This window comes from Carassius auratus, unplaced genomic scaffold (genome assembly GCF_003368295.1).
Source record: "Carassius auratus strain Wakin unplaced genomic scaffold, ASM336829v1 scaf_tig00001733, whole genome shotgun sequence".
NCBI lineage: Eukaryota > Metazoa > Chordata > Actinopteri > Cypriniformes > Cyprinidae > Carassius > Carassius auratus.
Window position 1 is genome coordinate 145,001 of NW_020523388.1, and position 109,763 is coordinate 254,763.

At 36.2% G+C, this 109,763-nt stretch overlaps 1 protein-coding gene across 3 annotated transcripts; it reads left to right on the forward strand.

Annotated features, from left to right (window-relative positions):
- The first annotated feature begins 4,560 nt into the window (after positions 1-4,560).
- On the forward strand, positions 4,561-94,084 carry LOC113069522 (2-(3-amino-3-carboxypropyl)histidine synthase subunit 1). 3 transcript variants are annotated; one of them, XM_026242648.1, is made up of 12 exons: positions 4,561-4,683; positions 8,755-8,904; positions 22,235-22,298; positions 55,779-55,900; positions 61,312-61,466; positions 64,238-64,359; positions 67,319-67,387; positions 68,213-68,369; positions 74,059-74,159; positions 85,028-85,106; positions 91,742-91,876; positions 93,448-94,084. In XM_026242648.1, exons 1-12 carry the CDS (start codon positions 4,632-4,634, stop codon positions 93,526-93,528), a joined length of 1,287 nt encoding a protein of 428 aa, XP_026098433.1. In that variant the 5' UTR covers positions 4,561-4,631; the 3' UTR covers positions 93,529-94,084. The 3 variants fall into 3 exon arrangements, with proteins under 3 accessions (XP_026098433.1, XP_026098432.1, XP_026098435.1); XM_026242647.1 differs by having other exon boundaries at positions 4,584-4,683; positions 8,752-8,904; XM_026242650.1 differs by having other exon boundaries at positions 4,584-4,683; positions 8,752-8,904; positions 93,451-94,084.
- The last annotated feature ends 15,679 nt before the right edge of the window (positions 94,085-109,763 follow it).

The window sequence follows — 109,763 nt, forward strand, 5'->3', positions numbered from 1 at the left end:
GTAAAGTAATGTAAATGTGATATGTAAATGTACATTGTGACGAGTGGGGCGGGGCCGAGGGCTGTGGGAACAGGAGTGATTGGAAATGAGCGGCACCTGCTCCACCCACCGGTCTCGAGTCCCACGGAGGAGATGGAAGGATATAAAACTGGAGTGACGACAGTGACGGATGAGAGAGGACCAGGCCTAGCTTTTAGTTTTGTTTGGTTTTTATTTGTGCGTGTCAGTCGTCCATGAGGGGCTGACGCGCTGTTTTGTTTTTATTTTGTAATTAAAGTTTATATTTGATTGTCCGCCTGTTCCCGCCTCCTTCTTCCCGAGATTATGAAGATTTAATTGTTACATACATATAAGGAAAAGCTGGAGGACCAATTTGCAACTTATTAGGTCAATTGGTAACATGATTGGGTATTAAAAAAAAAGAACCTCTCAGAGTGGCAGTGTCTCTCAGAAGTCAAGATGGGCAGAGGATCACCAATTCCCCCAATGCTGCGGCGAAAAATAGTGAAGCAATATCAGAAAGTAGTTTCTCAGAGAAAAATTGCAAGGAGTTAGAAGTTATCACTACAGTGCATAATATAATCCAAAGATTCAGAGAATCTGGAACAATCTCTGTGTGTAAGGGTCAAGGCCGGAAAACCATACTGGATGCCTGTGATCTTCGGGCCCTTAGACGGCACTGCATCACATACAGGAATGCTACTGTAATGGAAATCACAACATGCTCTCAGGAATACTTCCAGAAAACATTGTCGGTGAACACAATCCACCATGTCTTTCGCCATGCTGGCTAAAACTCTATAGGTCAAAAAAGAAGCCGGATCTAAACATGATCCAGAAGCGCAGGTGTTTTCTCTAGGCCAAGTCTCATTTAAAATGGACTGTGGCAAAGTGGAAAACTGTTCTGTGGTCAGACGAATCAAAATTTTAAGTTCTTTTTGGAAAACTGGGACGCCATGTCATCTGGACTAAAGAGGACAAGGACAACCCAAGTTGTAATCAGTGCTCAATTCAGAAGCCTGCATCTCTGATGGTATGGGGATGCATGAGTGTGTGTGGCATGGGCAGCTTACACATCTGGAAAAGCACCATCAATGCTGAAAGGTATATCCAAGCTCTAGAACAACATATGCTCCCATCCAGATGTCTCTTTCAGGGAAGACCTTGCATTTTCCAACATGACAATGCCAGACCACATACTGCATCAATTACAACATCATGGCTGCGTAGAAGAAGGATCCAGGTACTGAAATGGCCAGCCTGCAGTCCAGATCTTTCAGCCAGAGAAAACATTTGGTGCATTATAAAGAGGAAGATGCGACAAAGAAGACATAGGACAGTTGAGCAATTAGAAGCCTGTATTAGACAAGAATGGGACAACTTTCCTATTTTTAAACTTGAGTAACTTGTCTCCTCAGTCCCCAGATGTTTGTAGACTCTTATAAAAAGAAGAAGGGATGCCACACAGTGGTAAACATGGTCTTGTCCCAACTTTTGATGTGTTGATGCCATTAATTTTTTTTTAATCAACTTATTTTTCCCTTTAAATTATACATTTGGAATCGGGTTTGTGTATATATATATTAAGCTAAATCACAATATCATCCAGTCTGAAGTAAGTTTTGTTCATGAAGGAATTTTTTGTCGGATAAACAAAATGTGTTTCATAATGCGCAAATTAACTAAATTTAGGAAGAGGAGCTAGATCAAATTGAAGTAAAAGATTTACAAAGGGGGTAGATAAAGCGTGCTAAAAGGATACCATTTTGACCATTTATTTTGCGAAAAATATATATATTTTTTATAACGTATAAAAAATTATGTGTAAAGACATGCATTATAGCGTTTATCTTTATCAGAGATGAAAAATGCAGGTATTAGTTTTTATTTCTTACATTTTTCTGGCCTCTTTCACCATATGTGTAGTTTGCTTGCATCTGAGACACACAAACACTTCCACTGATTCATTCACTGTGACTCAAGCTAACACTTCTGTCTCCATTCACAGGCAGATACACACCAGGCGACAGAGCACAGATGGAGATGAGGAGTCATGAAAGACTCTTTATAAATTTGATTAATGAGGAGCCTGAAGGCTGTGAAAATGACAACTGCACCTGATTTTGTTAGATTCTGTATATTGACATTATTCTTATTAAAAATATAAATAAAAAAGCCCTCAACAACTAAAAAAGTATTTCTCTATTCCCTATTTTAGTTTCAGACTATGGATATAGGATAATGGGGAGCTTCCTAATCAGGCTATGCACACTCAGAAAAAAAGGTACAAAAGTTGTCATTGGGGTGGTACCTTTTGAAATGGTAGATCTTTGTACCATATTTACCCATAAAGGGTTCATAGTAAATCCTTAAGGGTACATAATATGATTTCCTAAAGTAGGCCTAAATATTAGTATGGTACAGGCTACATAGATTTTTTTTTTTTAAATTATAAAAAGATTTTGATTTTAGTTTATTCATTTTATAAGTTTATATAAATGTGAAATTAGGGAAATAAATATAAGGTTTCACAACATATATATATATATATATATATATATATATATATATATATATATATATATATATATATATATATATATATTAGGGGTGTAACGGTTCACAAAATTCACGGTTCGGTTCGATACGATACACTGATGTCACGGTTAGGTTCGGTTCGGTTCGGTACATTTTAGATACAGCAAAATGTAAAACCATCTCAACTTTTCAGAATGCTGCAAGCGCACCGCGGGTCATGTGACAAGAACTAACCAATCAGCTTCATCCTTTCCCGTAACAACGTTGAAAACTCAGCCAAGATGAAGGAACAGCTGTTCACAGTTGTATATGGATTGCAATTTTGAAATAAATTTAGTAGCAGAGCTACTGCAAGCGATTTTTAGAGCATGCAAATCCATTTATCATTCGCTGAAATTTCCGCGTCTCATGGAGAGAGCACGTCATTGTTGCTTAGCAAAGACAGACGCCTCATGAGCGCTTCTGCCCGAGCGCTTTGGAAAGGAGGAGAAAGACGCGCTTAGCGTTTTCCACGCGTTTTTAGGCGCGATATGTGAACGGCCCCTAAGGCGCTCGCTCACTCAGCACGCGCTGAAGGCTCGTTGCAAAATGTCTAATGCATTTAACAGACCAGAAATATAAGATCCTAAAATAACCAACAGGTCTGGTGTGGGTGCACTTTGGATTCCCTGTAAGCTATAATACCGGTGTCTAAATGCTGCAGGGATAGTTTGTTGCGTGCTTGTTTCTCATTTTTTTCGTCTTTTCCCAGATACTGACACAATAAGGTGATGTCAGCGTAAATGAGTTGACATGTTTCAAGTATTCCCGCTGGTGTTTTTTTTTTTTTTTTTTTTTTTTTGTATTCCCGCTGGTGTACCCTGTCATGTTGCAGATGCGACATACCGTTGTTTTTTTATCCACCACTCTCTTGCCATCACCATTATAGCTTAAAGGGAATCCAAAGTGCACCCAAACACCAGACCTGTTGGTTACTGGAGGATCTTCTTTTTTCTGGTATGTTAAACACATTGGCCATTTTGCAACGAGCCTTCAGCGCGTACTGAGTGAGCGAGCGCCTGACTGAGTAGTACCCTAACATAAACATATAAGTTGGTGTTTTTTTCTTCTTCGGGAGTGTCAGGGGCGTTGCCTGTTACGTCGTTTGGGTTATTGGGCTACCTTGTTGAACGCATATCATTATATTTCTCTTTTTTTTTTTTTTTTTTTTTTTTAATATAATGAATTAGAACCGTTCGGTATACATAATGCGTACCGCGTACCGAACCGAAAGCGTCGTACCGAACGGTTCAATACGAATACGCGTATCGTTACACCCCTAATATATATATATATATATATATATATATATATATATATATATATATATATATATATATATATATATATATATATATATATATATATATATCCTTTTTACATTAAATTTGCCTTCCGTTTTTAAAGGTATTGAATTGAAACTGTTTCCCTTCATGTTTACACATCTATACTGTCAGAAATAAAAGGTAGGCTACACAGCTTACACTTGACTTGTACCCAAAGGTACAAAGCTAAAAGGTACATCTTTGTATCTTATTTACCACTAAACAGTACATAGCCTACAGTATCAGTAGGCTACCTTAAAATGTACATGCTCTATTTAGTACTTTACAAGTAGGCTATGTTTTATTATCTAAAGTAAACTGTACATACAGTAGTAACTTTAGTAGGCAGGGTTTTGTGTGTGTGTGTGTGTGGGGGGGGGGGGGGGGGGACAAAAGAGAGACATTTTCAGTTACATTAAATGTATTTTTAAAACTGAACCACGACTCTAATCATATAAATGAGGGTAATGTCTGCTTAATAAATACTTTTCTCGCTCAGCATAAATTATTTTTGATACATCACACATGATACAAGAGCTCACTTCCATTGGGATCAAATTTGCTTCTTGTGTCCTTGGCATAAAATGTTTGAAAACTTTTTTCTTGCGTCTCAATCATAGGTCTCATTACATCGCTCATATCGATGCTATCGACACTTGATTTGCTCACATGAGCTCTGTGTTCGATGAGTAATGCCTGTTCACTCCACGTGCACTTGTTTGGGGAAAGATGGCGGCTCCCGCTAGCGAGATTGAAGTGGTCGCTGCGAAAAAACCAAATGGTGAGTATTAATAGTTTGATTTTGTAATACTTCATCGTGTTTTTATATCTGTAAGCTGTAAAATCCAAATAGGTTTTTAAAGGAAACATCGCGATAAATCTGCAGGCGCCAATTCTATTTGATGCTGTGTGAAATAAATGGTACCTTTAAAGATACTGTAAGTTATATTGCTTCACTATATGTTAGCACTACATAAGTATTCAGAACTGTATCTGAACTGTATAATGTGTCACTGCAGTTGCATATTAGCACCGGGGATAGTTGTCACTCAGGGACGTTGTGAAAAAGTTTAAATATCTGTGACTGTAAGTTAAAATAAGCAGATGTGTTTATTCATCAGTAGTTTTGTATTTTGATTTCATACAACACCAGCTATTCATTATATAAACAGTAGTCTATAGTAGTCAACAGAGAAATTATATTTATAATATTGTAGTAACTGTAAAGATAAAATGTGTGACACGCTGGTCCCCATATATGTGTAACATATTGATGTGTGTTTATGTGGTCTCTGAATATTAGGTACCATGGTTTTTCAAATGGTTATGATTAGAAATAATCTCACTCAGAAAAAAAAAAAAATCATGATTCAATTATACACAATTGTAAAATTGTTATAGAGTTGTTCTACACATACGTTTATACACTGGTTGGTTGTAATGAGAAAATAGTTTAAACTTTTGTCACCAGCGCTATTTTTGTCAGCAAACCGAAGAGAACTTCTGTGTTTCTTCCTGACCCTAAATGGTACAGCTTCACTTGACTCCAGTAGGCTTGTGATAAATGATTGTGTTTCGGGTATTCCCATCAATCCTGCTGCTCTCAGAATGCTAATCCTAAATGCTGTCCTCAGTCTTTTGCTTGTTGTGTTGTCCGGGTGAAAATGGTAATTATTTTAATATTTGTTGTATTCTGTCATCTATAGTTTTTCATATGTGTTAATAAAAATTTATACAGCCCCTTTTAAGTTTTTAAGTGATTGAATCTTTATTTAAATGGCTTTTATTGGCACAATACTAGGCTAATACTTTTTCTTTGTAAATATATAAATTAGGTGGGCATAGATACATTTTTTTAATGTAGATTAATCTCACTGTGATCTTGAAATTAATCTAGATTAATCTAGATTAAAATGGCTCATTCAAATTCTGCCGACAGCATTCAGAATATGTGTGTTACCAAAATAAAATTGACAAACAGTAAGTCTTTGAGAAGGGGTTTATCAAGATAGATGGTGCATTAGAAATGTACATCTCCTGTTTCCAAAATGCATCACAAACTGCTTGAAAAAGCTGTAAACTAATTCCACATTGCACAAGGTGCAAACAACCGTACGCCTGTTTCACACATACTCCGTCTGCAGTGCAGTCATGCACCCTTGTTACGCACCCATGTTAACGGATTCCAGTTGCGTTCCAGGAGAGTTGCGTCAGCAGCAGTGCAGCGATCATTTACGTACCGAGTAGCAAACTGCTAACACGTCCTGTGTGAAAGCACATCGAGTCCGTGCTGCACCACATACGTAATGCACACGGACTGCATACGCACTGCAGACGGAGTATGTGTGAAACAGCCATGAGCAGGACCGTAGCTGGGGTCAGCGTGGACCCAGAGAAGGTTGTACCAGTGGGCCCTGTTTGAAATTGTTTAATTTGTATGTTCGTTTATTTTTATTTATTTGTGCTATTTACACAATGTTTAAGTTTTTTTTCAAGTTTGTAGGTGTCAAGGTACAGAAACTAAATAATTAAATGTAAAAAAGCACTGGATAGTCTTCAATGTAAAAATTAAATCTACAATCAGACCTACATTTATTCAGACACCTTCAACGTTTCTCACATTATTACAGTTTTGCTATATATATCAAAAAATATATCTGGTGTCTGAATAATTTTTGGTTTGACTGTTAAAACTACAAATTAGTCAAGAGCAGTGAGTGATTTTCTTTCTTTCATTTTCTTGGATTAACATTACAGCAGCCAGTAGCGTAATTAGGCGCGGTCACTTTAAGAGATGATGACAGCATCCAATATAATACACATCCCATTTTTTTCCTCAACTGTTTACTTTCACTTAAGAAATAACTGACAGTTTTTTCAAGCATAATTTCCAAGGTGGATATTTTGACACATTTCGTATGTATTTGTTGGCACTAGAGCAAAAATAAGCAATTTCGATGTTCAAGTGTTTTGATCATAACACTTGAAAACACTTATTTTTAGCGTCTCGAGACACCTTTCTCTGCGTGAGCCCTGAACACCAGAACACCGCAAGTACTGAATTGTGCTCTTTCAGATCCTTTTGTTTGTTCAAACTGCGATTTGTTGTTCGTTCAGGTGCAGGAGGGACTTTGAGGAGAACTTCGCAGAAGAGAGCTCGGTTCAGTGTCGATGTCCGTGATACGCGGCTCTCGTGCGCACCTAACATGGCAAGCGCTACTCTGTTCAGAATTTCCGCGTCTTGTTTTTGGATGCTTTAATGTTTAAATTGACGAGCGGTAAGGCTTAACAACACGTGGAAAAGATAAGCTTTCGTGACGATGTGCAGCAGTGGCCCGTCAACTGTCCTGAGCATCTTTTTAGGCTGGCCTCAGCCAGTCGGTTATATAAAATATCAAGGTGAAAGTCATCATAGCTCGCTTCGTATAGACCCAGCTCCCAACCCAACTTTGAGAATAGATTAATGCCGATATTTTTTTTATCGCCCGATAAGAGTCTCGCGTTAATGCAGCACGTTAACGCCGATAATGGCCCACCACTAATATAAATATATAACAATGTATTACGTTTAATCATAAGTTATTTATTTATTTATTTTTGGTTAAATATCCCCATTAAATTAGTAGATGAGCTTTACTTTTTTTTTTTTTTTTTTTTTTTATATATATATATACAAACAGTGATTTTCTCTTTAGGAATACTTTTAAAACACCCGAACCAACATTTGTCTCTTGGTGGCATCCCTCACCCGTCTTCTCCTTGCATAATAATTTATTTTTATTAAAGGGGTTAAATTATGCAATTTCAAGTTTTTCTTTCTCTTTAGAGTGTTACAATCTGATTGTGCATTGATAGGATCCTTGAAGTTGCAAAGACTTAAGTTTAGGGCTGTGCGATTATTCAAAATCGAAATAAAATCGCGGTTTGAGTGTGCGCGATTTCTAAATCGCTTTATAGCACGATTTTCCGTTGCCCAGGCCTCCAGCAGTATGTTAACTGAACCAATCAGGATGCAGAACGCCTAAGTGGAGCACGAGAACAGAGCCGACTGGGCATATGACTAACTCCAGTTTCACACACTGTCTGTGATGCGTAGCCTTTTTTTTTGAGCCCATGTTAACGGATCAGAACGTTCACACTGCACGCAGTAAAAAGATGAAAAAAGATTTAATATGATCTGAGTACGCGCGTCTGGTTTTGTATGAATTTATATTCATACAAATTTACATTTGAATTTATTTTGAATGGCAGAAGAACACATTGTCCGAACATATAGTTTGCCATGCCATGTTCTTTTTTTAAATTTGTGTTCTTTCAGCTGCTGTTCTTTAATTTGTGCGCTGTTAGTAAATCACCCGCAGAAATTTCCCCTCCCATCTGTACTGTTTAGGAATTGCACTCTCGCACTACCTTGCCATGTTTAGTAAAACTGTCCCTTAATTGTTTCTAACTTTTAACTGGTAGTGTAGGAATAGCCATTCACTAAACTATAGCCAGAACTTGCATTAAAGATGGTCTGTCTGTCATAGGCTTAAAAAATAAATGGACATCGCTGACAGACTCATTCTAGTGATGATTGACCTCTCACTTCAGCAGCTGTTCTGACAGTGCACTGATTGATTGTGTGATGATTCATTTTGTAGTTGAGAAATGAATGCATGGGCTTTCCTTGTCTTATATAGATTGTAGCACAATCAATTTCTCATAAAATAATTTTTAGTGGATCCTGCTAAGGCAGTTTGCAATTGCACTCATACTGTATTCCACTGTATGGTGTCTTTACAGACACCTGTGTTGAGTAATGCTTACAGCAAACTTAAATTAAGTTAATTAACTGTCTTTTTTTATGTAGTGCGAGGACCGAGGAGAGTGGCCAATCAGATTCCTGATGAGATCCTCAAAGATCCAGAGCTCATCGAGGCCATTAAGGCTTTGCCAGCTAACTACAATTTTGAAATCCACAAAACAATTTGGAGGGTGCGACAAGCCAAAGCCAAGAGAGGTGAGTACGTTTAAAATTGTTTTGTTGGAAAGGTTAATACAATTTTAAAACAACAGTTCTTTGTTGTGCATTTAAGGAAATATTGACCTATTTAGATATAATTTTTCCACTATGTGTGTGAATAAACTTTTGATTTGCTGCCTACCTCAACAGAAGGGACAATGATGCTATGTATTGTAGGTATCTGCAAAACCCTCCATATGTTGTATTGTTTGTTATTAGGCTTACAGTTTCGGTTCCAGAACATTAGTCATTCTGATTGTCTGTCTGTATATAATTAAATTGCCTTAAAGTTGATCTCTGTTTGCAGGATAATGCAGTAGCTTTACATAATGTATGTCTTGAGCTCATTGTTTTTATGAGAGCATACAGGCTTCGTTATATAGATTAATGTTATTCACTAGTGTGCTATTTAAGTTATATGGACAGAGTCAAGCAAACTGAAAATCAAAATTGCCTTGGAGTAGGCAAACGCGATTGACGGTGATAAGACTGTATTAAGCCACAACACCGGTTACGTCAGTTGCCCACCGTGGCTCTTTTTTGTATAAATCATTTAGTTCAGTAAAAGGACAGAAACGAGATGCAAAAGCACCTGTTTAGAAATATTTCAGTTTTTGAAAAGCCTATTGACTTGTCATTTATCGAAAGTGATTTTGGAAGTTTTTTTTTTTTTAAACATTTGTTTCTTATTTAATTGGTTCCACGTTGTTTACTGTAGTGTTGTCAAAAGACTCGGTACCAAGTCGGTACTAAAAAAATGAAAATGTCATGGTACAAGGTTTCTTTAAGTACCGGTTCCAGGTACCCGGTAAACCGGTTCTTGACTCATACAGCGCTATGATTTCCTCGAAGCAGAAAACGCTGATGGAATCTCAAAATCCAGTCATGAAAATGAAACTTAAATTTTAATATAGACAGTCATGGAATTTGTCAAAGTTAGCATAAATTCATTACTATTATTTAGTAGCATGTATGTGATACTGCTACCACTGTTGAAAAAATGTATACAACTTTATTTTTTAAAGAAATAAATCACACAATATTTCTTCCATGTTCAAAAAATTCCAAAAAAAATGTTTAAATTTCATTAAGACAAATTAAATTTGAGTGAAACTTGTTTACTGTTTTTCATAATTTTATTACTTGTAGAAAAACTTTAAACACAATTGTAAATAAGTATAAAGAATGTCATTGGTTTTATTTTTTGTGAATTATTTTTATTTATTTTTTTATTAGCATATTTTTTTATTTTGTTTTGGTACCGAGAACCATGGATTTTCACTTGTATCGGTAACGAATACTGAAATTTTGGTAACGTGACAACACTAGTTTGCTGATTTTTACGTTATTTAACCTTTGTGACATATGTTTATTTTATTTGAAATCAAGGTGTTTGCCGGGCCTCCAAGCCTTCTTATTTGTTTTGCTAATAAACATTCTACATTTCTTATTTATTTGGTTATATATTATTTGTTTACTTATTTCTGTAACAATAGCATAACAATAGCATTAGGCTGATTTGCTGCTATTTGAAAGTGAAAGTAAAAGTAAAATGTACATGCCTCTTTTACAAGCTATTTAAAATCGAAGGAAAGCAAAGAAAAGAGAGAACACCCTGCCCCCCACGATGATACCGGTATTATCTGTGTTGTTGCACGTCAAATAACCGGTTGGAAAATTTCTGGGAAAATTGGTGAAATTCATGATGACATTTAGAGGCATAATTACATAATTTTATCAGGACTTGGGTTCAGCAATATGTGGAAGATATGGTTCTTAACCATCAACTGATTCTGCTGAATAACAAGGACATGTTTGCCATGGTACAGAATGACTTTTATTCTTCAGAGCACAGCAGCTTGAAATATCTTGGCATTTGAATTTTACTCAGATTTTGGTAATACTTTACATTAAGGTTAAATTTTGTTAACTTTGTTCACTCATTATCCAAGTGCATTACAGAATTTCCCTTAGTTAATGTTAATTTCTACATATTATGCAGTTTTAAACATTTTAATTTTTTTAAGTAATGTATGTGGAATACACTTGAATTAGCAATAAACAATATTCTATTGAAAATTAAACATTAACTTCTATTAATATATGATGTTTAAAATGTTTTGTCTGTCATTAGCTTATGACGTCTAATGCATTAAATGAGGCTGAGCAAATGAAACTTATTGTACAGTGTTACTTAATTTCTAACAATTATTGAGGTCTTGATTGTTCATTCTTTGGAGAAATATGTGATAAATTAAAGTTTCTTGTTGTTTTGTTGTGATGTTATAATCTCTGTCCACAACAGCCAGCGCTTTGCATCAAAATATGTTGTATCCTCTGTAGTGACTTCCATAAGTGGTTTTTGCAAAAATCCTGTCAGATTGGTGTGAAATTACTTCCCCCAGGAAACAACACTTGTGGCTTATTTGAAACCGCTCTAATGAGATGTCATACAGCTTCTAAGTGAGATTTTAGCAATTATAAGTGGTCAAGACTTCCCAGGGTCGCCCCACGCTATTTCACTAAAGCATTTTACTGTAGACTATCCACATTAAAGGATGAAATGACATCTTATTCTAATGCATGTGCTTTACCTCTTCAAGCTAACCTCTGAGAATTTCATCACGGCATAAAAAAGATGGTGAAATCACAGCAAGCAGTTTGCTAATCCTATTATTCATGCTGTATCATTTATCGTTATGCAAATTTAATCCTCATTTAGTTTGATGCATCCAATCGAGAGCTGTTTATCTTGATGATGAATTGACTCAGCTTGAAGGCCTTGTCGTGAGTGCTGTGGCTTAGTCTAGTGGGTCCTGATCCAGCGACCCTTTGCTGCGTTCTTAATCTGTCATAACCATTGGGATGGCTGTGAACTGCAAGCCAAAGATGTTATACCAATGACATTGTCTTTAATATGTCAAAATAGCCATAGTGCAGTTGTATGAACAACCAAAGTTTAGTTTCAGGAAATGCTATTGAAATGTGACCTTTTTGGGCTTCGAATTGCGATTTTTGTCTCTTTAAATCTCATCCGACTGACCTTGTATCCTCTCACTTTGGTCATGCTTCATTGTCTGATGCCAGTTTGTCCCAAGGGCCTGTTGAAGCATGTCCTCCATCATTCTAGTGCAGATGTCAAAGGATGGGTCATTACACAGTAAGATGAAGGAGAGCGAGGCGAGAGGTTGGTTTCAGTGTATTTAGATACATGTTCACCTGTATCTGTCTGTAGAGTCCAGACCTACAGCGATTTCCGATCTTTAATCACAAAAAGTCCTAATAATGCAGCAATTTCAAGCCTCTATTGGTTGTGAATGAAGTGTTTGATGTGCTGAATGTGTTAGCAGGTGGCTTGTGCCGAGTACTTGCATGGGGATTGGACCGAACGCTACAGTCTGCTGGGCTCTTTGTTGTAGAGGGTTTTCATTTTAAAAGCCTCCTCTATTTCTGGACTCAATGTGCAAAAATAATTTTGCCTTTCTTTTTCTACCTTTTCCACATTCTTTCATGTTTTCGACCATTATTTTTCTTAAATATCCACAATGAAGCAGTTGCTTCATTTAATTGACTTAGTGGTTAGATGTGGTTAGATAATAATTATTTTAAAGTATATACCTCCAGTAAGTGATGTAAGTTTACAGTGACATTAGTTACAGTAATTTTACATTACATACAATATAAAGTATGTGAATATTTTCTAGAAAAAGAAATAAATACTGTTAATTTTGAACCTTATATTTGATTATTGTTTCTTACCAAGTTCTTAAAAATTCCAGCAACATTCACAACATATATACAATTACAGATGATTAAGCATAGAAATTGTCAGTTTGTTGTTTTATACACAACACACATTATTTCATACACGACATAGTTGTGAGATGCATGAATTTTTTTTTTTAGACAAACCATAATCCATAACAACAAAAGACTACTTTTTTGATCATTTTCTGATAAGAAGTGTGCGCTCCAAATGCACTTTGCATTTTGATTATGGTTTCTGTCCAGTCCGCTCGTTTTATCGCGTTTAGCCAGAACTGTCATACGTTTTTTGTCTAGCATTGGCAGTATGCGTTAAAATGTAAAATTGGAGCTTGTATTACATCGAATATCACAACAAGGAGATATTTTAAGGGTCTAAAGGGCTCAAGATGTGTGTGTGTGTGCGTGTGTGTATATATATATATATATATATATATATATATATATATAATATACAATTTATTTTTTAACAAATTATTTCTTTCCATTGATCAAATACATTTGTCTTCCAAATGTAAACATTTGTATTGACCAAATTATGAAGTAATGATTTGCACTACGCCATCATTTTCCAGTAAAACTATGTGTAAATTGGTTTCAAAAACCTTTATTGTTTAGAGCTGCAGGGCCTTGTCTATTTCACTTGTATGTATTCCATTTGATGTATATATTGTAGGCTAAATTGCATCTGTATTTATTACCTGTGCCTGGTCAATGTGTATAGTGTCATATTAGATCTGTATCAAATATTCTTGCACTGTGGCATCAGCGCAGACCTCATCTACGTTCATTTCCTGCTATGATAAGGAGAACTTTATGTAATAAGCATGCTTGTGTAACAGAAGTAATGTGTTATGCTGCAATGTTCTCTTGACTCTAGTGTACACGTTGAGACCAGTGAGTCACGCCTTATATATAGACAAGTTTTCCCCACACCTTTTTTACACTTGTGTGTGTGTATACATAACATTGTTTTGTTGCAAATTATGTAGTCATTGCCCTAGAGACCAGCACTTTTCAGAGATACATTTCCTGTCTGTAGTGAGAGGTGCCTTGCAACCTGGTTGTGTGTAAATCTTGAGAATGAATCATTATGATTCATTCATACCGCATTGGTAGACAAAAATGACATTCTGAGAGTAGTCTACAAATATCATAATTTGTCTGTTAAGTAAAGGATGCTATTAAATTATTATATATATATATATAGTGATGTCACACAGCTCATTATTTTGCTAAAGGTCTTGAGTTTAAATAAGCACAGGTAAAATCACAACTTGACTTGATAAATGTTAGAAGCCAAGGTGCATTTTATTGTTATTATAATAGCAGTAATATAATAATACAGAAAGTAGCAGCAGTTAGATGTGCCACCCCAAGGAGCTGCTCAGCAATAGATAACTGCTAGATAACATTTAATTTTCAGGGGGGTTTTGGACCAGACCGAAAGCAGGCACATAAAATTGCTTGCCTACATAGTGAAAAATAAATGTGATAATAGTATCATATAATAGTAGTAATATAATAAAATGATAATGGTTAATAAAAATACCCTCCAGTTGTACTTAATGCACTTTTATTGTGCGGAAGCAGTGCTGAAGTTCCACTGAAGTATATCTGATTGTGCTTAAGTGGAATTATTGCAATTGTACTTCAGGTACACTTTAAATATCTTAAAGACTGATATTGTTTAGAAATCATGCAGTTCTCATCAATAGTGACATTAAAACACATTATAGGCTTTATATTAAGAAATAAAGTTTAACTGTAATTTTTATATCAGTCTCGAGTAATATGTATTCTGGTTCTGACCAGTGGTCAAAGTGATTTTGCAAGAAAATATTATAGAGAATATGCATGTATTTAGGGCTATAATTGAATAATATTGCCCTTTTCAGTTTTTACTTGACTGTTAACAATAATAATAAAAAATATATAATAATAATTTTATAATAATATTATTCAGAATAATTGTTATTGTGTACATTAAACATTATATAAATTAATTGACATATTTAAATGAGTGTTTGTTTATATTTTTTATTTTTTTACTTTCTATTCTATTAGATTTAGTCTAATGCAACCTACATGCAACCTACATTTACAAAACCATGTGATATGCTGTATCTGTTTATCTTACAGCTTATTATTAATAAGATAACTGATATTGGTAAGTCACAGATTTACGGAAGAAAAACACTGGACTATTGTACAATATTTCATATATGCAGTATGATACTTTAAGGTTTGTTACTTTGGTACTTTTCTACCAAAAAAAGGTAGTTGTTGTTCTACCAAAAATTGTAGGTTACCCACAATTGCACTTCAGTTCAAGTTTTAGGTAAAAAGTTTAAAACATTAAATAATTAAATTCTTATTTTTACTCCCAAAGAACACTTAAAATTTTATAGAACGATTAAAGAAAATGTAAAATATCAAAACTGCCAGTAAAGATTTAAAATAAATGCTTCTTTTGAAGTTTTTTTTTTCATCAAAAATCCTGAAAAAAGTATTATTGTTTCCAAAAATATTAAGCAGTTGTTCTCAACATTTATAATAACAATAAATGTTTGTTGAGCATCAAATCAACATATATAAATGATTGCTGAATGGCAATCACAGGAATACATTAAAATTTTAAATATAGACATAGAAAAATAGTCTATTTAAAAAAATATACTTTTTTTTTTTTTTTGCCTTTTTTTTTATTCTTTAGGACAGGACAGTATAAAAGACAGGAAGTGGAGAGGGGATGGGACTGAAATGTCCACGACTCAGGCCTCGAACTCGGGATGGCCAAATGCACAAATCGCATGCCCACAATGCTTTTGGAACCGACAGAAAAGTTAATTTAAATTATAATAACTGTTAATGTTTTTTAAATCTAATAAATCTAGTCTTAGTGAACATAAGATACTTCTTTCAAAAACATTTAAAAATCTTACCAAATCCCAGACTTTTGAACAGTAGCATAGAGTTTAATAATCCAGCGCTACGGCCCCTTTTGCCCAGGTCTAGACTGACTCCTGGTTCATTCCGGTCTCTCCTGTCACCTTATTGTTGCTCTCTGGCTCAGTAGGCTTCATCAGAGCACAAATATCTGTTTCTATGTTAATTTCACATAATGAGGATGCATTGTTTGCCTGACTGATTATTTGTGAGTTTTTCTGGCCTAAGGATGGCGATGATGAATGCAGACAATAGTAGAAATGACTTGCCTCTCAGATTAATTCATTCTTGTGTTTGTATAATTAGTCCACGGTGTCTTGAAATAAATGTGATCATAATGCAAACTCTTTCTGTAGGGATGTCTGTTTGTATTTACTAGGGCTGTACAATTAATCAAATTTCTAATCACGATTACAATTATGGATGCCACAGTTACGTAATCGTTCACAGTGGAAATTAATCGTTTCTGCGTGTTATTTTAAAGGGTTTTTCCATTATTTTAATTTTAGAATAATGTTATAATACCATCCATATTTTAACTTTTTTATAATTTAAAGAAACCAATATGATCTATAGTTGAAAAAAAGCACTAAAAAAATTGTTTTCAGCTTTTTATTTTCATATAAAAATAAGGCATGCAGTTGCATCGAGCAATGGTATAGACATCAATGTAAATTGTGATAATTTTAATTAATAGTTACAATTTCAAGGGAATAATCAACAATTATAATTTTTGTCATAATCGTGCAAGGCCCTAGTATATACCCACAAACTGATGGAAGTACTGGAAGAAGTGAAGATGTGATTAGGCCTTGACAGTCGACGTGACAGCCATGTCACATTGCAACCGACAGTAGTGCACATGATGTCTCCAACATGGTTTTCTCCAACCTGGCCAAATATAAATTAGACCACGATAAATGGAAGATGTTAACAAGAAATATGGCAACGATTCTGATTTCAAAGAGAGCGTGTGCTGCTGAGGAGTTAATGCACCCACTTGTTGGGAGCAGAACAGCGAACGTGTCTACACAGGATATATATATATATATATATATATATATATATATATATATATACCTTCTCATTCAAAGAGTTTTCTTTATTTTCATGACTATGAAAATTGTAGATTCACACTGAAGGCATCAAAACTATGAATTAACACATTTGGAATTATATAAATAAAAAATTGTGAAACAACTGAAAATATGTCATATTGTAGGTTCTTCAAAGTAGCCAACTTTTGCTTTGATTACTGCTTTGCACACTCTTGGCATTCTCTTGATGAGCTTCAAGAGGTAGTCACCTGAAATGGTCTTCCAACAGTCTTGAAGGAGTTCCCCGAGAGATGCTTAGCACTTGTTGGCCCTTTTGCCTTCTGTCTGCGGTCCAGCTCACCCCTAAACCATCTCGATGGGTTCAGGTCCGGTGACTGTGGAGGCCAGGTCATCTGGCGCAGCACCCCATCACTCTCCTTCTTTTCTCCACAATTTTCATTATCATGAAATTAAAGAAAACTCTTTGAATGACAAGGTGTGTCCAAAATGTTGGTATGTACTGTTTACATATATTAGTTGTTATATATACGGTAGTTGGTCCATTACCACTGCGGTGGTAAAAATCTGCCACTGTAACATTACTAAATGTGATGTTTTTAATTCTCTCTAGAACCATCCTCAAAACTATGGTTTTTGTAGATGCATTGTATTGTGAACATATGCCATGGCTTTTTAAAGCTAAAATGTGTTTTCTCTACCAATAATAACTGTTTTATAATAGGTTTCCTAGAACACTCTGTCATTGGTTGTTTGAATAGGTAGCCCCACCCCCAACTTTGTCTCATAGCAGTGTCTGTCATGGTGTGTTTAAGGGAGGCATGATAAATATCAGCTGATATTTAATGCGCATCTTGTCAGTAAAGCCAGTTCTGTAATCATCGGTAAATCTCTACATATGTGTGATTTCATGTGGAGCAGCATTTACTACAGAGAGCCGTTGTTCACTGAGAAGCTGCGCAAAACATACACAAACTTGCCAACTGTGTAGTAAATCCGATATTTATCGTGCATCCCTAGTGTCTTTTAGTAAGGCTGAAATGCTGTGTTGTCTAAAAGTAATTTATAATAATTTACCCAATTATAATGCACCTTATCCCATCTGTTTAGCTTTTATTGTTGCAGCCGTGCTCTTTCAGTCATTCAGTTTGATGAAGGCTAACATTTTGTTTGTCAGTCCTTGTGGTGTGGTAACAGGTGTATCTGAACACACTAAGCACATTTATCTATGTGTGTGTTTGCCCACTCCACATCAGTCGGGGGTTCTGGCGTTTTGGCATTTCCTTCAGCTTCAATGACATTTCTGGATGTGCGGTGTACAAATGTGTGCTCACTTACATTGTGTGCTCACTGGGCCTCCTTAGTGAGAAACAGCTCGTCATTGGCTGGTTGAGGAGGGATGGATGGAGAGATTTGTCAGGCAAGGCTGTACTGAGCTGAATAACCTTTTACTGTTAATAAACTCGCCCTTTCCCAGGTAATGACCTGTCTGTGTCTGTCCGAACTGAAGGGGGCCAGTCTTTTAACCTTTCATCAGAGTGTTACTCAGCCCAGCTGTATTCCCCCTTCTTCCTTTCATCCATCACTCTTCCTGGCCGCTCTTTAGCTCGTCCACTCTCTGAACAAATTGCTTATGTTATTTTTTTCCCTCCATCTCATTTATTGCTCATTTCTTCGCAGCTGAGTCATATTCATGTAATTTCACAATTTCTTAAAAATGGGTGTGAATTCTAAGTAGGGCACATTCTGCGCTCACACTGAAGAAGCTTGTTCATTTTAAATGCAGGTTCAAGAATTTTTTTTTTTGTCCTTACATGTTCAGTCTTGCCCTATAAATTTTTTGTACTGGCCTCTCAGTCAATATATATTTATTATAAAATATGAAAATGATAATTAAATTATATATATATATATAATTATATAATTATAATTATAATTTTTTTTTTTTTTACTTTTATATATTTTTTTTATATTATATTTTCATTGCTGTTTAAAATATTACAACAAAACCTTTACAATTTATGTGTGTGTGTGTGTATATATATATATATATATATATATATATATATATATATATATATATATATATATATATATATATATATTCATTTAAAACATTTTTCATATTTTCCCTGTTTTTCTTTAGTTAAAAAAAAATGTATCATGTTTTTAAATTGCAAAAATAGCTGAAAGCTCTATATTCGTGTAACTTCATGTCTGCTATAAATTCATAAACACCGTTTTGCTGGAAAATGACGACATGCGGTGCAAAACACTCCTCATTATGGCACAAAGATGGCTTCAGTTAAAGCCGTTTTAACTGATGCTCACAAGACTCACAGTGATTTTTGCAAACTGTTATATATTGAGGAAACCAAAATTATAACATTGCTTTCTTTATATATTTAAGTAAGCAGAACTTGCAACAATTTTCAGTACCTCACAGGAAACCAAATGTTTTTAAAAACGTGTGATCATCACTGGCCAGATGTCAGAAACTGGCTAGAAAATCTCTCACAGTGGAGGGAATGCCATGTTTTGATGGAATGATTATGGTTGTAATTGATTTTTCTGCTGGGATCCAGCATATTTTAATAATTCATACGGCAGACTGTAGGCCACATGTATTTCACTAATGAGGAGAAGCCAGAAATGTGGCATTTGTAATGGAAAATGATGAAAATGTTAAAATATTGGCTTGATTTAAAATATTGTATAATTAGTGTAACAGTCAAAAGTTGAGAGCATCAGTTGATCAAAAATTAGATAAGATATTGCTACATCCTTTTTCAAGCATTCTGTTCATGCTTGTTTATTGACGGATAAAAAGGCTCCTGGATAGGTCACACTTATATAGCATCATTGTTAGCTGATAGCCATGTAGAATACTGATAATTGGAAATTTCACTGTTCCTTTTTTCATTGTTCACTTCTTAGGCTGAATTGTACATGTAACGGATCCAATTTTAGGTCATGAGTCTGTTTCCAAGACAACAGTGCAGCATATCTAAGCATGATGCTGGCATACAATGAGATCCCCCCCCCCCAAAAAAAAAGACTTTTCTTTAGACATGTCTAATGTTATTAAGTTCATCAGCCACATAATTTATAGAGTTTGAATTATTTAAAAACAAGCACAGCGCAAAAAGCATGATCTCATTAGACTGGTGCAGGATCAGCTGATGGGTTATTATTATATTCCCAGAAAATAATCGCTTATCATTGTACCAATAAAGTGAAATTATCTTAAATAATATACAAACTGTCTGCCAGAATGTTATTATTTTAATTAGAATGGGCTGATCTCTTTTTAGCAGCTCTTTCAGCTATTTTTCAACATTTAAGTGTCGAGTTAATTTAGAAAATATATTTTATCCAAGATAAGATAATAATCTCTAGAAATGAGCATATGGAGAAAAGAATTTGCCAGACTGTGTTTCAATTACTGTTAATACGTTGAAGTTAACTGCTTTGCATGTTTTAGTAATATGTAGTCCCTTATTATAATTTAATTAATTTAACACTGAAGAAATGGTTTGTATGGCTTTGTCGAAAGGTCACTGGCCTCAGTAGGGGATAATGTATTGATTTTTATTGGATTAAGATATTTTAATGGATCCAACATCCATGGTATACCACGCTTTCATATCGTCCATGTACCTATATTATCATCTCTCTGTTCTTCTATGCATGTTCATTTCACACTGATTTAATGCACTCCTCCTTCACAGCATTTAACTGCACATGCCTTTCCACCCTGATAGACGGCTTTTTGTTTTGCACTGTGTTTTGAGCTCTCTCGAAAAATAGAAAGTGCATCTTTGTCCCTGTTTTTAGGCATGATGTAAATTTAGTGTGACCCGCAAGTTATTGCAGCTGTTAAAATGGTTAGCTTGTCTAAAACTGTGCCAACTTTGCATTTATGCTTCATGCCAAATTTGCAAGCTGCTTAGGTTGATTTGCATATTAGTTTTCTGGTCAAAAACATGTTTTTTTTGTTGTTGTTTTTTTGTTTTTTAAAGAATTTTTAACTTTTATTCAGCAAGGACATTTAATTTATCGTGTAAGTAATTAAGTACCAGTAAATACTTTTATAATGTCAATAAAATGTATAATGGTTTATAAAAAAAATAAAGTGCCACAACATTGATAATAATATGAAATGTTTTTGGGCAGTAAATCAACATATTACATAAAAAATAAAAAAATAAAAGATCATCTGGCATATGTTATATTATGTTATGTTGTTATATTATGTTATTTGTTAAATATGTTACCTCCTTGTTTACAACTAAATCAGTTCAGGTTAAATCTCGTTTTTCTGCCTTTCTTTAACATTTGTGATGGTCAAGCTAGCAGTGGATGGAAAAGTAGTTCATTAAAATGCAGATACAAAAAAAAAATTCAGTGTAGAGAACGACACAGTAACAATGCAGATGTTCCAGAATTTCCTTATGTTCCAGTGCTGCAATATTGCAAAATATTGTTTTTCCACAGAGACAATGGAAATTTTTGGGTTTGTGTTCAACCTCAGCAATACGCCAGATAGAACTAGCCAGTGTTCTGTCTTTGAACCAATTTTTCAATACAGTTTTTTTGGCTGCATTTCATTTTTGTAACTGGTGTCTCATAATGAGGCATGACTTTTGTGAAAATGCGAGACAGAGGCCAATTGCATGGTCTAACACTAAATGTGTGAGTTGGCAACCCTGTCTAAAGTTTTGTGCTGTAGGTTCCTTAAATAATAAGTGCTCAATTGTTTCAGTAATATAGCTCAGTACACATTAAACCATTATTTATTCTTAACAGAAGGTACAGTTGTGCATATTTACCTTGACAGTTATTTTAATTGGTTAAAGCCTCAAGCAAACAAACTTGCCTATTTAAAGGAAAACATCTGTCAGACTTTACTACAAGTTCACAGACACACAAACAACACTTCCCTATTAAATTTAACAGAATGAAAAAAAGAAAATTGTACACAATGCAGTTTGTATTAGGGATGCATAATATATTGTGTTTTATGTTCTCATATCACTCCTATAAATAAAATAGGTATTTTTAAGCTAATAAATCAAATCATATATTTATGTATTTTTATTTTATGTATTTATTATTAATTTAGTGTTTTATTTTTTATTAACATTTTGTATTAATGTATTTATTATACACAATTTTTTATATACTCAGTACCATTTGAATATGTTTGCAAAATGTTATTATTATTATTAATATTATTATTGTTATTATTATTTTAACTTCCTTAAAGGAAAATTGTCCATTATCTAACTTGTTTTTTAAATTCATAGTAGGCCTATAATTGTTAAATGTTTGTGGCATAAAGGATTTAAAAGCAGTTTTCTCATTTAGAACCTGGAGATCTGGACTTCTATGATTTTTTTTGTTTGTTTTTTAGATATTTGCCAAAGCTTTCATATAGTTTATATTTTGCACATCAGACTGCCCGTATTGCCAGACTAATATATAGGAGGCCAGAGCAGCTGTCATTCTTATTGCATTATACTGCACTGACTGGACTCTCTTTCTTTGACCTGCAGTGGCCTTGCAGTTGCCTGAGGGTCTGCAGATGTTTGCCTGTGTGATTGCTGACATCATTGAGAGGTGGGTACCGCATACACTCACACAGCGCTCCTCAGGACTGTGGATGCACGTCCTTGGTTAAACAGGAAGAGCATTTGAGTCTGCAGAAGACCTCTGTGCTCATTAAAAAAAACTCTAAGCTTATCATCATTCCCCGCCGTATCTGGGGCTCAGCAGAAAATTAGACACAATTGCAGACACAAGCTAGCTATCACGGTCTCGCTAGTTAATGACATGAAGTGGACAAAGCCATTATTCTTCTCAATTACATCTTGTTACAGTCTGTGCAGAGCGTGCAGCATACGAAAATACAAAGTGTGGTCTGGCCACACCTCCCACTTCGATTGGGTTTAATGCTAATGAACACTAGTAGCTATGCTTAATGATAAACAATGTGCTGTGACAACAAAAAAATGTTTGTTCAGTGTTGAAGGTCAAAAATGAAAATTCTGTCATTATATAAACCTGTATTCATTTTTTTGTTGTTGAGTATATTTGTCCTTCTTTTCCATACAGTGACATTTAATACAGTATGAACCATTTGGACTGAGTCACAAATTGATTAATATACAAATAGGGGTTTTGTGAACCAGATAATTTGTTTTTGTTTTAAAGTATTTGACTCTAATGTTTTGTTCATAAATTGGACATTTCTACATCTCTTAAGCAAAGTCAAGATTGATGTCAAGATTTTAAGTGAACCTTGACATAGATTTGGTCTGCTTCTCACACGAAGCTACTTTAGAAGACGTTGAACTTAAGTTATAGTGGCCGCTTTCATGATACTTATGGTCCTTTTTCATCCTTATTATAGCCTGAAAAGAGTTAACATTTGTTGTAATTGCATGGAACCAAGTAAACAGCCTTCTCTGTGCTAGAGAAAGAATGCCAGCATGAGGATGTGTAAATAATGACAGAGATTTGTGTTTTGGCTCATCTGTTACATTAAGAGCCTTGCCTCCTTTTATACTAAACATTACATTTCTCTTCCTCCATCTCCTGGGATGAATGTTCCTCCTGTTTCTTTAAAGTGTGTTCCAACTTTCCTCCGAATAAGCAGAGTCCTATTCCGGATGTCTGCTCAATACTAATGAGGGACATTCTCAGCTGAGGAGAGATGGGTGAGCGTTTTCGTTGAGGGATATGTTTAGCCTCGGGAACCGCACTCAAAGTGTCACATTCCCAGAGGATTCATCTGTATTACGAAAACATTATGGGACTGTAATGGTTCCTTCTCACTCAGGGCTGGCGGTTCGATTTGGAGGTGAGCATAGAGTCAGTGAGTTGAATCTAACGGTCTTTGGATGTTTTGATTGGGTCGTGTGAAAGTCTCGCTGTTTGATGTCTCTCCTGGTTAACACAGATCCCTCTGTTTGATGTAAATCTGATGTCAGCACTTCTGCGCTTACTTTCTTTATTCAACTTCCTGTTTCTCTAACACATCGACTTTTTGATCTTGTTCTAGTGAAATGTCCAGTGTTGATCTCAATTAAAATATTCATTTACAACACTGTAAAAAGAATTGTGGTTGCCGGAATTTTACTGTAAAAAAATATGGTAGCAACATTTTAGGTTTTACGTTTTAAATTTACAGTTAAGTACTGTAAATTATCATGTAATTTATATAATGTTAATATACCAACTTATTGAAGTACTGAAATCTGTTTTGTAACTTTGTAGTACAATGATAACCACCAAATGCATGGTGGTGATGAGAAATTCACATGATGAACCAAAGCCCATCACAAGCAGCTTTTAAATAATAACATATATTTTTATGCTGCGGCGCCCGGGAAGTAGTTGGGGTTTGATGCCTTGCTCAAGGGCACCTAAGTCGTGGTACTGAAGGTGGAGAGAGCACTGTACATGCACTCCCCCCACCAACAATTCCTGCCGGCCCGAGACTCGAACTCACAACCTTTCAATTGCAAGCCTGATTCTCTAACCATTTAATATAACACACAACACTAATATACAAAACTGATAAAATAAAAAAAAAACTAAGAAGAATCATAGTTATTTCATAAAAAAAAAAAAAACTGTAAAATTTGAAATGTAACGCAGGGAGTTCTGGGCATGTCAGTTTATAGTTATTAATCATATATAGTAAGGTCATTTCCATTTACCATTTAACAGGTTTTTCCTGTAGCATTTTTACAGTCTTTTACCATTAAATTCATGTCCATTTCTTTTTTTCTTTTCTTTTCTTTGTTTTAGGGTTTCTGTTAAATAAAATGAAGACAAGATTAATTTTAAATTAAAACTTACTGTTAAAAAAATAAAATAAAAATAAAAATAAAAAAAAGACAAGGAAAAAAGACTTTTTTTAAATGTTTATACAACACTACCAATTGTAGGGGTTAATATGATTTTTTTTTTGATATCTCATGCTCATGAAGGCTGAATTTATTTGCTCAAAATTACATTAAAAACGTTAATATTCTAAAAGATTATTACAGTTTGAAATAACTGTTTTCTATTTTAATACATATTAAAATGTAATTTATTCCTTTGATGGCAAAGCTTAATTTCCAGCAGCCATTACTCAGTCTTCAGTGTCTCATGATCCTAGAAAACATTCTAATATGCTCATTTGCTACTAAAGATACATTTATTAATATTATTGATGCTGAAAGCAGTTGTGCTACTTAATGTTTTGTATTTTATTTACATTTTGTAAACTTTATATAAATTATACATTTACTGTTTGTTTTATTTAATGTGAAGTGTCCCTGCAAAAAAATGTAATAAATAAATACCTGCAAAAAAAATAAATAATAACTTTCGGACCCCAAACTATTGAATGCTAATGTACATTTAAATTAATTTATGAATGTACAAATGTTTGAAGTATTAGATACCATTTTGTTTAGATACCATGTGAAATTTAAAGGAAAATTGACTAAAATGAATGAATGAATAAATATAACATGATAAAATATTGACTACATTTAAAAGACACAAAACCTGAGGGAAAAATGAACACTGGCCATATCTTGTTTTTTCTATCTTTCCACCTTTTCTATTTTATATATTCTTCTACCTGTTGTTTTTACATGGTACTCCAGCATATGTTAATCATTACCATGGTATTACCATCAATATGTTTCCCAATAAACCATAGCACAATATCATGGTTAGGGTTGGGAATAATTAAAAATCCTATTTACTTGAACTATTATGTTTTTTACTATTTTACCTTCATTGAATGTAGTGTTGCTGGAAGGTAATAAGTCATTTTGAGTAATGCTAGTCCATCAATCATGCAAGTTGATGTTTTTACACTATCAATTACATTTTTCTTTTCAAGCAGGAATAAGTCGGTTGGCTAAAGAGTGCCTTGAGGGCTAAGACACTTGTTCATTTCCCTAAATATATGAAATATATACTGTTATACTTATTACCATGTATACACACTCTCCATGAAGCCCATATTTTACAAATGATAATGCAGTCAGGTGATGGTGTGATGCAATGAGTGGTTTCTGCATTTTTAAACATTTAAAATGCATGAAAATAAATATTTTCTATCACTTTGTTTATCACTCTTGAAATGACCTGTACACTAAATTATCTATCCCTCATACTTACATAACAATAGCAGTCCATTTATTTAGTGGTCTAAGTTGAAGTCAGTATGTATATTAATGTCAATATTGGGCAAATATAATGTAGTTTAGTGGCGGCAGGTGCTGTACAGTCAGACAAAACAATGTGCACAGTTATCAAAGGCGCGAGTGCGCGTACAGTCGTGGGAAACGTGTTTGGCAGTTAAAGACACTATGCGGCGCGGTGAGTCTGTGGAGTGCACGCCATTGGATACAGTGTGCTCCGTAATTAAAGAGGCAGCGCAGCATTTCAGTTTATTCGGTTTGTGACATAATTTATGGGAAACACTGAATCATCAGAACACCGGCACAAGGCTGCTCAAAGCTTTTGGTCACGGGTCGCACCGGAACCGGTTCTTAAAAAAAAAAAAAAAAAAAACGGACCGGAACTCTATTCCCAACCCTAATCATGGTGCGAGGGTTTAACCCCTCCCTTGAAGTCTCTTTGTCCAATTAAGTGTGTGAGAAGTGCTTTGAGTGTGTGTCTGTCTTGTAATATGTACTTTACCCTCCTTATCAGACGGCCATAGTGCTCTCAGCTAAAGAGCTGCCTATTTCTCATAGTAGCAGGGCTTAGCATCACAAATGTCCAGACACTTGGAAACCCAATGAAACCAGTCAGTGTTTAATGAGAGCAATTAATGTCCGTTAATTAACTTTGTGAAAGCCCCCGTCTCCTTCTGACATCAGCCACAGCTTTCCATCCCTCTTCTGTATGTTCTCCTCCTCGTTCCCGCAGCCACATATTTGGATTGCTGCCAGCAGGATTTCTTCGATCTGCAGTTTCTCTGAGGGCCTTTAGCTTGGCTTACATAGGAAATGTATTCCTCATTGGTGTTTAGGCCTTCAGCTGTTTAGGCATAAAGCAGTTGCTGGGGGGGGGGGGCGGTGGGGTGCTCTTCATTAGACTGATGTGCTGTTCTGCATGTTGCTGAATGATGTGATGAAACCTGAGCATGAGGCCACAGATCACACAAACCCTGTTTACATCTGGTGTTATAATCAGTCTCCAGTGATCTGATCACAAGTGGCTGGCTGAAGCCCAATTGCTGTTTACTTGTAGTAATGTGTTGTGGCATTTAAAACTTTATAGTAGTTATTATAGTTTTAAATTATTATTATCTTTTTGATAAAACAGTACAGCATTTTTTTTTTTTTTAAATCTACATAAAAAAAATTATATATATATATATATATATATATATATATATATATATATATATATATATATATATATATATATATATATATATAAGCTGAGAGTGCACAAGAGACATGCGTGATAAATTAGAGCATGAAGCTATACCTCTAAGAAGGTATACACACCTTTAACCTATGTAGGTGTTTTTAGCAAACATTTGTTAAACATTTGTTAAATATTTAATATAACTGCTGTTCATATGTTCATTTATTAGTGTGTTATTTGATTAGAATATTGTCCCGGTTTTAAAATAAAGCACAGCAATGATATTTGAGTGTATTTTCCCTTATCAGGAAAAGTATCGAAATCGCAATTCTTGACTAGGTATATCATAACATATCGAAACAATTTTGTTATCGTGACAACACTAGTACTAAGTGATGCTCTTTGGATTATATTGGCCTAAACGAATGTTAATACCAGGCAAACCGTGCCAGATGTTTTATGTTTATGTTATGACCTCAGATTATATTTTGTTCAGGGTCATGCTGGTCTGACCCAGGGCCATGGTAAAGGATTGGTTGTTCCATGACACTGCTGACAGCTATAGGCACAACTCCCAAATTTGAGATAAAATGTCAGACAGTGACTAGAATGGATTAGAAACGGTGTTGTGGACTGAGAAGAACACTGGAGATTGGAGACTTCACAGGATGTGACTGTTGTGATTGGTGATAGACTGAGCTCCATGTCAGTGTGCGGAAAAGAGGTTGTATAAATCTAGCCGCAATATAAGCTGATTAAACAAAATGAGGTTTTAAGCTCTAATGAGAGCAAGCTGCTATGTATTACAGCAAAAGCTGCAGTTGATTTACACACACACTCACAATCAGCCCTACTTCCATGTTATATACCCACATCTGACACACACTTAATTTTGTAGGTATTCTCACACAGTGTACTTGCATTTCCTCGAATGGTGCTAAAAACACCTACACAGGTTAAAGGTGTGTATACCTTCTTAGAGGTATAGCTTCATGCTCTAATTTATCACACATGTCTCTTGTGCACTCTCAGATACAAACTTTTTCTTGTGAAATGGAAATATGGATACAGTGTTCATGCTGTGAGAAGAAGCCGTTGTTACTCAAACCTGTACAATCTGTTGATAAAACTATGACAGCAATAATTGTGCAATAAAGATGTGCAATAATTCTGGGCAATTGTTTGTTCAGATGTTTGTTGCGGAGTGGACCATCAGCATACACTTTCGGTAGTATAAATACAGGTAGTCTGTGTCTGCGTCCGGACTGCTCATGTGGAAAGTATAACTGTGTGCTCTTGAAGAGAGTTTCATCGTTTTGACTAGTAACCGAACGCGACACGCAGTTTGACTGCAGAATGGAGGTTGAAAGAAGAAGAGTTTGTGAACTTGAATTTAATGACTTATATATATGACTTATATACTTAATATTAAAGGGGGGGTGAAATGCTATTTCATGCATACTGAGTTTTTTACACTGTTAAAGAGTTGGATTCCCATGCTAAACATGGACAAAGTTTCAAAAATTAAGTTGTACGTTTGAAGGAGTATTTCTGTTCCAAAATACTCCTTCCGGTTTGTCACAAGTTTCGGAAAGTTTTTTTCGAGTATGGCTCTGTGTGACGTTAGATGGAGCGGAATTTCCTTATATGGGTCCTAAGTAGGGCTGGGCGATAAATCGATTTTATCGATTAACTAGAATTTGACGTTAAGGGGGATTTTGTTTTTAAAGAAAATCGGTTTTCTTTAACTTCCACCACCGGCTCTCCCCTTAGGCTTCCGTAGTTCAGAGTGGGCTCGCCCTCCCCCCGCTTTCCTTACAGCCAGACAACATGACACACAGACAACATGACAGTTAACAGCGCAGAACTCGTTCCAAAGAAAGGCACCGTTTTAATCCATCCGTTGTTTGGAATTGGTTTGCTTTTTTAGTGTTAGATACAGAACAAATAACGCCACATTGCAAAGTGTGTTTAAAAGCCATTGCTACAAAAGGTAGCAGCACAACAATTTTATTCCAGCATCTTAAACAGTAGGGATGGGTACCGAAACCCGGTATTAAACTGGCCCCGGGGCTAAATTATGAAAGACTGTAGTATCAGTAAGATCTGACGGTTCTGCTTTCGGTACTGGAGGGAAAAAAATGTATGGACTATGTATTTTTCCTTAATAATGTTATCGTGCACATTTTATCTCACCAAACATTTCTAATGTGCGATCATATTAAGTCGTTTGTCTGTGAGATCTGTGAAATCTGTCATGCGCGCTGCGGAGGCTGTCTGTCAGTCACACACACACACACAACAAGAACGAGCGCGGCGCACACACACGAATAACAGAACGAAAACTCCCGCTAAATAATAAAGAGTGACGATGGCGAAAAGATTTGCTTAATGTTATCGTGCACTTTTTATCTTACCAAACATTTCTAATTTGCGATTTTATTAAAAAGTTTGTCTGTGAGATCTGCGAAATCTGTCATGCGCACTGCGGAGGCTGTCTGTCAGACACACACACACACACACACACACACACAACAAGAACGAGCGCGGCGCACACACACAAATAACAGAACGAAAACTCCCGCTAAATAATAAAGAGTGACGATGGCGAAAAGATTTGCTTAATGTTATCGTGCACTTTTTATCTTACCAAACATTTCTAATTTGCGATTTTATTAAAAAGTTTGTCTGTGAGATCTGCGACTGTCAGTCACAAACACACAACAAGAACGAGCGCGGCGCACACACACGAATAACAGAACGAAAACTCACGCTTAATAATAAAGAGTGACGATGGCGGAGAGAGCAAAACGTTCCAAAGTGTGGTTATACTTCACTAGCGTTAGGGTGACCAGATGAGATTATTCAAAGATCAACAGTCTGTCTAGTGTGCCATAAAAAACAACAACATTAAAATCATGAACTCAAATGTCAATGTAAAAAGAAAAAAAAAAGAAAAAAACAATGACTGTTGTAACAGTGCGTAAATCAGACCTTTCTGTAATGACAAGTATGTATTTTTGTAATAGATCTAATTTTGTCATTTTGGTTACATTTATTTAACCAAAAGTTTTTTTATCAAAGAGGGACGCACAATTTTATTTTTTATTTATATTTTAATTTATTTTGAAGGTGCATTGTGTAACTGTAAGTTATTAGAAAACTGATAAGCTACATTTTCACTGTTTACAATGGCAGTGCCTGCCATCTCGTTTACAAGCATGTTTTGAGGCTTGTTTCCTGTTACACTTATGCACAAAGGGGAAATTTAGATTAAACTGCATAAGTGAAAATCAGAACAAAATAAAGAGTACATTTGTAGTTTGTTTTAAATAGAAAAAAAATCGATTAAAATCGAAAATCGGGTTTGGTGTGAAAAAATCGGAGAATTTTTTTTTAAGCCACATTGCCCAGCCCTAGTCCTAAGGGCACTTCTGCTGGAAGAGCGCACGCTCCTGTATAGCAGAGCACTGAGAGCACAACAGACATTCACTGATCAAAGCGAGAGCGTCGCAAAATGTCACAAAAGAGGTGTTTTTTTGGTTGCCAGGGCAACTCTGCACAGATTACCAAAAGAGAAACAGCATTAAGGGACCAGTGGATGGAGTTTATTTTTACAGAGCATCAACGGAGTTGTGCAAGTGTTTGTGTTTGTTCCCTGCATTTCGAAGATGCTTGTTTTACAAACAAGGCCCAGTTTGACGACGGATTTGCACATCGTTTATTTCTTAAGGATAATGCAGTCCCAACGAAAAAGGGTCACAATCGTGTGTTGGAACCGCAGGCGGTGAGTAAAACTGCTTCAAATATCTCTGTGTTGTTAACTTAGCTATCGGCGCGTAAGCACATCAAGTAAACAACATGCAATGTTGTCATCAAACTGCACTTTCCATATGTACAGCTTAAAAAAAAAAGTGGAACTTAGTCATTTTCCAAAAACGCTAAGCAAATATATGCAGTTTCAGTACATACCACATAGAGACGTCGTTGCTGATGCTGCTCTTGTTAAATTTCAGCCTCTGGATCTGATTCTGGATCATAAATATACGCTGAATCTGACTGTTATTCATGGTTTGTTTTGGATGTTTTTTTCTTCACGGTAATGTCACAGCTTCCAAACGATCTCAACGCAAAAGCCTACTGGCGCTCGTGATTCTTTAGCTCCGCCCACACGTCACGCCTCCACCCGGTCGTGTTTTTCCGGGAAAAATCGGTACAGACTATCTTTCTCTTATGAATATAATAAAACTAAAGACTTTTTGGAGTTATGAAGGATGCAGTACTACTCTATAGGTACTCAAGATTAACAGGAGATTGAGTGAAAACGAGCATTTCACCCCCGCTTTAATCTGTACCTTACATGGAACTATGGAATAGCTTCACTTGAACGAAAACGTTGTGGTGCATTATAATGTTGTTGTGCCTTTCGTGTGGATCAACCGTAACATAGAATAGAATTCACATAATATCAGATTTGTATCGTTCTAGTCTGACCAATACCCGATCCGCAGAAAATGCCAGTATCGGAGACGATACCGATCCCGATTATTGGATCCTGCTCTGTGGTAGGAGCTAATTTATTTCCCCCAAAAGGTGTTGCTAGAATTAAATTCGTTCCAAGTTCCTGTGGTGCGAACACGCCAGGGAGCAACTACCGCCAATAGTTTTAGAAACTATGAAAAGGTTCCTCCGGTGCGGAAACCCCTACTGACACTGACATTATTTAGCTACTCTCCTATTTCGCTTACTATCCATCTCAGATGGATAGTATTTGAAAAGTACTCAGATGGAAATTCGAAGTGTAGATCCAAGCACACTCTGATATTACCACCCACAACCCAGTTCAGATCTAGAAACATCAATAAAAAGAGTTTAAAAATGGCAAAAATGATGTATGTGTGAGACTGAGAGGTAGAGAGGGTTAGAAAAAGGTGTTTGAGTGATTAACAATCAGGGTCTAACCTGATCATATTTATTTTTTTATTCCACATAATTATATGAGCAATCTGGATTACGTAATGAAATTCCCAAAAGCATTTTTTTTACTTTAATTTACTTGTAATTAGGGTATATTACGTTTGAAATATTTTGAGTAAGTGTTCTATCTTTAATTGCTAATGTCACCTTTTTACCCCACAGACTGAACAAAATTAAACATTTCCTGGTAACTGGTAGTATTAAATTAACCTAAATAAGGTAACCTAAATTAGTATTATCTAATTGTGTACTTAAATTTAACAGCTGAATAATTTTTGGTTCATTGTAATCCATTACATACCTTTGTAACAAAGTTAGACATCATCAGGAGGATTTTGTTCTGACACAGTTAAACTCTGAGTTCTTGTTGTATTACTGTAGCAAAGAAACATGTGAAATGTGAGATGTTGAATAAACTTTGGTTTGACTGTATTTTCATTTTATTAGCTTATTTTTTTAAGTAATCTAAATAGTCAGAATACATTACTTAAAATGAGTAGGCTAGAGTTACTAAAGTTACGAACTAGGGTTTTCATCATGTAATGTGTAATCAATAACGGAGTACATTTTTTAGGTAATCTTCTCAGCACTGACTGTAAGACAACAGTTGTAACATGGTAGCATGTCCCAAAACTTGCTAGTTTGTTTGACATTTAGTTTTGTTGTTCTTGGAGATCTCCTGGTAGACACTACACAGGGTAAACTATCTTCACCCCCAATGAAAAAAACATGATGCACACAGCTAAATATAGTCATGCTAACAGCATACGGTGTTAAATAAAAAATCACTGAGCTCTATAATAGTGAGTCGCTGTTTAACTCATTTAGAAGAACATCTTTTTATGGTGTTCAGATTTGAGTTCAGGCTTGTTAAGAGACACTGCGACAAACCACGAGAGCCGAGCATATGTCAGTCTGACTTTGATACACCGACAGCCGATTCGGAAAGCGTGAAAGGATCTCATGTGAACCCCATTGAACATGTACGCAGCACTGGGCCAAGACTCCTGCAGTTTTAGTCATGTTTGAGGCTCATAAGGAGTGTGGAGAAATCTCCTCCTGTGCTGTCTGTCACTAAGTGTTATGTTCTTGATAATGTTCACCATCTCAGAATAGCAACAGGCTTTTCATTGAGTTTCCTGTTTAAAGGTCTAGGCTTTTTATTGCATTGATCGTCACTCATAATGTCTCATAAAAATGCTGGCATATAGTCGCAACTGTAGCCTTTCGGCAGTCCTATTGAGCGAGGTGATTTTCATCTGTCTATAGCCCTCAACATTTATGCAAATGTGTTTGCGCTGCTCTAAGTATTAAGATGATATGCCTGATGTTTTTCTATACGGAGCGATACATGACTATGAGCTTAAGAGAATGTCTTTTTGTAGAGTTCATCAGAGTGCATTGGAATAATTGAATTGAAGGGATAGTTTACCCCAAAATGAAAGTTTTCTTATCCTTATTTCTCTCCTGTTTACTCCATGGAATTCCAGAGGATATATTTAGAAGAATATCTTTGCTGCTTCTGTTATATTTCATTCACAGTTGAAGTTTTGCTGTACTGATTTTGTTCACACTTTGCTCATGTGGTATTTGGGACCTAAAATTGTAAATATTTAATGTCGATTCTAACATTCTCAGTTTTTTTTTTTTTTTTTTTTTTTCAGTCCCACAAAAATATGTATTATTTTCAGTCCAAAAATATGTCTAGGAAGTCAGATGTTACTCTGTGTATTCTCGAAGTACAGATATTTTCAGTGCTGGCACCTACATTTGGAAAAATTAAAAATTTCTAGCAAAAAGTGGATTTAGGGCCTTATTAAAACGCATAAAAAAAACAGGGATACTAATGAATGTTTTGATTTATAAACATAAGCTTTGATTGACATTATCATTGAATTTCAGTATTGTTTTTCTTTTGATTTTACATCTATGAACAATATCAGTAGCAACTGCCTTATATGATTTGACATTGAGTGAAGTAAGAGCTGGACTAGATTTATTTTACAAAAAATGAATAATTATTAAAATTATGATTATTATTTTAAAATGTTATTTATTTCTTTATTGGCAATGCTGAATTTCCAGCAGCCATTATTCCAGTGTTCAGTGTCACATGATCCATTGGAAATCATTCTAAAATGTTGATTTGGTGCTCAAGAAAATTTGTTATTATTATCTATTATTGTAATAATTATTATTATTGAAACCAGTTACACAGCATTTATTTGAAATGTATTTTTTTTATGTTTACTTTCAATGTGACATGTATGCATCCTTGCTTAAAAAAAAAATAAATAAATAAAAAGTTTTGTTTAAAAAAAAAAATAATCTCACAGACCACAAACTTTTGAATAGTAGTGTATATATTGGTAGTGAATGGTAGTGTATATAAAATTGATGACTGTTAGCTTAAATATTTCTCTGTTCCTCACACATCTTCTGTATGACTTCAGAACATCTGTAATTGACCTTTAATAGGGTGTATGTCATATTTAATTTGATATTAATGGAAAGACTGAGGGATTGGATTGACCTTGGTGTCAATCACTCAGCTGACAAACATTGAAAATGCATTCTTATAAACAAGACGTCTCTATTCTCCTAAATATTTCCTTTTGTGCTCAAAGACCAAAAAAAATAAAATCATACAGGTTTGGATTGACATGAGGGCATGATGACAGAATTCTCATTTTAGGACTCTTAGAACTCTTCCTTCAAAAGCCTATGAATCATTCCCATTAACACAGTGTGCTCCTGTGGCCGGTCGATGTGGATGGGGACAGATACCTCCTTGCGCTCTTTATCCGACAATGTTTTGAGTTTCGTTCCACCGTTAGAGCCTTCTATCTGACGCCTGGCCCCATTTTGCTATCTCCAGGCTACGGCCCACGGCCCCTGTAGGGGAAATGTCAGAGTTATTGTGGAGGAAAGATCCTGGCATGGGGCCGACAATCCCTATTCCCGACTCAGACTGCACAGCTGAGCTGTAGGTGGCAGGAGCAGGGCTATGATTGTGTGTGTATTTGTGAGTCCCAGCTGTCTGTCTTCCTCAGTTCTTACATAAGGAGCTCGTACTGGGAGGAGAGATCACCAGGCCCGCAGCCACTGGAAGAACAAGCCAATTCTCTCTCTCTCCCTTTTCTCTCGCTTTCACTCGCCATGTCTTTCTTGCTCGGTCTGTGTCGATGACTAATGAGCTGCCGTGCCATTCTGTGTAATGAGTTACCTGCCTACACGCCCAGTGTGTTGCCTTGTCTCGCTGGCATGAAGTACTGTGGGGGAAAGGGTGAAGGATATAGAGAGAGATATGGAGTGGATGGACGACTAGTTGAGTAGTTGATGTTGAGGAGGTCTCAGGGCTCAGTGTGAGAGAATTTCAGGCCATCCAGTTTACTTGGATGTTATTTTACAGTACGTGTAATGTTTCAGCTTTAGTGTTTTAAAGGAGATGAATTCCAAACAGCAACTTCTCAGAGAGCGTGCTGTGCTCGAGCTATCAAAAGCGGCTTGTGGAACGAATTTACCGCCTTGAACAGTTCAATTCAAGACTCAAGAGTCGGCTGGGTACCGTTCTTCTATTTTTTTTTTAAATCTGAAATGGATCATGGATAATGTTCTTCTAAAAGTTGACTGACTTTTTAGATGAATGAAACTTAAAATTTTACTTATACAGTACTTATATTCTGACTAAATGGACCGAAAATATTGATGACTCCTACTTTGCTTATTTTCTGTACTGAAACTTTTACATAATTTTATTGCTCAGAATATCAAACCAAATGGCAGTTATTTTAAAGGAATAAAGTACAGGTAAACAACATTTGACAAAATTATGTTTAAAATTATAAAATGGTAATAGTAGCGTTCAATGGATGTTTGTTTCTATTTCTTAACATTTCAGGTTGTTTAAAATAACAGTGTACAATGAATAGGGGTATGTCGATCTTGTAGCACGAGATCTCACGAGATATGATGTGTCTTGCCAGATCTCACTGGTTTCGCAAGAACGTCACAATACCCTTGCACAGACCTTTCAAAAATATTTGCATTACACTGTCCCTTTCACCAATGGTGGTATGATGTTTAATGTTCACATCAGGCAAGTGGACACATAAGCAGGAAAATTATGAAGTATAGTTTTTATCCAATCATAAAAAAGCAGAATTCACACTTTAATGCAAAATGTCACAAAATTTGTCCAACTTTTAATTGATTAATCAAAAGTTGGTCATTACACTTAAATCTATAGGAACTAACCTAAACTAATAAATGCTCTTAATGAATTAAGCCTAACTGTAAAGTTATATCAATGAAATGATTCAAAATTAAGCCAAAGTATTTGGATTCTCTGATTTTTCAGACTTAAAGGTTAAATGTAACTGCAAAATGTCTTCGAAAAGTGAGGTTTTGACAAAAACTCTTACATAATTTGTTTGCAAATGCCACTTGGTTTGATATTTTGCATCAGATACAATGACATTTAGGGATTTTTGTAGCCAAAATAATTGATGATAAGAAGGAACATGCGAAGGATCTGCCAGCTCTGCCTGTCGTTTATCATTGTTAAAGTCATATGTAGAATTTCTTTCAGTCATTTTTTAGATGACTTTAAAACAGATGGTCAGCAGTCATCTGCTCTCAGTTTTGATTCAAAAGACGTGTGATTTCTTGAAGACCTTTTGCCTGAGATCCTCTGCAGTCAAAGTCACTTTTACAGATGGCCATAACGGCGCTTACAGATGTTAGCAGGGAAGCTGTCATGTCATTTTCAGCTGAAAGATTCTCTCTGTAAACTTTCCTCAATTCCTTTTGCCGTCCACTCTGTTGGGTCTTTCAACATAGGCGATAGCAGGTGGGCAAATTGTTTTATGTACTTTATTTTCGGGTGCCTGGAAAGGAGCCTTTTAGATCCATGCTATGAACATCACACTGAGGTGCAAAGAGGAGAACCAGTACCTGCAGGTTGCACCTGAACATAACCTTACCTTCAGCAATTCCCGGGGAACCTCAATCTACTGAAGCCTACTAAATAAAGCCTCAAGCGCAAAAGGAAGAAACAACGGAGGTTGAAGAAACGGCTAAAAATAATGAAGATAGAAACCTGGAGAAAAAGACCAAAAGTTTGATTTGATTGGTCTTGTCAGTGTGGCAAATCGCAACTTGTTGGGTTTTAGAACCATCGCTCAGACTGCAAAAGCAGTCGATAGATTTCGTAAGCTGTTCATAAACTGAAAAGACTGTCTCTAATAGAAGTTTGTCAACACGTATCGTTGTTTAATTGTGTGTGTGTGTGTGTGTGAGAGCGAGAGAGTGTACATGGTTATGAAATATAAAACTGCTGTGTAGCATTCAGACCTGGCTAATTAGACATGGAGACCGCCTCGCCGGCGTTGGGTTTTATTATTTATGAAACAATAAAATAAACATCCTGTTCCCTTGCACAGCAGTGTTGCAGAGTATGGTTGCAAATCTAGTTCAGTTAATGTTGAAACTTCCAAGTTGGACTACTTAATTATTTGCTTAATCTTATATGAATAATTTGGGGGTAGAAAAGATTGTTGTTCAAAACTTTGGGGTCAGTAAGACAAAAAAGTATTTTACAAGAACCCTTTTAGCCTCACCAAAGCAGCATTTATTTGATTAAAAAATACAGTAAATTACTGTAAAATATTAATAGTTTAAAGGGGGGGGGGTGAAATGCTCGTTTTCACTCAATATCCTGTTAATCTTGAGTATCTATAGAGTAGTACTGCATCCTTCATAACTCCAAAAAGTCTTTAGTTTTATTATATTCATAAGAGAAAGATAGTCTGTACAGATTTTTCCCGGAAAAACACGACCGGCTGGAGGCGTGATGTGTGGGCGGAGCTAAAGAATCACGAGCGCCAGTAGACTTTTGCGTTGACAGCGTCTGGAAGCTGTGACATTACTGTGAGGACAAAACCAACCAAAACAAACCATGGCTTACAGTCAGATTCAGCATATATTTATGATCCAGAATCAGATCCAGAGGCTGAAATTTAACAAGAGCAGCATCAGCAACAACGTCTCTATGTGGTATGTACTGAAACTGTATGTATTTGCTTAGCGGTCTTTTTTTTTTTTAAGCTGTACATGTGGAAAGTGCAGTTTGATGACAACATCGCATGTTGTTTACTTGATGTAAATGCCGATAGCTAAGTTAACAACACAGAGATATTTGAAGCAGTTTTACTCACCGCATGCGGTTCCAACACATGATCGTGACCCTTTTTCGTTGGGACTGCATTATCCTTAAGAAATAAACGATGTGAAAATCCGGCGTCAAACTGGGCCTTGTTTGTAAAACAAGCATCTTCGAAATGCAGGGAACAACAAACACTTGCACAACTCCGTTGATGCTCTGTAAAAATAAACTCCATCCACTGGTCCCTTAATGCTGTTTCTCTTTTGGTAATCTGTGCAGGGTTGTCTTGCCCTGGCAACCAAAAACACACTCCTTTTGTGACATTTCGCGACGCTCTCGCTCTGATCAGTGAACGTCTGTTGTGCTCTCAGTGCTCTGCTATACGGGAGCATGCGCTCTTCCGGCAGAAGTGCCCTCAGGACCCATATAAGGAAATTCCGCTCCATCTAACGTCACACAGAGCCACACTCGAAAAAATATTTCCGAAACTTGTGACAAACCAGAAGGAGTATTTTTGGAATAGAAATACTCCTTCAAACGAACAACTTAATTTTTGAAACTTTGTCCATGTTTAGCATGGGAATCCAACTCTTTAACAGTGTTAAAAACTCAGTATGCATGAAATAGCATTTCACCCCCCCCCCCCCCCTAAAGTATTAAAGTAACCATTTTATTTTTAAATATATTGGAAAATGTTATTTATTCCCATGATGATAAAGCAGAATTTTCAGCAGCCATTACTCAAGTCTTTACAGCCACATGATCTTTTTCTATTATTATCAATATTGAGAACCATTTTATTGGAAACTGGGATAGTTTCCCAGGATTCTTTGATAAATATAAAGTTCAGAAGAACAAAATATAAATATTTAAATATTGTCACAAGAGTGATATTTAGTATATAAATGTCACTTTTCACCGATTTAATGCATTCTTGTTGAATTTAATGTATTATTTATTTCAAATATCTTTCTTTCAAAACGGCAACAACCCGTAAACTGGAGTTTATTGTACTACATTTAAAATTGCATGTTTTCTTCAATATTCTTGCACTTTTAGAATAGCATTTTTCATTCCCTAGAATAGAATTTACCAACTGAGGTTCAAGAGATGATGGGAGTTGTAATAATACCAATTTTGAAGAAGTATTTTTGATTAGCAAATAAGTGCATGTGCAAAATTGACCGAAACTGTAACTGATTCAAGTTTGGAACAACATCACTCTTTGTGATTTAAGACAGTCTAGCAGTCATGGAAATTATGATTCTTTCTAGAGATTTGTTCATTTTCAGTTTGTTCACCAAAATGATTCGTTCAGAATCGTTCACTGATTCGTTCAGTGATCATTTCTTCATATTACACAAAATATGCCAGCAGGTGGCAAAAAAAGTTTATTATGTGTTATGTCTTTAGTCAACGAACGTATTAACTTGTTACAAAAACGGATCTGACTTTATTAAAATGTGTGTATAATCGCATTCAATATATAAAGTCTAATTAAGTTGTTCAGATGAACAAAGCACAAGGTTTTCTTGCCTAATTAGCATTTAAATTTTTTGGTCAGACAGTTTGTATATTATATATTCACATTAATAAATCAGGGATTAAATGTGGAGTTCTGTATGCTAAATATCAAAACAAGCGTATGTGCACAGTACCTGTAACTGCGCTTTGCATTTTCTGAGATTGACATGCTAAATAGCAGACTAACCCTGTTTACTCTTTAATTTCATTCACGAACCAGTTCATTTCATTCACGAACGACGTGTATCTGTTCATTCAGCTCGTTGACGAATGACGTGTATCAGTTCAGTCATTTCGTTCACGAACGATAAGATCTCTAGATCTAGTTCAGACTCATATGAAACACGTTCATTGAAGGGCGTATTCGTTCACTACATTCAACTAATCACATACTCTGTCACATCTCATACTCAAAGGCTATTGGCTCGAGGTTGAGTAATTACCCGGTTCACTGAGCTGCGCATGCGCTGCTTATAGCGCCACGCTGCTGTTGAGGGAGGAACTTCACTGAACGAGAAATGAGTCAGTGGATTGCGTGAACGAGAACGATTCGTTCAGCTAAACGATTCGTTCACGAACGACACATCACTACAGTCTAAGGATCATTTGTAGATTTTGTACTTTACTTTATAACAGATAAATGTGGATAAAGTAAATCAGTGAGTTATTGACGTTAAAGCAAAAAGTGTTATACCATCATAATCTCCAATATGTGCATTTATTGTGGAATATTTTTGAATGGCTTTTGAGTACATATCTTGATCATGAGACCGCATGGGTTCTTAGCTCATCTTCTCTCCTCAAGGTTACAATCTACTTACACTTTCTTGCTAATCGTATTTGGTTTAATTGAGGAACAAATGCCCAGAGAAGTATCTAACTATAATTTTCTGTATTGTTTGTGCCTTTGCAACTCCAATTTGCATATTTTCCTCATCCACTTACCACCATGATCTCTGTGCCTGTGGTGCTTGACAACAAATGTCTTCAGATTAATTTTCACGTTATGATATGAAATTATGTAGCAGGGCTTTAAAAGCAAAGTTGAATGTTGGTTTGTTTTGTTATGGGAAGTGTCTGAACTTGGTTTTACACCACACAGCCTTCTTTCCTTCGTGTCCTCAGAAAACCCATCTTGCTGCTACCACTTTAGTCTCACAGACTTGCTGGTGGTAATGGAGGTGCAGAGCACATGAGACTCCTCAAATCAAAGAACCGCGAAGAACCTCTCTGAGACTGAAGGGGGTGAGAAGGTGCCTCCGGTTTGGAATTGGATATGTGGGCCAGTCACTTCTATGCCCTCTAGCACATAAAGTCAGTCAATCTCTTCCTGACAAAGACAGACATTTTCAGCATTTTCTGAGTGAACATATATAAGGAAGCAAGATTTTAAGGCCTATTTGAATTTTTTGCTCCATGTTTTTCCGAATGAAATACTGTAATACTGCATTGTGTCCTGACGTACATTTTTTTTTTTACTTCTTTATTGAGAAAACTATGTTGTTCGTATTTAGTGTTTTCTTAATTATTAAAACAATTATCATTTTGGGACTCCAAGATGCTTCAAGAAACCTACCTGCAAAGCTTCCTGAAAAACTGTGCACAGGACAAAGTGAGAAGCATAGGGAGAACTTCTGAGCTTGCGTTTCCTGTCATATTCGTATGAATGGATTTCAGTGGAAAGAAAGTGTAGTGTCATAGTCCGTCCATTGAAAATGTAACGGTGTTATCACATTTTATTATTGAAAACATTATCATGCTTTGACATTCACTGCTCCAAAAAAGTTTATTTGAATATACTTTGTAGTTATTTTAATCGAACTCCGTGTGCAAAAGCCTTTAAAGTGTAAAAAAGGGTAAAATATTATTTAACGATGCTTGGGGGAGCACAGAGCAAGAAGTGACAAAATTAGAGAAATTTGTGAAAAGAGGGAACTAGAAGAAAGGAACAAAAATGACTTCACAGAACAGAGGAGTAACTGTGAATGGAAAGATAAATAGATTTCTGTGATCAGAATGACACGACTGACATACTGAGTGAACCGAAATGTAGATAAAGATGGTCATTTACTTCCACGGCAAAGGATTTTGAAATCAAGTGGCTTAATGAATAAACTTGAACCTTATTATTTTTTTGATATGTCTGAATACAATACTTGTCTGTAGAGTCTTAAATCTTAAGCTACACATTGTCATATCTAGCAAGCTTTTTGTAATAAACATTCAAATGTGCAGGGAAAAAAACTGTGCATCTGAATGCATGTGTATTATAAAGGAATAGTAGGAAACACTTTAGAACAGGGACAATTTCTCATTAATATTCAGTTTAGCTTAGTATTTACTGTTTTATAAAGCACATATTCTGCATGACCATATACTACATCCCTAATTCTACCTAGTACCTAAACTTAACAACTACCTTACTAAATAAGCAGCAAATTAAGAGTTTTTTGAGGCAAAAGTTGTAGTTAATGGTTTGTTAATAGCAAGAATTGGGCGTTAAAATTAAGTGTGACCCGATAGTCGTACCGTTATGAACCTGTGTGACCTGTATGAACACAGGAGGAGATATTTAGAAAAATGCATTGTTTTGTCCGGCCAATGAGAATCAGTGGGGTCTAAAGTTTCCAATCTTCAAGATATTATCTTTTCTGTTCCACAAAAGGAAGAAAATCATACAGAAGGTAAACGAATTACCAGTAATGCATGATCTACCCTCAAATCTCACGGCCGACCTTTCAAGCCCTACGCGCACCACTGGACATACTTTATCCCTTTTCTGCCTTTATGCCAGGTCCAGCCGTGATAAGCCCCTTCAGATAAGCCTGAAAATTCAGTTTACCTCACTTACAGTTCATATTTATGTTCATGAAAGATCCTTATAGATGCATATAGACATATATGACCAGATCGACTCGGCTTGTCAGTTTGTGTGGGTGTGCATGTGAGAACCCCTATTTGCATAATATCAAACCCATTGGAGGCTAAAAGCATGTCAGGACCAATGGCTGAAATCCAGCGTGTGGAATAGCAGTAATGATCTTGTTTTTCAAGGGGTTAAGGGATTATCCAACAGCATTAGAGAAAACATCTGTCTGCATGTTCTGGAAACTGGTTGTGTTTACTTACGGTGCGACTCATCGCTCAACCAGTCATTAGCGGAGGCGCTAGGCCGTGCTGTGGATGCTCTTTCGTTTCAGTTTGTACAAGGTGTTTGTGGGTACGGAGACCTTTTGGTCTATCAGGACAGGGAGACTGCTTTTATAGCACAAAAAAAAAAAATTCAGATGCTGAAGTGGAGGACGTTTGATCTTCAGAGTGTCATATCCCCCTGCTGCTTCTCTTTGTGCTGTTGTAGAAGCAAGGGTTTTTTTCCCCCCTGTTTTTTGATAAGGTACTTTTTGTACTCCATGTGCAAAGTATAGTTGAACTAACACAAAATTTTAGATTTCAAGATTTATAATTTATATTATTTATAATAAAATGTAATCATGGTAGTCTAATGTCTCTCATTTCCAAGAAAGGACTGCAAGTGAAGATAAGACATTTAAAAATTGACTTTGGAAGTACATTCATTTTATTTATTTGGTTACATTTTAATATAGTGTCCTATTCTCACTATAAACTAGTTGTTTATTAGCATGCCTGTTATTAACGTATTTGCTGTTTATTAGTACTTAAGGAGTATTCTGCATAACCATGTTCTACATACTTAATCCTACCCAATACCTAAACTAAATACTGTACCTTACTAACTATTAATAAGCAGTAATTTGGACCTTATTTATTTCGTTGTGTTTAATACATCCATCCATCCATCCATACGTATATATATATATATATATATATATATATATATATATATATATATATATAATATAAATTATTTTTTTATTTTAATAAATAAACAGACTTTAGTAACAGATTACATTTTTATTGTAGTTAATAGTTAATACTTTCTTGCTGCTCAATTTCTAAGCAAATATTATGCCTTTTTCCTCCAAAGAAATAATACAGCAAGGATGCATTAAATACAGCAAGGATGCATCAAAACTTTTCAACTGTTGCCAAAAATGTGAAAAAAAAGTAATTCTTCTGAACTTTATATTAATCAAAGAATCCTGATAAAAAGTATCACAGTTTCCACAAAAATACTCATCAGCAAAACTGCTTTCAACATTGATAATCAAAAATAATCAAATGCATATTGAGCAAAAAAAAACTGCATATTAGAATAATTTCTGAAGGTGATAATGTGTTGACTGGAGCAATGGCTGCTGAAAATTCTGCCTCACAGATATTGCATTAATCAATATAAACTTTATATAATTAATATTTTATAATATTTCTGTTTACTGTATTTTTCATCAAATAAATAAAGCCTTGGTGAGCATATTACCTTACCAGCCCCATACTTTAAACAGTTGTATAAATATTAAGATACCACACAGCAGAAATCAGTTCTTGCATACATTTTTTTTAATTAATTGATTTATTTATTTGCAAAAAATGCATGGAACACTGAGCTCTTCTACAAGTAAATAATATAATGAATTTCCATCCTTAATAAAGATGTCTTGTATGATGGTCTTCTCATTAACGTTTGTATAAAAATGATACTTCATACTTGTTGAGCATCAGCGATAATGAATTCTATCATGCAAGGAGCGCATATGACGTTTCTTAGTCATCCCTTCTGGATGTAATTTATAGATAAATTACAGAATGAGGCACTATTACTAAAATGTCAAGCCTTATGAGTTATTATTTAGATAAACACACAAAGTTAAAACCGATCTGTACTGAACAGAGGCACCTTGCCATACATTCAGATCAGGTAGAGAAATGTTCGAAACGATGTGCTGTGGTAAGTTTTGATATGTTAATATAGCAAACCTTACAGCATACAGCTCGTCTCTTTAACTCTGCCTTTCTCTATTTTCCCACTGCTGCTTTCATTTGATTCTTTTTGCTCTATCACGATCTCTACTGTCTTCCTCTCCCTCTAACTCAATTCGTTTAAAGAGGAAATAATGAGGCAGACCCTCTGTAGAGTTGCTCAGATATCAAGGGAAGAGCCTCTCCATCTTGGAGGTAATCTCTCCTCTCCCCATGTCCTCACGCCAGGCGCGTCTGCCAGCGAGAGGAGGGATGAGCCCACGTGCCACACAACCAAATGAAATATGAGGCATCAGCAGGTGCGGCGTATAAATATTTCACATGCCTAACCTGATTTGTTGTGTAGCGGGTTATGCGCTGGGCCGGACCTGTGTGAGTGAACCTGTGTTCAGGATTTCACTGCAAGTCTTTTTGTTTCTGTATGCGTTAAGTCTGTGTTTTGTGTACCTTTAAGGTTTAGAAGGTTGTTTACAGACGATTTTCAGGATTCAGCTGGGTTTTTTGAGACATGGAGGGGTAATTCAAAATACCATTATTTTGACACAAAGAATCTGTCTATCTTTGGAAACATTCCCAAGGTTAAGAATGCTAATAGGGATTTAAAGGGAAGAGGAGAAAATAAAGTTTTATAGCGCCCCTGCCGAAAACGATGGGGGTGGGAGAGAGATGTGAATGGTGTAGATTTGGGCAGAGAAATTAGAGATTCCTGCTGTAGAACAGTGGAATAATTCATGGGAAACTGTTTATTATATTGGGTGACCAGATCACAGTGTCTGTTGTTTTTACACTTCGAGAGCAGAATACAAAATGAAGGCCAAAGCCCACAACACTGTGCTGGATGAAACCAGGGTTACAATAGGAAACCTATTTTAGTTAACTCATACTAAAACCATTTTAAAAATGTTATGTGAAATAAAAGAATATATATATAATTTTTATTACACTTATATAAAAACAACCATAACTAAGAAAAATGAAAAAAAGGAATCTAAAACTTAATAATAAAAGTAAATACAACATCTAATTCAAAATATTACACAAATAAAAGTACCTAAATGGAACTAAGATGGCACGGGGTGAAACAAAAAGCATTTGTAGTGTTGCGATATTAGTATCACAAATAAAATAAATGTTACGCTATTTTGCTGAGTTATGATAATTAATTAATTAATTGGGTAACTATTATATCTTCAAAGTGTACCTCAATTTTTACTTTCAAAGTGGAAAAATTATCATCGTTTTTGACTTTCGACAGAATTCGACTTTAATTATTTGGAAAAGTGTGTCAAGGTTATTCTTGATAAATTTGTCCTGTTGTGTTCTATGGAAGAATAAACATTTGACAGATTTAAAATAAGAGAATGACAGAATTTCCATTACTCTTCAGGAGATTGCAAGTGTTTGTGTCTGCAGTAATGGCTTTATACTAGCGTTATGCGATATGGTCATTTTTCAAATCGTCATATCGTCAGCCTGTGAGATCGACGATACACAATATTATCGTGCATGGATGGAGCAAGAGAGAGACTCTTGTTCTTGTCATATCATAACTATTTGAGGTTTTAAACCAAGCAGGTGTGCGAGAGAGCCTATGGAATCACCAATAATCTAAAAAATATACTTTAAAACATACTGATAAACTAACGTTAAATATAAAAATACTGTATTTAAAACAGCTCGTTCATATATAGTAGGGCGCAACTGTCATAGCGCGCGTCCTGTGAAAAATTTTCTGCACCTGCACACGAAAGTTATCAATCTAAAATGTTCTGCAAAATCAGTCAACGGTGAAAATCAATAGAAGATTTCATTTAAAGTCCCACGGTTTAACACTAATATTGGGCATAAACGAACACGTTAAATATAAAGAATTCAAAACAGGTTAGTTCATATATTTGGAGTAAAGTTTAATTTAACTGTTGCATCAGTCATACATCGCTCGGGACCACGCACCTCATGACGAGACCGACGCACCGCCACAGAAACAAGAATGAGATTCTTTCTAACATAACTGTGACATTAGGCTCGTTTAAAATATTGCACATATATAGGCCGTACTGTGTGTGTGTGTGTAAATGCGGTGCTGTATTGAAATTGCTGGGCAGTTTGATAGCCGAATTATAATAAGCCGCCTAATAAAAATAATAGTTATTATTATTATAATCTAATACATTAATAGGAAAATGAACCTAATATCGTCTTGATTATCGACAGATAAATCTGCTTATGTCGATATCTCTGACTATCGTCGTTACACAATACTATCGTCTATCGGCACAATCCTGCTGTATACTGTATGTATGTCCACATATCTGTCATGTCTGTTTGCATGTGATTGTATGCGTGGGGATGTCTTTGTGTGTGTGTATATGTGTGTGTGTGATACAGAATGTTGTGACAGCTCTTCACGTACAGATGTACCAGAGCACTTCTATTCTACTCTGCTCACCTGCCTCTCTCTTACTGCTCTCATGGGAGGACGCATCACATTTACGGTCTCTGAGAAAGCGAGAGCGAGACTGAGCACTTGGATATCTGATGCGTGTCATAGACCTGGCTGGAATCCTGTAGTGGTAACGGGAGGATGCTGTGCTCACCTTATCAACAGGTTTAAGTGAAGAGAGTGAAAAAAAAAACGGCAAATGTGGTAAAAATGACGCAGCATCAGAACATTGTTTTGCTGCCCCCAGGTGATATAAATGCACACTGCCTTGACTAGATTAGATCAGATTAAAAAGTCTGGGATCATGTCTGATTAAATAAAAACAAAAAAGTCAGAGTGGCGTAGTACTTGACACAAATGCATTGAGCCAATGTGCTCATCTGGATGACATAAGTTCCAATCTGGCATGCAACATTTCCAAAGTAATTAAATTTTTACATTTTTTTTAAACCTAAGTTGAATCTGGTTTCTCGATCAATGCAAGGCTATTTTTTTCACCCATTTTTTCATTTGCAAAACCAAGATTATTAGATCACTTACAAAACAAATCGTAGTTTAATTTGAGGTATGATGTAAGTTAGTTATTGTGTCATTGAAAATATGCATACAGTGAGTTACAGTAAAATTTTCATTAGCAAGCACGACTAAAAAAATTGTATTAAACAAGAAACGCATACAAATTAAAATACATTTTAATTTAGTAAGTTTTATAAACTCAAAAAGTTTCCTTGGTATTTTTAGGGTGTTTCACCGATTCTAGACATTTTCAGCTTAAAAATATAAAGACTTATATATATATATATATATATATATATATATATATATATATATATATATATATATATATATATATATATATATATATATATATATAAAAGTCTTTATATTTTTAAGCTGAAAATGTCTAGAATCGGTGAAACACCCTAAAAATACCAAGGAAACTTTTTGGGTTTCACAGGTAAACTAAACCAATCCTTTGATTCTCAACTAAAGAAATATTATATATTTGCTCAGACACAGTTCAATTCAGGTCATGCCTCAATAACAGGAGTGTGTGTGGAAGGCCTGCAGGTGTTGTGGGATGGGCATCCTATCATCCTTAATAGAGCATCTCTCTCTCTTTCTCTCTCTCTCTCCCACTCTCCCTCTCTCCCATGCTGATTTCTGCCCTGAAGTGGACTAACAGGATTTCATAGACGGTGTCACACAGCCAATGCTGCATCCCCTCCAGACACTGAGACCTGCTCACACAAGAAGACCACTAAGCGTCTTTGAAGTCAGCTTTTCAGGCTTTTCATCAAATGAGCGAAGCGCATACAAGCTCATCTCGCACACCCTTGCACATTATCTCAACCCCTGAGCTAGTCTGAGGGAAAAACCTCAATCCACAGAGGAACACAGCTGGACAATTAGAATACTTTTGCCTTTCATAAATCATGTTGACACCTGTAGGTTCGTATCATTGCAAAAAGGAGTAATAGGTATAGAAATTTTGCTAATAAGGACCTTTATGATTTTGCAGACCGGATTTAAGGCTGTTTTTCTGTTGTGTAGGTTGAGAAGGTACAGGTAATGTGATTTGTGGGGGCTGGTGTGTTTTGTGCTCTGCTAAGTGATTCAGGGGTAGTGGGGAACAACTGTGGGGAAACTGGGCTGGGATGTGGAAAGTCCGAAGGGACTGCTTTTCTGTGACAGGCCCTCGTTGCTGATCTAATATTAGTCAGCTGTTAACTGAGCTCAGTGAAGTGAGAGGCACATACACACACACAATCAGAGTCACTGAAAAAAGGCAGAGGGTACAGCATTGAATCACTCAGAGGCTCGTGGCCTGGGCATTCATCCGCATCCTAACACAACAAGAGGGCTTTGTTTTTATTGTCTGTGTATTTGAAGATGTGCACAGTAGCCCCAAAATTATTTAGACACTTAAAAAAATCTATCAGTGTAATTGCATCAGATTACAAGTGGCATGTGCAAATCAATGATGCTTTAAAAAAAAAATAATAATAATAATAATAAAATAATGACTTGAGCCATTTTTGTCTTTTAACCAACTGATGTCATAGTGATTTTATTGGATGTGTTTTCTTGGCTATCGTTAAGTTAAGGTGAATTTTTGGTTTGGTTTTGGTTTAATAATATAATGGTGGATTTGTGTTGGAAATGAAAAATATTAATAAAATGTTGTCATGTTTGACAGTGATATAAATAAGAGCGAAGCAGGTCCACGGTTCTTAAAATGGAACTCTGTTCAAAAAGTGTTCCGCTGTTCTGGCAAATGGCTCTGTTGTATCTTTATACCACTGCCACGTCATGTCAATCATGTATGTGGGCCATTGTGCACACAAATCAATAATCAATATTTAAGCTTTTCATGTTTAATCAACAGGGATTTCGATCTTTAATGTGCAAGTTATAAAATCATAACTTGGCTCTATGTCTCATGTCCGAAATATCTTTTTATGAAAATTACCACATCTCTAACTCTGCTTAGCTGCCCTATTCTAGACAATTAGCACTCATTAAAAAGGCACTTTTTATTTGAAATCATTTGCTTTTGAAGGCTTTGATTAACTGGCCAAAGAGAAAGATCTGTTTTCTTCCAGCGTTCACAAACAGGAGAGCTTTGAGCCAGCAGCCCCTCGCTCACGCTGAGCTTTGATGAAAGTCCTGTCAAAGCCAAGTAAAGATTTCACCTCTGAGAGACAGGAGGAATAGCTTGAAACGGATGAATCCGCTTCCAGACACAGCACAGCCTAATGTTCATTAACTGAGAGAATGAGAGACACGCACAGACGCTGACCGGTCCTGCAGGAGTGTGACTCTGTCTCACATATTTTGAAGGAGAGAGAGACATGACAGAGAGACACATGAACTGTCTGTGGAGTTTATGAGAATCTGTCAGGGAGAGACACTAATCCATTCATCAACCATCACTTTGACAGGGAGTGCCATGTCTTGGCTGAGTTCAGTCAGGTCCAAAAGCCTGAAACTACATTGAAAATGTAGTATTTAAAACTTTTTTTATTATCATTTATTTTATTTATTTTTAATTATCCGCTCTGTGTGAGTGTTTTATTAGTTTGACACTAATTAACAAGTCCTGTTATTGAGATCACAGACATTTTTACATCTTAATTGCATCTTAATGACATTTCAGCTCATATGCTGAGACTGGATTTTATTTCAGTGGGAGAAGAGCCAGAGCTACAGTTACAAGCAGACCAGGCAATATGTGAGATTGACTCTTCCATCCTGTGGTCAACATTTCGAGGGGCGTGCGAAGTGCTAATCACAACTAAACCCCCTCATCTTACTCACCCTGAGCCTCAGTCCCAGCGGGAGCACGAACTTGATCCACACTCCTGCTCCGTAATTAGAGCACAATTCCCAGGTAGTGAGCCCTATCTCTCTCTGGCACAAGCTCCAGTAATCTGACGCTCAGAGTTTATATTAATGTATTTCCGTTTTTCATCCGCAAGCCCTTCTAGTTGGTGTTAATCGGATATACTGTGCAAAAAAGGAAACCTGACAATGAGGTTTTGCAGGTGTTTTGTCACTGCAGTCTGGGGTAGTCATCTTTACAGGCGACGGATTTGCAGTTACTTCATAGTTGCATCCTGCTTATGGATCTTATGTGTTTGAATTGAAATGCCGAACAGGATTCAAAAATTATAATTAAAGGGGTCATGACATGGATTTGTGTGTGTGTGTGTGTCTTGAGGTTTACTTATAATCTTAATAAAGTTCTTTGCATTAAAAAAAACAAATATGTTAAATATGTGGAAAAATTATTAACCCTCATTTTGAAATTCTCTCTAACACCGGTTTCACACTGCAAGCGTGAGCAGCATATATTTATTTCACCGTGCATGTTGATCAATGAGTGCATTCACACCAGCAGCAGGAACAGCGCGTGAGCGTCTAGCAGAAGCGTCGCGTGAGCAGCAGTGAAGCGGGGGTTTCGGCTCGAAGTCTATTTTTTGCTGCACTGCTGATGCTCAATTAAAGTGACAGCACACTTTTGATTAACAAAATAAACATGATTTCACACAAAACATGTTAAAATGCACAGAATAAGCATGACTAGTGTGTTTTAACACAAATTGGAATATGTCAGTTTAGAATATGTTTAGAAGATTTACCCAATTTAACTTGTTTTTAATTTTTAATTGCCATAAGCAAATTATACCTTCAAACATTTTACTCACAATGTTGCTCAGGATCTTAAGTTAGAATGGATTATATCCATAAATTCATTATTCATTCATTATTGACAGCTTCTGCAAATATTGTATTCTGTAAATATTGCACATGAGTTCACTTATGATTGTAGTGAAGAATTTATGCCTTTTATTTATTTTTAGTTACACAGTTACAGAAACGGCGCTATAGACACAATACATGTGCATGAAAAATACTGACATCATCAGCATTCAGCCTATTAAAAATATTATGAACGCTCAGCGTGTTCACCTCGGCTAGAAACGCATCTTTTCATTTTTTTAGTTAAGAACAAATAATATCTTAAACATTATATTCTCATTTAACAATTAGCTTAAATAGAATAATTATATTGCTCCGGGTCTTCAGTTACAAAAACGGACAACAAGGCACAAATTACAAACAAGGACACAAGACGAAAATGGACACAAAACAGTCGTATAAATCATATTCACAGCTTCTAACAAAAATATTCAAATTTTGATTACAACTGGCTAGAAATGCATATCCTCTACATAAATACATTTTGACATTCTTTCTTAGCCTAATGATTAGTTAAAATCCAATGTATATATCACATTTCTCCCTATCAGCTACAAAAACAGACCTTAATCACAAGTAATTAACATAAAGCATATTGACTGCTGCTATAAGAAATGGACATGGAAATTATGGACACACACTGAGCTATAACTTGGTTAATCTGGGTAAGAGCCTATGGGTACAAGTATGTATTATTAAAAAAACTTTCTGGATTTTTAATGGCACAAAGACAATTATACGCTAAAAGATCAAGGCAAATTTGATTTCACATGTCATGACCCCTTTAAATTTATAATTAAAGGAGATTAAAATGTATTGAAATTTTAAATTACTGTATGACTGTAGTGAGTTTCATTTTTAACAAGAAACATATACACAGACAATCCTTTCTTTATAACTTTCTTTATAACTTAATATTTTTTTTAACTTAAAGGGATAGTTCACCAAAAATGAATATTCTGTCGTCATTCCACACCCTCAAGTCATTCCAAACCCATAAGACATCATCATTGTGTTCATCTTCAGAACACAAATTACGATTTTTTTTGCATCCCGTGAGCTCTCTGACCCTCCCATAGACAGCAAGTGTCCTTACATGATCGAGGTCCAGAAACATAACAAGGACATTAAAATAATCCATGTGTCATATGACCTGTGAGATTGCTTTTTGTGCACAAAAGAAAAAAAAAAGACTATTCAACAATTAGTCTCCTCCGCATCATTCATGCGCTATTTCGGAGAGTATCAACTGAACATAAACAACGTGCAATTCTTTTCAGCTGTGCCACGCGGATACGTTTTCTACATTCAGATCAAAGTGTAAACAATGTAGGAATCATATCCACGTGACGCAGATTTTTGCAGATGCTTTTTCCCACAATGAGTCACTAAGGTATAATGTTGTTTTGGACTGATTTTATGGGAAAAACATTATTCTGAATATTTTTCTGTACACTTTTTCTTTGTATCACTTCTTTGTAAACTGTGAATTTCATAAAACACAGACCTCTCAACTTCCACAATTAGCATCTGCTCATCTATGTTTGATGCTTAAGATGAGGAGTGGGATTTGGGTACGGTGAGTTTTCAGTGTGGGCTGTGCTTCTCTTTACAGTGTTACAGTTGATGTTTTGTTATGTGAAGCAATGACATTCTTACATTTTTAAGTGTGACTTGAGTTCCCAATTACTTTTGGGTCCACTGTACATGTATTTTAAACAGTCTCATTCGTGTGTTTGATTATCACTTTGCGCCAGTGAAGATGCCACCCACTCTTGTCTGTGCATGCGCAAATGTGTAGCAGATGGGCAGAAAGAGAGGGACCTTGATGAGAGAAAGGATGAGTGAATCAAATCTACCACTGCAAATATTTATTTACCAGATGAGCTCTCCTCATCAATCTCTCTCTACTTTACAAGCAATGGCTGCCTGCCTGTGTCCTTCACATGAGAATAACTGTATGTGGGGACTGGGGAAAGATGCTGTGTGTTTGAGGGCACTGGGTTACAGAAGTAAGCTATGTGTGAGCGACAAATGCAGGGAGTGCGTTATGAATAGGACGAAGCTTGTGTCTGTGTGATCAAATCGATTACTAGAATTGTATGTATGTGTGTATATACACATTACATTTAGATTTAATCATTTAGCAAATAATTTTATCCAAAGTGACTTAAAAATTAGGACAATAAAAGCCATCAAAACCAACAAAAGAACGATAAAATGTAAGTGTTGTGAATTCTCGGTTAGTCTAATGCAGTGTACATAATAAATGAAAAGAAAAGTAGATAGAACAGAAATAAATAGAGAACATGAAGGTCATAGGGTCATTTTTCATTTATAAAAAGAAAACGAGTTGATGGAATGTATGTACAGTATGTACTGTGTGTGTGTGTGTGTGTGTTTACGTACAAAAAATTAGACCTATTTATCAGGGCATTTATTCATTTTTTATTTTTTTTTGTTGATTTAATTTTAATTAGGCACATAAGCAGAAATTAGAAAAACCTAGAAAAATTTTTTCAACGTTCTCAATACCATGTTCTCATTAGAACCCAGATGTTTTACTTTTACTTAATTATTATTATTACTATTATTTTGTAATCCCCATTATTCTCAATGTTGATTCTTATTAGATTATTGGTATTTAAATTGTTACAGTAAAAAAAAAAATTTTGAAAAATTTGCCATTTTGATTGCAAAAAAGTAAATTTTATATGATTCATGCAGAACAAGGTGTTTTTGGATGGAGGGTATATGTAGTATAAATTTGCAATTTAGCCTTATGTTTTTCGAGATATTTATACACCATTTAGGTTAGCAGTGGAAAAAGGCTCACAACAGAGGTATCATAGATTGACAAACTGAGAAAAAAGAAAGGTTTAGACCAGGACAGGAAGTGTAAGAAAAAGATATCCCAGACTGAGCGATCAGTACAGACTGTACTGTATGTCACGGAGTTGTACTGGCCACTTTCGAGAGCTCAATCTGAAGAGGTGAGAAGGTGAATCAGGTGGAGGGGTTTAAAAGTGCTAGTGTGTGTATGTTTGAATAAAACCAGAGAAAATGTGCCTATGTTCTATTAATAATACCTGTCCTAAATATGTCTGCTTCCAGACAGCCAGCATCCCATACAACAGCCACTACGCTCTTTTCCTCCTTTCTTCTCCTCGCATATTCATTCTCTCTTGTTTTTTCTAACTCATAATTGATGTGCTCCTGTCTCATGTTTATCCTGCATTTAAATTTCACACAGAGGAGAGGCGGCAGAAGTGCGCCAGTCAATAGAAGTGCTAACACTTAACAACCCCTGCCGAAGCAAACAAAAACAGATCAGTGGTTCTTCAAGCAGCTCCTTGGAGATCCACCTTGCTGGAATGCTTGTCTTTGTCCTACAAAGCGAAGGAAGGAAGCCAAGGACAATTTGTAGCAGTGTGTGTGTGTGTACTGTCTGCTGTACTGGAGATGGGTGCTCAGTAATGTCCTCTGTTGGAATGTTTACATTCAGAGTCTACAGTTTTGCTACACCTGTTTTTAACAGGAGAATTGATAAATATTAATAAAATATCTCACTGGCCATGATTTGTTTTTAAGAATGCCGTTTTATTTAAAAGCACATTTAAAATTATATTTTTTGTTTTGTTTTTCTTTGCTTTCCTTTGCTTCCAGTAAAAATGTTGACAGGGCAAGTAGAAATCATGAACTCTCATTGGTCCATAATCTTGCTCCACATAACAGTATATTAAACTTCAAATATGTCTTGGCTGTTATTACGTACGTCACATTGTACCCCCTTTTTTTATTGTGAACAGATAAATTAGTTTTGATGGATTTTTGAGTGAGTGCCAGCTGAGTAAGTGCCATTGAGATAAATGGAATACTAACATGCTGACAGGATTTTTTTTTTTTTTTTTTTGATAAATATAATTTTCATAAGAAGTCTTTTTTTTATTTTATAGACATTGATGGTTGGAGCACTTATGTAGCTACAGTACAGAGGGACCAGTTTATTCTCTTTCTCAGAACACAGTGGTGATGGCTCATGGATTTTAATCTCTGGTTTGAATCTGCATTGTAAATTTTCGATAACCAGCTTACCAACTTTTTCGCAGGACAGTGTGCATCCATAGCTATTAATGCTAATAAGGTACTTAAATGTTTACCATCAGAGAATGCTTATGTTAGTTATCGTCCAGGGCTCTGTCATCTCTGAAGGTTATTCTAGATGTTTTTTCCAGACTGCACAGAGTGCATCACTTTATGGCTAGCGGGAACCCACTTAACTGGAGACATGGATGTCTGAGTGACATTTCCGCTTGAGAGTGATTGATCTGCCAACTGTGTGGAACTGTCATTTTATTTATGGCCTGATTGATCTGAATTGCAATAGGGTGGTGATCAAGGTCATTGATTGGTTGATTGTGTTGTTTGTCAGATTCACAGAGGCAGACACTCTGGTGATGGGAGATGTGACATACGGGGCCTGCTGCGTAGACGACTTCACTGCCCGCGCTTTGGGAGCTGACTTCATGGTGCATTATGGACACAGTTGTCTCAGTAAGTTGCATAAACGCACAAACATACAGTTCTTATATGTGAATTAAAGTTACAGTTTACCCAAACTGAATATTCTGCCATCATTTGATCAACCTCACATAATTCCAAACCTGTATAACTAACTTAGGTTTATTTCTTATTTTAAGATAGAATGGTTGCCTTGACACTAACTGAAATATGTGAGTTTGAATACAAAAATTACTGAAGCTAAACCTGAAATAAAGTTATGCATTAACAAAACAACTAATGGCAAAAGCACTTAAAAAAAATTACTAAAACTTTAAAAGAAAACCAAACACATAAAAATAAAAAGTGATTCAAAATATGAATAAATAATAAAATTAACATGGGTATGAAAAAGGGTGGTTCTCCTTTTGTCTTCCATAAAAGAAAGTAAGGCAAACAGGTTTGGGTTCTTCATAGCTGTGTATTATAACTATTCCTTTACATATTTATATACTACAAACCCACTAATTAACTTTCATAAAGGAAGATGTCTCCTCTATCATCTTTCTCTGTTCCTTTGGATTCTCGTGAGGATGTTTCAGGGTCTTTCATTAACTGACAACTGACCATTTAAAAAAATAATTGAGAAAGAGACCAAGAGATCTCAGTGGGAGTTTCTTAGAGCAAAGGTTGGAGACAGTCGGCCGGGGTTAGGAGAAGTGAAGATGTATAGATTTACTCTCGAAGTGCTTTGCAAAGCTGCTCTCAATAACTCAGTATGGTAGCCAGTCCGAGCCGTGATGTGTAAGGGATAGCAGATGTTTTGAATGGGCCTGCCTGCACGTGTGCTCAGCAGATCAATAGTGAACATGCATTAAGGTCCTTTAAAAGGCCTAGACGTGCCAGCCTAGAGGAAGCCACTCTTTTACCCCCTGCTGCCCGTCAGCAGCACAACATACAGTAGAGGAAATGCTAAATCAATAGGGCCAATATATCTCCAGCAGAACAATCGCACTTCTTCCAAATACCAGAGCTGGCCAAAGGAATATTAATCCTGCATCTAAAGGCTGAAGCCTCCTGCGAACCATACACTGTCAAAGGCAGACCTTCTGGAAATGTTTGTTTGTCAGTGTTAGCTAAAAATGATAATTGCTTTAACGCTGTGCATACTGTATGTAAATGTATATATGCCAAAAAGTGAGATACACCTGACAGAATTTCCCAAAACCTCCTTTTGGAAAGTTGTCATTTTTTTCTTTGGTTAGGAATTCCTTGACATTTCACTTCTTTTTGCTTTTCTTGATTGTTTGGCTTTTTTATGTTTCTTTACCTTGATATATCCTTGAGTCCGACAATATTCAAGTCTTAAAGGTTAACTCTAGCAAGAGTTCTGAAAGCAAGTGCAGAGGCTTTTTATTTTTTGCATGGTGTCTTTTTTGGCAAGTGAAAAACAGCTGATGAAGCAGCAAAAAAGTGAGTGTTCATTTTGTCACTGAGAAAATGTAGTCTGAGATTTATAGTACCTAAAGATTGATTCATTGACATTTATAGACATTTAAGTCTATTTTTATATTTTGATGGATATTCACGTCCTATCAGAGTGATGTTGAATAGTTTATCACATTTGCTGTAATGAAAAATGACATTTGAGTCTAAAACTTTAAAGCCGTGTATGCAAATGTGTGTACAGTTAGATCCACACAGTATGTATTTGGACACAGGACCAAAACATGTTCAAGTTACAGTTATATAATGTATGTATATGTGCTTAAAGTGCACCCTCTGATCTTTAATTTGAGGGTATTCACATCAAAATTGGAGGAAAGGTTAAGAATTGCAGCTCTTTGATATGTACCTCCCTTCTTTTTCAAGGGAACATAAGTAATTGGACAATTGACTCAAAAGCTGTTTCAAGGACAGGTGTGGGGATTTCGTTCGTTATTTCTACATCAGTTAAACAGGTAAAAGTTCTGGGGTTCACTGGTCAATTGATGGTCGAAGGATCTCTCCATACAAGTGAAACAGACAGTTGTTAGGCTTCAAAAGCAAAACACATCAATTAGAGAGACAGCAGAAACATTAGTATTGGCCAAATCAACAGTTTGGTACATTCTGAGAAAAAAAGAACACACTGGTGAGCTCAGCAACATAAAAAGGCCTGGACATCCACAGAGGTCGGCAGTGGTGGATGACCGCAGGATCCTCTTCATGGTACAGAAAAACCCTTTCACAACATCCAGGCACATGAAGAACACTCTCCATGTGGTAGGCGTGGTCACTGTCAAAGTCTACATTCAAGAGAAGACTTCACAAGAGCAAATACAGAAGGTCCACTACAAGGTGCAAACAAGGCCATATAAGACAATGCCAAAAAAAAAACACTTCTGGAAAAGCATTCTTTGGATGGGTGAAATTAGGTTCAGCCTGTACCAGAATGATGGGAGTAAGTATGGAAAAGCTTGGAACAGCTCATGATCCAATGCTTAAACATCATTTGTGCAACATGGTGGAGCAGTGTGATTGCATGAGCATGCATGGCTTCCAGATGCTATGGGTTACTGGTGTTAGTGATGGCGTGACAGAGGACAGAAGCAGCCGGAAGAATTCTGAAGTGTATAGGGATATACTGTCTGCCCAGATTCAGCCAAATGCAGCAAAGTTGATTGGACGGCGCTTCATAGTCTAAGTGGAAAGTTACCCAAAACATGCAGCAAAAACGACTCTGTTTTTGAAGGTAAAAAAAAAAGTAATATTCTGCATTTGCCTAGCAAAGCATTACTAAGGAGGAAACCCAGTCTCTGTGATGTCCATGAGTTCCAGACTCAAGTCAGCCATTGCCTGCAAAGGATTCATAACAAAATATAAAAAAAATTACATTTTATTTATGATTATATTTATTTGCCCAATAACATTTGAGCCCCTGAAAATGGGGGGACTGTATAACAATGTTTGTAATTCCTAAACGTTTTGTTATATTTTTGTTCAACCCCTTGAATTAAAGCTTAAAGTTTGCACTCCAATTTCATTGTGGTTGTTTTGTTTTAATAAAAAAAAAAAAAAACTGTATCTGAGCATTCTTTAATTTTTCCCATGAATCTCCTCAATCATATTATATTTTACCTCCTTAAGAAAACAATATAGAAGGGAAGGAGATGAGGAGATGGAGTGAATTCATGACTCTTATTGACAACAGCTGTAATTGCAGTGAGTAAGTGCTCTCAGTCTGCTGTGCTAATTGGATAAGAGAAATGGATCGATTCCACTTAACTTCAACCCCCTGGCCCCTCCAAGTCTTTTTCTTTTGTTTTCTAGCACCTGCGGAAAGAGGTTTTTGCCTCTTGTGTGTTTCATTCATGTATGAAAATAGCCCTGTATGTTTGTGCATTTTGACAGTGACCCATTTAAATGCAAAACTTTCAAGAATAAAACTTTTATTGCCACAGTCAGTAAAATCTCTCTCCCAGAAGTCTTTCTTTCTCTCTCTCTCTCCTCTCAGTCATGTATATCACTTCCTATAGATATTCCTATAACTAACTGTGAACACTGTCTGTGACATCTATTCAGTAGCACTGTTCTAAAATCTAGTAAGCTGTCTCGTTACTTGTTGCCTATGAAGGCCGCTGCCCTCTAAGGAAAAATCCAAAACGCCACAAAACTTATTTGGAACAACTCGAAGAAGCAGCTTGATATGCAGTTCAATCAAGCTGTGATGTTAGCATGTCGCTAAGCTAACAACACAGTACTCTGAAAGCATAGTAACAACACTCAGCGCACAAACATGTTGTGTAAAATAATGTTTTTATTTACATGGAACTATTTTTAACAATACTTTTAAGTACTGAATGAAATTTTGCTTTATAATCAACATTTCTCTCACTTTGTCCAACTTTTCCTGAGGTTTTCAAAACCGTTTTTTAAGCATGGTAAACCGTTTTGCTTACCATTGGGGAAAAAACACTGAGAACATATTTCCACTTCTTATATGTTCTGCTGAAGAAAAAGGTCATACAGGTTTGGAACTATATGCGAATGAGTCATTTCTGGTTAAATTACCACTTTGAAATTATGCAGTGCTTTCCAAAAGCTGTACTTTATTATAGAAGCCTCAGCAATGTGTGTTTGCTGAGAAGCCTCTGTTAATCTTCTTGCTTTGAGAGGTAAATTTACTTCCTCTCTTCCCACTTGCTTTACTGTCTTGCCGTCTGTTCTTACATAGTTAGATGGGCTTTGTGTTTAAAACACTCCCTAAAGGTGGCATTTGCCTAATAGCAGTGAAATGGCCATTAGAGCAGGGGCTTTAAAGAGAATGCTACAAGAAGAGCTGCAATTATGACCATCAGCAGTAAATGATAATGTAGATGGGAGAAGACTGAAGCCCGCCTTCCTCTTTCAGCTCTGCTGTCTTTTAAATAGGGTATGAAATGAATGGCATTAATAGCAATTGTACGATTTTCTCTTTTCTTCAGTTATTGTCATCAGTAGATCGAAGGTAGGCTGACTAACACAAACTTTTCTGAGTTTAAGACATTTATTTACTTTGTTGTGAGTTTGCAGTTTATGACAATTAACTGTTATGTGCTAGTTTGTGCAGGTTGTACTACTGTATATACTATAGATACACTATATACATTCATACTTGTACAGTATAACAAAGGTTGAGATTTATTTCAAAAAATGAAGAACTCTCACAGTATGCAATTTCAGATGGATCTAAAAAGGAATGGTTTATAATAAAATAAAATAAAATCCAGGGTCATTTGCTCACTCAATGGCACTCCAAACCTGAATTCTTTATACTGTGAGCACAGTTGTTTGAAAAAAAATTTGTATTCTTTTTTGGACCCCATTGATAGTTGAAAATATTTTCTGTTGTAATTCTAAGAATAAAGTCATACAGGTTTGGAACAACATGAGATTGAGTAAATGATGACAACATTTTTGGGCGAAAGAGATTGTTGTGCCCGTTTTATCCACCAGGTGATTCTGTGGGTGCATTCAAGTGATGTCAGAAAGATAATATTCGACATGTTGAACATAAACTAAAAACTCAAAATATGCATTTACATAAAACTAGCAAATTTGCATGTTCAAAATTTGTACAATTCCAAAATGAGTCAATTAACAATACCTACATAAATGAATTAATAACATAAAAAAAGCAAATATAAGTAATGCACATTCTTTATTAATCATTTTGTCGAAGTAGAGTTAAAAACACTTTTTTTGTAGAAAAGATGCATGCCATCTTACACATCTGGTGTCCTAATTACGACTTCTAAAAGGGTAAATGCAAACATCATAGAAGGAATTAATTGCACCATTTGATTTGTGGGATCATTTGAGTCTGTAGAACAAACACCAAATTTATTTTCAGGTTGGAGGAAAAAAAGGAAGTCAACCTATGAATGAAATAATCATTTGGATGTGTGATGAGTGAAATATGCTAATGTTGTTTGTGTCTTCAGTCCCCATAGACTCAACAGAGGGCATCAAGATGCTGTACGTGTTTGTGGACATCCAGATTGACACTGCCCACTTCCTGGACACACTCAAGTTCAACTTTTCCCCTGGCCACTCACTCGCCCTCGTCAGCACCATCCAGTTTGTGGCTGCTTTACAGGTGACCTTTGACCCCCCGCTTCTTACTCAATGATAACTATTCCCTGCGGTTAAAGATGTTCTCTGATTCGTTTACGGTCTATCTTTCTCTCCATCACTTACCTTCCTGCTTCAAGGTCTCTGACAGCACATAAGGCTGCCCGTGCATGTGTGTTTGCTCCTATAATAGTGTGTGTTTGTGTATGTGGGTGTGAAATGCAGTTAAAGTTATTTTGAACTGCACAAGAGAAGGAATAATCAGAAGTCATGTTGCACTCAGCACTCCACCTTACATAAGTGTGAGATTTTCATCCCTTCTTTTTTTCCTGTTTCGCGCTCTCCTCTTCGCTGTCGGTTTTACCCTCCTGCCTAAAAATGACCCATGCTATATCTGGAAATAGCACGGCCTGTGTAATCGTGTGTGTAGGCCCATTCCCGTGCTCTGGGTGGGTGCTGGGGGTCAGAGGAGTGTGAATGCACACATTTGATGTGTTTTTGTTATTTTCTCTGCTCATCAGAAACAAAATCTTATCTGTAATGTCTCCGCCCCCGTCACATTACTGCGGCTTCCTTGCCTTAATTTATTTGGCACCATTTCTTTCCTTCCTTTTCATTGGAAAGGAAAGCCTGTAGGTGTTGGGAGATGTGCTGGATGACTGTTTCTCTGATTGTATCTGTTTCTCTTTCCTTCCACTGAAAAGGTGTTGTTGCACGCTCCAGAGCCAGTGCTCAGCTAGATCTGCAAGCTTCTCTCAGAACCTGACTATATTACTACACAAGCAAACAGCCTTTGTTTACTAGGCTTGAGTTTAAAAAGATATTTTAACATCAAGAGCATTTTGATTCAGCTGTATTATGGCATCAGGGGCATTTGGGTATACTGTATAATGAATAAAATTCATAATTACAATCAGTTTCGCATGCTGTGAAAGCTAGCATTTAAAATTTTATAGCGTTCACTAATTATAGTTTTTTAAGAAGAAAAAGAAATTATAATTTTCAGCAAGTGCACATTCAGTTGATCAGAAGTGACAATGATGACAATTGTTTTTTTTTTTGTTTGTTTTTTTTTTTATCTGTTTTAAGTAGATACTGTTCCTTTGAACTCTCTATTCAAATAAAATAAAAAAAAATTAGAGGAGGGCATAGATTAACTTTTTTAATCTAGATTAATCTCACTGTGATCTTGAAATTAATCTAGATTAATCTAGATTAAAATGGCTCATTCGAATTCTGCCATCGGCATTCAGAATATGGACTGCATACGCACTGCAGACAGAGTATGTGTGAAACAGGTGTGAGCAGAGCTGTAGCTGGGGTCAGCGGGGACCCGGTGAAGGTTGTACCAGTGGGCCCTGTTTGAAATTATTTAATTTGTATGTTCGTTTATTTTTATTTATTTGTGCTATTTACACAATGTTTACACAAAAAATATATCTGGTGTCTGAATACTTTTTGGTTTGACTGTTAAAACTACAAAGTAGTCAAGAGCAGTGAGTGATTTTCATTTTCTTGACATTAACATTACAGCAGCCAGTAGCTAAATTAGGTACGGTCCCTTTAAGAGACGATGAACGCATCCAATATAATACACATCCCATTTTTTTCCTCAACTGTTTAATTTAACTTAAGAAATAACTGACAGTTTTTTCGAGCATAATTTCCAAGGTGGATATTTTGACACATTTCGTATGTATTTGTTGGCACTAGAGCAAAAATAAGCAAATTCAATGTTCAAAACACCAGCCCTGAACACCAGAACACCGCGAGTACTGAATCGGCTCTTTCAGATCTTGTTGTTTGTTTTAAACTGTGATTTGTATTTGTTCGTTCCGGTGCAGGAGAGATTTTGAGGAGAACTTCACAGAAGAGAGCTCGGTTCAGTGTCGCTGTCCGTTAGGCTGGCCTCAGCCAGTCGGTTATATAAAATATCAAGGTGAAAGTCATCATAGCTTGCTTAGTATAGACCCAGCTCCCAACGTTGAGAATAGATTAACCGATATTTTTTTTATCGCCCGATAAGAGTCTCGTGTTAACGCAGCACGTTAACGCCGATAACGGCCCACCACTAAAAAAAAATACATTAAATTTTCCATTAAAGTATGAAGCACCAAATCAGCATGTGTGAATGATTTCCACATGATCATGTGACCCTGAAGACTGGAGTAATAGCTGCTGAAAAATCAGCTTTGTTGTCATTGGAATAAATGACATTTTAAAATATGTTCAAATATGTTTTAAACTGTAAATAATATTTCTTAATATTACTGTTTTCACTTCTTTTGATTAAATACATGCAGCCTTGGTGAGCATAAGAGACTTCTCAGAAATATAAAAAATATCACGAACCCCATTATTTTAAATTGTAGTCTTCATTATAAATTATAATTACAGCAGCTCTGATATTCAGTACTGTGCATTACATTCACCATCATTATGATATTGCTGTTATGCAACAGTTAATTTAATGCTGAAGTTAATGCTGAATTTAAAATTGTCAGCGAAAATTGTTCCAAAAGTGGCCAAAGTTAAGTCTGCCCTTTCATTAAAACTTTATTCGATGTGAACATTACCCTGCCTTTGGACCTCTGACATTACTGTTTCTTGGTTCAATAACCGCAGGTTTAGGGGGTTGACCTGGAGCCAAATCTGGAGCCCAGAGAGCCACCTTTTCAAGAAAGGTGAAAACTCGTGGCGTGGTTCCAGATTGAGCACTGGCTTCTGCACAGCACCTTTTTGGTGGGAAAAAAGTTGCTTTCTTGGTCTCAGCATCCCTTTCCTTTCTCTTCTCAGGCAGCCAGTGCAGAGTTGAAGCCAGAGTACGAGGTGCTGGTACCTCAGTGTCGGCCGCTTTCTCCTGGGGAGATCCTTGGATGCACCTCACCTCGTCTGGAGAAGCATGTCAATGCCATCATGTAAGGAAAACAGTTGTAGCTCATTTTAAGTATCTGTTGTGTAGTAAGACTGTGTTCATTTAATTTTATTTCTTTATTTTATCTAATAAGAGCAAGTTTTCTCATTTTTATGTGTCTGGGATTATATCTTCTTGTGGAAGAATTGCACTTGAATGAATATACTTAAGGTTATAGTAAAAAAAAAAAAAAAAAAAATTCCACATTGTATTACATTTTAAACCATGTAACGAAATGAATAAGGTGCTCAAGCTTATGCTTTATTGTGGATATTGTTACAACTGAAAGCAGGCGTACACCGTGTGCATCCTATATTCACAGTAAAACATGGCCTTTTATATTCAGTATGATCAAAATGCACCCTGTTTACTTTAATACGTATCAATGGTTTTATGATGCACAAATTTAATAGTGCATGTTATTCAAAAGAACAAAAAAAAAATACCAAGCATAAGCAATAATATTATATGCTACTTTTCTATCAAGTTCCAATGGATAACACCAAGACCCGCCTCACATTATTACCTGCAGAATATTGTTTCTCTCTGAAATCTGTTGCGAATGCGGTTTCAAGCTGTCTTTAATGAGAAGCGTGTCAAGTGCTGTTGTAACACAGAGACGAGACATTAAGCAGCAGATATATGTGTGTGATCTATTATTCTCTGTATCACACAGCGGCTGAGCAGCAAGCTCTGCTCCTGTGAGATAGAGGGAAACCTCCTGACTGTGTGTCTGTACACAGAGAGGGTGTGTGTGTGTTTGTGCTTTCTGCCTCTTAATCCAGCGTGCAGAGTCTGTAATGAATGTTAGTCCGTGTGTGTGTTAGGGGAGAGAGGAAGAGAATTGATGCATGTTTACTTTAATTTTCACACATCACCTCTTCATCGGGGCGCCTGTCAACATTAGACATACACAAGTGGTCATGTCACTGACCCCCAAAATGACATGGCTATTATGCAAATAGCCTTTTTCATAGATCATTTACTTTTGCCCTCACCCTCAGCGATCAAATTAAAAACTTTCTCTGACACCTACGGTGTGGTAATGTGATGTTATATTGCAAAGCCAAATCACCACCATATAATTAACAGCAAATTAAGCTTATACAGAGCCTCACTTTCTCATAAGAAGTAATATGTTTGCCGGGGGTCTGAATAAAGTCCCACAGAGAAGATGATTGCAGCTTTGTGTTGAAAAATTACACAGGTTCATGGCCAATCGGCACCTTCATAAAGAGTTGGGTGGACGGTAAAGCGCTTTGTATTTAATCAAATTTGACCAACGCCACAGGTCTTCACGCAGACCACTTGGGATTTCTTCTGAAACAAGAGGGAGCTCCATCTCATTGCCGAAGGCATAATGAACTGAGCTGTGGGTGAATGGGTCGGTGCTGTGAAAAGCGGTTTTAAGAACTGCAAATTGGGCCATTTCTAATCTTGTATTCTCAATAGTGCCATCTCCACAAAATGCATCAATTTGTGGTCGTTTAAGTTATACTGTTAAAAGCTGAGCCGGAAAACCTCTAAACGTTTAATGCCTTTGCTATAAATGCAATATTTATAATAGAGGCCCTTAAAAGAGACAGTGCAGTAATCCGGGAAAATTTGTGTTTTATTATTGCAACATATAAAGGAAAATGAAAAATTTGGGGAATTTTTGGGTGAGTGACTATGTCCAACAGCTAAAATATATTTTAAAAACTGCTTCCTTTATGGGTAGTGCACTATAAGGAGGTTGAAAGGCATTAATTTGTGAAGGTATCCTATAGTTCTGTGATTTTGCTTCCATGGCTGTTAAAATGGTATCTGCCAGAGCTCTTGAGTAAAGAAGTCATTTTTTGACCCTTTTTAATGTTTTCTATTCTACTTTTTTCTAAAGGAGTGTTTCTGAACTGGGGGGCAGGACCCCCACCATAGGAGGCCTTGGCAGACTTCCGGGGGGGGCTAAAAATGTCTTAAATTACTTAAAAATAAGTGTTATTTTGTCTTGGTAATCCTGTTTATTTTTACTGTATATAAGGGAATTTTAAAAGTGTGATTTCCAGACCAAAAAAAACAAGGAAATGTATTTAATGATTGTTTTTTCCTGTTATATCAAGGTCTACAACGTTTGATGTGCAGAAATTGCTATTTGTTAAAAAAGTTAAATGATTAGTTAAACAGTATTTTAATGCTGAATAATAAAAGGCATGACAATTTAGCTAAATATTATATTTAACAGTGTTATGAAATTTTTCGCGTTTTTTTGAAGATTAACTTGACAGCAAAGAGTAGCTAGAAGTAAAAACTTAAAATGTGATTGAAAAAGGTAATTAAACCAATAATATAACATTTGCGCTTTTCATTTTCTAACGCAGCTGGTATGTTTGAAGGACCAGGAAAATGAACGATAAAGAGCATTTTTCTATCATTATGTGTGTGCCGAGAGTGAAGGGTGGCTGGTTCAGCCTTTGCTCCGGTGGGCCCAGGGGGATCCCACCCACAGTATGTTCTGTGTGTTTCATAAACGTGTCTTAATTAGCCTTTCTAATTGCGGCTGTGTTCCCAGAGGCATCCATCAGGTTTGCCAGGTTAATCTATACTCCCATTAACTATGGCAGGTCTTCTCCTTTCGGCACAGCAGAGGATAATCAGCGTGTTGAGTTCTGCATGTGTGCTGTCCGCGTCATGACCTAATCATATCACGCAGGTTTATTTGTGGAGTAGCTGGATTGTAGCCCATCAGCCTCCGTGTCTATGACACGCTTTCCGTCTGGCTAATGTTGCCGTGACTTTGGAGTGAGTAGGTGTCGCCCTGATTGCTTGCTGAATGTAAGGACACTTCTAATCTGGTTTATGAGTCCTCTAGGCCGAGACCCATTGGCCTTTATATTTCCTTACGCAGATCCCAGAGTTAGCAGAATTGTATTCCTTCTGCCCACTCAGACTGTATTTCTCTCTGATAAAGTTGTTTCTGTCTGTAGTTATCTTGGAGACGGAAGATTTCATTTGGAATCCATCATGATTGCCAACCCAGATATACCGGCCTACAGGTAAACCAATGTGCAATTCAACACTTATTTTTCCTAAATCAAGCATCTTTATTGCTATAGCTCATAGTCTTCAACCATTTTATATTTGATCTACAAATCCCGCAATATCCCCCAGGGCTACAGAGTACAGCTCCTTCCTCTTTGCCCTTTTTTTGTAAACTTGAACCTATTAAATAATACCTGCCACAGTGAATGATTGAATTATAGCCTGAGATTAATGAATGCAGGCTTTGTATGACCGTTTGTCCAAGATGCCCATAATTCTGCATGTTTCATTGCGTTATCACAATTGAAACAATTAAAATGTATTTTACACTTATTTTGAGACCAAACATCCTTTTGGCTGCTATTGTAATATAATTGAATAAATAATACTTATTGATTTAATTAGTGAGACACTATTATATTAATTACTGATGTTGAATCAAATCATTTTGTTACATCTTAATTTGATTTAATAATTCAATTCAAGTTTATTTGTAAAGCACTTTTTACGATACAAATTAAAATTAAGTTTCTACAATATTTAGTAGTATTTAATACTTTTTAATGTGGAGGTATAGTGAAACCTTAAGGTGAATTTCCTCTTTTTATATTTAGCTTTAGTTAGAGCTAACTTAATACATTTGTTCCATTTAATACTTTAATATTAAACAAAAATTAATCACCCAGTTGACAATTTTTTTTTAAATAAGTCCCACGGAAAACGCAACATCCTCCTATCATATTTTCTTCCATTTAAAAAAAACAAAACATCTAGATTATGATTGTTCTTTCTGTTTTCTTAGTATCTTATTATTTATGTGTTGTTCTCCATATTTGTAGGTATGACCCATACAGTAAAGTGTTTTCGCGAGAGTATTATGACCATGAGGCAATGCGGGCCACCAGACTGCAGGCCATAGAGAGAGCCCGCTCAGCCCAGAGATGGGGCCTCATCTTAGGCACCCTTGGCCGTCAGGGCAACCCCAAAATCTTGGAGGTAAGACAGTCTGCTACCTTTTAATCATACAATATTTTGTTTTGTTAGTGGAAAGATGTCTGTTTTCCTTGCTCATGTCTCTCTTGCACCTGAGCTGAAAGACACACACACTCCCTGCGGCATTTGGCCGGGAGGAGAGATCACCAGGGGCGTTAATCGATTGTTTTGGGAGGGGCAAGTCCTCTCCCTCCTTTTTCTACTTCTTCTCATTCAAATCCTTCTCTCTTTGTTCTCTGCCCCTTTTCATCCGTTCATTTGTATGTATTTGGATTGGACTTTGTTTTGGCAGATATTTCCCCTTTTCTAGTTTCATCCTTTTTTAATTGGTATGCATGGAGAAGACGAGTGAGATGAATTCAGCACCTAGACAAACAGACAGTGGATGGTGATTCTGGACGAGATCTCTGTAGTTCTTGTCAAATGCTTTTTCCATCTCTGAAGCAATTTTTTTCTTTTTTTTCTATGTTCGTTCAATCTGGGTCATTTGCAAAACCATTTACGAACCACTGTTTTAGAATATACAGCAGACAATCACATTTAAACTCAAGTGCATTTATTCAAGAAATTTCTCTGGTTCTATGAAACACATTCCTGCATGTTCTGTATTTGTCATATAAAATGTACTGGCTAAACGGTGAGAAGCAATTGTAACCTTTTTCAAGGTTAACTAAGCCGGCTAATTTAATACACTTCAGTTGGAGAAGAAGAGTAGATTCTGCTTTTTCTACCAGCCCCCATTTCTTACTTTTTTTTTCAATGGTTGTGCTTTGAAGCCGCCCATTCACCTGAACACCTCCTCACTGATGTCTGGAGGTTTTTTGCTGGTAATATTTGTGGTCCACTGGGTTTCACACTTCAAAGTGTGTGGGGAGAATCTGGTAATGCATTACTTTATCCTGAAGTGAGCAAGAATTGTGTTATTATTCACTTTCTTCCTGCCTATCGCTAGGGAATGAATAATTAGTATTGATGCTTAATGAACAAATAAAAGGCGCATTAGAATGTGTTTATTTAAACGCACTCGCACTTGTTTCATGATGTAGTAGGGACGCTTATGACTTCTGTTGTTATTAAATGCATGTTGAAGTGAATTTAATTTCTGTACCACTAGCATCGCAGGTTGTGAGGTAAGTTTTAACAACAGCTCTCTTTGTACTTGAAAGTAATTTTCACAATTTAGCAGTAAGTTGTAGATTTCCTATGGAGGTAAAATAATACCAGAGATCTGTGAAAGTCTGAATAATTACCATAAAATTATGTGATAGCTATTCCTCAGACTTCCTTTTTTCACTCTTACACTTGACACTTTTTTTCTCTTAAATATGGCCAAAGAATATTGCAAAGAAAGTGTGTCAAGAACGTATATGACTAATCACTAAAATACTGCCTCTTTTTTTTTTTTGCATTCAGGTTGATTTACACTTTTTCAAAACGTTTTCTGTGCATGCAGATGTTTTTAGGATTATTTTAACCTAATACATTTTAAACATTATTATTTTTATCCGTTGATATTATGCGCGTGTGTGTGTGTGTATGTGTGTGTGTGTGTGTGTGTGTGTGTGTGTGTGTATATATATATATATATATATATATATATATATATATATATATATATATATATGTATATATATATATATATACACACACACGTAGGAACTAGGCAAAAAAAAAGGAAAATCCTTAACATATTCTATTTTTGTCAAGAATTATTTAAAAAAAATTGTCAATAAGCTCATCATTTGTTCTAAAATAGTCTAGTCTGGCTATGTCTATTTTTATGTTTCTGTTCAGCAGACATGAGCTTCGGGTTTGCGCATTTCTCCATATATTACGCTCCGTTCGCTCATTCCGTGGGGTCTCGCTCAACCCAGAATGGCCTGCTGGTTCCAAAATATGCAAGGAGACATTTAATTGTTTAGTAATAAACTGGTATTTTCTGTGTCGCTGCAAAGATTAAGTTGACGATGCAGACTAACGACAGAGAGAAATGCACATTATGGATTACATAATCAGAGAGTAGCCTATTTATTTTGGTTTTAATATTTTTGTTTAAAAGTAGACATTTCAAGCTTTCTGTTGTAGATAGCCTTATATTTCTCAAATCTGTGAGGCACACGCTGAGTTTCGGCGCCCTCCAGGTCACATGCAAGTGATCCTGCCGGCGCCTCATTACATTGTCTGTAATATATTTGCTTCTTTTTTATAAAATACGGGCAATTGATTGATAAAACATTGATCAAAATTAAGACACAATTTTTAGAAAACGAAAATCTTTATCTTAACAATCTGATTTTCTATGATTATCATCATTATCATTATTATTATTATTATTATAATTAATGTTGAAAAGAGCTGAGAATATTTTTTCAGGTTTATTAGGGGGGATAAATTGAAAGAACAGCATTATTACATTTGTTACAGTCACATTTATTTGTTACATTTATATTATTTACATCAAGCTTTTAAGTATTGTATATTGTTACTGAAACTTCATAATGTTTCACTTGATTATACATTTAGTCAGGAATTATATTTTGGAAAAAGTCTAACTAGTAAAATGTTTACAGGTTATGTGAAAACTAGTACTACAAGTATACATAAATAAAAAGAGACTTACTCATGTTTATGATCTCTGCTGAATAAAGCACTTCATCCTTTTTTCTGAGGAAATCCATTTCTCAAATCCTCAACCACATCACATCTTTTTGGGGTTCATTATGTCTTATTGCTCTCATCGCGAAGCAAACAGTAAAATAAAAAAACTTGAACAGTCTCGCTGCTTTTTCTTCTTTTATTGGCGTATTCAAGCCGCGCGCTTCAGTTTGAATCTGAATAGGGCGTTCAGCGCAGGGGCGTGGTCACAGTAAATATAATGAAGGGAGACGTGAAAAACTAGACATCGCGTTGTTTTCATATGGATTACTTTATCACAGAATATCTGTTTTGGCAGCACTTTTTAGTTTAAAAGTAGACATGTCAAGCTTTCTATAGATATCTCTCTCATGTCTCTTTGTTGAGTATTCACAGAGTTACAGTTCATTTTAATGACGTGTTTGTACATTACGATCAGCGCAGACAGCACACCTTGTTTGTTATCTTTATTTTATAAGTGCACAAAGTTCTGTTGTTATTATGTCTGTATTCAAAAAAAGTAGACCCTTTACAGATTCGATTGATGTAGTACTCTTATCTGTACGATCAAAACGGAAAGTGTAATTTAAGTTCTTTTCGTGGTTATGTATATGCGTTAATCGACTCCAGAGGGTTAAAAAGAGTTTTCTATAAAACAAAACTTAATGAAGTCATTAAAATCATGTTTTACCAAAAACAGGTCTTCACCTTTTCTCGCGCCGCTTTCATCTCTACGTGCAGACTGAGCGCCAGTTATTCAGCAAATAAAGGCCTATGTATTTCAAAATTGTGTCTAGTACTATATTAATTACAAAGGTTTAATTGGCATCTATATTTCAAACGACCCGACCGACTGCGACCCGAAAATCATTAAAAATATTTTTGGATGACTCGTAACCGCGGGTGACCGCAGGCACCCGCTCATTTTGGATCAACCCGTGCATTACTGATATATATATATTTGTATATACATATATATATTTGTATATACATATATATATACATATATATGTATATATATTTGTATATACATATATATACATATATTTGTATATTTAGGAATGCCAAACTAACTATCATTTCAGATGCTGTGAAATAAGATTGGTCTGTTAGTTGGTCCAGTTTATGCTGTCCTATTGCAAAGTCACATAATTTTTGATGTGCATTAAAGGGAGGGTGAAATGCTATTTCATGCATACTGAGTTTTTTTACACTGTTAAAGAGTTGGATTCCCATGCTAAACATGGACAAAGTTTCAAAAATTAAGTTGTACGTTTGGAGTATTTCTGTTCCAAAAATACTCCTTCTGGTTTGTCACAAGTTTCGGAAAGTTTTTTTCGAGTATGGCTCTGTGTGACGTTAGATGGAGCGGAATTTCCTTATATGGGTCCTAAGGGCACGTTTGCCGGAAGAGCGCGCGCTCCCGTATAGCAGAGCACTGAGAGCACAACAGACTTCACTGATCAGAGCGAGAGCGTCGCAAAATGTCACAAAAGGAGTGTGTTTTTGGTTGCCAGGGCAAGACAACCCTGCACAGATTACCAAAAGACAAACAGCATTAAGGGACCAGTGGATGGAGTTTATTTTTACAGAGCATCAACGGAGTTGTGCAAGTGTTTGTTTGCTCCCCTGCATTTCGAAGATGCTTGTTTTACAAACATGGCCCAGTTTGACGACGGATTTGCGTATCGTTTATTTCTTAAGGATAATGCAATTGCAACGAAAAAGGGTCACGATTGTGTGTTGGAACCGCAGGCGGTGAGTAAAACTGCTTAAAAATATCTCTGCCTCCTTGTTAGTCGTCCCCTCCCATGCCGGAGACCCGGGTTTGAGCCCCGCTCGGAGCGAGTCGTTGCTGCTGCTGCTCTCGTTCAGTTTCAGCCTCGGGATCTGATTCTGGATCATAAATAAACGGCTGAATCTGACTGTTAGCCATGGTTTGTTTTGGATGTTTTTTTCCTCACGGTAATGTCACAGCTTCCAAATGCTCTGAACGCAAAAGCCTACTGGCGCTCATGATTCTTTAGCTCCGCCCACACGTCACGCCTCCAGCCGCTCGTGTTTTTCCGGGAAAAATCGGTACAGACTATCTTTCTCTTATGAATATAATAAAACTAAAGACTTTTTGGAGTTATGAAGGATGCAGTACTACTCTATAGGTACTCAAGATTAACAGGATATTGAGTGAAAACGAGCATTTCACCCCCCCTTTAAGGAATTTATTTTGGTAAACATGTTTTCTTCTGAGTTTGTGCATGTTTTCTTACCAGATAAGAAATTAACCCTACACAGTTGAGCACATTAGGTTTTTTTTATGAGGATTTTTACAATTTATGCACATCTTGGCATTTCAATCCAATGTTTTTTTGTTTTGTTTTTTGTTTTAGGTGGATAATGCAAACATTTTTCACTTTACGTGAGTGTTAAATGATGCCAAAAATAATCTAAATGTATACATAGAGGAAAGAGCATGAGCAATATGCAATCCAATGTTATGTGATACAAATAAATTAAAAAGTTACTAATAAATATTGTGCATACGTACTCTTGATTCATCTCAAATTTGTTCACTGAGGTTCAGGTCTTTGTGCAGACCAGTCAAGTTCCTCCACATCATACACAGTATATTGTTTATTTGGGGAAACTAATAAATCAAGGCAACAACAAAGCCCACATCATTAATGCAAAAAAAATAAATAAAAAAGAGCTACATTCGCCATTTATGTTAGAAACACAGAGCTGATGGTGGTTACTAAAGCTTTGAAGAACATAAAGGGTTTACACAAGCTGTTTACATGCGTTCATCATCAGCGGTCCTGTGAAGATTTCTCATTAGGCGATAGGAAGCGGTTTTCTTGTTCTTCAGTAAATTTGGAAAATTCTTGCTTGTAATGATTTTCTGTTCTCTTTCCCTCCTACACTGTCAAGTCTGTTTGATGTGGGCTGTGCTTGGTGACCTTGAGCCTTGTGCATGAAATTTAGTTGTTTTTATGTAAATAAGTGTAACATTCAGTATTCAACTCCTCACTTTTTCCCCCCTCCCTCTCTCTTTCTTTAGCACTTAGAGTCTCAATTGGAGTCTTTGGGCCGTTCATTCACACGTGTGCTCCTGTCTGAGATCTTCCCCGGCAAGCTGGAGCTCCTGGCAGATGTGGACGCGTGAGTCTCTCCTCCATCTACATGCACAGTCACACTCTCCATTTCACACAATGAAACATCAACTCACATGAACATCATATAAAGACACTCCTCCATAAGGTGCACATTATTAGGAGTCTCAGCACACCATGAGGACAAGGTGAGGATCGACAGAAATATCACTGACAGTGGCGAATATGTCAGATGGGGTCACAGGTTTTGTTAGTCAGCAGCTTCTCTGTTGTATGTTTCTTATTGCTGTGGTGGGCTTTGAGATTGTTGAAGTTCAGTGGAACAAAGGAATTTTCTATGGCCTTTTTGTTTCAGTGCATGTTAGTAATCGTCGTTGTTTCACAGGCCATTACGATTGAGGTTTCCCCTGGTCATGGATAACTACAAACATTAGGGAATTTTAAAATGGTCATTTCGAGGCTTGAAAAAGTAATGGAAATTTTTTTTTTTTTTATTATTATTTTAACATGTATATTTATTATCAGTTTATTATATAAAATAAATATATTGTGTAGCACAAAAAGAAGATATTCTGGGAAAAAAAAAGTTTCTGTTCAAAAATGTATTTTTGTTCATAATAAAAGTCAATGGGGTCCAAAAACAGCATTGGGCCTGACTGACATTCATTGTTATACAAAAAAAGATACATTTTGTGCTACTCAGAATAAAGCAAGAAATATTATTCAACTAATTGAATAATTTAAAATATTATTTATAAAACTTAATTTGATACTAAAAAAAATAATATTATTAATATTTATAAAAAGGTATAGTATTTATAAAAATAGTAGGCTTGATACTATAAAGTCTTTGTTTTGTTTTGTGTTTTGTTTTGCTTTGCTTTTTTTGTTTGGTTTTGTTTATAGTTTTGCTTTGAATAGATGTTGAATAGGCTGGTGCACTAAAAAAAAAAGTTTAAGCAAAATTGCTAATGAATGAAAAGTTGGCAAATAACATGAAATTTAGCAAAATAATAAAATAGTATTTTCTTGTAAAATGTACAATACTTCTGTAACCTTTTGTTGTATATAGACGTAAAATCATTTTTTACAGTTGCTAGGAATCAGACCACTTATTTTCTTTTTCTAAGTGTTGTGAACTTTTTAAGCGTCCAGTTTTTTATTTGAGCTATATTTAACAGGCAACATGCCTGTACTAAATCCTGTTTTGTGGGAGCACTGTATTGTACACACTCCCCCACTGCCTGCCCTCTGGATCTGGGGACGGGAGGCGGAAATGACGGCCCCTTAAAATGAATGAGTGGGTGAACCAGGGACAGAAAGGTCTGATAGAAAACGAAGAGGAGGTGGAGGAAGGCGTGGAGGATGTTAAAAAAGGGAAAGAGAGTGAAACAACTCAAAGAGAGCACGAGAGAGAAGATCAACCGCCCCCATCAGTCGTGCCGTTCTCCTGCCACGTGAATGACACCGCATATGTAATCGAACCATAACCATGACCAGAGGAAAGTTACACCTCTATCTCTCCTCCTCTCATTTCCTCCATTAATGTCAGTCGCTTGTGCGGTGACTGCTGCGGATTGGTGTCATCTTGGCAGAAACATGAGGATCCGAGCAGAGGAAGACATTTCACAGCGTAACGTGAGCATTGATTAATGCCGCACCGATGATGTATATGACGTCCTGGAGAAGATAAGATAAGGAACGGAGCTGCGGTCTGCCAGCAGTCGTCACCATAATGAGAAGGTTAATCGAAATGTCCAGCGTTGAATTACAAGACCAGACAGAAGTGGACCCGAGTATGATTCCTGGTAGGGCTGCACAACTAATTGACAAGTTAATTAATCACACACATGTACGTTGTGCGCACTGGAAAAACGTAAACATCTATAGTAATGACGGTCGGTCCTAATGAGCAAGGTTTTCGCTTCTTTTAAAATGAGAGCTTTGTTGATTTATAAAGCATTGTTGATTTATAATGAGATGGGAGCATCAAAACAGGACATAAAATAAGCATTTTAATGTAAATTCTGTTTATTGGAATTAATTATTACAGATACAATATCAAGGGAAATAACTGTTGGTTATGATTGTTGTCAGATTGTGAAGCCGTTATACTTCGGTTGGATGTTTTGTAGCATGAAGAAGGTCTTTTCCACTGGTGTCGGGCCTGAAAATGTGGAGGCTAAACCAGCAGACCGCAGCACTTGAAAATACAATTCAACTTTAACACTGTAAGGTGTTTGTGGATCCTCTGGCTAGTGTGAAGTGTTTGATGTCTGCTAGCAGGGTCACTCCTGTTATTCAGTGCCTTTTGAACTATGTAACATTTGAAAAATGAATATGCTTGTGTTGTAATATATGGAGGTGGGTAGACAAGACATTCAGAAATGTAGTATGCTCCTGGCAAGTTGAGGCACTTAAAATTTTGTTAAAGGGGTCATATGATCCGATTTCAAGTTTTCCTTTCTCTTTGGAGTGTTACTGTACAAGCTCTTGGTGCATAAAGAAGAACTGTAAAGTTGCAAAGAAACAAAAGAACCACGCGCAGATAATCAACGCAGATAATTCACCATCAGTAATCACATCATCTATCCAACCACCATGAGTGAGAGAGCCACTATAAGTAATCATAGCAGCCTTACTTTCATTCTCTCTAGTCTTTAAGCATCCCTTCACCACCCTGACTCAACACGTCGACACATTCCGGGGGGAGGAAGCGCTCCGCGTTCGGGCCAATGCCGAGCTTGGAGACCTCTCACTGGGCAGCACACCAAATACGCATACTATTCTTCTCACTTTATTATCTGCAAGGCAAACTCGTGTAACCGGTGTCTGTTTCTATAAAGTGGGACAGTTCCATATTTGCAAGGACAGTCTGGGGTTTCTGACTCACATATGACTCTTATATGTAAAGGATTTGCCACTGATGATTAATACGCAAGTTTTAAGCAGATCACAAATGCAGACATGGTATTACGTTCACGCAGCGCAATAAGTGTAAATCATTATAATCAGTATTTATGTCCCTACTGTATGCAAAAAATGCCTCATTTGTAATGGGTTTTATTGTTTTTGTTTTGTCGTGCCGGGACACATCATCACAGTACGGTGTGCAGCGTAACATTTTTGTCACACACTTGAAGCATTCTGACATTCCGCTTATGACTGCATACTGGTTTCCTTTTAAAAAGTTATTTTGATATGTTTAACATGTTGAATTGTTAAATGAGTTACAAAACAATACACCGCCTTTCAAAAGTTGTCAATAAGATTTTCTAATGTTTTTTAAAGCTGCTTATGACTGCATTCATTTGATCAAAGAGTAAAACAGTAAAAATGTGAAATGTTATTACAATTTAAAATAACTGTTTTTATTTTATAGTGTGTGTGTTTGTGAAAGTGACGTGACATTCAGCCAAGTATGGTGACCCATACTCAGAATTCGTGCTCTGCATTTAACCCATCCAAAGTGCACAAACACAGAGCAGTGAACACACACACTGAGCAGTGGGCAGCCATTTATGCTGCAGCGCCCGGGGAATATTGCCGGCCCGAGATTCGAACCCACAACCCTAGTGTTAGGAGTCAAACTCTGTGTGTGTATTATAACTATTATTATTTTTTATTACCATTATTGATTCTTAAATATTTCGTGGAAACTGTGATTTAAACTGATGAATAGAAATTTCCAAATACAGAATTTATTTGAAATATTTTGCCACATATAAATGTCTTTACTGGCATTTTTCCTTAATTTAATGAATCTTTGCTAAATAAAACAAATAAAATACTGACTCCAAACTTTTAAACAGTAGTGTACATTTTTTGGACATGAAAATGTGCTGCGTAACAGGATTGACCCAGTATCATGAAGCTGGGGTTCTAGGAGAGGCTAGAAAGAGATTTGAGGAGAATTACCAGTTTGCTATGAACTCTTTCTTTCGACTATCTCAACATCTTGCATTGAGCATTTTGTTTAAGAGCGGGCAGTCCAGACAGACAGATATACATCCTGGGATGTCACTCCAGACAGGCCAAGATACCTGTTGGATGTTTGATCTTAACAGCGATGCAAAACAGCACATACTGTATACTGTACTGTACACTCTCTCCAAGCATGGATTTCAGATATACTCAGAAACTGTGAGAGCTTGTGCGAGACAGCCCACACTGAAGAATCATGTTTCCACACAGACACGAGACCACATCAGAATTATATATATACATATCACATTATGTAACCAAAACCCAAATAGTAAATTTAAACATTTCTAAACTTGGTTTTAGCTTGCAGCTAGCGAGCTAGCCAGGTAGCTTAGTATACTGCTACTGCCATTAACAGCTAAATATCATTTTTAGAGTGGTTTTGACCACTTCTGGTAGACCAGCTACTTCCAGCTTAAAGCTGCTAAGACCAGCCAACCAGTTTAGGCTGGTTTTAGATTTGTTTTTTCCTCAAGGTAGGGCAAAAACCATTGATTAAGATCTAAGATTTCATTTTTAAACACTATTGTGACTATTTAAGATGAGATTTAGCTAACCTGCATCTCTTTGCTCGCACATCTAAAGCAAATCCAGATGGCTGCCTTGGGGAAAACTTCAGAAAGTTTCCTTCCAGCATTCACCGGCGCATATACGTGCCCTTAATTGTAAGCCTAATGTAATTGCACATCTCTGTTAGCTTTAAGTGATATTTGGAGGCACCGGTGCCTATTTGCCTGTGGATCGGAAAGGTTAATTGTGCTATTGTATGCTGCTGGTCGAGTGGCTAATTAAAATCCATTATTTCCACTCCGAGAGAGCCGACTGGGGCTGCTGCTCCCACCAGCATGATGAAAACCCCCCTGCAGTCACCGCAGACCTCCCGTTCCTCTTCCTTCTTCTGTTGGACTCTTTGATGTGACGTTTGACCCCCCCCCCCCCCCCCCCCCCTCACCTTCAGGTGACAGTTAGGGGATCAGTAGGAACCTGCCCTCATCAGGTCTGCCTTCACATGCTGATGGGGCCATTTCAGCAGAAGCAAAACAGGCATCATTACACGTCTTTGACCTCTCCTCTTCTCCGTGAATTAGAAGTGGATTGGGAGAATGGGCTTGATGCGGCCAGACGGAGGAGTGTGTCTCTGCCCGTATGGCTCCCTGCAGTGAGGGCTGTCTCTGGCGAGGGGACAGATGCTGGCTCTGATAAGTCTGTAAATTGAATTTGGTGGCGTGCTGAGGTTCCCGATGCAGCCCCAACCCTCTTGCATATTTGAAATCCGATTCTGTTACAGATACTAAATTCATATTTGCATTTACCGCCCATTCCTTATTTCCCTCTCTGTCTGTGTGTGTCTGGAACAAGACTTCTGAGGAAGACTCCCGTTGCCTTTAGCTCTCTGCCTTTGCTTTTTGCTGCTTTCTGTTTTGTATGATGTTTGTCTTGGGATTTCTCTAAATCTAGACAAGGTTGTCACCATACAGTGTTACACAAGGAGGTCTATATTACCTTGAAGATGCTGTTTATAGATAGATGGATCGATAGATAGATACTGTAGATATGTACTGTAGACTGTGGTTGGTCTTTCACATGTCCATCAAACAGCCCCTTTTTGGCCAGATTGAGGCAGAATATGGGTCAGACTTTATACTGATCAAATGTCTGGCACTGTGAAACTAACCAAATTCCCACCACAGTAGTCAAGTTACGCAGCTGTTGCATGAGTCTGTGACTAATTTAAACAAATGTGTCCATTTTTAATCCGTGTTTTTTTTTTTTTTTTTTTTTAAGAAATCTTGATCCAGAGAAAGGATTTCATTAATGTAATGACATTCATTTATTTGCTTTAAGGGTGTGTGGATCATTTGGCAATGGGTAAACTGTACCATGATGCAACCCCCTGGAGCAAATAAGGATTAAGAGTCACGCTCAAGGCTAAGATTGGAGGGGTCATGAGGACCACTTGCGTTTGAAAACATCTTTGGATGAACTGACAGACATTCAAACCAGCTACACTATGATTTGCATTATGGATCTGTTACTCACTAAGACATTCTTAACCCAGTTATAAAGGTTCCAAGTAAAGCTACAATCAGACCTGCCAGACAATCCAGATAAAACTTGCAGCTTCTTCTGCCTCTATAAACCTTTAGATGTAGCTAATAAAAAAATAAAATAAAAAAAAATGTACATATTTCTTGTGTATATATGTCATGTAGCCTACATATTTTTGTATATCATGTGCGTGTGTGTGTGTGTGTGTGTGTGTGTGTATATATATATATATATATATATATATATATATATATATATATATATATATATATATATATATATATATATATATATATATATATATTGTCACGGGAGGAGCACAAGACAGACACAGTGGGCGTGGCGTCAGGCCTCGGAGAGGCTTTTATTAACAGAAATCATAAAACAAAGGGAATAAAAGTGGCCAAAAGGGGGAAAGTGTCCAAAATAACAGGGAATCTGGTGTCCTCGTTGTGCTGCGGGATTTGTGGACGAGTCAGGGCTGGCGGCGTGTGATGGGGCACACCTGAAGGAAGTGGAGCCTCATTACCGCCGCTGTTTAAAAGCCCAACGCGCCTCTCCTCAGGAGACCGGTCTCTTCCCCGTGCATGCACACTGGTGTCCTCGTGGGTCCAGGAAGGGTGCGTTGAGGGCCAACGAGAGAGACGCGGCCGCTAGGAGAAGCCGCCGCCCCTCGCGCCCCGGACCAAGGAGGGGAGCGCGTGCGGCCGCCGGACTCCGCCCCTTGCCTGGACCCTTCCTTGATGAACACTGCCCGACCTACACAAATCCCGCAGCACAACGAGGACACCAGATTCCCTGTTATTTTGGACACTTTCCCCCTTTGGCCACTTTTATTCCCTTTGTTTTATGATTTCTGTTAATAAAAGCCTCTCCGAGGCCTGACGCCACGCCCACTGTGTCTGTCTTGTGCTCCTCCCGTGACACTGGTGGAGAATGCGGGCAGGCGGAGCCTAGACAGCGCAGTTGGGAAACGTCTGGTGACGTCACCCCCTCTCGCTTGCAAACGTTCGTGAGAACCCAGACTGGGACGGAGGAAAACTGGGGACAGCCTCCCAGCCACACAAGGGGTAAGTGACTTTTCCATTGTCATTTTACCCTGTGGTTGGTTGAGGCTGTCACTAAAACCCGGTTTCTCTGTCCCTGTTCCGGTGCGCTGCGAGAGGGAGGACCGCCCGGAGAGGAAGCCCCGCCCACTCCGACCGTTTGGAGCCTGGTTGAGGATGGTAGCACTCCCGTGTGGGTGGCGCCCTGGGGACGGGGATGTCGCTTGGGAGGGGGAATGTGACGAGTCAGCTGCCTCCTCCCTGATTGTCACCGGCACCCCGTCCTAAATCGCCGCCCTTCACCAGGCTCCCGACTGGAGTGGGTGTGTGAGAGGAGGGGCGCTGGACGAGTCAGGGCTGGCGGCGTGTGATGGGGCACACCTGAAGGAAGTGGAGCCTCATTACCGCCGCTGTTTAAAAGCCCAACGCGCCTCTCCTCAGGAGACCGGTCTCTTCCCCGTGCATGCACACTGGTGTCCTCGTGGGTCCAGGAAGGGTGCGTTGAGGGACTCCCGCGCCACCAAGACGTGAGCTGCCGGACCCGCGATCCGGATGGGAACCGCACCCGTATACACGGCCGACGGGCCAGGATGCCGGGCCGTCCATCCCCTACCAGCGCCGCGGCCAACGAGAGAGACGCGGCCGCTAGGAGAAGCCGCCGCCCCTCGCGCCCCGGACCAAGGAGGGGAGCGCGTGCGGCCGCCGGACTCCGCCCCTTGCCTGGACCCTTCCTTGATGAACACTGCCCGACCTACACAAATCCCGCAGCACAACGAGGACACCAGATTCCCTGTTATTTTGGACACTTTCCCCCTTTGGCCACTTTTATTCCCTTTGTTTTATGATTTCTGTTAATAAAAGCCTCTCCGAGGCCTGACGCCACGCCCACTGTGTCTGTCTTGTGCTCCTCCCGTGACAATATATATATATATAAACAGAGAGGTTAATTTGGAAATGTTATGGGTTACAGATTACAAGTTACCCTATTCAGTTATGTAAACTGATTACATTTGATTACTCTTCTAAATTTCTAACAAATCTTTTCAACTGTTAACCATTTTCAAACAATGTTAACTTTACAGTAGTTCTCAACACTGATTACTGTCAGACTTCTCAAAATCCTTCATCGCTTGAATTAAAAGGATCTAAATTATATTTTAAAGCACAGCCACCACAAAATCAGACTTTAGCAGCTCTTTTTACTTTGAGAATGTTCGGAGGGTTAAATACAGATTTAAAATCTGTTTTTCTGTCGTTAAAATACAAAAGTGGGTTTTGACACATCTTGAGTGCACCTGCACTGTGCGCTTTACACTTTAGATAATTAAAATAGAGCCCTTAACCTTTTTTTATAGCTATTAAGGGAAATAATGCATATAAAAAATAAAAAGTTCTCTGTCCAAACTCCTGAAACGTTGGTGTCTCATATATTAGAGCAGGCAATGCAATTTGAGAAAGAAATCAGTCATGTGTGTGTAAATGTTCAGATTTAATCCCCTTTGTAAATGTTAACATTTTCATAAGTAACTAATTTAATTGCAAATTTTTTTTCTCAGTAACTGTAAAAAATTAGTTACATTTATTTTGTAATTACGTAATTCCATCACATGTAACTAGTTACTTCCCAACACTTGAGACATTTTATATAAGTATATTTATATATTATGTAAAATTACTATTTGTATGAGATGTAAATCTTGCTTTTTTAATGCAACACTGCATGCTTTGTTAAAGCCCACTTAAAATAAACTGATGCTGTCTTGTTGGTTTCCCAAGTGTGGCATTTAGGTGTGTGAAACGCAGTGAATGTTCTCTTACTTAACATTAGGCATCGGAATACCCACAATTCCAGTTCCAGTGCTTCTGTATTCATAACACACATTCAAAAGACAAATGCAGTTTCTCTAGACACTCTCTCGCTCTGCCTGCCAACGATCACTCATACTGTTCCTCATGTGACTCTCTGAGCCCTCCCTCACCTCTCGTGTCACTGTTATTCTTTTCTGTCCCTCCTTCTCTCTCTCGCTCTCTCTTATTCTCTTTCTCTGCCGCCCAGTCTGGCTGCTATGTAGGGTAGCTCCGTGGAGACTAGGGCATTGCAGTGCAGTTGTTTTTGCTCACCTACCCTTTCTTATCGCTGCCTCTTTCTCACCTCAACACACTTTCCTTTTCCGCCTCATCTCCTTGTTCTTTCTTTATTTTATTTGACTCCATGCTTGTCTAAATAATAATGCTTTGCAGGGAAGCTTTAGGCTAGTGCAGATTTACTCTCATATTTACAGGAGAGAGCATCAGCACTGCACATCAATGCAGTTCAGATTCACATTTACATTCTCCCTGCGAGCCAAGCTGTGCTCTGCTTCCTCAAGTGTGTGTGTGTGTGTGTGTGTGTGTTGGGGGTGTGTGTCTCGCTTTTCCTTCACACTTCTTAAATAGTATAAGGTATATTTTATTCAATGTTATTGTTAACCAGGTTTATTTATTTAGTTATTTAATATTTTTTTACTGAATCAAGCATTTCTGACTGAAAATGAGAAATATTTCCTTGGCAACTAGATGACGAAAATTATTAGTTTTGTATTTTATCTCAGTTAACATTTAGTTTATTTTGTTTAATTTTTTATTTATTTATTGTATTAGTTAACTAAAACAAAATTACCCTGTTTTTAACTAATGCTATTGTAAATCATTGCTGTAAGTAAATAGAAATAACTTTGAAATGAAATAGAAATACAAAACGAAAAACTTAAAATTAATAAAGCTTTAATTAAATAATTAATAAAATAATTATTTAATGAATTAATTATCGGCACCGACATTAAGCATTTTTATGGTTGTCGGTGTTGATCATTTTCAAAACTCATTTGCCAATAAACTTATTTAAAAGCATTTAATGAAAGTGTTTTGTCAGAACCCTTGTTGTTCTTAATTTTTTACATTGTTTAATTTTTACACCAGACATATATCAGTTCAAAATATTGGTGATCAGTCTACTTGATCTGTAATAATCGGTATCGGCCCTGAAAAACACATATTTGTCGACTCTTACTTCAAACTACATATAAATATTTAAAAGCAAAAAAAAAATTAAATTGCAAAAGTACATTAAACAAACTAAAATTAAAATGTTCAAAGTTCAAATAGAGCTAATTCAAATATGTTATTTATTATGTATATGAATGTATTTATATTATTTAAAAGTTCATTTAAAATATTAATAGCTACTAATAATAGTATATAAATAATACTAAATTAACACTGATTTTGTTTCATTTTTTAATATTCACAGATTCCGGTCACTGTGGTCAACTATATTTAGATTTATTTTATATAGAATATTTTATTTGGAAAAAATATAATTTTGCACATCCTTAAGGGTTACTATATGCAAATTCCAGTGAACATAAAATTAATAATTTAATTTAATTAGATGCCTGGTCTTGTTGTGTGTGCACGTCACTCCAAATAAAAACAATTATATTCACACTTGTCCTTTAATCTCTTTATTCTACTTTTATTGGTCTGATATTGTTTAAAACCTTGTCTTCAACCAGTCACAGTAGTACGGAAATCATACCCCTTTTTAGTTATCACAGAATTCCCCATGGAGACTTTATATTTAATATTTTGATAACATTTTATATCACACCCACTCTGTGTGTATCTTTTCACCCTGACGAGACAACTTTTAGCGATCTGATAATTTTGAATAAAAAGCACTACGTTTTGTTCTCACTCTGATGTAATCACATATCTCAAAGTAAACTGGTTTGCAACATATACAGTTTTACTTAGATTTTTTTTAACTAGGTCTCTCTCTACTCCTTTTTCTTCATAGATGGGTGCAGATCGCTTGTCCTCGCCTCTCCATCGACTGGGGAACGGCTTTCTCCAAGCCCTTGCTGTCTCCATATGAGGTACACAAGGCTTGCATACATGCACACAGCACAATCCTCAATTTACTGTACTTGACTATGAAAGCTATGAGGACAAAAAGACCCCAGCAGACCTTAAGAGAATCCCCATTTCTCTTAACACACGCCACACATCTGTACTTTCCCTGCTGATGTTCACATCTGCCCTGTCAGTCCACATGCTGCCCGTCATGTTTGTCATGAGTGTTTCTGGCCATGTCTGAGTGCCTTTGGGACATAAAGGCTGTGTATGCATTTGTGTGAACCACCTGTGTGTGTTAGTGCTCACAAACAAACATCTACGCACACACATCAATGCTAGTGAAGGAGCAGGGTTTGTTTACCCACCGTCTCTACTCCTCAGAGTCAGACAGGATGAGTCTGCCAGCTCAGGGTGGAACAGTAGCTCCTCCCAATGGCCGACTAACTGCAGTACCTCTCCAAACGTATCTTTCTCTCTCTCTCTTATCACCAGAAGCAAATGCGCATCTCGATTCATGTCATGCCAAAACAGGACTTAGCCAGAATCACACACCAAGCGTTTTTCTTGGGATAGGTGTCTCTGTTAAATCCCTATTCCCCATTCCCAGATGCAAAAGAGAAACATCTGGTGGATTTTTATCTGCAGATAGACCTCATTAGGATGCCTGTTACTCTTCTTGCTTAGTCTATCAGGAATATTTATTATTGGTCGACTAGTATTGGGTTTTCTGTGGCTGATACAAAAATCAATACTGATATCTGGAGATGAGCTTGTCCTATAGCTGATATAATCCTTGTCTATATATATATATATATATATATATATATATATTTTAGACAAGTATATATATATATATAGACAAGTATATATATACTTATCACATTATTTTTATGTAATGTAATACATAAAACTTTGTTTGCTTTATATTTATAAAAATTTGCCTTACATTTAAAAAATAATAATTATAATTTAGAAAATCACTGTTTTATTTTATTTTATTTGCTTTTATTTAATGTGTGCATTGTATCTGTCACAAATGAAAGTATATTGCATTACAAATAATAGAAAATAAAAAGTAGTACTGTATTCTTTAAACATTATTTGTCAGCGAATTTTCAGCTTACAGCGATGGCAGTGTTGCAGACTTTTACTGTATGTTTAAACAATATCCACAACATCTTAAACTTAGAATCACCCATCCATAATAAAAGTTCAAACCGTTTCCACTTCATTTCAAACTTGGATTCACTCATCCATAATAACTTGCCATGTGTTATTTTTATATTCTTTAGCCGATCTACCATTTTCTGCTTATTTGCCAGATGTCAGATGTGGCTTTTTCTTTGAAACTCTGCCTAAAGGCCAGAAGCTGGTGTTTAGTGTGCACTGTTCAATGAAGCTGCCAGCTGAGACTCTACTTGAGGCTCTGATGTGCTTGTCCTCATGTTGTTGTGCACATGGGCTGTTCTCTTCTCTCGCTGTCCTTATTTGATCCAGTTTGCTGGCTTTTTTCAAGACAGCCGTGCATGAAATAGTCTTCATCTCTTATAAGAACAAAATACTGATAGGTTTTCAGAAATATGTTTGTGTTTGGTCAGTTTTTTAACCAAAATGTGATACTGTACCGTGAATTGAAATAAACAAGTTTTTGCTTTTCATAGGTTATTAAGCAGGACAACAACAACAACAAAAAATCACATTTTTCTTTTTCTTTTTTTTTTTGTTTCTTGAGTACCAATTAGCACATTAGAAGGATTTTTTTGGTAGACTGGAATGATGGCTTATATATTAAAATATAAATATATATAACATATGCTTATGTTATATGATAAACTTATACATACAGGTCCATCTCAAATTAGAATGTTGTGGAAAAGTTCATTTCAGTAATTCAACTCAAATTGTGAAACTCATGTATTAAATTCAGTGCGCACATACTGAAGTAATTTAAGTCCTTGGTTCTTTTAATTGTGATGATTTTGGCTCACATTAAACAAAAACCCACTAATTCACTATCTCAACAAATTAGAATATGGTGACATGCCAATCAGCTAATCAACTCAAAACACCTGCAAAGGTTTCCTGAGCCTTCAAAATGTTCTCTCAGTTTGGTTCATTAGCATACACAATCATGTGTAAGACTGCTGATCTGATAGTTGTCCAGAGGACAATTATTGACACCCTTCACAAGGAAGGGTAAGCATCAAACATTCATTGGCAAAGAAGCTGGATGTTCACAGAGTGCTGTATCCAACCATGTTAACTGAAAGTTGAGTGGAAGAAAAAAGTGTGGAAGAAAAAGATGCACAACCAACCAAGAGAACAGCAGCCTTATGAGGATTGTCAAGCAAAATCAATTCAGGAATTTGAGTGAAGTTCACAAGGAATGGACTGAGGTTGGGGTCAAGGCATACAGACGTGTCAAAAAATGTGGCTACAGTTGTCGTATTTCTCTTGTTAAGCCACTCCTGAACCACAGACAATGCCAGAGGGGTCTTACCTGGGCTAAGGAGAAGAAAAACTGGTCCTCTTTTCAGATGAGAGCAAGTTTTGTATTTCATTTGGAAACAAAGGTCCTAGAGTTTGGAGGAAGTGTGAAGAAGCTCATAGCCCAACTTGCTTTGAGTCCAGTGTTAAGTTTCCAAGAGTCTGTGATGATTTGGAGTGCAATGTCATCTGCTGGTGTTGGTCCAATTGTTTTGTTTTTTTTTGAAAACCAAAGTCATTGCACCCGTTTACCAGGAAATTTTGGAGCACTTCATGCTTCCTTCTGCTGACGAGCTTTTTGAAAATGCTGTGATTTCATTTTCCAGCAGGATTTGGCACCTGCTCACACTGCCAAAAGCACCAAAAGTTGTTTAAATGTGGTGTTGGTGTGTTTGACTGGCCAGCAAACTCACCTGAACCCATAAAAAAATCTATGCAAATGAGCTGAAGGCCACTGTCAAAGAAAGCTGGTCTTCCATACCACCTTAGCAGTGCCACAAACTGATCACCTCCATGCCACGCTGAATTGAGGCAATAATTAAAGCAAAAGGGAGGCCCTACAGAGTATTACTTACATGTACAGTAAATAAACATACTTTCCAGAAGGCCAACAGTTCACACTTTTTTTTTTAAATTGGTCTCATGAAGTATTCTAATTTGTTAAGATAGTGAATTGGTAGGTTTTTGTTAAATGTGAGCCAAAATCATCACAATTAAAAGAACCAGAATCAGTGAAATACTTTTCAGTAAATACTTTTATTTTAGCAAGGGCACATTAAAATTATGAAAAGAGTAAGGTAAAGGCCTTGATAATGGTTAAAAAAAATAAGTTAAAAAAAGTTGTGCTGGATAGAACAACTTTTTTCAACATTGATAATAAAAAAAAGTTTCTTGAGCAATGAATCAGCGTATTAAAATTATTTCTGAAGGATCATGTGACACTGAAGAAAATCGTAAAATATTTCACAATAATACTCAAATAAATGCAATGAAACAAATGCAGCATTTGTGAGCTTAAAAGACTTGAAAAACGTTTTAAAAAGTCTTACCGACCACAAACTTGTATTTGTATAATATAACCTTAAACCTAACCTACTGTAAACTAAATTAATGAATTTTCAGATGTGAGGATTACTAGGTTTTGATTAGGACAGAAAGTTAATTTCAATATGACTATTATTATTTGTATACAGACATCATTATGTCCACAGTCCTAAGATATAATCAGATAATTTTATGCAGTGCTTATTTAAAATTCACTATGTGCACTATCCATTGACAATGCTGTTAACTTGCATTATTTTAAAACTGTCAAGAGGGCTATCTTCTGTTTATCAGCCAAGCATGCATGGATATCTGCCGACGCCTCACAAAATGACTAAATATCAGCCTATTAATCATCCTGCACGATATATCGGTCTATAGCAACAATGTACCCACTGTGCTAGGAGAAGCTCATTTATGTTGAGTTTTTATGGCATCATATCTCTTAGTGAATAATGATAATGCTCAGTAGAGCCATATTGAAGCACTGTATAATCATATGTGGCTCTCATATTCTACACGCCACCGTAATCCATTCTCATTGCTGCTTGGCCCACGCCGGAGCTCAGCGCATTCAGTGTCGTAGAAGCGTAGAGCAAATATGGCATTATGAGAATACATTAAAATGCAGCAATAACATGCTGATGTTTTGTGAAAGCTCAGTCCATAATAAAAGGGGTAACGGTGTTCCTGCCCAGCCGGTTTGCTTAAACATGGAGTTCATAGTAAAAGTATTTTCAGAAGCTGCCACCTTAATGCATTTCTGCTTGTGTTTGCTTTTTCTGTGAAGTCAAGAAATGAGAGGATGTAAGGGAGTGTGAAAGGGAAGAATGAAGAAAGAGAAAAAGGGCAGTCATTTTCAGTGTGTCTCATGATATATTTATAGTCAATATGACACACTTGCCTCTCATGTCAGTGCAGGGATTAGCAGGTGGCTTATGCACAGCTCTGATGAAAAGCCAGTGAAAGAGAGATGCATGTGCCAGGGTTAATAAGAACACGATGGATGGAAGAAGAGTGAACCGTAAGACTGGTGTTGGCAGCATATCCAAAGCAGATAAAAAGCTCATCCAAGATCTTATCTCATAATAAAATAAAATAAAATAAAAAAATCATAATTTTCAACATAGCTGATTGACTACAGTACATTCACACAGAAATTCATATGTATGAATTTAATATTATTAAGATGATTTAACATCAGTGTTAATATATCGTACAGCACCATTGTTATTTTATTTTATTCTTTTTTTTATCTTTTTATTAATTTATTTTTTCATAAACATGTAAGTAGTTAAATAGTGCTTATTTATAAACATCGTGACTTTTTGGTGTTTACCTAATTCCTTTTCTTTTTTTCATTTCCTAGTTTGATTATTGATTTATTATTATTATTATTATTATTATTATTATTCACATAACAAATATAAAAAAATTGAAGTAGTGTCTGTGTATACATTTCTTGAATTTTTTACATGATTCTTATGTAATAACATTTATTGTTTATGATGTATGTAAATATATATAAATGTACAGTGTGTGTATATATATAAATAAATAAATAAATATATTATATATATATATATATATATATATATATATATATATATATATATATATATATATATATATATATATATATATATATATATAATATTAGTGGTGGGCCATTGTCGGCGTTAATGTGCTGCGTGCTGCACCTTGTGCAATGTGAAATTAGTTTACAGCTTTCTCAAGCACTTTATGATGCATTTTGGAAACATGAGAGGAGTCCCTGGTCTAATGCACCACCTGTCTTGAGAAACCCGTTCTCAAAGACTTAACGTTTCTTTTAGTCATTATTTTATTTGGGGAGCACACATATTCTGAATGCCTTCGGCAGAATTCAAATGAGCCATTTTAATCTAGATTCATTCCAAGATTACAGTGAGATTAATCTAGATTAAAAAGATTAATCTATGCCCACCATCTATGCCCATATATATGTACACACACACACAATTGTTTTTAATGTTTTATTTTTTTTATTAATAATTAGTTACATTTGTATGTGAAACTATATATTTAAAAAATGTATATTCATATATATTTAGTTTTCTACTAAATTAATAGTGCAATATTGCCTGTGTATAAATAGTTTAACTTTTTGGTCTCTGCATACTTCTTCCACTTGTTCTTTTTGGTTTTAACTGTTATATTAAAATATGAATAATAAAATGCAAGTAAGTCTTTCCAGGCTTTTGATTTGTAGTTTGGTCACAGCCCTTACCAAAGAATATTTCAAAAAATATATTTTATAAAATTTCTATGTAGGGTTAATAAGAGTCTAAATAATTAAATACATAGCCTGCTATATTTCAGAAGCCTCGATTTTCACAGAAAAACATTCAGGGCGAGAACCTCTCCACTGTCGCTTTTTCCGTCAATAAAAGCAAGTGACTGCAGCATTAGGTTTTGAAGGGTATTTAAGAGAGATTTATGAAGAAGCGTTTGTTTGTGAGGTATTGTAGTATTGTCAGCAGAGAGAGACAGTCCTTCACCAGAGGCGGGGGCGTTCGTCATTTCTCCCGTGGTATTAAAACTGTACGTTACAGCGCATCTCGCTTGTGCAGTGGGTATACGTGCCCACGGGCGGAGACGAACACGGGGCATTGATTATTCATATAAGCAGCTCAGTCTGACGGCTGAGATCCTGCCGGAGTTTATGTAATATAGCCACATGCACGAGGAACTCCTGCATTCCTCTCGAGGCCCGCTAATGTATTCGTCTGCATTTGTAGGTCACATGGAACAACACGGCTCTCACCTCGACTAAGAGGCTCCGCTCTGTGCATTCCGCCAGTGGGGGAAGATCTTTGTGCATTGGTAATACATAGAGCCATCCGGGAGATGGTATGCGGTGTGAGAGTCAGGTGACTTGCCCTCTTAGATGAGAAGCGCCGTGTTTGACTAGAGCTCCCTTGATATCCGATTGCGCTCATAGCTGATGTGTGTATCGACCCGTCAGCTGTTGGCAGCCCTGCCATGTTGTTTTCTCAAGATTCTTGCTGTTCCTCTGGCTTGCAGCTACAGTGTTTGATGCTGCAGTCTGATGTCTTTAATTAAAAATCCCTCTCTCTTTCAGGCAGCAGTAGCGCTGCAGCAGGTGGGATGGCAGGAGGTGTATCCTATGGATTTCTATTCCAATCAGAGCCTGGGGGCCTGGACTCCTAATCACCCTGACAACCAACCAAAAAGGCCTTCTCGCAAACCTGTGCAGGTGTCTATATACCAAGTTTATCTTTGCAGAGATAATAATGTATCCATGATGTAATGCCGAAGTAATGTGCTGTTATTTGCACAGTGTTAACTAGTTTTAAAAATAATATATGATAAATATACTCGTAGCTATTTTATAATGAAAATGATATCACAGTGCCACCTAGTGATGAAAGCTAACAGAGAATCTGGGCATCTGTTCTTGCACTAAAACACCCCTTCAGCCTGTGTACTTATGGGAGTGATGTTTGGTGTTATTAGTTTCTCAAGGCCTGAATGGCTCATCAGTGAGAAGCAGCAGCAAGTGTGAAATAATCCTGTCTTAAAATACTGAAGGGTCAGTGTTAATAACCAGCATTCAGCTGGCTTGTTAATATGCTTTATGTTGGACTGATGTCAGTGTTGATATTTTCTATATTAGTCTGACACAGTTGTTAAAGGGATAGTTCACCTAAAAATTTAAATGATGTCATTAATTACGTTCCAAAGCCATAAGACCTCTGTTCATCTTCGGAAAACAAATTCTGATATTTTTGATGAGAACCTAGAGCTTTCTGATCCTGCATATACAGTTACCCAGCTACCACGTTCAGGGACCAGAAAAGTAGTAAGGACATTGTTGAAATAGTGACACAGTAACATTAAATATTGGGGAATAATTTACTTTTATCAAAGTTGTTTTTGTAGTTTCTACATTTTTACGGCTTTTTTTTTTTAATTACAAATTCCATAGTTTGTTATTTCAAATATCATATTCTGTACGCATGGTATTGGGGTCCATGGTTTATTTTTCGTGACCACCATCTTACTAATACTAGTCAGTTAAACTCTGGATTCTGTGACCTATAGTAAATTTAATTCAGGCAAAATAATTGCACAGAATACCTTTAATAGCTTTTTTCTCTTTAAATGTTTAGGTCTAATAAATTTTAATTGAGGCAAAATGTTATTTCAATAAGAGCCTGATTAAAGATAATTATCAGTGCCTTATATAAATTAGGTGTTAACTATTTACAAATGTTAAAGTTCTTTAAGAAATAGTTCACCCCAAAAAAAATTATTGTTATCATTTACTCACCATCATGTCATTCCAAACCTGTATGCATTTCTTTTTCTTCTTTGGAACATAAAAGAAGATCATTTAAGGAATTCATTAAATTTTTGTCCATACAGTAGAAATTAAGGGTGTCCAAAGTGGTTTGGTAACATTCTATAAAATATTTTCTTTTGTGTTCCACATACAGGTTTGGGACGACGCAAGAGTAAAGAAATGTTGACAGAATTTAATAGCAGTAGATTTCCTGCATTCGGTCTCAAAATATATATATTTTTTTTACTATCAAGTGCCTTTTATATGTGACAAAATTGAATTATTAATATGTTGCATAAGAACAGGCCCACACCTGCCACAATTAGTGACAGATAAAATGTCCTTTATTTTCCTGATCTTTGAAAATGCAAAGTGCACCAATACAATAAAAAGAAACTGTGAGTTTTTAAATACGCATAAGGAGATGACCTTCTGTTTTGTAGTTTGCTTGGACTCCAGTTATCTCTCTTTGTCTTCGACAGAAGGCGGGTTCAGATGCCGGTCAGCAGGTGAAGAGCTGTGGCCGTGAACAGAGCGCCTCCTGTGGCTGCCAGCCGGAATAGCACAGCCCTATTAAAACAGCCAACCACAGCTCACCATGGACATCTGCAAGAGACAAGCAAGCCAATCAAATCTCACTATTGACATTACAGCCAACACACTTCATCAAATCAACCCTGGTTGACACGAGACAGTGAGAGAGAGAAAAAAACGCAAGTGAGAGAAAGTGTGTGAGAGAGAAAGACACAAAAATGTGAAGTCTGTATGTGTGTGCGTTTTGTGCGCTGACATGTCACTGGTGTGTGTTAGGCAGAGATAATCCATTGAAAAAGAAACGCTGACCCTGAATGCACAATGTTTCGTCTTGCGGCGAGTGGGTGGTTTTAGTTTAACATAATCATCTTGTCCCTCAGTTAGAAAGGAGCTGCCAGCCACTTTGCATAAGTGACCTTCATCCTTTCAAAATTACAGCGGGAAATGAGAGCGCGTTGAGAATTATTCTTCTGCAGAGGAAGATAATACTCGATCTGAATTCCAACTCTGACTTTTTTATTTCCTATTATGCCGGGATGAGAGGTTCTCCAACAGAAAGGAGCTCTTTGAATGTTTTGTACAGGATGTGTTTTAGTTACGCGCAAAATAAAATTAAATGTTTACAATTTGCTGTCAGACTTTGATTAACTGCTGCTGTGTGAATGCCAGTATATATTTTGTCTTTTGTAATCACTGAACAATGAAGTCCTGGATAAATCAGTGGGCAGCTGAAACACATGGAGACAATTTCCATGAAGCAGTTTAGGCAGAGTCTTGGACGAACTTTGGCTGTCAGTAGTGATTATTCACAGTGAAATCTTTTATAGTCTGAGACTAAACATGATCTGTGTCCAGGAAAATAGCCATGTTTTAGTGAAACTGGCACTGAAGATGCTGACTCTGTGTAAGACTGTCAGAACAGGCCTCTGTCAAACTAGTTTAACCCCTTTAGTTGTCTTCTCTTGTTAATCAATCTCCTTTATTATTTCTTAAAGGGGTCATATAATGCTTTTTTAAAGATCATTATTTTGTGTATTTGGTGTAACAGAATATGCTGGCATGCTTTAATGTTAAAAAACACATTATTTTTCAAATACTGTACTTTATTGTAGGTCCTCTATGCTCCGCCTCTCTCAAATGCATCATTTTCTACAAAGTCCCTCCTTCTGACAAGCGCAGTCTTCTCTGATTGGCCAACTGACACAGTGCATTGTGATTGGCCCGAACACTGCAAGCACTCTTTGGAAATGTAACTCCCCTTTCCGTGATTGCGAGCTTCATCTTTCAAAAAAAAATGTAAAGAAAGTTAATAATTTCCTTAGTTTTACCATCAGTTCGAGCCTGAAAGGGTGTGACAGACACAGTGATGAAGCTTGTATGTGTTTGCAGTACACAAGCCACGCGCGCACTCACGTGACAAACTCTGCATTTGAACAGTCAATAGCAAATACTTAAACTAATAAAACATACTTACAGAAGCTGATTCAGAAGTGCCAGATTGTCATAGCAGTCAGAATTACATACTCTCCTAGGTTCACGAAACAGTCGTCCATAAAATGCATTGCTGTTCTGTTGTAAGTAATCTTAAAGATTCCTAAATGCATCTACTTTCAGAAGGCCAAATAAAGTGTTTTTTCCTTTGCCAAGATACACACAGCACCTCACTGACGTGGCTGCTTCAACACTAAATGCGGTTACTGATTCACAATTAATAGCATACAACAATAATAAAATAAAGGTAAAATTAGGGCTGTCAAAAATAGCGCGTTAACGGCGTTAATTAGTTGTTTGTTGTTAATTACGTCAAATTTTTTAACGCATTTCACGCATGCGCAGGGTGACAAATTATTCAGGTTAGGAAAGTCTCGTCGATCTCTGAATTCTCAAGATAATAAAAACAGCGGTGAGTGCCGCGACGAAAACACCAAAGAAGCTTAAGGTTTTACCTCAGTTACTCTCAAATACATTCATGCCAAGCTTACTAAACAGAGACGACTTTGGTAGTTGATACGCTGGAGCTTCTTCCTGTTATAGCGTCCTGTGTTTCACATTGTGCATGCGCAGAACGCCTACATGCAATACAGCGAAAATTACAGCTGTTTGGAAAAGCATATGCATTTTTACTTGGTTTTACTGGCACTTGAAGCCTTCAGAACGTGAAAATATCGATCCTAAAGTATTGTGGCAGAGCAAATGAACACCTCCCAAAAACAAGAGTGCCCAGACAGAGTGCTGCTTATGTGATGGTGGCGCATGTTTGTGTTTCTGAGTTAATTCTTTCTAGTTTCTCTATGCATAATTTCATAGATATGTGGCTATATTTAACCACTGGTTCACCTAAAGCACTATCTGTAGTTAATTGGCATGGTTTGATATAGTGCTCAGGTAAATTTGATCTAAGTAAATGTTAAACTTTTGAAATTCAGAAAAAAAGAACCACATATTGATGAATCAATACATTAATATAATGTATCTGTGTCCTGTTATTTATCTTTTGGTATGCATTTCAGAAAAAAAATGGTTAGGATTCAGGTGTAATTGCAAATAGTGATTAATCCTGATTAATCCACTGAAAATTCTGATTAATTTGATTAAAAATTTTAATCATTTGACAGCCCTAGGTAAAATATAATGTATTAAATAAATATTAGCAATTAGTCTAAAGTAATTAATAGGAATAATTGTTGTTTTTACTTTTTTACCATATTTATTATGATTATAATTATTATTAAGTTAGGCCCACTTAACAATTATAATGAATAGGAATATAATTAGGAATAGTAATTATAATTGCTATTTATTGGTTGTTATTTTTATTACAGTTATAATAATAATAAATAGTAAATAGTAAAATAGTAAACATAATCATTCCTATTAATTATTTTGGACTAATTGATGGTAATATTTATTCAATATAATAATTATTATTATTATTACTAAATCAGTCACTTATGGAATAATAATTATTATGACTATAATTAGTAATTATTTAGTATTTATTAATTATTAATATCTAAATAGCAACAACAACAGTGATTAAACAATAGTAAAATATAAATGATGTATTGAATCAAATATCATTATAAGTTAGTCCAAAATAATTAATAGGAATAACTATTTGTACTATTTTACTATATTTTTTTATCATGGTTATTATTAGTGAAAAATAATTAATCTTATTTATATTACTAATAATTATTCCATACATGTTTTAATAATTTAGTAGTAGCAGTATTTTAGTTAAATAAAATTGTCAAAAATAGTAAGGCAGGCCTCTCTCTGTATCAGTTTATAAATGTTCATTTTACTTGATTACTTTTGTATTTCTTCAGGTTAGGTATTCCTATTTATCATTATTATATATGTCCACTAGGTGATGCTGTCTGCCTGATCATACAGCCAGTGTTACCTGATAGTCCAGCCAATGCTTCTTTGCTGTTGCTGATTGATTTATAGCTTTATTTTGCATGGCAGTGTATGAGAACCCAATGTGCTTTAGTTGCTGGTGTGGCAATCACTTCCAGATGTGATGAGGATGTCTCTCCTCCACACACACAGACACACACACACACTCACACATTTCTGTGGCTGTAGGCATTCATTTCCTGTCTCAGGGGAAGGGCACGAGAATTGACAGGATGAGCCGAGAGATGCTCTGATTTCTCTGTCTCTCTGCCAATCCATGCATGCTGAGCTCATGAGGACTAGCAAAAGTTCATCAAGAATCTCATGATGTTTACCATATGTGCATCTGTTCCTCAGAAGCCTTTTTTTGTTTTTTTTTGTTCTTTTAAGGGTTGTTTTTTTCTTTGCATGTATTGTTCAGCATGTTTTCCCTACAGATGTTAAGGTTTATTTTGTTTATATATAAAAGTGTTATGGTGGCACCATGGTCTAGTGAAGATTTTTGGTGATTATGATACTTTAAAGTCATCCATGCTGTTAAATATTTATATATATATTCCAAGGTTACATGTCCAAAAACATAGCAATATCATGCTACTTTTTTAGGGAAGCACCAATATGAACATTTTAGCCAATACAGTAATTACATGAATACATTTAGTTACTGCCCTCTTTATTATATTTTTTGTTTAAATAAACAGTTAATAATATAATATAATAATTATATATGTATATGTGTGTGTGTGTGTATTTATATTTTTATATTATTTACTATTTAAATGGAAAATATAATGAAGAGTATAGAAACTATATAGTTACTAGCATGTAATATAGTGTTGTTATAATTATTCATATAATTGATTGGATAAACTTTTTAAATAGTCGATTTAAAAAGCAAAATATATAAATCCATTACTTTTTAGTAGTAGTAGTTAAATGATAAATTTAAGTAATCATTTAAATAATAATACGACATTCTGATAATAATTCATAATAACTCTGATTAAGTAAACATTTCATTAAATAAATTATTTTAATTGAAACCATTTCAAATACATTGGCACTTTTTATTTAACAGGCTGATAGTAAAACATTAAAAAGTCACATTTATTGTTAAATACCAATATGACTGCCAATATTTCATGCGTTCGTAGTACTGGTATATTTATAAGGACAGTCTCTAGAAAAAGAGCTCTATATCTGAAACTGTTGTGGCCAGGAAGATGTCACACTGTGCAGATTGTACTTTGCCAACAATGTGACAGTAACTGTAACAATGGAGAAATAATGGTTTTTATAAAAGCGGTGACTCATATAATTTTTTTGTGCAGTGTGCATGTTTGTGTGCATCCGTATCTGAGCTTTTGTCTCTGTTGTGATCGAATTGGAGCGGGAGCGGGCCGTTTTCGTCAAGTGCCTGGCAAAGTGTTTATCTTCCTGCTACAGGAAACGCTGAGTCACCTCTATCATGTTTCTGAGCTTTATTGTCTTGCTCGCTTCCATTTTCTCAATTTCCCTCTTTTGTGTACCATCTATGTCCTAATTGTATACTCATCTTCACACACTCCACCCACCCACAAACAAGGGCAAAATGGATCTATTAACCGGATCTCTATCAGACATAGTGCAGTGGCCATGAGGAACGGAAGCATCTGGGTTTATTTTAAGGTTCTCAGCAGGGACCCCAGATACACTCCTTACCTGCTGGCCACCTGACCACAGACCCACTGAACATTAGCGACGCACCATATTCACACTTCATCTCATTTCATCTGCTCTCCAGGCTCATTAGATTATCCGTTAGGCCATTAACACCACTTTCCTGGAATCAGACAAATCCATGTCCTTGGCAATAAAGGATTCCCTCGGGAATCATTACTTGCAGCATTATTTAATTAAAAGCAAGGCTTGAATTGCGTCCTACATCTACAGCAATAGTAAAGCAGTATATACATAAAATCTCAGTGAAAGAAGTTATTGAATATCTGAATGTAAGACATACTAATTTGATGTCTTCACTGCTTTTATTTGTGTGTGTGTGATCAGCTGGCACACTGAAAAATCAAATATTTCAATCAAAAATAATTGTTACATTTTAACAGCTCAAACCTTTTTTAATGTTGTTATCATTATTCCTTTTACAATATAAATGAAAATATATGGTGCTGCAATATCTGAAACGATGTTTATTTAATTTGTTTTACAATGTAGAAAGAGAAATCAAATTATACCTGATATAGTAAGAAGACCAAATTGACAATGAAATGTGAGATTGGATTTTGTGATCTGAAGCCTCGGTTATCGTTTCGGTGAAACTGTAATCTGCTGAAGTGAATCATATAGAGCTGAAATGAGGGAAGTTGGAGATGGACCAAAAAAAAAAAAAAAAAGAAGATAAATGAAGTGTTAAAGTGAGGGAGAAATATCAGGTGTTGAAAGGAGATGAGTAATCATGTGTGGGAGGTCAGTCTGTCCTGTATAATACGGCCAAAAACACCTCTACACAATCCAACAAACAATTCTACAATTGATTATAACCACGTCGTCTTTTTCATTATTACCGGCTATGAGTCGCTGTTGGAGAAACCAGCTTGAAATCATGCGTTTTTCTATTAACAATCCTTCTTGAAGCTTTGTTTTCTCTCAGACATGCAATGAAATTCTGTTTGTCATGTGACGATGACTGTATCTGCACGAGACAAAGTCCTGCATACAGAAAGAATGCGTTACCTTTACTGTAGCTCACTTTAGTTGAAACAACCTGTAAGATGGTTACAAATGCAATTTGAATGATTCTTTTAATGTGTACTGTAATGTATTAGTGATTTGACAAAAATGTTAAGTCTAGTAATCTCAAACCATTTATTTAATTATTTTCACTAAACTTCCATTGCTGAGTCTACTTAAATATACAGTATTAATAATAAAAAAAAGCCTATAGCCATTCACTCCAGACTTAATATGCAGATCCACAGAAGCTCATTCTCTTTGATTGACAGAGAAGCACAGGCTATATATATCAAAACCAGTTACAATTATTTAGTTAAATTAAAAGCAGTGACATGGATTAGACAACTTTTTTTTTTCTTTTTTTTTATTACTGAAATGTTATGGAAGAACGTTGTAAGATGACTCACATTTATAAAGCACTTTGAAAAGCTCAGGGTTTTGTGTGTATGTGAATGCATTTGTGTGTGTGCTTGTACACATGGTTTAAAACAAATTTGTTCTCATAAACGTAATGGCTTTAAAAACATACTAAACAGTGCTCATAAACTGGTTTCTATGCAGGTTACATTTAGAAGAGTCTCATTAAACAACATATACGTTCATGTGTGTGTGTGCACTCGTACAGCTATCTTTATGAGGGCCGGATTGAGTTTTAGATCATCGGAGTGAGGACAATCTTTTGAAGTGAGGATATTATGGCTACTCCTCATTTTATGAGAGCCCTTTAAGGGCCTGTTTGAGTGCCAAGACTTGGTTTGAGGGGCCAGGTTATCATTTGGTAAAGGCTATGTTTAGGGTAGGGAGCTAGAGATTGCATTTGTGTCAATTTATGTCCTCACAAAGATAGCTACACAGAGTTGTGTGTGTGGGTGGTTGTGTGTGTGTGTTGACATTTGCTTCACAGGGAGTCACTGATTTATAAACCACTTACCTACCTGTGCAAATTAATCACTTGATGTTGCATTAACAGAGGAGATCATCATTGAATTATGAAATTATTTATTATAACCATGTATTTTATACATTGTGCTATAGTTCTTACAAAAACATATAACCAATTCAATTGCAATAAAAACATAATATACATTGTTCAAATGAAAAAGACAATATACAATCAGATAACATGGCTATGGCCAATATTAATACAGTATGTAGGTGCTTGATATACAGTGTTTAATTTGGTAAAATTCTGTTTTAGTAAAGGTAGCGGTCTGATAATTGTTCTTGAACTAAATCTCAATGCATTAGTTAAATAATCTCAGACCAAAAGCACGCTTTACAGCTCCTGGAAGGCCACTGTCCCACAAATTTTACTTCCAGCCCTAAACAATCACACCTGTTTTTTGTTTTTGTTTTTTTCTGTCATCTTTGAATAGCTAAAAAGTGAAATGCATGGATTTAGTATTGTGATAAATAGCTAACATATGCACTGTAATATACTACATATATTTATGAGAAAATACGATTTCAATTTTTCTACTTCAGAATGTCGTATTTAATTCAGTGTGTTTTTGTTATTGTGCAATTAGCAGATTCTCGGTGTGAAAAGTGACAGCTTTGAACAAGTAACAAAATACTGCCTAATTAAGCTCATAAGATTTGTTTATAATTAGTCCATTTAATTCAGAAACATATCTCAAATTATGCCCCACATTTTACACTTGCACTTTTCCAAAAAATGACAAACAAATAGCATTTCATTAAGATACTGTAAAGACTGTGCTAAATTCATGGTAAATAAATGTGTGCTGTGGTTTCCATGACTTAACATGAGTTTGATATTTGACAAAAATAAATGTAAAAAAAAAAAATGTTGTGTACTGAATGCAAAATGGTACACACAAGAGGAATTTCCATTGATCAAAGCTAGTTAATTTAAAATATATATAAATATATAGTAACAATACAACCTAGAGTGAATTTAGTAATGCACCATATAAATAATTAAATAAACAAAAAATAACAGTGTCTAGACAGAGTGTCTGAGTTGATGGAAAGAGGCTTTTCCATTGATTAAAGCAGTTTAAAATAAAACAAATAATTCACTGGTATGAATTGAGAAAATAAAATAAAATACATATTTCACCCTGGTATGAATTGAGTAATGTATTAAATCCAGAAAAATAAAACACTTTAATAAAAAAAAACACATTTGTATAACAATGTGTGGCTTATAAAACATTTAGAAAATGCATGTGTGAGATGCTGAAGTTTCTGCCACCTAGCGACCATGGCTGTAGACTGTTACCAGAAGTGCTGTTGCTACAGTAACAATCTAATGCCACGGTCACCATGGAGACAGCAAGAGAGGAAAGAAGGGTCTGCAATGGAAACTGTAGATGAGCTAACCTGATTGGCTGGCTGGCTACGACACGGCCCACATATTCAGCACAGGGGTTTCCAGGGTAGATGACACAGATTCCTGCTCAGCTGTACTAACCAGGCCTGTGTAGACTTCACAAGGTTCTCCATTTTCTTTCAGCAGCTGAACAGTCTGTGGGATGTTGCCAGACGTCAGTAGCCATGACTGTAGACTGTTACTGTACTTTCAGACACATTTAGCAGTAAGCAGTCTAGAGCCAAGGTATTGATGCACTGACCTTGAACGAATTTGCACTTTTCGAATGTACTTTTTCTAATTTACCGTTATACGTCTTGTTTCTGAGCCTTGAAAACAAATACAAATATTGAAAACCATTTTAAGAAGCATTACCGTTCATTTCCAATGTACACAAAAGAGCTATCTAACTATCTGAAAAACTCTCTAAACTATATGCAAGCATCTCAGATGGCAGCTATAAATAGGAAAGTAGTTTTCCTTGCCCGGAATGACATCACAAGAGTCCATAATAATGGCATGGCCCGCTTCCACAACTGTGTATTGATTGCAGTGGAGATTATCGGGCTGACTCACTCCCAGGATATTAGCTGTTGGTGGATGTGATGGTAGGGGGTTATGCAAGCCTTATTCAGTATCATGCTCTGACGTCCATGCTGTTGATGCTATGTGTCATGACATCAAAAACTGATTGCCGCTGGAGCCGAGAGAAAAAACCAAAGTGTCACTTAGAGGCGGCGCTTGGTGTGACCCTGTAGTCATTATAAAGGATTTTTTTTTGCTGTTGCTGTTGTGTTACTCAGTATTTCTGTTTAAGCAAAGCTCAGTGACTAACTCTGTGAGCTTTTATAAGTGGCCTTCATTTGCATCAGCATTCAAATCATTCAGTCATCAATTTAAAGTGCTGTCAAACCAGAGAACACTTGCATTTTTGAAATGAGATTTGGAAAACAATGGGAATAAATCATTGACTAAATCAGTTTTTGAAGGAATAGTAACCCAATAATTGACTTTTTGCCAAAATTCACTCATCTCCAGGTCATTTCAAATTAAAACCATTTTAAAAACCAGAAGTAGCTTTATGTAGAATATCCTCAGATGTGAGGCAGTCAGTCACCATTCACTTTTTTTTCAAAGACAAAATGATGCAATGAAAGTAATTTTGAATGTAATTCATACTGTACAAGTTTGGAACAACGTGAGAATGAGTGTTATATTATGGGGTAAATTTTCTATTGAAGGAATAGTTGACTCAAAAATGACAATTCTGTTATAATTTGCTCAATCTTATGTCATTTCATACCTGTATGACTTTATTTGTTTTGCAGAACATAAAATAAGTTATCGTGAAGAATGTCTGTAGCCAAAATGTTTTAGTTACCATTGACCCCCACTATACGAACAAAAAGACACTTCTCAGATTTCTCAGACTATCTTCTATGTTCCACAAAAGAAAGTATCACCAGTTTGAGAGACATGAGAGTAAATAATGAATAACAGACTTTTCATTTTTGTCTGAACTATCCCTGTATGTTAGAAATAAAGATTATGCTTCGTTTTTTCTGCTTGAAGTGCATAGTGCTCGGTGCGCTGTCCATGGTGCTGACAGGGATTGAAGTTTCATTGGATTTTTAACACTTTAAAACATTTGTGATAAAAATAATTCTTAGTAGTAATAATAAAAAGAATCGGTTAAATCCATTTAATTAGTCAGGATTAGCCATGTGGCACATCCACAGAGGGATGGAAATAAAACTGAAAGGAAACAACTGAAAACAATTTTCAACTGAGTTGAAATGTGGATGTTCTGTAACCCTATTCATTTATTTCATTCTTTGAAAGTAAGGTAAGTTCAAGTAACGACTTATTCGTGCCTGCCTGCATTACTAGAACCCATCCCAAAATTTCATTTTAGCCTTTTCCCTCATACAGTCTCCTGTTCATTTAGCATGAGGTGTAATCCCTGCATTATGTCAGTGAGGAGATAAAGGCAAACGTGTGAATTCAAAGCCGAATTATTCTGCAAGGCTCGTGTGGAGAGTTTTGGATGTTCTCCACATTGTTCCCACCCCCTCAGAAACCCCCTACCTCCTGCATTGCTTCCCCTAGCGAGGCACTTGAAGGACGCCTGGGCATGCGCCGCGCGCGAGCTTTCGCTTTTAGTGCTCCCGACTGGCTGTTGGAAATCGTCGGCGTGTGCGCAGGAATGACGCAGGATTGACTTCATCTGAAAGTACGTCACGATATTGTAAATTCAAAATTAAGAAGCTGGAAAGAAGATATAGGGCGACATTGTAGGCTCGTCTTTTTCCCCTCAACGGAAGTATGTGAGTCGGAAATGGAAGTGTTAGATAACATGAATCATGTCGCACGGAAAAGAACAGCTGGGCACATGCATGCGTAATATGAACGCGTTTGAGATTTAATCGCTTTATCTTGGTGCATTTAATATTATATCGAAGCATTTCACATTTGGAAACAATTCCGCTCATTTGCGCTTTTTTAACCTTTAAAGTCTTTGTGAAATATGTCTTTAGTAGCCGGCAAATATGAGTGTTTCATATGTATAGAGATGCTTCTAGTGCACTAGAAATATGACATTTATCATATATAGCTTCCACATACATTTCTAGCACAGATTTGTATTCACGTTAAGTATAGCATCCAAAGCGCACAACCTTGAACCCTGACTCATTTTTTTTTTACTTGTAGGCTACATCACGACTGTAACAAATACATTAAATACATCCATCATGAATGTAATACAATGTTCCTATAGTAGTAGGATAATAAATAAATATGAAACAGATAGAAAGTCGTTGGTTTTTATTGTACTGTTAGGGCCGATTGTGAGTTCTAACGATTTTTTAAAAGAATACGAAGCATTTAAAAAAGGATTTTAACCAATGAAATGACAAGGTTTGTCGTATATACATGACTAGACGTGTGTCTGACTTTCTAAGAGACTCCCTGGCTTGTGATCGATCACTGCACATGTGCGCAAAAGTGAGTCACACTGCAGTAACTTTCAGTCGCTCCACATCCACGAAATATTTCACCATTGACACGCCACAAATCACAGATATATTTCAATAATCTGCTAAATCCGGAATTATTTTATTTTATAAAATCATAATATGAGAATAATCATATTTGTTTAATTCTAGCCCTCGCATTTATCGACGGAAAAGTCACTTACCTCGTACTAAAGCAGTCCAAATTCAACTCAAGAAACTTCTCAGCTGGCATCACCGAAGAGACGGCGTTACCTGTCTACTTCAGTGCATTATGCTATTCGTTACCTCTGCTGATGAGAAATGATGCTGATGGCAATGTAACGTCTTCCGCTGGATGTATCCACTCACTCTTTTGCCGTCGATGGCACTTGTGAAATTTAACGGGTTCTCCCACCGTTCGCAATTTATAGACAGCTTGTAGTGATAGTAATGCAGATGGGAGGGGGATCTCATTCATTGAAAATCATCAGCAGCATCGCGCTTCGGACGTGCTGGATGACGTCACTCAACGGACTGGGTGCGATGGATAGAGAGGGTCACACAGAAAATGCGTAAAAGACCTTCATGATACGGAGAATATTCTTTTTATTTAAAATGTTAACGAATCACAGCGCTAAAATAGTGAGATTAAAGTATATAAAAAAAAATACAGTTTATAAATGGATAGTTCCATCAGAAAATGAACATTCTGTAATAAATAAGCTACTCACCGTCGTCTCCTTCTAAACTTGTATTAGTTTCTTTTTTGTGAAACACAAAAATATATATTTGAAGAATGTTGGTAAGCAAACAGTTTAAGTGTCTACTGTCTTCCAATGTATGAAATACAAAGAAATTTCGCGAAAATATCTTTTTTTGTGTCTCAGTGAATAAAATTGAGAAAAATGTATGTACAATCTTTGAGTGAAATAATCGGTAAGACTTTAGTATAGGATACAATTCACACTAATAACTAGTTGCTTATTAGCATGTTTATTATTAACATATTAGCTGTTTATTAGTGCTTATAAGTACATATAATGCATGACATCCATAACCCTACCCAATACCCTAAATTTAACAACTACCTTATAAACTATTAGTAAGCAGCAAAGAAGAGGTTAATTGAGGCAAAAGTCATAGTTAATGGTTAGTTAATAGTGAGAATTGGACCCTAAAATAAAGTGTGACCAAATAATCGTTTGACATCAGTCTCCTGAACATTTGTTTAATGCAGGTTATGCACCAGTGTATTTGTAAAGTGTATGAGTGCATCTATAATTAACATTTATTCATTCATAGTCTTGAACCTAAATTCATTTTAATATTTTATGTGGGACTAACATGTCTAAGTACAGTGTAACTGTCCAGAGATTGTTAAAAGAAAACAGACATAAGTTCTGAAACTTTTTCTGAATTTAGTAGGTAGGGATAATTCATTATTAGTAAAAAAAATATATATATATATAAATCAGGCCTGGAATATGGCATTTTAAGTATTTTAAACAAAACAGAAAGAAAAACTGAAGAAAATTTGTCTGCCAAATGAAACTCATTGTGTGTTATGCAACAGGCTACAATGTTGAAAACTATTTTATTGCCATGTGACATGAAAACTAAAGCCTTTAGATTTAGAAAATTAAAAATAATATACTTCCATTAAAAAAAGTATTTGAATACGTTTTATTACATACTGGACTTTTGTATATAAAGTTGTTGTATATAACTTTTGTTGAAAATGTTATGAACATAACATAAAACTAACATCACAAATAATATTATTCTTTATGAGTGTTTTAAGCCATATACAGTTTTCTGAATGTTAACTAAAGTTTAGCAGCAACCAGGCTTTCAGAGAATGGGAATTGAAAATGGCGTGTGTGTGTGTTTGCCCAACATGCAGCCTGTCGTTGTGAAGTTTTGCTCACTATGATTCACCTCACACTGATTGGCTTTTCACATAATGCCAATCCCTCGTACTTCCCCTGTCACTTTCTCTCCTCTTTTGTCACTTCCACCCACACTCTCCTGATCCCACTCTCAGCTAAACATGATCACCCACACATACAACCACCTCATTCACCTCTTCCCCGACACTTGGATTTATTTGCTCTCATTTGTGCCCTTGTACCTGGGATTGGAGTCTTCCGCTCACACACAGCATGTGTCTCTGATGAATCACCTTTGAGTTTCACTGATTACTCCACCTAATTCTGACATTAGGCCTCCTTCAAATTTCACATTCAGGTAGATAAAACCAGCATTTCAACTTAATTCTTTGTGTTAATAGGAATAGCTGACAAAAGCAAAAGAAATATGCGATCATAATTTACCTTTTCTACATTCTTCTAAACATTCAGTGATATAGGTGTGTGTGTGTGTGTGCTGCAGGTGTGTAGGCACGTGCGTTTGTGTGTGTGTGTGTGTGTGTGTTTGTGTGTGTGTGTAACTGGAAAGAAGACTAATATTAAGGACACTTGGCACATAATTCTAATAAAGTCTAATTTTATGTCTACTTTTTATTTTACATTTTTATTTATGCAGATAAAGAGAGAGAGAGAGAGAGAGAGAGAGAGAGACTGTGTGTGTGTGTACACATTAAAACACACACAGAGAAATCTGTAAATGCACACAAACATTAATGTAAATATATCAATACATAAATTTCCTGTGCATAAAAACATGTTGAAAGTTGTACTAGTGTAAAAGTAGACAAAGACTTAAAAAATATACTTTTAAGTCTACTTAAAAGTTCTTTAAGTAGGCTTAAAAGTGTAAGCTGTCTTTGTCTACTTTTTAGACATTTTTTATATATATTTTTAATTTTGTGTGTATATACATTTCTACATATAGAAAATGACAAGGCTCTTTTGATGTCAATTATTGTCACATATGCATTTACACCAGACCTGTTTTTTTATCTCTTTTTTATGTCAAAGAAGACATAACTGATGTAGTTTTTTTATCATTCTAGTTTGCTTAATACCCAGCAATCTTTAGTCCCCATTCTCTTCAATCTTCACAGACATCTTCAAAGACGCGTCTCCCGTAGCTGCGAACCGATCATGTTGGAAAACAACGCAGAAACGCAGCGTGAGCTATGCAAACTTATGAGTGTGTCATTAATAAAAGATGTGCACTCTGAAGCAATCACGGTCATGCTGATCCAGAGGCAGCCATTGATTCCTGCCATCTCAAGTGGAGCATAATTAGTCTTGTGAATTAAATATGAAATAGTAGTACGTCACTGAGAGCTCCTCTGAGTCTTACCTCAATCCTTTCTGATCTCCCTCACTTTGCCCCAGTCTCTGCCCTACTTAAACAGCATGTTCCCTTGCCTCGGTCTCTATACCCACTCTTTTTGTGTTTTTTGGATTGCTGTCTCCAAAGCACCCCAGGCAGGCTTGCCCAGTTCCCCACCATGCAGCACCAGCATCTGTCAGAGAGGCTCCACGGGGCTCAGCATCCACCTGCAGAGTTTCTGCCTCCTCCTCCTCTATCAGTCAGTCATCAGTATTCTCTCTCCATCTCTTCCTCTCACGCTCTGTTGTTCCCCCTCTTTCACTTCTCCTCAGCCGTGGCATAAATTGAGCCGCATTGAGGCATTCCTCTGACAGATATGGTGCAATCTGCCTTCTGGTGCAGAACATACCCTCTCTATCTGAAATGTATTGACATACAGAACAGCACGCAGACAACTTGCATGACAACTGCCGGATCATTTGATATTGTTCAGTTGGTGATGCTTTGTTGAACTTACAAGACAAAGCCACTCTGACACAATTTGACTTGTGCTGGGAAGCCTGCTAGTCATGTCTTTCAAAGCAAAAATAAGCTATGAACAAATAATGGATAATTGTAGCATTTAAAGAAAATGAGCAGCTGTATTAAATTTCTTTTGTGCCTTATCTGTTCTGTGCTTTTAAAATGGTGGTCTTTACAGGAATATTCCAGTGGTTCAGTAAAAGTTAAGCTCAGTGGACAGTATGTGTGACATATTTGGTAATTACAAAAAATCATTTTGATTCATCTCTTGTTTCCTTGAAGAAAAAAACGTGGCAAAAAAACAAAAATTAAGTAAATTGAGCAATTTTGAATGATTGAAAAGCATTAATTTTTACATTTATTCTTCTGTTAAAAAGTCTATTATCTGAGCTGTGAAGCTGGTAAATTGGTTTTAGAGTTAACGAAGTTGTGGCGATAAAGTTGTAAAATATACGGATATACTGTACATTGACACTAAAACTAACATGCATGCAATTTACATTTTGTGGCTATATGAACAGTATATATTGAAACAGTTACGGATTGTTCCCATTCACTTCCAATGTAAGTGCCTCAATGTAATCCAAAATATTTCATTTTTTCAAGAAAAAAAAAAAACTTTTTTTTAATTATTATTAATTAACATTATACCACATATGCAGCCAGTGGAGTTTCACACAGATATTTTATGCTTTTTGTGTTAAATAAATCATAAGCAGCTAAACATTTTGAGATTTCTAAAGTTTAAACATCAAAAATGTTCCATTTACAGAGTGTTGATAAACCTTGTTTATTCTTAACAGATCAAAATCTACAGTGTATCTTTTATAGCTTACTTACCATTGGAAATCCATCTATTGATTCCAGATTCTACTAAGCCTATTGGATGTTTTATCCACAGCTAGACACTTGAGGAAGATAACCATGCATGTGTCCCCATTTATATATGAAAACACATTGCACGTGCCTCCACAAGTGGCATACATCTTCCTGTGACTTATGGCCCTTAATTCAGATTCAAGTTTTCCAT

What these genes read in the sequence shown, in the direction of transcription:
- LOC113069522 (XM_026242647.1), top strand. Translation starts at nt 4,632, where the DNA reads ATGGCGGCTCCCGCTAGCGAGATTGAAGTGGTCGCTGCGAAAAAACCA. An exon ending in CGCTGCGAAAAAACCAAATG is followed by an intron (nt 4,684 to 8,751) that starts GTGAGTATTAAT and finishes TCTTTTTTTATG; the next exon opens with TAGTGCGAGGACCGAGGAGA. An exon ending in CCTTGCTGTCTCCATATGAG is followed by an intron (nt 85,107 to 91,741) that starts GTACACAAGGCT and finishes TCTCTCTTTCAG; the next exon opens with GCAGCAGTAGCGCTGCAGCA.